This window comes from Polypterus senegalus, chromosome 2 (genome assembly GCF_016835505.1).
Source record: "Polypterus senegalus isolate Bchr_013 chromosome 2, ASM1683550v1, whole genome shotgun sequence".
Classification (NCBI taxonomy): domain Eukaryota; kingdom Metazoa; phylum Chordata; class Cladistia; order Polypteriformes; family Polypteridae; genus Polypterus; species Polypterus senegalus.
Window position 1 is genome coordinate 130205400 of NC_053155.1, and position 144179 is coordinate 130349578.

The 144179-nt window shown below is 38.9% G+C and overlaps 2 protein-coding genes across 18 annotated transcripts in view; both read right to left on the reverse strand.

Moving 5' to 3' along the window:
* Positions 1-38880: 38880 nt before the first annotated feature.
* On the reverse strand, positions 38881-107744 carry LOC120523350 (solute carrier family 15 member 1-like). 3 transcript variants are annotated; one of them, XM_039744589.1, is made up of 23 exons: positions 107452-107744; positions 104722-104753; positions 100086-100170; positions 90675-90816; positions 89917-90036; positions 81899-81998; positions 77602-77692; positions 76814-76897; positions 75390-75472; positions 74677-74763; positions 69268-69357; positions 65110-65154; positions 64974-65006; positions 64776-64864; positions 62169-62250; positions 59195-59311; positions 54359-54502; positions 51619-51665; positions 50008-50115; positions 49812-49905; positions 47112-47261; positions 42204-42311; positions 38881-39552 (listed from the first exon to the last, which is right to left on the reverse strand). In XM_039744589.1, exons 1-23 carry the CDS (start codon positions 107459-107461, stop codon positions 39322-39324), a joined length of 2172 nt encoding a protein of 723 aa, XP_039600523.1. In that variant the 5' UTR covers positions 107462-107744; the 3' UTR covers positions 38881-39321. The 3 variants fall into 3 exon arrangements, with proteins under 3 accessions (XP_039600523.1, XP_039600522.1, XP_039600524.1); XM_039744588.1 differs by lacking the exon at positions 107452-107744 and having other exon boundaries at positions 104722-104989; XM_039744590.1 differs by lacking the exons at positions 104722-104753; positions 107452-107744 and adding an exon at positions 100486-100992.
* A 14568-nt stretch (positions 107745-122312) lies between these two features.
* Positions 122313-144179, reverse strand: part of dock9b (dedicator of cytokinesis 9b) — a 389040-nt gene continuing 367173 nt past the window's right edge. For 7 of the 15 annotated variants that reach the window (XM_039744596.1, XM_039744605.1, XM_039744598.1 and 4 more), the window contains 7 exons: positions 142325-142360; positions 138160-138306; positions 133941-134151; positions 132060-132250; positions 130037-130137; positions 129809-129947; positions 122313-123562 (listed from right to left, as the gene is read on the reverse strand). In XM_039744596.1, coding sequence (XP_039600530.1) covers positions 123434-123562; positions 129809-129947; positions 130037-130137; positions 132060-132250; positions 133941-134151; positions 138160-138306; positions 142325-142360 — 954 coding nt within the window. In that variant the 3' untranslated portion in view covers positions 122313-123433. Of the gene's footprint in view, positions 123563-126378; positions 126387-129808; positions 129948-130036; positions 130138-132059; positions 132251-133940; positions 134152-138159; positions 138307-142324; positions 142361-144179 lie in introns of all 15 variants that reach the window. The other 8 variants (XM_039744606.1, XM_039744603.1, XM_039744592.1 and 5 more) reach the window with 2 other exon arrangements.

Consider the following 144179-nt stretch of genomic DNA (forward strand, 5'->3'; position numbering starts at 1 on the left):
CTTAGGGTGATTGTTGACTGTAATCTGAATTTTAAATCACATATTAATCAGATCATTAGGACAGCATTTTTCACTTAAGAAACATAAGTAAAGTTAGACCTCTTATATCACTGAAAGATGCTGAGAAATTAGTTCACGCGTTTGTTTTCAGTCGACTAGATTACTGTAATGCACTCCTCTCAGGACTACCCAAAAAAGATATAAATCGTTTGCAACTAGTGCAGAATGCAGCTGCTAGAATCCTAACTAGGAAAAGAAAATCGAACACATTTCTCCAGTTTTAATGTCACTACACTGGTTACCTGTGTCATTCAGAATTGACTTTAAAATTCTGCTTATGGTTTATAAAGCCTTAAATAATCTCGCCCCATCTTATATATCGGAATGTCTGACACCTTATATTCCAAATCGTAACCTCAGATCCTCAAATGAGTGTCTCCTTAGAATTCCAAGAACAAAACTTAAAAGAAGTAGTGAGGCGGCCTTCTGCTGCTATGCACCTAAAATCTGGAATAGCCTGCCAATAGGAATTCACCAGGCTGATACAGTAGAGCACTTTAAAACACTGCTGAAAACATATTATTTTAACATGACCTTTCTATAACTTCATTTTAATCTTAATTTAACTTAATCCTGATACTCTATATGTTCAATTCCTCAAAATAACTATTCATGGTGGCTCTAAAATCGGTACTGACCCCTACTCTCTTTTCTGTTTCTTTTTCCGGTTTCTTTGTGGTGGTGGCCTGCGCCACCTCCACCTACTCAAAGCTTCATGATGCTCCAACAATGATGGACGGATTAAAAGGCAGAAGTCTACGTGACCATCATCATCATCAAGCCCTTCCGTGAGAATCCTAAATCCAAAGAGGACTGTTTCATTTATGTTAGGTAGAATGCCCAGAGGGGACTGGGCGGTCTCACGGTCTGGAATCCCTACAGATTTTATTTTTCTCCAGCCGTCTGGAGTTTTTGTTTTTCTGTCCCCTGGCCATTGAACCTTACTCTTATTCGATGTTAATTAATGTTGATTTATTTTGTTTTATAATTGTGTCTTTCATTTTTCTATTCTTTAATATGTAAAGCACTTTGAGCTACTGTTTGTATGAAAATGTGCTATATAAATAAATGTTGTTGTTGTGTTGTTGTTGTTGTTGTTGTTGTTATTTGTCTAAAGAAAATTGTTCCAGAACTGGACAGGCTTTTGTCTGTTCTTCCTAAGCTTGAGGTTGCCCAGTAGTTTGCACCTTGTGGTAAACCCTCTGTCTTTAGTTTTATGAAGTCTTCTCTTGATTGTAGATTTTGGCAATGATAGGTCTACCTCCCAGAGAGTGTTCTTGGTTTGGTTAAATGTTGTGAAGGGTTCTCCTTCACCATTTGACAGAATTCTGCAATCATCTAGCACAGTTGTCTTCTTTGGTTTTTCAGACCTTCTGGTGTTACTCAGCTTACCAGTGCATTTCTTCTTTTTGAAAATGTACCATATGGTTGATTTGACCACTCCTGGTGTTTCTGCTATCTCTCTAAAGGGTTTGTTTTGTTTTCTCAGCCTAATTATGGCCTCTATTTACTTGCATGAACAGCTCTTTGGACTTCATATTTAGAGTTCACAGTGACAGCTTCAAATGCAAATTCCACACTTGGAATTAGTTCCAGTCCTTTTACCTGTTGTGAAGGACAGCCGGGTCCCACGCCCGGCAGGGACGCCCCTACTGCTTATGTACCTCCCCCGGGACACTTGGTGCCAGCCTCCATGGCTGACGGTGATTCTCTAATCACCCGCAGGGATCCATGGGAGATGGAGTCCTCCACAGCCTGGTTGGGGGCTCGGATGGCCGCTAGGGGGAGCTGTATGGACTCAGCAGCCTGGCTGGACGAATCTTCAACCCCACCCGGAGGTGCAATTAGGACCAGGTGGTCAAGCACCTGGAACACTTCCGGGTGGGTTATAAAAAGGGCCAGTCACCACCACTCAAGGAGCCAGAGTTGGGAGGAAGGAGACGAAGCTTGAGGAGGAGTGGTGGTAGAGGAAGAAAAGTGTGTTGTGGTTTCAGGGTGTGGTATTTGGGACTGTGTATTGCCTGTGGGTCACGGGGAAGACGTGCGCCCACGGGTGAAGACAAATAAAAACTGTGTGCTTTTTACACGTGCCTCTGTGTCCTTCTGTGTCAGGTCAGGCGCCTATAAAGCTTATTTAATGAAATAATGAGGGAACTGCTCCCACCTGACTATGGAACAGCTTGTCCGTCAAATGCTTAAATACTTTTCAGTCCCAGAAAATAGGGAGGCTATACAGAAAAATCACTGTCATTCCTAAACGGCTTGTACAATATTTTTGGTAAATCCCTTAAATGAAAGCTGAAAGTCTACTCTTCAATCACATAATGAGTGCTTTATTTCAAATCCATTGTGTCACTGTCCAAATACTTATGGACCTAACTGTATAATGTTTGTTTGGGGGGACTTTTGTTTTTTATCTCTTTTAGGGCTGATGTTGACTTTTGTTGAAATTCAGGGGTAAAGGATGGTAATCAGCTGTAAATTGCGACACAACTCGACCTTACTTTTTAGTTCGACTCACTTTGCTTGATGGAAAGTTATATAGCTTTGTTAATTTGACCTTGATTCCCTGCGCGTACATGAGAAGTGAAGAGCAAATATCTGGAAATACTAAAGCATATGTGCAAAGCAAAATACTCCATGGACGTTTTACGTAGTATCGCTGAATCGCACTCTAACTTTTTGGAGTCAAGTTATCTGGAGATATATATCGAAAATGAAAGTGAGGTACCAGCATCAGCCTATTGGTCCCCAGCTAATCATGGTGCTGAACACGTAGACAGCAGCATTTGCCTAGGAGGACCACCACTTGTGAGGTAGCTTAGTTTCTTGGAAAAAATATTCAGCCCTCAAAGAGTTATATTTATATTTTTGTAGAGCTTCTGTAACTAAACATTTCATTACAATTTGCAATTTATTTATACTGTATGCAACAAATATATTTTGATTTGATACGATACTTTCACGACACGCCAAAGGAGTACAGCATAGAACAAACTGGCAGCATCTTACAATGCGCACTTTCCAAACCAGCGGCCGAGTGATTCCTTAATTAAGAACTCTGAATATGGATCATTTTGAGGAAGATTAATAATGTTTAAATATATGTTGATCTGTGCTTTTCCATTTCTTTATTCCACTATATAAATATTTCTATGCAACGCTTGTCATTTTCTATGGTATTATATTAAATATGTTTGATTCAGTAACATGCTATAATTCAATCGAAATGTAAATATGTGCATGTTTTTTAATAGCACGTAAATGCTTTTTCATGTCTGTAACAGTCTGTGTGCGAAATTCATTTTGTAACTTTATCCACCGTACTAAACTGTCAAATCTGCGCTCGAGGCGGTCTATAAGTAAGTACACAACTACATAAGCCCACTGCAACTGCACTCAGTCTTAGTCCACTGCTAGTCCGCAGCTCTGGGTTACATTGTAACGGCGCTAAACCCGAACATTAGTCTTGTTACCGTAAATAAGACCAGATCGCCACAGGATCATCCTGAGCTGACAGCACACTACAACATAACTTATGAGCTGATAAACTCTTACTATAAGATAGCATTCTTTTAACGGAATTGATCAAGAGAGAAAATTTTGGCAGAATCAAGCTAGAGAGTTTCAAGATGATACAATAATGTACAGAAGTATTTTTTTTTTTTACTGTATGTAAAGAATATTATCTGCACTTTCAATTTCTCTCCAATGTTAATCTCATATTTTGCACAACAAAATCCCCAGTGATAAACTAACACTTCCAGTGTCAAAGTAACCCTTAAAAGTGTATACACAGGAGTGGCCCCATATACATGTTAACTTAAATCTATTGGTTTGGTGTGTGTTGAGAAAGTACTAATCACACAGTTACTGTTTCAAAGTTGAGTTTCAACACAACACAGCCAAAGACGGTGGAATCAAAGCCATGAAATACTACAGGCCATCCGACATAATGCATTGGGAAGTAAGACAATTTATAAGGTTTGCTATATTACTGGTAAAAGGATTTGCATTTATCTTGTAAAGTTCCTGACAGCTTCTCCAAAACTCCTGCCAGGAGAGACCCCTTAAATGTGACCCTTCACCCTTCTGCTACTGCCCATTGACACTGTACAAGCCCCAGCAAAGGTAAAAGGTCACTATGAAATATCCCAGTGACCACGAGCTGCCGAAGGTCATGAATCGCATCTGATTGATTGCCTTTAACAAACCCCAGTAGCTCCCCAGATTACAAACTGGCAAGACACAAGCTGTTCCGCACAGTGAGAGGCCAGGCAGAAAGCTAGCATCTCTCTGTCACAAGAAACAGAAAGCAAAATAATAAATAAAAAAAAAAAAAGAGGTCAGGTCAACTTTACCCTTTCAAGCATTAAGGAACACCTTTGTAAAAAAAATAAAAAGTCTATTAAACATTAACTGTTTACAACACTTAAAGAAAGGAAGGACAGCTGAAGGTATAGAAATAGATCAGTCAGCCATGCTGTGTTTTCCAAATGGGCAGAACTAACTGGTGACTAAAAGACTTTAGAAATTAGCTGAAAGAATTATGGGATTTTTCTCTTTTCATTAGTTCCCTTTGGTATGCAAGCAGGGTGTCATGGGGAGAACATTTGCCACCATAGGTTAAAGTCATATTGTCAGCAACAAGACAAAAAAATGAAACCCAGGATGTTTGTGGTGCAGCACAAGAATATCACTTTTTTAACATTAGCATACAGCTTCAGGAAAGATACCAGCGGATATAAATGGTCTACTGTTATTCAGTATATTTTCCTCCTACAAAATAATTCATACAAAGCAGTGAGCTGCCTATGCAGATTCCGAGCCCCCTGTTTTTCTGTAGTGGTTGGCTAGATGAGCAGAAACGTGCTGTGCGCCATTAAACTGCGCGCTGGTCATGAAGCTGACAGCAATGTTAGGTTAATTAAAAAGACCTGTAGGCTTCCACTCTGCATAGGACTTATACATATGTCAGTTGACGAAAGAAACAGACAACATAAGCACGTTAATCCAGGTAACTGTCTCTGTCACTTACTAACATCCATCCATTTCCAGGTTCAGAGGAGCCAGAATCTATCCCGGTAGTACTAGGAACAAGACAGGAATAAACTTCAAGTGGAAACCCTGTCTATGACAGTGTGTACTCATACACACTTCAACACTCACTTAGGTGGGATTTAACTGTAGAGCGTGACGGAAAACCTACTTGAGCCCAGAGCAAACTTAGAAATTCCACACTGGCAATGCCATGGCTGGAAATCGAATGTAGGACTTTGGAGCTAAGAGAGAGCAGTGCTAAAAGAATATTTCATTAGTTATAACAGAGGGGTGGATGGGTAGAGAGATCGAGGAATTCACCAGAATAGTGACGCAAGCAAAATCTAAAGTTGCAATATTCCAAATGTGGCTCTCTTCACTGTTTTAGTTATGTGTAATGTAAATTAGGCATGCACTTCTCTGCAGTTTCTCAATGATGTTGCTGCAGATATGAGTAAAATGATTTGTCCATAACAGAATTTGCAGCAAAACTTTTAACATTTTATTGATTTTATTAAAATCAAATAACATTCCATGCAAGCAAGTCAAGTTTAACAAAACTAGAGGCGAAACAAATCAACCCCCACCAATGAGAAAGAAAGCTAGGCCAACAGAATAAAACTTTAAACTAGTAAAAATAAGTAAATAGATAAATTAATAAATGAATCAAAATAAATAGAATAAATAAGAGGGGAGAGAATCCGCCTCCTCAATTTAAATGCTTATTGATTAGATCCTGCCAGGTTTTGAAAAAGTTTTGTACAGATCCTCTAAGTGAACATTAGATTTTTTTTCCAATGTCAGATAATATAAAACATCAGTTACCCACTGACTTAAAAGAGGTGAGTTAGGATTCTTCCAGTTGAGCAAGAGAAATCAGTGCCTCACAGAAAATTGTGTTTCACTTCCTGCAAAATGAGTGCCTTTCACACAAGATGAAAGGTGTTTATTTCCTATCTAGGTTCATTTTCATGCATTAATTCCACGTGTCGGATTGTTATTTAGCATATACTGTACATGAAAAGTGTGCATATCCCAAACTTGGACAACGTGGCCACTAGGTAACGGTGAGGAGGATGAGTTTGGCAGCAGCGACTTCCAGTGTACTCCATTTTCCTGTGAAGAAGACATAGTCATGTGCACAATGGTGCATTTTAGTGTGTTGTCACGTAGTAAATATTTGCAGTATGTTACTTTTTTTACTTTCTCGTATATGAAATATAGGGAAAATATTGTAATCATCCAAAAATTTGATTTCAAGATTCTCGATGTTTTAGACCTCCTTGAGTCCAAAAATACCATTTTTGGAATTATGTCTTTGTGTCTCTCTGTGTGTGTATGTAAACATGATAATTTGAGTAAGCTTTCACTTAGGTCAACCAAATTTTGCCTGCAAGTATTATGTACAAAACATAGATTTCTATCAACTTTTGAGCTATTTCCATTAACTGGAAGTGGTACGTTACCTTTCATTCATGCAGCTGCAGAAGTTCAATTTATAAAACTTTACTTTTATAATATTTGTTCAATATATTATTAATTTGACTTGATTTGTTGTTGATGGTTCTTTAATGTACATAATATAAAAATATAATCATTGTCTTGTGGTTTACTCCTCAAATATCCATCCCCATATCTGAGTATAGGAGAATGTCTAGGGGAGACCACTCCCGATTTTTAGAAAATGTACTGCACTCCTCTGTTGTGATGTGGAATGAGAGTCGTAAATAGAATTGATTTTACCAGTGGGCATTTCATGCATTACATAGCTTGGAAAAGAACAGAGATAAATAAGGAACTGTTAACAAGGTTTAAGGTAGCATTATTCTTTGTTTTTCAAATGAAAAAAACTTTAAAACCCCCAAAAACGCTTTAAATGAAATCACCTGCAAAATAAATTTTTATGTCAGTTTTGCAAAACTGCGTGTGAGTTGAAACTTGCCTGCTTTGCTTATCACTACTCAGCTGTGACATCTTGTCTTGGATGTGTCAATGAAAAATTTGGGATTTTTCCTGGTAGGAATATGACCCATGGCCCTCTGACAAGAGGATTCTTTCTATATGGAAATCAGACATACTCACTGATCACTCTTTCCAAGTTAATAGTCTGAGGTGGCAAAATAGGACCTTTGAATCTCACGCCTTCACACACTGCAACAACTGGCCCTGACTATCATCTAACAAAGGGACCTGAGAGAGAGAGAGAACAATCAGCATTGATGGACATGTTTGGATGCTTTGGGTTCTTTGAGTTACTGATCTTTGGTGACCTTGGTTCACAACATTGAGGCTATATTGGAGGACAGCAAATACATTTCTGCTCCTTGTGCAACACGGTGTTTCTTTGGTGGGCAGATATTGTGATCCAGTAGTTAAGGAGTTGGTCTACAATTCAGAAGGTTGTCTAGTTCAGCCCCCACCTTTGACTCACTGTGTCACTTGAGTAAGTCACTTAGCTTGGTTGTACATCCACTGATTAAAAACATTTGACACAAATAGAGCACACTCTGTTTTGCAGATTGTGCTCACTAAAGAAAGGCACTACATAAAATAAACGTAATCTACTTTTTATGACCATAAACAATTTATTTGTGTGCTTTCTGGGGAGGGGTAAGGTGGAATAGTGGCAACAGTGGTGACTATTGCTTCAGATCCCTAACAAATTGTTTGTATGAAGTTTGCACATTACCAGGTGCCTGTGTGGGCTTCCTCCTATATATCAAAAATATGTACTGAATTAGACTTAAGCCTACTACAGTTCAAATCGAAAATGGCCTGCTGCAGGTTGTGCCTTATGATGGCCAGGCATCCGATCCAGTGTTCTGTCCCTGAGCTTCATACCTCCAGGATAGGCTTCAGGTCCCTACGATCTTTAAATGAAAAAAAGGGCCAAGAAAATATCTAGATCAATATTTCTTAGACTTTTTTTCTTGCAACTTAATCTTGCTCTTCTTAGTGTCTTCAAGACCCAGTCTATGAAAACCGTCAGATTGGGATAATCATTTCCGGGAGTCATAGCGGAGCCATATCGATTGCGTAAAATTCCTGACCCATCGTGAGGCACTTCGCAAACTGTTGGATACAAGAGTGAGCCGCAACTCTGTGCACCCCAATAGGCAGCAACACACTACTCATTTTGAGTCCCAGCACATAGTTTATGAAACTAGGATATAGATGAATAGCTTTTCTTTTACATTCTAAATCAGAGAAGAAAAATGTGGAGTTTGTTACAGCCTATTCGATTTTGATATGCTCCAAGTTGTTAGTTTATAAAGTATGCATATCCAGTAGCGTGTTACTCCTTCTATGGCTATCAGAAAACCATGAATTTGCCTGGGCATGGATTCTACAAGACGCTGGATTCATTGTTCAAGAATGTCATAACATTACAGATATTACTGTGTTGTGCAGTGGCTGCAGTTTGGACAGCTGCACAGTCTTGCTGCAAATAGCCCTTTCCATCTGATCCCAAGAATGTTTGATAAGGTCTGGGGACTGTACAGGCCATTTAAACCAATAAAAAATACTGTTATTTTTCTGGTATCAATACATGCCATGTGACATTATCTTGCTGGAAATGTCCATCCAAGAGTGCATAAATTATTAACTTGGCCAGTGAATTGATGTGGACTCACCCCACGAAGCATCTCAGTTTGAGGATTTGCGTTGTGGTGAAATGCTGCGGTTGAGCTGTGAACCCGAAACATCTGGCACAGAGTTAAGTACTTTGCAGCATGAGCTAAATAGAGGGCACCATTAGTCAATGATGCAGAACCTGTCTATAAACACTGTGAGCCGTGTGCTTCCTGGTGAGGTCAGCTGATCGCTGTCTGTGTCAGTCCCCAACTTCTCTCTGCTTTATCACCACTACAGTCAGCAACAATGCTGCACCTTGCTTTTCAGACATTCTTCAGCGGGTATAAGAGGTCCAAATGTGTGCCACTCTCTTAACCATTATTTCACCAATACCAGCCTGTACTGTTAATGTGGAAGACCAATGTTCTCTTCGTTCCCTTGTACTAATTCATGTCTGAGAAGTAAGCTTTACAAAACCAAGTAAGAGCATGCTTTGTTTTAGCAAACAGAAAAATGTTTGTGCAAAGGACTCAAGGTCTGAGCATTCCACACATGAGTCTGCCTTATCACGTTTTCCCTTAGCTTACATCTGAACGCCATAACAAAAGGAGCCAAGAAATCAAGTTGCACAAGGGGCGTTGAAGGGGCTAAAGGTTTGTGTATAATAAATGTGTTGACTGTTACATTTTATAATGATATTAAATCACGCATTCTAGGGGTATAAAACTGGACCCCACCCAACAGACGGGGTTCAGAAGAGCCCTGACGCTGTCATGTACATTTGATTGTCTGCTTTTCTGAAACTCTTCTCACCGTGACTCTGAAAATAAAGCTGCTTTATAACCACACCTGCTGTCGGGTCTGAGATTTCGTCCACATTAACAACAAACAGCATAGCTACATGGACTTATAATCCATCCACCAAATTCTGATCCTTCAATCAACGAGATGCAAAATGAACCCAGATTGGTCCAACCAAGCAACTTTTTTACCATTGATGTATCTGTGCCCATTGAAGAAGGTCTTTCTTGCTTTTCTACTGACAAATGACATGTTCTTTGGCTGTTAAAGCCTGTCCGAGACAAAGTCTGATGATTGGGGCATTTTTAGATAACATTACACACACCAGTGTCAAATTCAGATGTGATTTGGCCTGGCTGTTTTCTTGTACTATTTCGTTCTCATTATTCTTCTTCGAACCACAAGTTGTTTTCAACCACAGGATCACTTATTACTCATAGTTTTTTGCTTTTCGTACCATTCTAGAATTGCTAGAATTGATATGTATAGGCCTAAATGGTATGCCCAGTGTCACTTATTTTGCCCAACTGAACTCTAAATAATGCTTGGAATTCCAGTTTACACCACACACCGCTATCACGTGACACATAATATGGTGAAATGTAGAATTTGTGTGGAGGTTGTGTGGTGTGGTTTGAACCTAAGAACATGACAACTAAGCGTGGCGCCTTTCCCAACCCCATCACAGACTCTTTTCATGATGAAATAAATAAAACAAAAACATGCCAAGTCTGTTTTACTGAATTGCTGTTCTTGGTTGAAAAGCATGTTCTTTGTGGTATATGTTAGAAATGGTAACTGAAAAAGGAAGCAAACATCCCAAATAAAGACTGCAGAGGCATGTGCGCACCAGAGCAGAATGGTGATGGTTTGATACACCAGAAACAAAATAGGCAGACAAGGGGTGAGACAAGGAAATCAAAAAGGAGAAGAGAGGTAGCAACAATTGTCTTTCAGCACCGAGATGGAAAGAACGAGACCCACACACACACCAAATGTGAGTAAATCCCAATTATTTAACAATAAATTGAAGAAGAATCACTTTCCAACTGTTATGATCACGGGATACGCCTTTTAAAGTAGCAGTTACTGAAACTAACCACAGATATTTCAACACTGTTTTGAAGTCCTTTTCACTCTTCTAGTGATCCCAATCATCTTGAAGAATCATATGCCTTGCCTCTCTTCTTGATGCCCCTTATCCACTGCGGTGCACATTTTCATACAACAATGTAGCTCAAAGTGCTTTACACGACAATAAAGAGAGCGTTACAAGCAAAGAAAAACTATTTAAGGTTATATCCAATGCCCTTCGAGTCTTTGCCTTCCTTTTTAAACCTTTCAGGGCTTGTGAAGTTTAAAGCGAATGTTCCAGGGGTTCATGGGAATGTAGAGCTCAGTGTAACTGTGTGACATTTTGTTGTCAATCACTCATCCATTCCCACCTATCTTTGGGGTAATATGTTGGCTACTACAGTAGAGTTTGAGTTCATGACCACGCGAGTGTGTTGATAGTGTGATTCCGCATGTGATTCGCATATGCATACTCTACCATACTTGGGACAATGACCTGTATGTGTGTGCCATCGGTCACACCAGAAAATCAGTGATTTGCATGAATGCAGCTTACTTTAACATTCCCTACTTGGAATGGTGGGGAAATGTATAAATCTTTGTATTACTTTGCAAGGGCATTTAAAGTTTGGTACAAAATTCGAGAAATGTTTGACTATGACAAACCAAAATCATAGCTATCGCAAAGTTGCGTTTAACACACTTTCATTTCTGTATGACAGCACTTAAGATGGAGAAGTCATATGATGTACAAGATAAATTATAAATATTATTCCATCTCTGTCAAATTGGCATCTTTTGTTGAGTTCATTGTAGTTAAGATTTTCCAAAATATTCTGCCCTTCCTGGAGTGTGTGTGTGCAGATCTCTGCCTGAATGCCATCTTCGGGCAGCCCCTAGTGTGTTTGGACAGCTCATGAGCTCTCCTAAATCCTGCTGAAGTTAGGAGGAGTTTCCTACATTAGGAAAACTGATAACTTTCTTCTACTCCTAAGAGTAGGACCCCATTTTTTGTCACCCTGAGATTTTGGAGCCTGTTTGCCTACTCTGTGATATTTGATAAATACTGACACAGGACTCCTAAAGAGATCTCTTAGGCTTTTAGGCAGCAGAAGAGTGATGAGAATCATCACCCACTGGTGGCAGCACCTATGCACAAACAACACCAAAAATTTCCCCATCCTTGATGGGTTTATGTCTTGCTCCAAAAATCTTTTTTGACATGTCTTGTCCTACAGGTGCCAACAGAAGGATCAAATGTTTGACTAGACAGGAATTCCAACGGGTAATTGATCTTAATTTTACTTGGAGATCTGTTAAGTAGTGGGTGACAGAAGTCAGGCAGCATCATTAGACCAACCATTTGCATTTGCACTTCTGGGTGATCCTAAAATAAACTCCTTGGAGATTTGTAAAGAACTGGCATAACACTGAGGATTCTGAACATTTGCAGGAAAAAAAGATTGAGATTGGTAACTTATAATGGTATCTTTTTCCTGAAACCTGTATATAATCAACCTATAAGCTCAGCATGCCATAAAAGTGTTCATACAGTATATATTTTCAGAGGACAGTTACTTGCACAGAGTCAAACAGGGAGTGAAAGACATGAACTGAACCAGCAACTTTGTGGTTTAGAGTCTAATGGCTTAGACACCACACCACATGGCCTGACAAAAGCTTGGCAAGATGAAGAATAATTTGGAGAGGAAGGAGAAACATGAGGCTGAAGGCAGAAGGAAACCGAAGCAAGTGAGCTACTGCCACTGGAACAGATAGAATGACTGCCAAGTTAGCTGTGTCCCATAGGGGATGGGCAGGCATTAGTTGTTACGTGCATTAAATGTGTTACTCTGTACTACTGTGTATTAAATCAGTGGGCTGGGTTTGGGAATTCATGGCTCTTGTACTTTACATTACAATCATACTGTATGAGAGAAAGTTCAAATTTGTTCACAGCTTTAAGTGTAGAACCTCCATGATTTTTTTTACTGGGGGCTTGTCTGTTCAAATATCTTTTATCAGAAGCGCATTCAACAATGGCCTTTTCCCTTACAACCTCAACCAAAGAAAATAAGAGGGGCAACAATCTGATTTTTGTGTACTAAAGGTCAAAAAAGTGCAGGCACACATCAAAGACTGTCAGCAAAATACAGAGAAGGAATTTTGTGCAACAAACTGTGAATGAATAAGTAACATCTTCAAAAGCAGCTTTAAGGTGTCTTTAAAGAAGACTGATTGGACTACGTATTCACATCAACTGATGAAGATAACCCTGACCACACATACAGTCTGATTTTCAGTAGGATAACAGTAACTGTCAATGAAGCAGAAAACCAACTACAGTGAAGTTACCCTTCACCCCTCATGGCTAAGGTGCACTCAAGGCTTGCCACCCAACCAACAATATTTTCTCTGAATGTTTACAAAAACATATAAAAATTAATTTAATATAAATAACAGTAACAAAATCAGAGTATTGGCCTTCAAGAAATTAAGAAACATTCAAAAAATAAAGACCTAGAGAAGAAATGTCATATGATGTGAGCCACATGGACAAAAACGACAGCTATTGTCAGAAATATTTTAATCACCTTCAACAAGTTCATCCAGCTGCTCCAAGGCAATATTAGGTGAGTGTAGATCAACCGAATAGCTCTCTTAGAGACATCAATCAATCAATTTACGTAAAGTTCAGTCTGGATTTAAAATTTTTATAACTGTAAGATTAGTGTTTGAATAAAATATAAATGCTGACTTCAGCTGAATGCTGCTGGGACACTGGCCCCCCACAAACCTGAGCTGAAATAATCAGGATTAAGAAAGTTAGATCACATTACATTGCAAATAACGTTTTTTGTTTATATATATCTATCTATATATCTATACATTGTGGCAAGTCGCTGGGGCTGCGACCCGGCCGGGACGCCTGGAAGGACCGGGAGGTGGCATGTACGTCCTCCAGGTCACGAGGGGGCAACCGCCCTGGATCAGAGGAGGACCACGGGAAAAGAGTGAGGAGGCTCCCACCTATTGGGACCCGTGGCCACCGCCAGGGGGCACCCCGAATCTCAAAGGGCCCGAGAATGATCCACTTCCGCCACACCCGGGAAGATGGAGGAGGATCCAACTGCTGCTATATATATACAGTATATATATATACAGTATATATATATATATATATATATATATATATATATATATATATATATATATATATATATATATATAAAGGGTGGCCGCACAACAAACCAAACTATCTCCGACCGGCTGGCCCAAGCTATTATACAGGTGGGTGCGACAAGGTCAGCAGCCCCAACTGTGCATTAGTAAGGAAGCTGAGAGCCAGTGGGTACAGACGTTCCCGAAGAGATCCAGAAGATGCATTCTCTGCAACAGAGGATTGGAATAGTGGAGGCATATGTGTCTACCAGTTCTTTTAAGGAAACATAGGACATTTTTGTATAGAAGTTTCCTGGGCTACACCTACCAGCAAAGAGCAGTATTCACGAATTGGTGAAGAAGTGGCGTAAGACTGGGTCAGTTGCAAACGTGTACGGGCTAAGAAACATACGTCGACGTTGGAGTTGGACATGGTTCGTTTTTTTTGTGCGCCACCCTGTATATATATATATATATATATATATATATATATATATATATATATATTGTATATTACATAGTTTACTGTCAAATAATGCAGAGTATGTGACACGTGTTTCGCCTTTATTTGGGCTCATCAGGTATACACACTCCACTGCACCCCAACCACATGTGGTAGGTAACCACTCATACAATCAGATCAGGACTCAGACTACGGATGCTATGATTACAGTATATATATATATATATAGTGACAGCACATGGCCCTATACCAGCACTTGACCTGACACAGACAGACACGGGAGGCACTGGGAAAACACAAGTGTTCTTTATTTATTCTTTACTTGTGTTGAACGTCTTCTCCATTCCCACAAGCACATAACACAATCCCCAAAGCACCAAACACACCACAATTCTTTTCCTCTTCTCTCTATCTCCACCACTCCTCTATGGCAAGCTTCGTCCACTACCATCCGACTCTGGCTCCCAGAATAGTGTCTGCTGGTCCCTTATATGGGTCACCCAGAAGTGCTCCAGGTGCTCGTTGACCTACTTCAGGCAGCACTTCCGGCTCAGTAATAGTTGCAGAACAACCTTGCGGCATCCCCAGATCTCAACTGGGCTGTAACAAACTCCAATTCCCATGAAGCCCTGCGGGTGTCTGAGGTATTGCTGCCATCCAGGGAGGCTGCCCTCTAGTGTTCTGTGGGAGGTGATGCTCTGTCCACACTTGTACAGTAGTCCTTCCAAGGCAGAGGCGTCCCAGCCGGGGCCACCTATGACAATATATAAGTACATAGAGAGAGAGTGAGAGAGGAGAATAATATGCCAGTGTCTAAGTGTAAAATATTTGCTTTAAGATTGTGAAGAAAGTACAGTAAATGTAACTAAAGATTTTCTTTCACTGAATGGTAGAATTTAGCTGCTCACACAATCCTTATTAACTCATAACATGCACAATACAAATACATTTTTCATTTAATTCAACTTTAGCATATAGTAAAAAAACAAATCACTGAATCAAGACTCAAAACTGAATAATGTTTATAAAGCCATGAGTGCCCCCTTGTGGTTTTCTCTGGTAAAGAAAACTCAAATCCGGCTTTTTCCCCCTACTGTGATTAGCATTCCTTAATGAAAGAGTTAGAATTGATTTGCAAAAAAAGTCTTTATCTCTGTTGTTTGTATAAAAAGACAAAATTTAGTCTTCTTAACTTTCTCTAACTCCCTATATGAAACAACCCAAGATCAAATTCACCTCACATTCCTTATAAACATAACAACTGTAAATTGAGTGGACTATTTTTCCTTATAAACAGCATCAATTGTTAAACATTTCTATTTTGTATTGTGTATCTTTTAAAATGTAAGAAATAATGAAACATCAGTACACTCTATTGAGCTTCATGAGTCACATACAGTGTACCTGAAATAGTATTGTACTAGTAGGGCATCAAGACCAGACTAAGACATACAGAACTAAGAGGAGTTGATCCTCAGGTCTAAGTACTGTTTCAGTGAACAGCAGAAGAAGATCAGTACCAAGTTAACTAATCCACAGCTAGTCTTATTTTGGCTTTGTGTGTCTCCTCGGTTTGCCTCAGCTAGCTGACTGATTGCCAGTTAATGGCGGCAGGCTGGCAATCAACATCTCTCCCTCCTTCAATTAACAAAGTGCTGCTACACATTCCTCTCATTTTAAAGAGACAGAGTACAGGGAAATTATGTCCTCATGTAAACTTATAATTATAGTTGCAGTCGTCAAGCTACACTAGATCGGCTGTCGTTATTGTAAATATTATTCACTTTGTGTGACTCAGAAATCCCTTTACAGAAAGTAATGATGATGAGAGGTACAAGTTAGTAGAATAATATTTGTAGCATAATTTTCTCTGTGTAACTCATGGGCAGATCTGTCATCCAGGTGGACGCCCTGGGGCCTCAGTCACCAAGGGTCCATGGCATATGTAAGAAAAAAGTAATGCTGGCTTTTTTCAGTTTCTGTTTTCATCTTGTGTTCTTCCACACAATACCTGTATGCAGTTACTTATACATTATATTGCCCCCACCTCAATGTAATATTCAAGTGACTGCTTAAATCCACAAGGGGTTTGACTCCCAGGCTCATTTTGTTTTTATATGTGATGTTCCTAGAATTCTAAATCTATGTATGTGACACCCTGGGGCCTTTTGGGGTCTTGTGGTAACTAATTTCCCAATTACTCAAATAATACAGAAGAGTTGATACTTGTCATTCATTAGGCACATGACTTTTCCTAATAATAAAATTAATCCAATACTCACCGAAGCATATGAAATACAATACCCTTGATAATGTTTGGGACAAAGACACAGTTTATCTTTTACCTCTCTGCTTCACAGTTTAAAATTACAAATCAAACAATTAAATGCACATTGCAAACTATAATTTAAGGATATTTGAAAACATTTTGGTCACACCAAGTAGAAATGACACCACCTTTTCTACACGTGCACCATAATGTTTGGGACATCTTAATGGTTGGTATATTAAAGCAGATTCTTGGCAGAACATCACCAGAGAAGATCCACAGCACATGGTGATGTCTATGAGTCACAGATTTCAAGCGATCATTGCATGCAAGGGATATGCAACAAAGTACTAACTATAACTTTTTTAATATACCAACCATTGCTATGTCCCAAATATTATGGTGCCCTGAAATGAGGGGGACCATGTTATGGAGGGCACTATACTTAGAGGTCCAACAATATTTGAAAAGAATTTCTCATCACAGTGTACACTTCACAGAAGAGCACAAGTACTATATAATATGTATTGTGAGAGATCTCATATTCAGATCTGAAGGACACCCATAAAGACATCTCCCTGATACTTTGAAGGAATACAGTATGGAAGAAAGTACCCCAAATGGACTCATCTCAAGAAACTAACAGCATCTTTCAATACACACTTTCCAAACCGGTAGTCCAGCAATTTTTTAATTAGGGACTATAACTATGCATCTTTTTACTGAAAATTAATGTTTAAATGTATTGAAGTGCTGGCACCAAGTGCCAAAATTAATCCTTTTTTGACTGCTTACCTCAGCTGCACTAGGTGGAATTCTGTTAGCGACTCTGCAGGCTTGGCATTTTTACCACTGGCACTGAAGACGCTCTTTTACATGATGGAATGTCAGCTCATACTATGGGAGACTCATCCTTTTTTATATTACACAATGTAAATACTGTGGAACCTCGGGTCACAACCGTAATTAATTCCAAAACTCTGGTCGTAACCCAAAGTAATTTCCCCCATAGGATTGTATGTAAATACAATTAATCTGTTCCAGACCGTATGAACTGTATGTAAATATACTTTCTTTAAAGATTTTTAAGCACAAAAATAGTTAATCATACCATAGAATGCACAGTATAATAGTAAACTAAACGTAAAAACATTGAATAACACTGAGACAAACACCCAGGCTCCCTGCTCAGCTGCCTGCGCCGAGCCTGCTCGCTCTCTTTCTCTCTCTCTCTCTCGCTCGCTCTCTTTCTCTCTCTCTCTCTCGCTCGCTCTCTTTCTCCCTCTCTCTCTCGCTCGCTCTCTTTCTCTCTCTCTCTCTCGCTCGCTCTCTTTCTCTCTCTCTCTCTTGCACTCACTCGCTCTTTCTCTCTCTCTCACTCGCTCTCTCTCTCTCTCTTGCACTCACTCGCTCTCTCTCTCTCTCTCTCTCTCTCTCGCTCGCTCTCTCTCCTCTCTCTCTCTCTCTCTCTCTCGCTCGCTCTCTCTCTTGCACTCACTCTCTCTCTCTCTCTCTCTCTTGCTCTCTCTCTCTTGCACTCACTCGCTCCACACACTCTCTCTCTCTCTCTTGCACTCTCTCTCTCTCTGCACTCACTCGCTCTCTCTCTCTCTCGCTCACTCTCTTTCTCTCTCTCTCTCTCGCTCGCTCTCTTTTTCTGCTCTCTCTCTCTTGCACTCACTCGCTCTCTCTCTCTCTCTCGCTCTCTCTCTCTCGCTCTCTCTCTCCTCTCTCTCTCTCTCTTGCACTCACTCGCTCTTCTCTCTCTCTCGCTCGCTCTCTCTCACTCACTCGCTCTCTCTCTCTTGCACTCACTCGCTCTCTCTCTCTCTCTCGCTCTCACTCGCTCTCTATCTCTCCCTCTCTCTTGCTCTCTCTTGCACTCACTCACTCGCTCGCTCTCTCTCTCTCTCTCTCTCTCCCTGCACCGGCTTTCTCCTCCTGCTTCCTGCCTTCTCCTGTAACCTCCCATTCTTTCCTGTTCTCTCCTTTTTCCCTTTAGCCAACTCGCGCTTCTATTTATGAATAGGACGTGGTAGTCATGGCAATCAGCAGCTCCTGGGAACAATTACAGATGCAGGCTGCTTCTCACCTGTGCACTTAGGTGAGAAACGCCCACATCATGAACTCCTCAGGAACCGCTTCAGAAACACACCACCACGCCCTTGCTAAGCCGCGAGTGCAGTGATTATTTATTAAAACTGGCCTTTTTGACGGGAGCTGTGGACCCGCTATACCACAGGAGTAAGCTGGGTTGAGAGGAGGTTACAGTTTTAAGAGAGAGTCCCTAATGTACAGTACAGGGAGAGATTGAACCCATGCAGAAATCATCAGGGCATATGAACTGGAAGGGAAATGAAATAGAGCACAAAGAGTTCACAGCGAATGCACAGGGAGAGACTGAACACATGCGGAAATCATTGGTGCGTACAAACCAGAAGGGAAACTGGCTTGTTCATCACCCGAGTGTGTGGTCGTGAGCAGATGCAAAAGTTTGGCGAACTTTTCGGTCATAACCCAATTTGTATGTGGTCCGAGACGTTCGTGACCCAAGGTTCCACTGTATTTCCAAGCTTCGCTTGTCTCATTCTGTGCCATTAATGTACAGTGCATCCGGAAAGTATTCACAGTGCATCACTTTTTCCACATTTTATTATGTTACAGCTTTATTCCAAAATGAAGTCAAGTAAACTTTTTTCACGTTGTCATTATGGGGTGTTGTGTGTAGAATTCTGAGGAAAAAATGAATTTAATCCATTTTGGAATAAGGCTGTAACATAACAAAATGTGGAAAAAGTCATGCGCTGTGAATACTTTCCGGATGCACTGTAAATATATTTGATTCGGTATCACACTATACATCAGCCCAAAAATAAAATATCCATCCATTATCCAACCTGCTGTATCCTAACTACAGGGTCACAGGGGTCTGGTGGAGCCAATCCCAGCCAACACAGGGTGCAAGGCAAGAAACAAACTCCAGGCAGGGCGCTAGTCCACCGCAAAATATAAAATATGATTTCCATAATTTTTAATGGCACATTTGTGCTTATTAATGTCCATGCCATAGCAATTTGTGTGATCTGTGGTGTAATTCATTTTGTAACATTATCCACCATACTAAGTTCAGCAAACATGCTCACAAGGTGGTCTAAGTTAGTTTGCAACTTTGTTCACTTTCTCCAACTGCAAGAAGCCCACTGCACTTGTTTTAGTCTCGGTCCACTGCTAATCCACAATTCTGAGGCATACTGCAACAGTGCTAAACCCGAAGGTTAGTCTTGGTACTGTCAATACGCTCTAAGACCACAACATCATCCCGAGCTCAAGGCACACTGCAACTGACCCTTTATTTCCTGTCTTAGAGGCCTGTGGGGGGAAATGCCTGAAGAGTACAAAAAAGCAGCTTAATAGGATATGATAGATTTGTGTTGGCAAAACGTATTTGGTAACACTTCAGGATAGGGGCAACTTGGGTGCATCTATTAGTCAATTACCACTTTGTAACAAGACCTTAACACACACGCTTTGTTTGGGCTTCATGAGCTTCACAAAGCAGCGATGACAATTTAGTATGGGGGTGACTAAAGTGCATGTATTAGTCACTTACTGCCACCTAACAAGATCTTAACAAAGCCTTGTTTGTGTTACACTGCACTGGGAACAATAGCAAACCCTTAAAGCCCCTATTCTGAAGTGATACCATGTATATCTTCTAAAAGCTTTTGATGTTTAAAACTATTCCTGTAAATGCAAAGCCAGTCTTTAGTTTAGTTCATCAGTAAGATTTTCAGTGCATTTTAAAAGAAGAACTCAAAATATTAAACAGGCCGAGCAACACATTTTTAAAAAAAGGTTGATTAAATTAGCACCAGCCCTGTTGTAATAAACCCAAAATTATCAAAAAGGGCAAACATATTCTTTATAGGCATTGCATTCACATAAACACATTCTGCAGGACGTTAAGTCTTAGGATCTGAACTGACAGGGTTTTAGAATACAGACATCCATTCATTTCGTAAACCACTGCAGTGTGACAAAGCAGAATCGGGTTCATGCCATACCAGTCTTGTAGAATACACTTCTTTGGCTTTCATTTACTTATATCTTAATCTTAGATTTTATTTTGTTTACTTTCTCCACATCTAAAGTGTAAATAAAATGACACTGTCATCTCATTTAACAATTCTGTTACCACAAATCCTCATTTTGCTCAATTAAGTGTACAGTAAATGTCAGGTCACGGCTGTCAGTTGATCCGACGATGACGCTGTCCATCCATTTCTCCATCTCTAATGCTTCCCCTCCTGTGTGTACACTGGTGGGAGTGCAGGTCAATTCCGAGAGCATGATGGGTGAGGGAATTGCCCCCTCCTCCCTGATGCAGCAGGATGGCGTCAACAGAGATGTCTTGTCACTCTCTTCTCCCCTTGTTGATGGGTCTGTTGTTGTTCAAAGTGATGGAGTCCTTCCATCTCCAAAGCGTGCGATGTCTAGTTTCAGTATCTTCAGCTGCCAATGTGGAATGGAACAGGTCTTGAGGGAATATGTCAAGTGGTCCTTCCAGTGTTTCTTTGGGCCACTGCGAGGTTGGGAATCCTTTGGCGAGTTAAACACAGAGGAAGGGAAGCTGAGACCATCCATACAGATAACTTGTCCAGTCTGGCAGAAGAGTAGCATTCAAAAATTTTAGTGTGTGGGATCCTCTTACAAGTGATGCCCAGAAACTTGTGCAGGCAATAGATGTGGAATGCTTCTAAGATCCAGATTTGCTTGTGGTGGAAGATCCTGTGCAAAAGAGTTATAAATCCTCAATCACATCACTTCACTTCCTATTGGAACCCCACGTGGCAAGCCGTGTACAGTTGCACCGCTTTGGATGGGCTCTTAGTGGGATTGGCATAATTGAGTCAGTCTTAGTCAGGACCACACATCTAACTTCACCACCATGGGTGACATTATCAGGAGTACACATCTCCCAAGGGCATTGCTCAAGGGATCATTGATCACGTAATCCACTCTGCCACGTTAAGGAGCTGACACAGTAGGGGTGTGTATAATGTAGAGGCTTAAAGGTTGAGGTAGCATCTGGAACAATACTGCAGGCTGCCTTTCCGTTATTTGAAAGACATCATGTTGTATGTTACCATAACTGGCCATAATATAGGCATAGAAAGAGGCAAAGCAATAATGAAAATGGAGGAATGCCAAAGCTTAAAAGCTCCCTTGGAATATACAGTAGGAAAATAAGATGCTGAGGATGTGTTCTTATATCGTGTTCACTTTACATACAATGGCATTAAAACTTAGGATGTTAACAGTGTTCTGATATCGTCACTATTCATAAAATCAGGCCCATTTATTTCTTCATTTTGCATGTTGAATTTAGCACTGTTTAAATATCCTTTTTTCATTATAGTGGTGGCTACTGCCTTTAAACTTTCTTTTTTTCCTCCATCACCTGGCTATCACTTCTTTTGTGGCCTACCTGCACATCGTAGCTGCCACCAATTGTGTGACACATCAGTCCCAGTGCTTGCATTACAGAGGGGTGGGACTGCCAGCTCCCTTAGATCTGAAAGATATTAATTTTAATTAAGAGCAGGTTTTCTTCTGGCATTTTTATTTCCTAACCTTCCGTGATCCTCAAGAAAAACACACTTCATGGCACTATGAAAAATCAGAATACAGTAATCCCTCGCTATATCGCGCTTCGACTTTCACGGCTTCACTCTATCGCGGATTTTATATGTAAGCATATCTAAATATATAACGCAGATTTTTCGCTGCTTCACGTGTTCTGCAGACAATGTGTCTTTTTACTTCCTGTACATGCTTCCTCAGTTGGTTTGCCCAGTTGATTTCATACAAGGGACGCTATTGGCGGATGACTGAGAAGCTAACCAATCAGAGCACGCAGTTAAGTTCCTGTGTGCTGAATGGCTCAGCGACGGAGCGCCAAATTCGATTCTGCAGCGTTAACCAGGAAGTCTCATCTCGCTCATTCCGCATCAACGTGTTTCGCTGTGTAAAGAGTTAACTTTTGTGTTTATCTTTGTGCATAGTCAAGCCCTTCATTATGCCTCCAAAACGATCTGCTCCTGCTTCAGGGGCCGTGCCCAAGTGCCAACGGAAGATGCTAACAATTGCAGAAAAGGTAAAAGTTTTGGATATGTTGAAGGAAGGGAAAAGCTACACCGCTGTAGGACGCCATTACGGCACCAATGAGGCTACAATTCTTTTTATTTAAAAAGTAGGAAAGGAATATAAGATCTACGGCCGCAGTGTCCTTTTAACCAGGGCGCAAAACAAGTTGTAAGTGGACATAATAAGGTGGTAGTCTGGATGGAATCTACTTTAGGATTTGGATTGAAGAAGAACGGCAGTGCTATACAATCGCCTGAAGAGGCTCCTTTGGAAGAGCTGTAACGCTCTCCTTTGTTGTGCAGTAAAACTAAACTCATCATTATCGGACAGTTCATTGTGTCATTGTTGGTGAGTAACCATAATTAATTTTCTACTTACAGTACTTAGTACATGTACGTACGTTTAGTGTCACTGTACACACATTTACTGTAAACAATTTTTCTTGCATTGTACGTATTTATTGCTGGTGGCCAGTCTATCGTAATGGCTGTAACATATGTGATATCGGAGACACTCGATATCTTTAAAACAATATTTAGGATTTACTGTATATACACAGTGTGTTTACATGCATAATTTCAATGAATCTTCCTAATATCTAAGAGAATGCAAAGGGTTTATGCTTTATGACTGTGCAGGGAATATTTATAAACAGTGTGGGAGAGTTTCTAAGGGCTTAAAATATATAAAAAAAAAACATAGAAACATATGGTTTCTACTTCGCGGATTTTCATCTATCGCGGGAGGTTCTGGAACGCATCCCCCACAATCGAGGAGGGATTTCTGTATAGGCGTAGATGTGAGTGTGCCCTGTGATGAATTGGAGTTCTTTTAGTGTGGTTCCTACCCTGCAGCAAATGCTGCTGGGATGGCTCCCCATTCATCACGACCCAGCATAGGCATATAAAGAAGAAACCAACCAAAACCACAATGCCATCTAATAATATTATTCTAAATATAAAATATCACAGTAATAGTTATTTTTCAAGAATTTAGGTTAAGAATCATTTTTAACAAGATATTTAAAGGAATATTCTTTGGGGCACATCGTTGTTTCCCATATGGAACAGCACACTCACTTACAATATCCAGACAATTTTTAAGTTCCTTTCAGACATCATCTGAAACATCAAAGACATCATGTCAGCCTGAAAAAAAAAGTTCAAACAGAAGATCTCGGTCAAAGAACAGAAAACTTGTTTGTGTGGTAATGTGAACAAGCTGCTCTTGAAGTTTTAGGACAGCAGAAAAAAAAATAGAAATATCCACTCGACAGTATCCGGCGCTTTGTCAACTGCTGCACAAGACAAACACCCAGCCACCATGCAAACTACAAAGCTCACTGATTACTATGGAAATTATTTTTGGAAGTTTGATTAAATTTCCTAAATTTAAAGATTGGCAGCACTGTCTCCCCACCCATACAAGCAACATTAGCAGCAAGAGCTGGAACCACTGAAAAAAAAGAGCAAGCCAGCTAATCGTCAGCACCTTTACAGACACAGTACCTTAGCAGTTCAAGAAGATGTATGTTTTACTTCCAAAAGAGATTGGATCTTTTTTTTTTTGGTCTTGACAAAGAGCCCCATCTCATCTGGGTCAGCTTCAAAGCGACTATTAGAGGCCATGGGTAGTCCGTGTCTGGCTGCTGACAGACTTTCCAACTTAATAATGCTTTCTCCCTAACAGTGCTATAATTTTAAGCGGGGCCAAAGGACGCTCTTTGATATGTTGCAGATTTCTTCTCTCCTGTGAGGACTTCTAATTGTTTAGCCTCCTTCACATGTCATCCTCCACTTTCATTTGGTATTTTCTTACAATTTTCTTCCATTTCCAGGTCTTTTTAAGCACACATCAAAAAAGGGGGCATCTTTCATTAATTAGAATTTCTACTCACCACTGCCTAGGATGGCTAGACTGTATACTCATTCCTCTGGTGTCTTTCTCTCCGAGTATTCCAGTTTTCCTCCCCCATGTGTGTGTAGTAGACTGGCACCTTATTTAGCATTGCTTCACGCTCTGCATCCGTCACTGGCATGCCATGATGCTCAACTGTATAAGCAGATTAGAAAATGGACAAAAGGATAGATAGTTTTGAGAACTACTGAAGTGCTGTGAGTTCCTATTCACACTAACAATAAGCACAATTAAATCATAACTCTGTATGATGGATGGATCAGTAATGAAGCAGCAATGGTTAAATGAACAACGTGGTCACTGTCACTGTCGGTGTGGACTTTCTCTCATATTTGTATGAGCATTTCCAGATTACCCTCATACTTCAGAGATGGATGGGTTAGCTTAAATCCTGAGTCTAAACTGGCCAAACACAAAGGGTGTCTTTGAGTGTGCCACTTGATAGGCTGGCACCCTGTTCAGGGATGGTTTCTACCTTATTCCCCATGCTGACTGAATATAAATAATCTGGATAAAAATGAAAGTAAGAACCTGGTAAAACATGAAGAATGTACTCAACTAGGGAAATGGCAGATATCCTGTGGTCAGCAAAATCATTACAGATGGACCTGCAAAGAATACAGGCTTGAGCAGACATGTGGTAGGTGACATTTAGTGTAAGTGAATATAAAGTGTAAATTACATGTAATATTTTTACTTACTATTAAACAATGGGAGGTCTGAAGCTTGAAAGTACATGTTCTAAGATGGATTTAGGACTTGTGGTTGACCAGACAGTTTAGAGGAGCGGTAAAGAAAACTAAAAGGAGATTGGGTTACATAGCACAGTTTGTCAAACTTGAGTCAAGGAAGCTTTTGGTAATGTAGTACAATGCTAGGCCTATAAGAGCCCCAGTGATCTACCACCAGAAAGGCCTGCAAAAAATCCTGTGTATGAGCTGGAAGGAAAAGCGTGTTAACATTAATGGTCTTGAAGAGGCAAATATCTTCAGCATTACCACCATCATCATCAAACACCAGCTCAAATGGATAAGCCATGTAATACGGATGCCTGACACATACCTACCAAAACAGATCCTATAGTCAGAACTAAATGTTGTTTATCAGGCCCCTGGAGGTTGGAAAAAGCATTTCAAGGATGATATCACAGTCAATCTAAAAAAAATGTACATAAAAAGCTCTGATTGGGAAGATTTTGCTCAAAAAAGAATCGCATGGAGTTTAAGATGAGGAACAATGCTCTGTAAAGATGATCTGCGACAGGCTGCCAGAGTCAAGCAGCAGTAAAGAAAGGAAGGTGTGACCTCCAAAAAGGGTTTCTACGTCACCCACCAATGCCCATTCTGGGAGAAGGTCAGTGGTTCTAGAATTGGCCTCTTTAGCCATTTGAAGATCCACAATAAGGGCCAACCACCTGGACCGTCATACTCAACTTCTAGTGATCACCGATGATGACAAGAATGCTGTGAGACCATCTCCTAAAAGAGTGTTTACAGTTATGGTCTCCATATTCAGAAAAAAGATATAGCAGACCTATGGAAATTCCAGAGAAGAGTGATTAGACCGATTACAAGATGGAGTCATCACATGGAATGATCACATTTCATTTTCCATGGCTAATTTTCTTTGGTTCATCAAGTAATATTTTGGCTTGGTTTTATCTTTATTCTGCAAGAAGTTCACTTTATTTAATGTATTGTTTCAGTATTCTTGCTGCCATTTTAGGTAACCATTGTCGAGACACGAAAGATTCTTGTAAGGAACATATCTTTGGAGTCCCAACAGCATGATGCTTGATGAGCTGGCACTTCAGACACATCAACATCAGAGTTTGTGGATATTGATGACGCTGCTCTGCATGTGCTTACTTCTCGGATTTAACCCTTGGTCAAAGAATTTTTTGCTTTGATACTTTGACAATAATTTTTATTTAATTTTTTGGGTTTAGAAAAAGATAGGAATGAACTCTGGATAATAAAGTTCGGCTTAGTTTTTGACATTATTCTTCTGATCACTTCCATTACAAATCTGCAATTTATATGACATTGCTTATGGTTGCTATGCTGGTGATTTGACATGGAGATCTCCTCCCGACATATAAGCATATAGCTTCTGGCATCCACTTTTTGAATCTCCTAGTTATTTTTGCATTTCTTTAAAAAACATAAAAGCTGCTTTTAGGAGTTAGGACTTTTTGGCTCTGTTATTAGCTGTGTATTACAAGTTTGGTCATTTGATCCTCTTTACACCTCCCAGTCTTTTGACTTGTCGCTTGTCCATGAATTAAGATTTTGCTTGTTCTCCTCATTTTCTTCTTTTCTTGAACAGCCTGCTGAGTCTGTTGTTTGTAACAAAGGGTAAATTTCACAGATAACATTTGAATGTATTACTTCACCCCGAGAGCCATAGATATCCTGAATAAGTCACAAAGCAGTGTGGTAGATAGGAATTTATTTGGGATCCAACATATCTCTACTTGATGATATTTTCCTAAAGACAGATAAATAGAATTTGATGTTCATGATGGTCTAAAAGCCATGCTATGTCCTTATATTGTTGACTTTCCAAATCAGAATCTCCATAACATACTGCATGACAATATAAGATTTTGCTTTTAAATACAACAATACCACTAACAGAGCTGCTGCAATTTCACTTAGACACTACACACTCTATACTGTCTGCCACAGGCAGTGTCTTGGTTGGTGATCCCTGTGACCTTAAAATGGGAAAAAAAGTAAATGCTAAAAATTGGTTAATGGAGGTTAACAAGCTTGTACAGTATTTTAGCTCTGTAACATCCACTTCATCCATTCCAATTAAGATATTTCAACTGATGTAAGTTAACATCTCATTAAAAGCAATGGCTGAAATGAAGAACAGGCTGGGCAGCATATCGCTGTCAACTATCATGTGACAGAAGCTCAGCAGAGCACTCACAGGCTCATTGTTGAGAAAGCAGTACAGGAGACACTGCGGTGAGTAATTATGTGAGATGTTTTCAAAACTCTTGTACTCCTAAACCGTTTACGGTTTAAAATAAAACATAGAGAAAAGATTAATAGTTGGGTCACATAGTCTTTACTTTTATTGTTAAGGATACATTTAATTAGAATGTGTAGAAAGAGACTCAAGAAGGGTCTGGAGCTGACTTAGGGCTGGAATAAGACCCCATAATGTAAGAGAAATCAGACATTGGTTAAACCCACTTATTATAAGTGCTAGGGCAGGAGGTCGGTTGTGCCAGGGTGAACTGTACACTTGTGCCAGGTGCCAGGTGCCCAAGACGTTGGCATGAAAGAGATGAAACATTTGGAGTGTCAACTTCTCAAGACTTCAGGAAAGCTCGCAGTTCTTAGAAAAATTGAACCATGCATTGCTTAAATAATAAGGACAGCAGAGCAGCCTAGGAGACCTGGCTATTGGAGCCTACAGAAGGATGTGAATTATTGCTAGGGAAGGTAAATTGTTGCGTTGCAGCTAAAATATACACTTGCCCTTTTCCCCAAAGAAGACATCACAGACTCCTCATGGGGCCTGAAAGTCAGGTCTTCATACATTGGTGTTATTCTGGGTTCAAGAATGCTATGGGAGTTCACAACAGATACAGCACTTCTAAAAGCTAAAGAAGGACTGTGCCCTAGCTATAGTGCTTAAACTCCCTTCACTTCAACAAGACTATACAATAAACCACTTAGCATCACAAGATTGAGAATCGACAGGTAGATGATAGATCCTCTTATTTGATGTGATTAAAATGATATTGCTTCAAAAAGTAACATTATTCATTTTTCTGTTATATACGCTTGACATATAATAATTAATTCCCATTAGAATAATACCACCGGGTGTTTTGTAAATTGATGTAAGTTTTATAAAGAGTCATTTATAGTCATTCGTACATTACATCACGCAAACTGGAATATCGGCAGAGTTTCTTTGCAGCCTTTGTCGATTTTCACAAAGCGTTCGACTCAGTTGATCTAGCTGCCCTGTGGGACATCCGGAGGGTTTGCGGGATCCTCTCGAGGTTGCTGGATATCATGGCCGGCCTGTACACTGGTATTGTGAGTGCTTTGCAGAGTGGAGGCAGGACCTCTGTATTTTTCCCAGTTGATTCTGGCATTTGTCAGGGGTGTGATCTTGCTGTTCAATGCTTGTATGGACTGGGTGTTGGGGAAGGTCATAGGGTCCAGTGGCTGTGGGACATCTGTTGGTGAAGAAAGATTCAAAGATCTTGACTTTGCTGACAATGCTGTGATCTTCATGGAATCAATGGAGGCTCTGATCGGGGTGATCGAGAGACTGAGTGAGGAGTCTGAGTGTCTGGGCTTGCGAGTGTCCTGGATAAAAACCAAGATCCAGGCCTTTAATGACCTCTTGGGCACAGCCATTAGTAGTGTGTCTGTTTGTGGAGAGAGTGTCGACCTTGTTGAGAGGTTTACTTACCTTGGCAGTGACATTCATGTCTCTGGTGAGTCTTCCTATGAAGTCAGTAGATGGATTGGGAGAGCATGGGGGGGTCATGAGGTCGTTGGAAAGGGGTGTGTGGCACTCCCGATATCTATGCAAAAGGACGGCGGTCCAAGTCTTTAGAGTCCTGGTGCTTTCTGTCTTACTGTATGGTTGTGAGACATGGACGCTATCCAGTGACCTGAGACACAGACTGGACTCCTTTGGTATTGTGTCTCTCCGGAGAATCCTTGGGTACTGTTGGTTTGACTTTGTGTCGATTGAGCGATTGCTCATGGAGTCCCGAATGAAGCACATTACCTGTATTGTGAGGGAGCGTCAGTTACGGCACTACGGCCATGTGGCGCGTTTCTCCGAGGGTGATCCAGCTCATAAGATCCTCATTGTTAAAGACAAGTGGCTGGACCAGGCCAAGGGGTCGCCCACGTAACACCTGGATATGGCAGATAGAGGGTCATTTCTGGAGGGTGGGACTGGACCGCGTGTCTGCCTGGGGGGTTGTCAACTGGGATCGCGAGCTGTTTCGACGTGTAGTGGTTGCGGCAATGCACTGTACCAGTGCATGCTCCCAACTTGACTTGACTTGACATACATTACTAAATAAAAGCCAATGTATTCATTTCAGTATTACAATATATTTTTTAATTTATTTTAAAAAGTGTACTTGAATGGTCATTACTTTGCAAATGTCATTATTATTATTTAATAATAATAATAATAGTTTCTATATATGGCTTTCCCTTACAGATAGGGATAGTAGAGCTGCTGACTGTCCGTATCATGAGGACCCAACTAAGGGGGTTCGGGCATCTGATATGGATGCCTCCTGGAGGCCTCGCTGTGGAGGTTTTTCAGGTATGACCATACAGGAGGAGACTCTGGGGAATACCCAAGGATCGCTGGGAGGATTATATCTCCCAAATAGCCTGGGAACACCTTGAGATCCCACAGTTGGAGTTGGCAAGTGTGGCTGGAGAAAGGGACGTATGGGCCTCACTGCTAAGACTGTTGCCAACACGACCCAGTGGTGGAAAATGAATAAATGAAGCATTTTCTATATACGGTATGTGCACGGTTTTGTGCACATATTTTATGGTGTTTTTTTTAGCTTTATTGAATTAGTTTTATTTCAACTATGGTACAACACACTGAGCTTGTTAATAGGAAGTTTATTAAATTAAGATAAAAAAATTTGAAATGTTGTTACTTTTTAATTAAGATGGCTACCATTCAGTTTATTATTTAAAATAAATAGAAATTACTACAAGTACAGTATGAGTCAGGATTCAGCACCTTGAATGCTCCATTTCTTAAATTAATTTCAGCTTTAAATAAAAATTTCAAAAAAACATGTAGCTTATTTTTTGTATAAATTGACATCTAATGTGTAAGTAAGGTAAGGTAACGTAACTCAGACATCCATAAATTAAGCAAAATTGTTTTCTACTTTGTGCTTCATATCCATATGCACGGTAAGTGCACTGTGGATGGATGGAAGTTTTGTGGCATTAATATTGCTTTTGGTACAAGGTATTGGATGGAGTTCACTCCAGTTTTGATTTTAGAATCTTAAACTGTTTTCAAATGTTCCTTTGACACAAAATAATACCGGGAGACAGAATTTATTTCCTTTTTAGTTGCTTGAAATTCTAACACTGTCTGCAGAGACCTCATGCAGCCCTAGCCATCCACACCTTTACAATTAGCAGGATGTGGTAGTATAATGTTGCCGCCTAGTGGACAAAGTATTTAACAGCTAGTCGGACACTGTTTTACAATTCAGTTGCTCTCAGGTGCAGTCCTGAGGTCCTTCCTCTTTTAACTGGACTCCTCCTAATTTAGAAAGCTGTTACTGTATTTCCAAATGTCTATGCTTTCTTGTGTCAATCCAGAAAATACAAACTGGTTAGGCTAACTCAAGGTAAGAATTCATGTGTGTCAGATGGGGATGTATTAATTCTATTTTATCTTGGTGTTTATTATGGTGTTCTTTTTAAAATTTTCAGGTTATTCGAGCTGCTTTTTAGTATTCAGTATCATTTGTACCTGTGTCTACTCCCCACATCTTTAATTGTCATTATTCAGACACAATTAAGAAATGAAACTCACCCTGCACATAGCTGAATTAAACCAAATGGATTTACTGATTGTGAAGTTGGCTGTGACAAAACCCTGCAGCCACAGGGCAAGACTCAGGACTGAACACCATGAAGGCCCCAGGTCCGGACAGCATTCTAGGAAGTGTTTTCAGGATCTGTGCTGATCAGCTTGCACCAGTGTTCATTGTAATACTTCTTCACCCAGTCTGTTGTACCAACATGCTATAATAAGATTCACCATGGTCCCTGTACCTAACAAAACAAGTCAGCTGTCTGAATAATTGAAGTCCCATCACATTAACACCTACAGCAATGAAGTGTTTCAAGAGGCTAGTCAAAAATCACATATGCTCTTCCCTGCTAAAAGAACTGGATCCAATACAGTTCATATATTGCTCAAGTAGATCCACAGAGGATGCCATCACTTTGATCCTTTATACAGTTCTAACCCATTTCGACAACATGAGTGGGAATTATGTGTGAATGCTTCTAATAGACTATAGTTCTGCATTTAATCTAATAATCTCCTCTAAGATCGTCATCAAGAGATGCTTCTCACCCAACTGATATAATAGACACTAGGCATTCATCAACCCATGCAGTTCCGTCTGCAATACCAGAGGTGGTTATCAAGCTGCCATTCACATTTTTAGGATGTGAGAGGAAACGTGGAGTGCAGGCATAGAAACTAAAACAGAAAAAAGTCAAAATGGCCAGAGACTGGACTAAGGATTCTTCAAATTGAGGCTCTTGGACTCAGCAATGGTAACCAACATGCCAACCACAAGGCCAGAGTGTTAAATAATGCTGCCTGAGGCATGGCATATTCTTGGCACCTGGGTCAGCCATTTCCCCCTTCATATATCCTCCTAGGCATGAGTCGATACACTTACTGTACTTCACATCAATAAATATTGTGACATAGACTTTTTATTGCAATACTTCCATGATACAGTACATCCTTAATGAATAAATAATATTATTTTTGGAAATAAATGTAAAAATAAATGAAAAGGATTAGCTTAAAAACAATCAAATAGACAAAACAGACATTAAAAACAATACAAATGTATAAATTCTTCACCACTTCTGTTTGACCCAAATATACATTTTATTGGGTTTTGTGATTGTGAAATTGAATGCAAAACAAAACTTCTTCTTTAAATAATTGTCCTGCAAGGTAAAAGGAGCCTGCTAGCTGAATATGCACAGAGACCTTTAACAGATGTATATGTGATTAAAACTATAGTAATATATATACTAATACATATGAACTGCTCAAAAAAAGTAAAGGAACACTTTGAAAACACATCAGATCTCAATGTGGGGAAAAAAATCCTGCTGGATATCTCTACTGATATGGGGCGACTGGGTAATGTGTTAGGAATGTAAGGATGCCACATTGTTTGATGGAAATGAAAATTATGAACCTACAGAGGGCTGAAGTCAAAGACACCCTGAAAATCAAAGTGAAAAAATGATGCGGCAGTCTAGTCCATTTTGCTGAAATTTCAATGCAGCAACTCAAAATCATACTCAGTAGTTTGTATGACCCCCCATGTGCTTGTAAGCATGCCTGACCATGTTGAAACGTGCTCCTAATAAGACGACGGATGGTGTCCTAGGGCATCCTCCCAGATCTGGACGAGGGCATCACTGAGTTCCTGGACAGTCTGAGGTGCAACCTGGCGGTGTTGGATGGACCAAAATATAATGTCCCAGAGGTGTTCAATTGGATTTAGGTCATGTGAGCGTAGGGGCCAGTCAATGGTATCAATTCCTTTATCCTCCAGGAACTGCCTGCAAAGTCTCACCACATGAGGCCAGGCATTGTCATGCACCAGGAGGAACCCAGGACCCACTGTACCAACACAGGGTCTGACAATGGGTCCAAGGATTTCATCCCAATACCTAATGGCAGTCAAGGTGCCATTGTCTAGCCTGTATAGGTCTGTGTGTCCGTCCATGGATATGCCACCCCAGACCATCACTGACCCACCACCAAACCGGTCATGCTGAATGATGTCACAGACAGCATAACATTCTCCATGGATTCTCCAGACATTTTCACGTCTGTCACATGTGCTTGGGGTGAACCTGCTCTCATTTGTGAACTCATCTGGTGGACCTGCAAATGTTGGTATTCTATGGAAAATGCCAATTGAGCTCCACAGTGGTGCCAGGTAGTGAGCACAGGGCCCACTAGAGGATGTCAAGCCCACAGACCACCCTCATAACGTCTGTTTCTGATTGTTAGGTCAGAGACATTCACACCAGTGGCCTGCTGGAGGTCATTTTGTAGGGCTCTGGCAGTGCTCATCCTGTTCCTTCTTGCCCAAAGGAGCAGATACCGGCCTTGCTGATTTGGTTAAGGACTTTCTATGGCCCTGTCCTGCTCTCCTAGAGTAACTGCCCGTGTCCTGGAATCTCCTCCATGCCCTTGAGACTGTTCTGGGCAACACAACAAACCTTCTGGCAATGACACATATTGATGTGCCATCCTGGAGAAGTTGGACTACCTGTGCAACCTCTGTAGGGTCCAGGTATCGCCTCATGCTACCAGTAGTGACACTGACTGTAGCCAAATGCAAAACTAGTGAAGAAACAGTCAGAAAAGATGAGGAGGGAAAAATGTCAGTGGCCTCCACCTGTTAAACCATTCCTGTTTTGGGGGTCATCTCATTGTTGCCCCTCTAGTGCATCTGTTGTTAATTACATTAACACCACAGCAGCTGAAACTGATTAACAACCCCCTCTGCTACTTAACTGACCAGATTAATATCCCATAAGTTTCATTGACTTTATGCTATACTCTGATTAAAAAGTGTTCCTTTAATTCTTTTGAGCAGTGTATTATATATTGTGGTTACAGTTGGAGATTATCTACGCTAAGCTGGATTTCATTCACAGTTAATGTCTCCTGCTTAATATAAAGTATTAAGGATAGACCTTTCACTTTGAATTGTTTCATAGTTAGATGCATAGTGTACATTTTATAATTAATTTTGTTTCTTTCATTTTCCTAACCAATATAATGTGGTGCCTGGCCAACGCAGAGATTACTTCAGGAGGTACAAACAAGGGCTTTTATGAATCAAAATTCCAACTAGTCATCTTATCACAGACAAAAGAAATCCCTGGCCAACCCAAACTCTTTTTTGCCTTTAGTACTGAAATGTAGGACCTAAGCATGTTTGGATGTGATACCACCTTTTTTCATTTGTGATCATAATTAAGACCCTTACTGTAAAAGAGGAAAAGTCACCTTTGAATGTTGTTTTCAACTAATGAGATGCTTCAAGCCAAGCTCTTAGGGTATTAAATAAAATGAATGACAAACTGTGTCAAATACAGCCATCAGTGCATCCACACACTAATATCTCCTTCAGTATTACTTTCAGGGTATCTTTATAATTACAGAAAAAATATTCTTAAAAAAGAAAAAAATTGCAAAATTATTTCTCCAGCTTTGTTGTTCCTAAGATTAAGGTTGAGTTAGTAAAAAATTATTTTTGGTGCTGCATTCACATAGCAAGTAATTTGTACTGTATCACAAAGCTTTTCTGACTAACTACTTGTCTTATTGTTAACATTTGTATTTAAATGAAATAATGTGGTATTCTAAGAACCTTTTTGGAGAAGGAAGAGGAAAACAAACAAAAGATTCTCAGACCAAATTAAAAAAATCAGATTGTCTTCAGTCTGACCTCGAGACTGTATCCTGTTGTAATTGATGTACTTACTTGCCTGCCATTTCTATTTATAAAGCTTATTTAGTTATTTGCAACATAGCCACAAATTCACAGAGCTGTTATGCTCATGAAAATCTCTATAAAGCAAACTGCATGCATTTCAAACTCGTATACATCAGCTTAACATAATAAGGTGTATGCAGCATGTACAGAGGTGGAGAAAGTACCTGAAACACCCGACAATATGAGCAAATCAAGCAGCTGATAAGAAGCAGAGTCACCTTTACCTTACCTAATTCTTCAAGAAGAAAAGCCTATAATACTTTGACGGATGAAGGTGGAAATCAGCTTTACACTCAGCACTCCAGAACTTCACAGGAAGGTTTAATGGTTGGAAGACAATAGAAGGTGGTTTGAGTTCATTCTGCCTTTCATGACACCAGTCTTGAATTCATTTAGCAGGGTTTATCATCATGGCCTAGGAGAGCACTAGGTGGGAACAGTGTGTGCACCACAGGATGATTGACCTTATATTCTTTAGCCATTATTATTATTATTATTACTTTCTCTGCTGTTCTTTTTCTGGTTTTCTGTGGTGGCAATCTGTGCCACCACCACCTGATCAAAGCACCGTGCTGTCCCTACATTGATGGATTGAAGGCCAGAGGTCCACATGACCATCATCATCAAGTTCTTCCGTGTGAAGCCTGAAAACCATGAGGACTGACTGAGATCATTTATGTTAGGTAGAATGCCTAGAGGGGGCTGGGTGGTCTCATGGCCTATGAATCCCTGCAGATTTTTTTTTTTTTTTCTTCAGCCATCTGGAGTTTTTTTTTTGGTTTTATTTTCTCCTCCCTGGCCATCAGACCTTACTCTATTCTTTGTTAATTATTATTGCCTAATTTTTACACTTTGTCTTTTTTCTTTCTTCATCTTGTAAAGCACTTTGAGCTAAATCATTTATATGAAAACGAGGTTTGTTCTTGTTATATGACTATGAAGAGTAATCAACGAATCTAATGAACCACCCAAGATGGCTGCACATACCATTATGGATTGTAAATTGAAGGAACCCTTTTGCTTTTTCTGAAAGTAAACTTTTGTGGATATAAGAAATTATGTGAAGGTGACTCATCAGAACATAGTGCTTTTTAATATTGCTCAGGGTTCAATGTTTTGTGCTTTTTACATCAGAATATATGTTTTTGTGCAAGCAACTTTCAAATCCCAGCCCGTCCAAGAATTCCAGCTTTATGACGCTCAAGACATAACGTTTTTGCTGACACTGAGTCACAGGAATGCTGATTCAGTTCTGCAGTCATTTTTGGCAATTTTGCAACTATCTTGAAACGCGTCTATCCCTGTTGATATGATTCAAACTGTGTCGATGCAGTTTGTCCATATTTAGTATATTCTGTCATTACTTGTGAGATTGTTCCTCTTGACACATGTAGTAACTATGCCATTTTTGTGACTGATGCCCCTTCAATTTCAGGCACAAGAGGTTGGCTACTTTGGAACTCATCGGCCTTACACAGCTTTGAAATCTCCAGTTTCCTTGTTTGTAGCAGACGTGTTGTTAACTGACAGTCAGCCTACTATGGTATATCTCAGTTTACCTCAGTTATTCTCCTTTCTCACTGGTATTTCCATTATTTTTTTCAGCAACTTAGGGCTCGTTTATACTTCATGTTCAGAACACGTACGTGCCTGTATCCTTACTGCCACGTGTTCTCAGCGTTCATTTGATGCGTCCTCTGAGCAGGTCCTCAGAAATTAACACAGTACCATCAAAAAGCCGGGGGGCGCAGTGTGCTAAAAGTTGGGATGTGACGTCAGAGTCTCTGGTTAATGTCTACATGTGACATAAGGCCGCTTTGTGGATCCTATGAGATCGGTGTGCACGTTTCGATGTTTGATGAATGGTTCGATGTGGTGAAGCAAAATGCTGACATACAGATGTATTTGTGGTGCTTTTATATTCAAGCGTCACATATTCCCGATCGTAATGACACAATACATTTTAAAAGTCTCACATACCGTCTTCTGTGCCATCTTTTTTTCTAGGGCTTCCTCCGGTCCTGACAGCAGCGGATCACCAGCAATAGATCGCCACACTGAGCACATTAAATATATGATATTCCAAATCTCTGCATATTTAGAATCGTTAGATTTATACTTGATATCACTTTCATGATGAAATGCATTATAGTATGTATGTTACATGTTACAGATAAATCACTAATTTCGTTTAAATAATGAATTACACACATGGGGGTGACACGGTGGCGGAGCGTTAGTGCTGCTGTCTTGCAGGGAGTCATGTCGCTGATATTCCCTGTCTGGAGTTTAGGTTTTCCTGCTGGGTTTCCACAGTGTGCTCCAGTTTCCTTCCAAAGATATGCAGATTTGGTTACACTAAAATGACACTAGTGTATGTGTGTGCTTGTATTCACCTTGCAATGAGCTGATGCCTTGTCCAGGGATTGTTTCTGTCTCGTGCCTAATGCTAGCTGAAATGGACAAATCCCTGGACTGATGGATTTAATCATTAAACATCCTTTTCAGATGTCATCGGAATTTAATGGGTGTTCCAGGCAATTCACAATACAGAGAAGCTGAACCTGTTCTCACCGTGATAATATCTTGCACTGCCACCTGGTGGATTCCTCCAGATTTACGTAAAGTATGCGCGCGCAAGTGTAAACAGTAAAACACTTGCATAGCAGGAGCGTCCGCTGCAGCATGCATCACGTCGCATGAAGTATAACCCCGGGCTTAGCATTAACTGTGATTCCATTGACAGCTTCACTGAACATAATTAGAATTTGAATGAACATTTATTTTTTTTATGCATTGTAAAAAGGAAAAAGATACACAGATTTAAATGATGAAATGAAATCCATGTGCAGATGGTCACATTGTGTTTTTAAAGTAATTTTTTCATGTTACTGTTTGCATCATCACTGATTAGCTTGTAACCAGAGCTCAATTAATAAATAACTGACTATAACATCATTGGTGCTGTAGAAATTTGCTGTATTTAATTTGACTTTGGGGTATGAATTAAAACTTTATTTAAAGAAACACCTTTTGGTATAGTTGACAAGGACTAATAGTAATCATAGCTGGAATGCCAATAATAATTTAAAAGGCTCTTTTCCAAGTGATTGCCTTCGTTTACACATATTGTTACACAATGTGATTTATATAAGTTTGATTCAAAAAGACTAGGCGCTCGTTCATTAATGCGTACCTGTCATTCCAGCACCCTTCAGGTGCAAAAGTATGACTGGTCAGTCAAAACATTAAATCTAAAAAGAAAAAAAAATAATTTAAGCCCTTCAACATAAACTTAGCCATAGAAAACTACATTCCTGATCCTTTTCTTTTTGCTATTCATATATACCAGTTAAAGCAAATCTCTTTATTTAATTTTTAAAAAAGTTTTAATTATGCAGTACTGCTGCTGCATCATGGGTCAAAAATCCTGGGCTTGAATCCCACACCAGTACTGTGTCCTTGCAGAGCTAGCTTATACATTTGTCTTATGTCTGCTTGGGTTCTCCTCCCTCATCTGAAAGATGTTCCAAACTGGAAGTGTGTGAGGGAGAAGCCCCCTTGTTGGAGTGACCCCAGTTATAAGTTACACCTAGCTTATCAAACAACACATAGGAACTTCACGCTGCAGTCAACAAGAGGCTCAATATGGAAAGGCTGAGAACGCAACATTCCAAATGGCTGAAATTAAACAAATCCAGAACAGAAAGAGCCTGAGGGTCGTAGTCATCTGCTCAAACTTAAAAGTCATTTATAAATAGTAAAAATGAGATGATGCAAATGATTATGCTTTCTTGTTAAACTCCTGTACAAGAATCAAATCATCAACTAATTACATTCCGGCTTTCCTGAAGCTAAGTTTCAGTTATGAAAACATCTACATTTGCTTTTACTGGTACAACAAGGAAAGTGTGTTATTTGATTATTCCATTCTATTTCCGTAAACATCGCATTAAAAAAACAATGCAATGGCAGGTAAATATCCATTTTATTATGCAAATAAAATATTATGCCCTTCCATTAAATAAATGTAAATAGTCTCTAGAGACTATTGATATGCTGTATATATACAGAAATCAACTAATTTTTTAAAACCTTGATTTACAAAATAAATTGTGTTGCTATGAGCCAGCAAAACACCCCTGAGTATATTTAGGTTAATATACAATATATTAAGAATCTTGTATTTTAGTGCAATATAAATTACTTTTGCTTTGATTATAGTATACAACAAATTGCATACAACAATTTCAGGAGAAATACCCACAATGGTTTATGGTGCAAAATAAGTCAACTATTATAAAAGACAATTGTTCAGATCTGATGGCAGAGCTCAAAAGTGGGAGTAAGTAAACCTGTACAGTTACTTAATATACGCATGGTAAATTTATTACGTCATTTATGTTTAGCAAGCTCATTTCTCTTGCACATTATCAAGTTCACTTTGTAATTGTAATTGATATAAAAGGTATATATGAACACATCTTATATCTTTGTCTGTTTCACATCATTCTGCTTATCTTCATGGGCCTTTAAGCCTTCTTCCATTTCACAGGCGTTTACCCCATTCTCGTAAATGTGGTTCTTCTTTTGTTCTTCGTCGTCAAACTGGGCTTCAATTTGTACTGGATCCACATAAGTATAGAAATATGCCATGACTGCAAACAGGACAGATACGGCCAACAGCAGGGCAGCAAACAGTATGTACTCAGCCCACTGAATTTGAGTTCAAGAAAGAAATAATAGGCATTAGTGAGAAATACAGACAATGATAATATGCGTTCCACCATAATACCTTACATTAGCTTAACATAATTAATGCATTTAAATTAATATTCATGTATTTAATATGTGAGCTGCCTTTGACTGTTCTGTTTGTGTGTCAGCTCTAGTCCTTCATGCATTTTGCTTTCTTATATTCTTGCCTTTCTCATTTTACCTACTTTTTCATATTTTCACACTTGTATTTTGAATTATTTTAAGTGGTACCTCATCCATCCACATTTTAACTACAGAGTTAAAAAATAACACTGGTGATGTATACATTGGGGTTAGTTTTCAGTCGCCGCTGACTGTAAACCTGGATATTGTAAATGCTACATGGGTTGGATGGGCATCCCAGACAGGAGAAAGGAAGAAGCCTGATCCAGAAGTAATTACCGGAGGATATGGACAGACAGCCTAGCGGGAATTAAAGATGCTACAGGGGACAGGTTATTCCCAGACTGTCTTAAGACTGCTGTAGTTAAACCCCTACTCAAGAAAAATAATCTTGACTCCTCTGCTTTTTAAAATTTTAGACCTATTTTCAACCTGCCTTTTTTAAGTAAAATTCTAGAGAAGGCAGCTAAATGCTATTCTTGATAAGTTTCAGTCGGGTTTCAGAACAAATCACAAAAAAGAAACTGCACTCGTTAAAGTAGTAAATGACTTGCGGGTAAATGCAGACAGAGGCCGTTTATCTGTTCTCATCCTCTTAGATCTGAGTGCCGCTTTTGATACCATTGATCACAATATTCTTAGAAATCGCCTTAGTCAGTGGGTGGGCCTCTCTGGCACAGTCTTAAATTGGTTTGAATCCTACCTGGCAGGTAGGAAATTTTTTGTTATTTGTGGTAATCACAACTCAAGGATACATGATATTCTATATGGTGTTCCACAAGGCTCTATCCTGGGTCCGCTGCTCTTTTCGATCTACATGCTTCCGTTAGGTCAGATTATCTCGGGGCATAACATGAACTACCACAGCTATGCTGATGAAATGCAACTGTATTTATCAATAGCACCTGATAACTCCAACTCTGTTGATTCACTAACACAATGTCCTACTTGTGTTTCTGAGTGGATGAGTAGTAATTTTCTCAAGCTAAATAAAGAGAAAACTGAAATTTTAGTGATTGGCAATAATGGACATTATGAGGTTATTAGAAATAAACTTGATGCATTAGGATTAAAAGTCAAGACAGAGGTAAAGAATTTAGGTGTAACTATTGACTCTGACCTGTGTTTTAAATCGCATATTAATCAGATCACTAGGACAGCATTTTTTCACTTAAGAAATATAGCAAAAAATAGACCTCTTATATCATTGAAAGATGTTGAGAAATTAGTTCACACTTGTGTTTTCAGTCGACTAGATTACTGTAATGCACTCCTCTCAGGACTACCCAAAAAAGACATCAATCGATTGCAACGAGTGCAGAATGCAGCTGCTAGAATCCTAACTAGGAAAAGAAAATCCGAACACATTTCTCCAGTTTTGATGTCACTACACTGGTTACCTGTGTCATTCAGGATTGACTTTAAAATTCTGCTTATGGTTTACAAAGCCTTAAATAATCTCACTCCATGTTATATTTCGGAATGTCTGACACCTTACATTCCAAATCGTAACCTTAGATCTTCAAATGAGTGTCTGCTTAGAATTCCAAGAGCTAAAGAGCTAAACTTAAAAGAAGTGGTGAGGTGGCCTTCTGCTGTTATGCACCTAAAATCTGGAATAGCCTGTCAATAGGAATTCGCCAGGCTAATACAGTGGAGCACTTTAAAAAACTGCTGAAAACACATTACTTTAACATGGCCTTCTCATAACTTCACTTTAACTTAATACTGATACTCTGTATGTTCAATTAATTGTCATAACTATTCATGGTGGCTCTAAAATCCGTACTAATTTAACCTAATCTCTACTCTTTCTTCTGTTCTTTTTCCTGTTTTCTGTGGTGGCGTGACCGTCATCATCAAGTTCTTCCATGAGAACCCTGAATACAATGAGGGCTGATCATTTATGTTAGGTAGAAATCCTAGAGGGTGCTGGGCAGTCTCATGGCCTGGAACCCCTTCCAATTTTGTTTTTCTCCAGCCGTCTGGTTTTTTTTGTTTTATCGGTCCTACCCTGGTCATCGGACCTTACTTTTATGTTAATTAGTGTGCTCTTATTTTAATTCTTACTTTGTCTTTTTTTTCTCTTTCTTCGTCATGTAAAGCACTTTGAGCTACATTATTTGTATGAAAATGTGCTATATAAATAAATGTTGTTGTTGTTGTTATAGTTTGATTAAATGAGGAAAACTGGGTTAGCGCCCCAACGCTTTCTAATGGAACTTGCAGTCCTTTACTTGACCACATAATTTAATGTTTGGAGTTGTTTAGATTTTTTTTTTCACTTGGATGCTATATGTAACATTGTTTAAATACTGGCTAAAAGTGTAGTTTTATTTTTCTAGATTTATCCAGATAATGAATTACAACTTGCTGCCTAACATTAAACATACAGTATAAGACTGAATTTTTAATAGGATTTAATAATACGATTTAGAAAGCAGCTCCTGTTCTTTAAGCCTATTAGCATGCACTGGGCCACCTACCTGCTTTGGGAATTCTCCAGCTTCAGCCACAATCAGCACAATGATATTTCCAACAGCTACAGTCAAGAGCCAGCCCGCCTGCAGAACTGATTTCATATTGCTAGGTGCCTGTTCAGAAAAAGAGCCATCATTATAAAAAGCGAGAACTGACAAAACAAGTTGTTAGTATTTGTAATTAAAAATACAATGATTCTTTCTAAATGACACTTTGCATTGCTGAATTATTACAGTTTACAGTATATGTTGTTTCGATTGTCTATAACTTCATTTTAACTTCTTAAAATTGTTTAACATTCTTCATCCTTAAGTATTTCAGAAATACTGTGCTTGCCAAACACATAAGTATGAAGAGTATCTTACAAGGACTGTTTTAACGGTTGACAGAGTGGGGAGTAAGAGTACTGCACAGTCTTTGACCCGTTTTTTACTTCTACTTACAATGGAGGAAAGCCACTTAACGTCACTTCTATTCCGCAGCCATTCCACCCCTTAAAGCTTCAAAAGAATGCAGTAAAGGGGAAATCATTTCATGGACAGACACTTTGAAGTTCCAGACAGAGGGTTTTCTTATTTAAGGTTAACCACGTTTTTGCCTAAACTCATTAAACACGGTTTTCCCTCCTTAGACTCCATCTACCTGTACCTACACCTGCCTGTCCTCCTTTTATTTTTTTCCAGACTGTAATATCACAATGTTTCCTTTTGATTATTTAGTTTTCCTTTATAAAATAGCTCCTAAATATTTGCAGTTTTAGAGAAGCTGACAAGATGGTCAGTGTTTTTATTTTTAAATCTTTGTGTAATCTATTATTGGTAAAACTGAACTACTTCTACAGATTCAAACCAAACAGCTTGAATAGTAAGATCATGTTACTTATTTCCATTTTTATGTGTCTGGATTACCGTATTGTACCGTGTTAGCCATTATGAATGTAGTGAGAAGTCAAGCAATATGACACCTTTCATTGGCTAACTAAAAAGATTACAATATGCACTCTTTCGAAGCAACTCCGGCCCCTTCTTCAGGCAACATGTAGTGTGTCTGAATTCTAAGAGTCATGCTGTTCTGTATACTGAATTTCAACTTGTTGTTGAAAGCTTCCTCTAACATCTACTGTACCGAACAAATGTTTTAATTCTTAGAGCCAGTCTTTATTTCCCAATTATTCTATTGACCTCAGTGTTTCACTATAAATGCACTGTCAGACACATCAGCACAGAGACAAATACAGGAAGGGATTTAAGTGTGACATCACAGCTAATTTTTGTTTCAGCTATCACTGAGAAGGAAGAGAAAAACCTGGAGGACAGCTGAGATCAGTTCCCCAATGCCCAAAACCAGACCCTTTTCCAGGTTGGGTGATATATAATCAAGACCCCTACAAGAAGTCACCGTTCACTCAAGGACTGCCTTTGGAGGTAAATGGAGCTCCGAGCCTCTGTGGCATTTTTTTCTTTATTTCAAATCACAGCAAAACACAGATGCCATTCGCAGCACATTCATGGTTTCACTTTTGTCCGTTAGGCATTTCAAATTAAACAGGGCTTCCTACAGAATACCAACTCTCATTTCCCTGTCTCTTGTTTCATTTTTACAAGATACAGGGTACCTCATCCTTATTTGATAGGAGAAAAAGAAAAATGTGAATAATGTAGTAATCACACAAATATCAAAATGATTAGCAACATTTCAGCAGGTTCAACTATTTGAGAACAACAGTGATAATGCATACAAGAAACTTTTGCATTTTTTTGTCATAGGTGAATTGAACTTTTTCTAATTTTGAAAGTAAACAGGACATCCTTTTCTTAAATGGACTGATTCCATCCTGAAGGTTTTTATGCAAAAGGTTTCACAGCTCGATACCCTTCTTGATACTAACTCTCTTCCCTAACCCTCTAAACTCTATTTATCCAGGCTTGGGATTGTCATCAAGTAGGGCATTGTTTGCCCTTGGTGGCTGTGCAGAAGAAGAATTTAGATGTGGCAGAAATTAAATGAAAATGTTGAGATGGATATATGGAGTTGCAGAAAAGGACAAAATAAGAAATGACAGAGGTACAACAAAAGTAGGAAAGATACCTAAGAAAGTACAAGAAGTTAGGTTGAAGTGATATGGACATGTGATGAGAAGCGACAATGAATATGTGGGCAAAAGAGTGATGGGAATAGAAGAAAAGGGGAAGTGAAAGTAATGGAGGCCAAAGTGGAGGTGGATGGATAAAGTAAAAGAAGATCTGAAGGAAAAGGATTTGACTGAGGAGAAGGTGTAGGACCAAGCATATCAGCTCCACATAGAAGTGGGAAAAGATGAATTGGAAGAGGAAGAAGAAAAAGAACCTTTTCCCAATGTGTTATGATAGGTGAGCTAGAATTCTTTTAGGTGAGCAAAATAAGACGGTATGCTAGCAGCGTTTTGGAAGATACTGTACCACAAAAGTGTTCATTAAGCAGTAAGGTCCCTTCCTACTCCAAATAAAGCTGTTAAATGATCTGGGTTTATTATGATTCCATGACTGTGTAATAAAGAAGTGAGGACTATTTTCCAGTACAATCTATGCAAGAAAGATTCCTAAAACGTGTCTCCCTGGTAAATTGGTGTCTAATTAAATTTCTCTGAAGCACAGTAGTGTCTTTACCTGCATTCATTTTCGATTGTCTCAGTCAAGACAAATATAGGCAGTGAACAATTCTGATTATACCGTGTACATTCAATAATATACTTGAAAGATCCTGTTACCAAAGTTGCCTCACATTATTCTAAGTTGGTAACCTCTTTCTAAAACACAAGTATAGCTTGAGTAAATGAATACAAGTTGTTCCAATATTCAAACATATTGTCAATATACAAATTGCCTGTAAAAATTATTGATGTGACCGTGGAAATACAGTCACAAAATGACAGTGACTGTACAAAAAATAGTAAACATGAACAAAATTAAACAGACGGGTTTCTAAATGAAGATACACAACCATAGCTACCTAGATAATGTTCACCACATTAACAGAAGATCACTTGACACCACTAAACCTGCTATATATGAATATGAGCAAGTTTGCATCAGTTTTATCAAAAAAACATTCGATTATTACTGTAACTAGAATTGAAGAATATCTGATATTGTGATTTGTGAACCAAGGGCAGTTTTTTCAGGCAGGATTCTTCAGTGATTTAAGCAGGCCTGATCCATCACTTTAAGGCAGAGGGAATGGGCAATTAGAACAGATGGGAGATAGGGGTTGAGTTGCTATATTGGGACTATAGACAGCCTAATCACACATGGTATCGATCACAAATAGCTCACCGAATATGTGAAACATGTGGGTGTTTAAGGCCATACCTGGAATTTGATCATAAATAGCTCATTGAATATGCTAAATGTGTGGGTGTTTATGATGTATCAGGGGATGTCTAGACAGATACCAGAACAATGCCTCCTGTGCTGCACCGAACCTGTACTACAGTCATCAGCATTCCCCACTAAAGAATTGGACGATGATTGTACTGTTCCAATGGCTTCGCTTCAGCATAAATGATTACACTAAAATGTATATTAGGAGTGAAAGCTGCATTTTAAAGCATTTTAAAGCATTTTTGTCTTGCCTTAATATTTCCACTGTGCTTACTGAAGGGCATCCTGCTGGACACAAAATATTTATGTCATAATCTTGTGCATTGCTTTTATTGTATTTGCCAGTGTTCAGTTATGCAATATTGTCTCTCATGACTGAGAAAATCGCAACAGTCAAAGTCAGTACACAATGCAGATTCATTCATTTTTGTTATTGGTTAACTAATTGAATAATCTTTTAATCTCATATGTAAATTCCTTTAATGATAGATTTCTTCCATCATTCTGCTCGGATGTGTTTCTTTTCAGACATTTTTAATGGAATTGCAGCAGACATGCAGTTACAGGATTATCCCTGCCAAAAGTGGATCAGTTTTATTCCCACAGCTTTTAAAATCATTTCTTTTTTCCTGCTAATCGATCAACATGTTGAATATTTAGACACCTATTCCATCTGTTAATAATATAAAATACTTGGAGAATGATTATTCCCTAAAAATAAACTTTAATAAATTCAGTCTTTTTTTAACAATTTATAGCAGAGAATCCAAACTAGGTGTGGTTTCCCAAGTCTTCAGAATTTAAATATGGTAAACAGGGGCCCATCTTATTCACTGGCTAGCTGGAAGGTCAATAAAATATGAGATCAATATGTCACAATTTGCTGTGAAAGGCCTTTCTTCAGTAGAGGTATCACAGAAAGTGACTGAGCTCTGACCATTTTCATAGCCACTTGTGCATGGTGTCTATCTTTTAGTGCATTCACTATGCAGCCACATATAATCTGTGAATTAATCATACAGTTTTAGACAAATCATATCCCTAATATCTAGTAATGGGCCTATAAATCTTTCCGTTAGTGAAGTGCTTCTCAACCTACTGTCTTGTGAATCTGTTTTTACCTTTTATAAGCTTATTAATGCCCCACAAACGAGAAGTGAAGTTTGCTTCCCAATTGCTGAAACGAGTACAAATATAAGAGTGGGGGAAATGGGGAGTACCCCTTGGTGAAACAAATGCGGTTGTAAGAGTGATGGATGGGAACCCTTTCATGTAACGATAGGGGAGTGGCGTGGGGTCCCTTTTAGTGAAATGAGCACAAATGTACAAGTAAGTGCATAGAGGGAGATTCCTGTTCATGAAATGTCCATAGATTCAAACTGGGATAAAAATTTTGCAGAACTGACCCTCCATGACCCATCGGCAGCAAACCAGTGCTGGGGAAACATTGCATTACTGCATGTAAATACCCCATTAGGGCATGAATGCGAGTTCTTTGAGAATGTGAACTGCACATTTTGGCTTGTTACTTAAAATTTTCATAGCACTACATACCTGAGAGTAAGAAAACTCCAGCCCAGTCACTGAAAATACGACTTCACCAGAGGTCATCAGGAAATACTGAGGTATTTGCCAGGCCATATGAATGGTGTTGGCTTGAATATCTTCAACATACATCAGATTCAAGTTTGTATTTTCTGTACACTAGCAGGAAAGAAAACATTGTGGTTGGCAGAATGTTAGCAAGAGTTTCACTGGAAAAAGGTTGTTTTTAGAAACCCTCCATAACCTATTGTTACACTAAATCTAAGGTAAAGGCAAGCTTTTATAATAGCAACCTGTAGGTGGCATGTGCTTTGTTCGATCAGTCTGGTTTTCACATAACATTTAAAGGTAAAAGGGAATAAACTTCAAGCAAAATATTTATACCATTGTCCATGTAAGGAAAGGCAAGTGGCATAATTGGTCAACAAATCATGCAAATAATGAACTTAATAGACTACATCTTTCCGAGCCCTATTGTTAATTTCAAATTTAGGACAAATTGCACCTATGCCACATTTCACTTCTTACAGTTTCAAAATGTTTGTTGTTACTATTGACAAGAATTGTCAACCACTTGTTAGACTGCATCTAAAAAAGCCAACAATTGAATTTATTTTGTGTTCAATTGAAGTGAATAGGATATTTTAGCCAAGGAGGTCAACTGAACACAAAAGATTGTGATTTCAGATCTCACCAGTGGTTCAACATGAGAAATTCACTTAACTGATTGGGTATTTAACAGTAAGTATTTTTGTCATTATAAGCTGCAGTTTATCTTGAAAGTATTTTGGAGTTCATTGTATAAGATGTTATGCAAAACTGAGGTTGTGAACATTATTACTTATTTATTGTAAAGACCTATGGCTGGTAGAATATTGTGCAGTCCTAAACTCATCCTTGTGGTATAGTGGGTCCACAGCTTGCTTAGTAAAGGCCATTTTAAATAAATAATCACCGCTCTCGCAGTGGTTTAGCGAGGGGGCGTTGGGCCATAGCAAGCCGCGGGACAATCCGCAGTGTGGCCGTTTCTCACCAAGTGCACAGGTGAGGGACTGCCCACATCCGTGATTGCTCCTGTGGCAAATATGCTACAGCTGCTATGGCCCCTCGCATCATAAGAAGCACGAGTCGGTTAGGAGGAGGAGAAAAAGGAAAGAAAAAAGAAAGATCAGAGAAAGGAGGGAGGTTATAGCAGGAAGCAGGCGAGCAAACGCTCGCAGGCAGCTGAAGGCAGCCTGGGTGTTTGGCCAACAACTGGGAGAAGTGGTTGTGGTCGCCCCCGCAGAAGTTTGTTCTGCAGGGCGTGAGTGACCGGGAAGGTGCAGGACTCTCCGCGGAAGGTAGCAGGAGTCGGGACTTGGGATGCGGTGTCCCTAACGTGACAGCCTTGGCCGTTAAGGGATTCCCAAGTCGCTGTCTGGAGGAGCCAACCGGAGCCAAGGATCGGTGAGGCCACTGACAGCAGAAGCAGAAGTAGGCAATAAGAAGGTCAGCTGCATTGAAAGCGCCTCACCTGTTGCAAAGCCCAACCGGGAGAAGCAGGTGAGACGCCAACGCTAGACGCTAGTTTTAAAAGAAGGCACCGGGCTTGTTTTTAAAGACTGCTTCCTGATCGTTTTAACCTTTGGTTTTAAAGGATTGATTTTCTAATGGTTTTACCTCCACGTTTTCTTTTAATGGATTATTTATTTAATGAAGATTGTTGGGAGTCACTGCACTTTATGGACACTTTGTTTTTGATTGTTGACTCTTTTAAATAAAAGCACTATGCACCTTTTCAACCATCCCCTTGCTCAGTTGTTGTTGCCTTCACTGACTAGCTCATCGGTGACATTACCGACGGTGTTGGGTTCAAGTGCTTCCAAACAGCAATGGGAGTGTGGAGCCAGGACCCACATCGTCACAATCCTAAATTCATTTTGGCAGACTTATTATTATAAACTTAATGAATCTGGTAATGTTGTTAATTTTGCCCCTAAGCATTGAAAGAGGTTCGGCATTCCTAACAGAAAATAAATGTACTAATACCCAGTAGCTGATATAGGAAAAAATAACTGGTGGTACTCCATAGCCTCCCTTTTGAAATCAGTAAGTGGGATGATATACAGAAACCTTCGCAAAACTGACAGTACTTTACAGCATCCTCCTTGAAAGTCTGAAAAGTGCAATTATGAATACAAATTATATCATTGGATGAGGGGAGCACAATATGAGGGATACCCACCAGTATGTTTACAATAACTGCCCACGTCAAGCACCACTAATACAACTTATAACATTTCTAAATAGAGGTGTCATAAAATGAGGAGAACAAAATGTATTAAAGGAAACAGCTTTATTTCTGACAGATTAGCCACTTGTCTATCTAGGAAAATACACTGTTCAAGAAAAATGCTATTCTCCCTCACATCCTCTTGAGAGGGGGCTTTGGGAAATGCTATGATAAATAGGCAGGTAGTGTGGCCTAGTGGCTTGCACACTAAACATTTAAACAAAAGGCGACCAGTTCAGCTTCCACCTCCAAAGAACTTTGCGACCTGCCTATGCTTGAATTAAAAAGACAAAAACATATATGTATCCTGATCTTTTAATTATCTGCCAAATAAGTGTTAAACAAGTAAAAATTATTATCATTATTATGATTATTACGTCTGTAGGTATCAGATGCTATTGTTTTTTTTTTTAAATCAATCAATATACTGTACTCACCATCTCTTTAATGACAATGGTGTAAGAGCTGCCAAATCCAAAAGTTTTTGAACTGTTGCAAAAAAATCCATTCGAAGAAAAGTTGAAGTTGCTCCTAATAAAAGAAAGGGCAGTTGTGAACATTATTGACTTTTTTTTAAAACATTTTGGGGAATTGAATTCTTCCAAACTTTGAAGCTAATTAATTAGTGCTTACGTTCCTTCTCCTACAAGAGTGTAGTTTGTAGATGAGAGGAAATTGACATTTCCCAAGTCTGTCCCACCCACACTAATTTTAACAGGTTGATTGAAGCCATTCACAAATCTGTAAGGGAAAAAAAACATTTTTTATCATTAACATGCAGAACGAACATGAAAAATACCTTCAGATCCCGGAAGAAAAGCATAATAAACTATGGAAGAAGCTAACTTGTGCCGCTCTTAAAGAAAAACATTCACCAAGGACAACATGAAAATTAGGAGAATGGATGTTTAAGTAAAGCATATTCAATGTTGTACCAATCTATTTTCCAATTTCATTAGTGGTATTTATTAAGGATTTTCTACAAGTCACAGTTGAAGACTGGATTACACCTTACAATTGCATGCTCACATAAACAAAATAAGAGTCACAAATTAATGTCAAAGAGGAAGTATGGATGAAAAGAAGCTCATGGAAGAAATCACATACAAATGTGTGTTTAAGTTTGCAAACTTTCCATGGGTGGCAGTCCAGGCTTAATTAGAACTTCTGACAAAGGAACACACACCGTCAAGCTACATTGCAGCCCACTGTGCAAGGACCTCACAATAAGAGAATTTAAGTAAGATTTCACCCTTCAAAATCCTGTGAACTGTAGCTCCCTGCAGTACTCTAATCTGTTAATTTAGTTTGCTGTTTGTAATATTTTTGTCCTTGTCTTCTTTATGTTGGGCCAACAGGGGTTTTGCCTACCAGATGCTGCAGCTGAGGAACCACCCATGCCTTAGAACCAGTGCTAAGGAAGTAGTTTTTCTTCTTTTGCTGTTTCGCTTTGGATTCCCTGGTTTTACAAGTGCTCTTCTTTTAATTATTCTTGTTTTTGAATTAGTGCATTTGTCGTTAATTTTTGGAATATGGATGTGGCTTTGTTTTGTTTGAACTTTAAGCAACCTTTCATTACATTTTGTTTGTTCTTGCTTTCTTTTTCAACCTTTTATATTAATGAACTCCTTAATTATTAAGAATCATTGTTTTTGTTATGTTAGGGGTTTCTCCCTTTCTGAGCATTAGAAATTTGAGCTTCTTCTTGCCTGTGCAGGACACAAAGCCTGCACCTTATTTAGTGAGGCCCTGTGGAATAACAGTTCCACGGCTAGGAAATTAGTGGCCAGTTTTAAATAAGTAATTGCTCCCCAGGAGTGTGTAGACTCCAGTTGGGTGTGGGTATGTGTGAGTGTGTTTCGCTCCATGGTTAATAGAGGCAGTGGATGTCCATGCCGTATACACGTGCAAAGGCAAATGGATCAGTCAGGCACCTAAATGATGCAGCGGAGCCACAGTTCAGAACAGCCGATAAATGGGACATCACTGCATGGGGAAGAGGGGGGAGAAACGAGAGGAACAAGAAAGGGAAGAACGGAAGCTGTTGAAGAGAGCGAGGAGGCAGGCAGCTAGAAGGAGAATCCCTTGAGGAGTGCGCAGATGACAATCAGGGGCTGGAGAAGCCTACTCCAGCTGAGCAACCCACACCATCACAGGCCCACCAGTTATTTTTCCAATGAGTCTGCAATTCATAATCTACAATTAGGTCACCCTTGACAATAAAAGTAAAATGTGTAAACTTACCTAATGGCATTGCTTCCTTGCTCAGGCTTTTCCCCAATGTCTTTGAGCTATGGAAAAATAAAGAAGTGTTGTGATTCTTAACATTTTTTTTCTTTTTTGAACACTAATATTTAATTTTCTCTTATTTATTTTATTGTTATGCTGGCAATGTTATTTTGCTGCCATTTTCTTTTTGTTTTTTGGCTCCGAAGGCTCTTGTTTATGGTTTCCAGAGCCGTTATCAAGCCCCATGACTTTTGAAAAAATCTAAATAATGTTTGTCATCAGTTAATTTACAAATCATTTGGTTTACAGTCATTCATACAGGGCCAATTTATAATCACCAAACTCCACATGGACAGTACACATGTAAGGCAGAAATATTGACCACTGTGCCACCATAATGGGTGTCTGCACATGCTCTCCATTGCCTGCCCTGGAGAGCCACGTTATACTTTTTATTTCAGTATTGCCATTGGAATTACTATGGCAAAACTATTAATTATATTGTGTTTTCAGGTTTTCTGTTTCTTTTCAAATGTTTCAAGCTCTTATACGATTTGCATTGTTGGCTTTTACTATGTAACTGTACACCAATCCTTCACTCTTGTATTCTGTCTGTCCATAAATTGCTGCTAGTAGCGGATATTTTTATCCAAACTTCACTAACCACATTGAAATCCCATATATTTTCAATTTGCATCTGAAAATAAATAAAAGTGCGCACTCACAAACAGCAAAACATAAGCAGACCTGCCACTGCAGAAAGTGGATGAAGGCACTACAGACAGTCGCGTCTCTGCTGTTAATTGGGTTGTATTTTGTGCTCCTGCTGTTTAAAAGTGCTGTGTCTTCCATTTTTGCCCATTATTAAATTAAAATGTTTTTAAAGAAAGAGAACAAGAAGAGTGTAACTACCTTTTCACTGTTCCCTCTCCTCACCACCCAAATGGATTTCAGTTTTACAATAAGTACGTAACCATTCCTTTAAAGTTGCCTTATCTTATTTTGCTCAGCATTATATTCATTCATTGTGTTTTCATTGTTTATTTATATCACAGTATTCACATATTCCTGCACATTCGCCAGCAATGATAATGTGCACTTCAGGTAATCCATGAAGCTAATGAAGCTAAGCATGTTCGGGCCCAGCCAGTGCTTGGATGGGAGACCACCTAGGAAAACTTGGGGTGCTGCTGGAAAAGATGTTGGAGAGGCTAACAGGAGGTGCTACCTGGTGGTCTGTATGTGAATCCCAATGCCTCAGTGGGGTGACAGGGACACCAAAAATGGTGCTTCCTATGCATGGGGCACAAAACCAAGGTCCTAACTTACTGTGGTCATTAAAAGATCCCTGAACATCCTGCATAGGGTGTATCCTTATGTCTTGGATAAACTGTCCACCACGACCTGGTCATTCTGGCCCCCTAATCATCCCCTGTCCCTAACTGGCTAAGTATCTCTCTCACCACTTCACCACCTAATATATAATTTGTGGTAACAGTACTGAAACAAAAAAGGCTGCCGTTACATCTTCCAGGTGGATGTTATACATTAGCAGTGGTTGAAGTGTCTCCCCACTCTCCATAAAAGCACTATATAAATGTAATGTCTTCTTAGAAAGAAATGAAATTAGTATCAGAAACTGGATAGTATCATAATGCAACTAACCATACACACTATTTAGTCTATTACAAGAAATGGCCACAAACTAGCAAAAAGGAAATAACTTTATACATCATTACAGTCACAGAGTTCAATCTTAGGGCACATATTGGCCGTGCCGTGAAGTGGCAGCGTGGGAAAGGCTTTCTTGCTTTTTGAAGTTGCAGTAGCTAAAATATCTTTTTTTGTTTTCCCCAAGTATCTATGCAAATGTTTCACATTTTTTTCTTCCACAAAGGAAAAACAAACAACTTGTAAATAGTAACAAATCTGTCATTACTATTATTTCACAGAGTCTCATTCTGAGTGGAGGAGGGGGAGGTCTCCTTTAAGGCTTGTTTTGAGATGTAGCTGGAACATGGCTAATTATGCATGCAAATTAGCCATGTGGTGCTGCTGCACAGGAACCAGTGCTATATATCCAGTGGCAGTACTCATTAAGGCAGATCGATATTAATCTGACAATAGGCATGACAGTTTTGCACCTCTCTGCGATGTCACACAGGCCTCACAAAGCATCATGGGGCACTGGGGAAAAATGTTTGCATAAGCCAGACATAAGGTGAATTTACAGGAAAATATTTGGCAACCAAGGTCACTGGCAAACACAGCATATTCGCTGTGAAAAACACTTTGACGACAACACTAATTCAACACTAAATAACACCAAAAATCAACAAATATATCTAATTTTTTTTCTGGATGAAAAACTAATTTGAAACTACATGTCAAATGGTGTTTTCACTCTACTGGGGAAAAAGAAACACTTACCTGCAGATACATTTACTGAATGCCAGCTAGCATCTGATCTTCACACTCCACTGTTCAGATTTTTGTTACACACATGATGTTATGATACTTAATTGCAATTATTTTACTTAAAAATAAACTTAATTGCAATTACTTAGAAATAAAAAAGTTTGGTGTAGGTGTTATTCATCTGTTTACAGACAGACACACACTGTTTTATTATCATATAGGTGCTGGTGACTAGACAACTGGTGACCAGAAAACTCTCTACCTTATAAACATTGTCAGAAAATGCGTTTCCATCAAAGTGCTGTAGTTTATTATAAAAAGTAAAAATAACACTTACCATATAGATTGAAACTGGAGAATTGGTCAGTAACAATGTCTGACGAGTGCCACTCTGCAGATCTATACTGTAGTTGTTTGGTTTTTGTCCATATTGAACACTTAACCGAATTTGTTCACTCTTGCTATCCTCGTATGGGCTGTTCTGTAACAGAAATAATTAAATTCCTTAATTATTTTATAAAGTTTCCACTAAATATTACTATCAAATAATAAAAAATGATAATCATTCTTAAATATGACTACTTTAAAATGTGGCAGAATTTAGACATATACTAAAAGAACATAATAAATGTGTCATTATTTCTGATCATGTTAATAAAATGTAAAAAAATATATATTATTCATGGACTGATAGATAGATAGATAGATAGATAGATAGATAGATAGATAGATAGATAGATAGATAGATAGATAGATAGATAGATAGATAGCTCAATGCAAATTCATCACTTCAATTAATTTTTTGCAAAAACTAAAGCATTATACAAATAGGCTTTGAATGTTGGTGATCACTTTCTGTCTAGCTAATTTATTGCACACTCCGAATCCAGTTTTTATGTCATGATGAGCAGAAGTGTATCTCGGAAGCATCAGGTACATGGTTACTGGGCACACATCCATACACACACCTGTACACACATCTCTCAGGCCAATTCAGACTAGTCATTTACCAAAACATCACTTTTGAGTCTCCTGCTGCTCTTAGGCAGCTCCTCTAACCATCACACATTCATTTTTGTTTGGTTACTATTGTTAAATTTGCAACAATTTTAGCTACAAGAGTAGATGTTTATAATACACCTACAAAAAGCTAAAGATAAAAAAGATGCTTTCTTCTTCACAAAACATGGGTATTTCATTTGAAATTTGGATAATTTTCTATTTAATCCAAAGTATAAGACCACCATAAAAGCACAGTAACAATTTTGATAGGATCAAGCCATTCAGACAAACAAGGCTTGTCAATCGCTGTTTACATCTGTAAAATATCATCAAGCCTTTAAGGTTCCCATGTGGCACACTATTTGATCATTTATTCCCCCATATCTATGGTTCAGGCGATGCACAAACCAGTGTGTTTCTTCGTGCCGTCCCAAGCTCCGATAAATGGGGAAGGTTACATCAGGAAGGGCATTCGGTGTAAAATTTTGTCAAATCAATATGCGGACAACAATACAAACTTCCATACCAGATTGGTCGAGCCCCGGGTTAATAATGATCGCCACCAGTATTGTTAGCCAACAGGGTGCTGGCGGAAATTGGGCTACTGCTGGCCAAAGAAGAAGGAGGAGAAGAGGGTGGAGATGTGTCCGGAAGCAGGAGGAGAGGAGGAAAGTAAAGAGAGTGGCACTGAGGGTAGGAACTTTGAGTGTTGGCAGTATGACTTTTAAGGGGAGAGAGTTAGCAGATATGATGGAGAGAAGGAAGGTTGAAATATTGTGTGTGCAAGAGACTAAATGGAAGGGGAGTAAGGCCAAGTGGATTGCAGGTTGATTCAAATAGTTCTATCATGGTGTGGATGGGAGGAAAAATGGGGTATTAGTTATTCTGAAGAAACAGTATGTCAAGAGTGTTTTGGTGGTGAAAAGAGAGTAATGATTATGAAGCTGGAAATTGCAGGTGTGATGATAAATGCTGTTAGTGCATATGCACCGCAAGTTGGGTGTGCAATGGGTGAGAAAGAAGATTTTTGGAGTGAGTTGGATGAAATGATGAAGAGTGTACCCAAGGGACAGAAAGTGGTGATTGGAGCGGATTTCAATGGGCATGTTGGTGAAGGGAACAGTGGAGACGAGGAGGTGATGGGTAGGTATGGTGTCAAGGAGAGGAAGGTCAGAGGATAGTGGATTTTGCCAAAAGGATGGACATGGCTGTGGTGAATACGTATTTTAAGAAGAGGGAGGAACATATGGTTATGTACAAGAGTGGAAGAAGATGCACACAGGTAGATTGCATCCTATGCAGAAGAGTTGATCTGAAGGAGATTGAAGTCTGCAAAGTGGTGGCAGGGGAAAGTGTAGTTAAGCAGCATAGGATGGTGGTCTGTAGGATGACGTTGGAGATCAAGAAGAGGAAGAGAGTGAGGGCAGAGCCAAGGATCAAATGGTGGAAGTTGAAAAAGGAAGACTGCAAGGTTGAGTTTAGGGAGGAGGTGAGACAGGCACTGGGTGGCAGTGAAGAGTTACCAGACAGCTGGGAAACTACAGCAGATATAGTAAGGGTGACAGCAAGAAATGTGCTTGGCGTGACATCTGGAAAGAGGAAGGAGGAAAAGGAAACCTGGTGGTGGAATGAGGAAATACAGGACAGTATACCGAGGAAGAGGATGGCAAAGAAGAAGTGGGATAGTCAGAGAGATGCAGAAAATAGGCAAGAGTACAAGGAGATAAGGCGTAAGGTGAAGAGAGAGGTGGCAAAGCATAAAGAAAAGGTGTATGATAAGTTGTATGAGAGGTTGGACACTAAGGAGGGAGAAAAGGACCTGTACCGATTGACTAGACAGAGGGGCCGAGCTGGGAAAGATGTGCAGCAGGTTAGGGTGATAAAGGATAAAGATGGAAATGTACTCACAAGTGAGGAGAGTGTGTTGAGCAGATGGAAAGAGTACTTTGGGAGGCTGATGAATGAAGAGAATGAGAGAGAGAAGAGGTTGGATGATGTGGAGATAGTGAATCAGGAAGTGCAACAGATTAGCAAGGAGGAAGTAAGGACAGCTTTAAAGAGGATGAAAAATGGAAAGGCCGTTGGTCTAGATGACATACCTATGGAAGAATGGAGTTGTTTAGGAGAGATGGCAGTGGAGTTTTTAACCAGATTGTTTAATGGAATCTTGGAAAGTGAGAGGATGCCTGAGGAGTGAAGAAGAAGTGTACTGGTGCTGATATTTAAGAATAACGGGTATGTGCAGGACTGCAGTAACTACAGGGGAATAAAATTGATGAGCCACAGCATGAAGTTATGGGAAAGAGTAGTGGAAGCTTGGTTAAGAAGTGAGGTGATAATTAGAGAGAAGCAGTATGGTTTCATGCCAACAGAGGAGCTGTGGTATTGTATGAGGAAGTTGGGAGTGGCAGAGAAGTACGTAAGAGTTGTACAGGATATGTACGAGGGAAGTGCGACAGTGGTGAGGTCTGCAGTAGGAGCGATGGACGCATTCAACGTGGATGTGGGATTACATCAGGAATCAGCTCTCAGCCCTTTCTTATTTGCAATGGTGAAGGACAGGTTGACAAATGAGATTAGACAGGAGTTCCCGTGGACTATGATGTTTGCTGTTTACATTGTGATCTGTAGCAATACTAGGAAGCAGGTTGTGGAGACCCTGGAGAGGTGGAGATATGCTGTAGAGAGGAGAGGAATGAAGGTCAGTAGGAACAAGACAGAATACATGTGTGTAGATGAGAGGGAGGTCAGTGGAATGATGAGGATACAGGGAGTTGAGTTGGTGAAGGTGGATGAGTTTAAATACTTGGGATCAACAGTACAGAGTAATGGGGATTGTGGAAGAGAGGTGAAGAAGAGAGTACTGGCAGGGTGGAATGGGTGGAGAAGAGTGTCAGGAGTAATTTGTGACAGACAGGTATCAGCAAGAGTGAAAGGGAAGGTCTCATGGACGGTAGTGAGACCAGCTATGTTATATGGGTTGGAGACGGTGGCACTGACCAGAAAGCAGGAGACAGGGCTGGAGGTTGCAGAGTTAAAGATGCTAAGATTTGCACTGGGTGTGACAAGGATGGATAGGATTAGAAATGAGTGCAATAGAGGGTCAGGTCAACTTGGACGGTTGAGAGACAATGTCAAAGAGGCGAGATTGCATTGGTTTGGACATGTGCAGAGGAGAGATGCTGGGTATATTGGGAGAAGGATGCTAAGAATAGAGCTGCCAGGGAAGAGGAAAAGAGGAAGGCTTAAGTGAAGGTTTATGGATGTGGTGAGAGAGGACATGCAGGTGATGGGTGTAACAGAACAAGATGCAGAGGATAGAAAGATATGGAAGAAGATGATCCGCTGTGGCAACCCCTAATGGGAGCAGCCGAAAGAAGAAGAAGAAGAAAGATCTATGGTTCTCTTTGTAAGGAAAATGTTTGTAATCTTCAATGTAGGGCAGCAGTAGCTCAGTCGGTAGAGCGGGTGGTCCAGCAATCGGAGGGTCGCAGGTTCGATCCTGGCTCCCGGCATGAGAATGCAGCTGTTGTGTCCTTGGGCAAGACACTTAACCTACCTTGCCTGCTGGTGGTGGTCGGAAGGATTGGTGGCGCCAGTGTTCGGCAGCCTCACTTCTGTCAGTGTGCCCCAGGGCAGCTGTGGCTACATAGTAGCTTATCATCACCAGCGTATGAATGTGTGTGTGAATGGGTGAATGACTGTTGTGTTGTAAAGCGCCTAGGGGGGTTCTTGAACTCTAGTTAGGCGCTATATCAAATACAGGCCATTTACCATTTACCATTCATGTTCTAGGTGAAGAATTAATTTTTAAAAAAAAAAGAAAAAACTTGTTTATAATTCTGAACACTTCCATCATGTCTCTTCTTAACAACCATTTGTTTGAACTAGAAGGGATCACTTTCTTCTTTTCTCATAACTCATACACCAATGTCATGTCTTGTGTCGACACTCTTCTCTGAACTTTCTCTAGTGATGTTATATCCTTCTTGCAATATGGAGACAAAAACTGCAAAAAATGTTGCAACTGTTTCCACTTAGTTACAAATATAAGGAAATGGAGTTACACTTTTGGTTTAATATACACATTCCTCTTTAACACACAGGTATTGTTAACCTACAGCAAAATGCCACTTACAAACAGACCGAAACAGAAAAATTGCTGGCTTACCGTCCATTTGTCTAATGTCAAGCTTTTGTCCGTCCACTTTGCAGTGACAGCTTCATTACCAAGGTTTATGAATTTAAGCTGTGATTGGCCAGGCTCAGGGAAATTTGGAAGTGTTGCCTAATAAATAAAATTAAAATACAATTGATTTCACTTTTCAGCTGGAAACATTTGCAAGTGAATGGATAATAATTGCTAAAAAAGTCAACTGTTGATCTTATGAATTTTTATTCTTGTATATAAAAACAAACACTACAAGGGAACTTTAAATAACTTTTATTAATAATGGTTTCAAACCTGTGTAATCAAATGTGGCATCTGTTGTTATGTTTTCATTAATAGAGTTTTTACAAATTAAAGTAATTGAATGTGAAGTGGCGAGGTGTGAACAGTATCTACCATTACTTTTAGCGCTCTTGAGATTTCCATAAGCATCAATGATTTTACCTTGTGTCACATCTCATAGCCATTAAATTAGAGTGTATATGGTAGTTTGAATGTTATATTTAGTTAAAGTGAGTGCACAACATCTTGTTCTGTTACCATTAGCAGACTGAATGGAGAAAAAGGAACACAAAGGAAACGCTGTCGGACAAATAGTTTTCAGAAAATGAATCTGAAAACCAAGCATTCAGAGGTAAAGCAAAAAACCAAAGTACAACAAAACAAACATGGCACACAAAATCCTTCTAAAAGTTGAACACTTGAATGACCCAAAAGGAAGTTACTGATATCATCAAGCTGATGACCATTGGGCGCCACTGCCAGAGGCAAGCCCCTTGAACTCCCTGAGTGTCACGTTGTTATGAAGCCACAAAATTGTGATGCCCCCACAAAATGAAAATGAAAAAAAAAAAAATAATAGTAATATTCATTTTTGATCTAAGTTTCAAGTAAGGAATATGAGTGCACCCACAGATTCCTGCTGCTACATAACATGCCAGGAGGATTCTACATTTGCTAAGAAAAATGTATTCTTTCCTGAAAAAATTAACATCAAAAATATTTCATAACACAAGTCACAAAATACTGGAAAAGCAAATGGCAAAAGCTGGGCGTTCTTTTAAATTGCACACAGTGCCATGCCTTTCAACCCAGACCATAATGAAGTGATCAGCTCCTTTTGTGCTCCAACAGCCTGGCTGATAACTAGGACTGGAAAGTCACTGTAACTCCCTCCTTTGGCCCCACAATTTCAATTAGGGACACCCCTTTACTTAATCATAGAAGCAAATGCAGCCGGCTACACATAACACATTTTCAATCTCTCGGTACAAATGTTACTCCAATATCAAGATATAGCATGATTTTTCTCTGGGTAATTTCAGCTGCATCTATTCTAAAAGGTTAATCAATACGATTTACCATACAGTCAAAATGGCACTTGTCTGTGGAATATTCTGCACATACAATAGGTTAACATTGTAGTATACAGGCTGCAAGACAATATAAATTGCATTAATTTGACTTTTTTAATCACAAAATGATGTAATGCAAATAAAAAATTCATATTGCACTACATAGGTTTGTTTCACATTTATACATTGGCGGTATAAACAATAAAAACATGCATTTTAAAAGTCTATTGCTATCTTACAAAGCTTATGGCTCCAACACTTCAGATTACTGGCCAGTGCTGCTAACACCCTAAACCTATCAGACAAGCAAAAACTTCTGACCCTGAAGACATTGAATTTCCTGGTACACCTCTCTTATCCGTGCTTATAAGCACTTTGAGCTACATTATTTGTATGAAAATGTGCTATATAAATAAATGTTGTTATCCATCGTTAGTAATACTTCAGTCGGTGGTTTGCAGATTCAGGTGACATGAGAGCTCTCTGGTTTTTTGTTCCATATCTTTCAGTTGGGAGACCCAATAGCACTCCATTGTCATGCATATATTTAATAGAAATTATAATGTAAACCCATAAATATTTAGATATATAGTTCCTATATTATTATATTCATTGCACTTAATTCAAAAGCAAACATATGTTTGATTAGGTGTTTATTAAATATGTATGTATAATTAATGTTTGATGAGCATTGTACTGTATAATGCAGCTATAACAGATCAAGTGTGTTTTATACAAACATCATACATTTGCAAACAAGAAAATAATGCAACTGTTTGATTTTCTATTAGTTGTATCTCATAAGCTGTACTTAAATGTTAATAGGTTATTCATGCATGTTGGTTAATGTACTTTGATTAAAATCTATTCCTGATTTTATTTTACAAAATACTCTTCGACGGCTAGCTGTTGCTATTTACATTACCACACTGTAGTGGCAGAAACAGTTTTGAACATAACTGCATAATTTGGTTAAAAAGGACTATCCAATACCGCATATATACTTGGCATATTTTTTTTAAAGGAGAACTCCTTCAAAAAGATTTAAGCAGCACTCTGAGATGTTTATTTGTCCTATTAAAAGATTTGCAGTGTATGTACCAGCTTGTAATAATGCATGCTAATAAAATGCAATGCATTTCTTAATCCATTGTTACATGTGTGTATTTTTTACATTTGCACAATTTTTTTCCATTTTTTCCTTATGTCTTAAATTTGGATATAACACTTTTATAAGGCAAATACTCAAGTGGTACTGCTCAGTCAGAATTATCAGAACTATCATGTCAACAAGAACAAACACATCATGTCACTAAAGTATAGAGCCTGTACGTGTCAATTAATTGATTTTTCTGTCTCTATACATTCTATGTAAAATTTAATGTACTCTGGATTGTTAAATCACACTGAGTGTAATCAACAAAGAGTAAGAGTGAGAATATAAAAATATTTTTTTGACCCAAATAAACCAAAAACAGTTTTCACTTATTTCACAGCTAATGTATCAAAGCTCCAATCATCTTTGCACTGGAGAAGGCATCAGGCAAGACAGACAACAGCACACTGAACTGAGAACATAGAAAGCTAATTGTAGTAGTAAAAGTACTTGTGTGACTCACATCGATCTGAATTTGTACTACAGCAGCTACCACAAAAGCAGAAGCAGCTAGAAGCATCCCAACAGTCATTCTCTTCAACGGCCTAGAAATAAAATGAAAAATAATAAGATAAATCTTTTGTATGCAGAAATGATTTTCTCAAAATGTACAGTACAAGTAAGTACAATTAGTGTATTAAAATGGCCACTAAAAATAATTGTCAAAACTAAAGGTGACAATAAATCTATCTATCCATCTATCATATAGTGCCTTTCATACCTGTCTACCTATACTGTATTTTATAAGGTGCCTTTCATATCTGTCTATCTATCTATCTATTAAGGTATATTTTATCTCTTGAAAAAAAATGAAAATATACATACCAATATTCATATATGTGCATTTATATGTTTTTAGTTATGAGTGTGTATGTATTGTGTATTATATATATATATATATATATTTATTAGGTACACCTATGAATGCCCAAAAAAGGGAAAGTATCCAGTAAGCAGCAGTTCTCTGGGCATATAAGCACTCTTTACAACCAAGGTACTCTGAATGCACAACACATCAAGCAACAGGAGACCACAGGAGGTACCACTCGTGTTAGCTAAGAACAGACGCCTGAGACTACAATTCACACAGGCTCACCAAAGTTGGACGATAGAAGATTTGAAAAACATTGCCTGGTCTGATGACTCTAGATTTCTGCTGCAACATTCGGATAATAGGGGCAGAATTTGATGTCAACAACATGAAAGCATGAATCCATGCTGCCTTGAATCAATGGTTTAGGCTGGTGGTGGTGGTGTAATGGTATGGGAGATATTTTCTTGGCACACTTTGGGCCTCTTAGTACCAAATGAGTGTCGTTTAAATGCCACAGCCTACTTGAGTATTGTTGCTGATGATGTCTATTCTTTTATGACTACAGTGTACACATCATTCTTGCAGGAAAATGCGCCATCATCTCAAACTGGTTTCTTGAACGTGTCAATGAGTTAACTGTACTCAAATGGCTTAAACAGTCACCAGATTTTATTCCAACAGACCACCTTTGGGTTGTGGTGGAACAGGAGGGTCACATCATGGATGTACAGCCGTCAAATCTGCAGCAACTGCGTGATGCTATTATGTCAATATGGACCAAAATCCCTGAGGAGTGTTTCCAGCACCTTGTTGAATCTATGCCATGAAGAATTACAGCAGTTCTGTAGGCAAAAGGGAGTCCAACCCGGTACTGGAAGGGTGTACCTTATAAAGTGGCCAATGACTGTATATATATCTGTTTTTGATTAACATTGCACAGTTTGCCTTGTGGGTAGTGAGCCCATATGGCACCTATATACATTCATCCACCATGCGCTCACTGGTAAACAATACTCCTAGGTTTGGATCTAGAAATAGGTCCCAAATATACCTGTTCTGCGTGATTTTCTCTTAGATTTAATGGGATCTATCTTTCACAAGTCATTTATGGATTGTTCTTTATCAGACACCAAGCCCAGACCATTTTGACATAAGCAGCTCTATCAGGAATACATATCTTCAGATAACATACAGTAATTCTAAGGATCACAAATACACCCAACTTACTTTAAGATCACAATCCTATGTGGAGTTCATAACCCAAGTAAAGGAGTTCAGGCACCTCGAAGGTCATGATTATAAATTAGGTGACTGGAGATGCAGCAGGAGCTGGGGTTACATGTAGGCTGGGGCGGATGGTCGTGCTTTCATTTAGTGTTCACACTAAGCCCTAACCAGACCAACCCCTAACCGTAACCTCTGTCCTAATACTGGTGTCTTAAAACAACACTGACATCATGGGAGTGCATTTATGTCAATATATAATATTGCTGCATTCCGGTACAGTAGAATGGTGATGAATAAATTAACAATATCATTACTAGGGAATCAAATACATAAAGATACCATTACTAATGAACTGATCAAATAAACACACATCTAATATTGTACCTATTGTACATGCTGATGCTTAGCCATTGCGAACCAAACAGAAGATTACTGGATACGGGAGGGGTCTGACATCAGTTCCTATCCCATCTTGTGTCACACAGTGGACCTTGCTCAAATTCTATGGTACACAGTGAGTAGGGAAATTATGGAATACAAGAGGGGTCTGACATCTAAACTCAACTACATCAATCTTTACCCTTGTCTACCCAGCAGTGAGGGCTAATTGGGTGATTATTAGGTTGAAACAATCAGTTCAGCAACAGCATTTTTCTACCAGACTGTAATCGTGAAGAGGTACTAAAGTACTAACTTTTGTTAATTATTAAGTCTATATTCTTATCTATGGCATCAGGAAATGTAAATGGGAAAAATATAGGACTTGAAAAAGAATGATAGAGGGAGTACTAATTCCATTTGAGTCCATTAAGCACTAATGTAATAAAATTAGAGCAGCAATAACTCATGTCACTTGTGCCTAGACATCTGTAGATATTGTGCCTGTTTAAAAATAAATGACGAAAATATGACAAATTATTAATATATATTTTTTGCACTGAAAATTAAAGTTGTATTATTTTGAAACATGAGATTAACTCGCAATGAAAGTAAAGCCAATTTTCCCCAACCTTATGTATTCCTACTTACGTGAAGTTAAGTTTGCACTTGGCAATCAGAGGATACAAAAGGCCATCCACAACTGGAACGAGTACAATGATGAGAATTGGATTTACAGTCTGTCAAAGAATTCAAAGAACTTAATTAATATTCAGGATTAATATTTTGCCAAATGGATGAATGATTCAATATAAAATGATAATAAGCTACAGAAAAAAGAACACATACCTGCATTTGGTCTGGCTGAATCGTCATGAGGCCCTGCAGTGAAATAAATTAAAAACATTTTACTGGGTTGTCTGTTCTGGGTTGAAAAAAAAATGTAAAAATTAAATAGCTATAGTAAAAATATTGAACAACTCACAAAATTGCCATCCATGGTAGTAGCTTGTAATGTCCATCTTGAGCCCTAAATTACAGTTGAAAATTACAGTTAGTCTCCATGCTGGAAGAGCAGAGCTCCTGAACTTTTGCTGAAACTCTTGTATAGAATGAATGGAAACACCCACAAGCCATCCTGCATGCACTACTGTATATGGTTTCTTTGTATAGACCTTTCTTAATAATAAATAAAAAAAATAGGCATCTTGTGTTGTTTTAATTATAATTTTGAACCATACTTCATCAATGACTTGGTTTTTAATTTTGTTTTTAGTTTCGTTCTTTTTATACTCTAACATGCATGCTGTTTATCATGCAAATCAACATCAATAAATCTTTATTATTATGTTAATAATGATTCAGTGATGACTCCATGCCCTACCCTAGAAACCATATTTAAATTCACTTTATTATAATGAGTGTCAAAAATGAAAGGTTGCCATTAAGTGAACATTGACAGCTACGTATGTTTCCTTTAGCACAAAGAGATGATATACAGAATGCAGTGACTAATTTAATGTTGAGAAGGAAAAGTGACAATTCTTAAACCACACTTAATCCCAACTCAAGGTTGTGGGAGACAAGATGTTGGTAGGAAGACCTCACAGTAGGTGTGTATTTGAAATGCACTGTTATCTGTAAAAAGAAAAATACAGCTAAATGCAAAATTAAGGTTGGGCCAGAAAGGGCATAAGCAAAATCATGAAATAGGAAAAGAAGGGAAAATGATCACTGCCTGATCCTTGGTAACTGAAGTTTAGAAGATTCTAACTTGTTTACTCTCACAAAACTAAATGAGGCTGATAACAAATATGCTGTGCTTTGCAGGTTATTGCAGATCATAGAGGGGTTTATCTTAGAGAGACATTATCTCAAACTAAATGACAATCTAATCTCAAGAAAATACAACCTAGATAGCTGCTTGTCTGCTTTTTAAATTGTGTGTTTCATTCTGTACTCATGATGATCTGGACATTTTAAAATTCTTGCCTGCAAAATTTGAGTTTAAAAAGTTAAAAAGTGCCTTGGAGCAACACAGACATACTAGAAAACCTGCTGGAGTACGTCTGTGCTTTATGCTTCATGCATTGTGGGCCTCTCTTTGAATTGCTCTTACCAAGATGCTTCTTTTTTCTACAAGTTTTTCTTTTCTTTTCTATTTAGAGAGTCAAGGCTGGGGGGCTAACAGTTAAACAGGGCCTAATTGAGGTGTTCTTTGTGTGATGCTCGGTTATATGAAACTATATTATTGCTGTTGTTTATTTATGACATGTGGGCAACTCATAAATATGAATCTTAGTGTTTGCCTTTCAGTTTACCAAGTTCCAACCACAGGACAGGGACTCAAAAAGCCTAGCAACATCTCTCCATTTGCATTAACCTTGTTTCTATATATGAAGCGATGTCAGAGAATGTCACGTTATGAAAACTTCAGTCTTTAGAGGGAAACTTAAGTTTTCAGTACTAATTACAATTTAGATGGCTGCCAACATGATCCAGACTCGGTGTTGTTCATTTGCCAATACATTACAAATGTAGTATTATCAGATGTAGTTACATCCATCATGGGACTGGACTGACTCAGAAGAGGCAATAACGATTTTATGTGAAATGACTAGGAGATGCAATACAGTCAGAGAATAAGCCAAATTCCTTAACTAAAATTCTAGCCACTATTTTTTCATCAAGCCAATACACTAACCAAGAATCGAAGTCTAAATGTCTCACGTTGAAGTCTTACACACCAGAAAATACACCAATTTTCTTTTTTTTTTTGTCAGGACACATTTATCCTTCTTGGATATCCTTCTGTCTTTGATGATGAAAAATTGCACATGATGATCTTTATGCTGACAACATCATGTGTCATGCACTCTGGGTTAATTCAGAGTAATATTGCTATGGTAGCTACCAATGCTAAAGTCTGATAATGGTGGCACCCATAATTAAAGAAAAATGGCATCACAGCAGAACGCAAAAACATTTCATTTCTTTAGGATGTTTTATACTAAAAAACAGGCAGAATTCAATGATCTATCTCTAAAATAGATGAATACTTTGTCAAAAACATTTTAAAAATTAATAAAGTTACCAATTATAACAGTGGCACAACATCTTAGATCTTCCAAACTTGCAAACTGCAGAAGAAGAATCATTTTGTTTCTTTATTTTGTCCCACCCTGTTGACATGTTATTTCTTTACAATTAGCAGCTCCATTGTTAGGTAACTCATTATGTACTCAATTGTGGCTTATAACCAAACATCATATAATGCATTCAGAAGCTAAAGATGGCAGCCGCATGTAAATAAGTCCATAAGAAGTACAGATAAATACAGTCTAATTATTTACTCATTCTTCTAAAGCGTTACCATTTTATGAATTTAATTTCATCTTATGACATCATAAAAGTCATTTTGGTCTTAAAACACCGTGCTTTGGGTGGCAATCATGAACTAATTTGTATGTAATAAGAGTCTAATGAACAATCACTGTTGTAAAGTATTGCTGTTAATACTTCATATAACAATAACAGTAAATTTTACCTTGTCAAGGGTTTTGTAAGATTACTGTTGCTGTCAGACTGCAAGAGTGTTTCAACAGGGAACGTCAATATTATAAATGTTTCATAACCCCATAAAGGGTAAAGGTGTCACTTCATCAGAAAAATCTGGAGCCTAGATGCAATTCCAGTTTCAAATTTTAATGACTTTCATCTATAAGGCGTGTCCAAGCCATGCTTACTTTAACTAAGAGAAGCACTTATGGATGCTACGATATACTGTAAGGTAAGAGAACACAATTCTATTTTAGAGCTCAATCAGTGGTTGTGTTTACTGAAAAGATCACTTGATCTCTAACCCCAGTATGCTTTATTATACTTCATACATGTATAATGTCATCAAACATGAAACATTATTTGTTTGTGTTATTGAAATGAAAAAATGTATCCCTGAAAAGCTGTTTGTCAAAATTAAAAGCTTGACCCACAAGTCCAATGGCTTAGAAATGCTAAAGCCTGCCTCAAGAATGAAAGCCAGCTGGTGAGGAATTCTGCCCAATGTAGTACTAAATATTTTTATTCATTGAGTTTTGTATATTTTGGGGTTGAGGGTAGGTTTAGGGATTTGACTTATGAGGATTCATATTATGATGATTTTTTTTATACATTTGGAATTAAGCTTACAAAGGTAAATTTGATTAAAGTCATAGTTTTCTTTATTTACTGTACATGTTGCCTTTTGTAAGTCATGTGACCACAATCGTCCTAATAGTGGTGTCATGGAAGTGATGCTATAAATATGGCAGCGGTCACACACCATGTGTTGTCCCTCAGTAGATAAACTACTCCTTAAAACTTCTTAGTCTTCATTAGCTCATTTCTCAAGAACACCCTAGTCGTAGGAATGTGTATTCTGGTTTCAGCTTCGCCGTGCAATTTTTCTTAAGTAATGTCTTGTTCTTTTGATTCCTGATTGTATGGTTACCATCTCCCAGTATTTTCAAGTGTTCAGAATAATTCTCTTGCACTCCATCGTACCCATAACAATCAAAGTCTTTTTTGGAACTTTCATTTTTTTCTTCTGCCTTATATACAGTACTTTATCAAAGTGTCCAAAAATGATGACTTGTAGTATGTTGGGCGGATCTGCAAGTAGGAATTTTACAGTATTCTGAACTTGTGAGCCAAAAATAACGAAGTGTCAATTTGGTACTGCAGTACATACAGTGCAGTTTATGGATGAGGTCACTAAGCTTTACCGCTGCTTCTAGTTGTCATTAGCTTGAGGGCCCTTTGCTTGTTTTTACTTCTCACATCATTTTATTCTTTAATAATAATTGCTTGATGATTTATTTGCAATATGTAAACCATATACTGTATGATGTACAACTTGGAATAATAATCTGCTTCATTTGTTTGTTTGCCTTACAGCAAATGATGATATTATGCATCTGTCAACAATAAAAGGTACAATGCAACATCCTAACATACATCTACGAGCAAGATATTCCTTGTTATGTTAGAAGAGTTGTATAAATGACTTAAAAATAAAATAATTGCCAGATGTCTTTATTTAGTAGGTGTTCCCCAATATTTTTAATCATACAAAAATAGCAAGAAAGAGTTTGAAATATATTACCTGTTGATCAAAAAGAGCCCAGAACATAGGAAGAGGAATGTACAGGAATAAAACCTTCAGCACCATTTTGATCTGAGAAATTAGGCGTTTCTGTGGGAAATAAACAAAGAAATGTAATAATAATAATAATAATAATAATAGGGTGCAAGAAGAAAAAAGAATTGTTTTCATTGAGCAGGTCTTATTTCTTAAGTCATTGAAGTGAAGTTTTATAATGTTAGCCAGACAAGCAGAAAAAGTGATCTTTTGTGAATTATTGTTTGACAGGGTACAGGGTAGTCCAAAGGGAGCCCAGTGGGATAAAGGGTTAACTGGCAGGCAGGTAACAGTGTGTTTACCTGAGTGTGGCCATATTGGCCAGAGACAAACTCCTTTGTAAATTGCAATGGGTAATTTGCTGCCATAATGGCTACTAGTTCTACTGTGGGTACACATTGCAGGGAGCCTAGAAACAGTGTGGGTAGACTATTGTGATTCCCCATGGAGCTGGCACAATGTGTGGCAGAGCCATCTCAAGGGGTGAGCAGGGCCCTGGGCGACACAGATTGTTTTCAATCAGACATTAGAGGCACAGAGCAGATTTCATTGTTAGCGAAGGTAGGAGTTATGTTTGGTGCTGTACTCAAATATGTAAAGGTGACTCCAGCATCTGATTAAAGTACCGGGTAAGGTCATTAGGGTGGAACAAAAATCAATGCAACAATCATATGACAATGTGACTCTTAAAAAGCTCAAATCCTCAATGATCCCACACACCCACTACATTATAAATTTAATTTTAAATCTGTGGCAGTAAACAGATTATTAAAATGTTGAATAAAAACTTACAGATATTACATATAACATTTGTACCTCACAGCAATTAGGCTGAACAGGTAACCAGAATTTTCTTCCATCAATGACTTTCATAAGCATCATTTTATAAATGGGTAAAACATTATTTAGCATTTGTATTTGTATGTGCAGTTATCAATATAAAAAATCCAGTAAAAATGCATTACATTAACCATATATTTTCATGGTAAAAAACTAATGCACGTATATTTACATTTCAGCAGCGTCTTTGCAGTCAATATCAATTCATGGTTTTAATGTGCAAGACTCTATTATGAGTAATTGTTGCACTTCCATAAACTCTCTAGAATTCTAAATTTATATAAAGTAAATATATTTGCATAAGGGAACGCCCCCTTTGCAGTTAAACTGCTCATTTTTCCTTATAAATCTCATATTTTTGCCCTTTGAATAACAAAAATTTAATGGTGGCTAGCAAAATAGTTTTTCAATGTTTTTTGTGGTTATGGAAACTAACCTTTATTGTGTTATTTTCAAAATACTCTGAAATATATCAGAAAAGCATTGTTTATTTCTCCACTGGACAACTTGAACAGCATTCCGTAAATGATGGGTTACAGCCAATGACTAAAATAACTGTCTGTTGACATTTTTGAATTCTTTACTATTATTAAATGTTAGGTTAATCTCACATAAATAAATGAACAGTGCATTGTAGGGATGCAATAACATAAAAATTACATCAATGAATTTTTTAGCATGAATTGTTTTGATTTGTCATAATTGGAAAATGTAATTTAAACACAGGGAGAAACAGTTTAACTTAATATTAATGATAGAATAATTGTTAATTGCATTAATTTTACTGAGACAAACCACACACTGCTCTATGCTCCTGACAGTTTTTTCACAGTTAAACAATTGGCAGCTCAGTTGTTAGTCATTTAGCCATTAAATTTTAGCCAAATATTGTACAGTGTTTGTAAGTTTAGCATATATATGCACGTTGGTATTCAGATATACAGTATGTGGTTCACTATATTGTATTTCTCCTTTCTTGGTTTGTTATAATTAAAATCTATGTCAACGTCAATTTATTCTTGATGCACAAATCTAATCAATTTCCTTACATGGGATAACAAAATTAAAGTTGAGTTGAGCGGAGTTGACTGGTAGTGTCGGACTGACAAGTGCCAGCATGGGGTACGGGTTTGACGTCAGTTTTGCTCCCCCTTACAAATGGCTCTGATGATTAACACTGAGACAGGTATGCTGATTTTCAGATGGGAAAGCACACACACACCACTCAGGGAAGCTATGAAGATCTAAAAAGCTGCAATCTAGGCTGCAAGAGTGTTGTTGCATTCAATATAAACCTCTCATCATTTTTAAGGCCCTTCATGGTCTTGGCCCCCTGTTATCTACAGTATTTTCCTTATTGAACCCATATTTTCCATCATCGCTCTTTGATTCTGTACTGTTAACCACCCCACTATTAAGACTATGGGTGACATGGAGCTTTTAAAGTATCAGGCCCAGGGCTATAGAATGTCCTGACTTTGGAGCTTCGTACTTGTACCTCACTTTATGTTTTTAAACCTAAACTTAAAATTTCTCTTTTTAATAATGCTTTTTGTTAATTTTGTTAACTATGCGTATACATTGGACTGTTTAATATGTTTTAATATTTTGTAATGCCGTACAGTTCCCATGGATAACTTGAAAGGCCCCGGTAAATAAAATTATTATTAGCTCATTATTATTAGCTTGTCTTATTTCCTTTTTGTTTCTTACTTTAGCTATTTCCCTGAATAAGATAAAATAACTGAAGTTTTCTTCTCTAAGACAGTGGATACATCTGAATTACATTAGGTAAGCTGATTGGTGCTTTTTTATTAAATAAACTACATTCTTGCTTATCATGGTGCCAGAGAGTGGTGATGTGTTCAACCACCAGTTGGAGCAGCAAGGATCATAACTACTAATTTGGTATCAGTGAGTACAATGATAAGGGAAAACAGAAGTCGAGGGCTCACAAAAGTCAGGTTCCTAAAATCCCTGACGTTGTTATTAGGGTTTGATTTTCCATTCACTTTTTCCTTACAAAAACCAATCCTCCTTTTTATATAGCATAGCGGTAACTGGCAGTCATGCACTGACAATCATTGCAACAACTAAAACTTTAAAAAAAAAATAACTAACAAAAAAAATTAAAAAGAATGTAATCATACTTCAGAAAAGCTCCAATTACAAGGTTAGGTTCTTTCGAAATCTGACATTCTAGCCAATGGACCTTTACACTTCAGGCATGTCATGCCTGCCAGGGGCTGTCTATAGCATTTTTTTTTTTCAACAGTATGCAGAGGGTCCATATAAAAAAAATATTTAAAATTAATTCTCTGTCAACATAGCCAAGGAGCAGTGGAATCCCAGATGAGTTTATGTGAATTTGGGGTCTACTGTATATAAAATACAAGATACAAGAGGTTTATTGTCAAATATACAGTAAAAACATGTTAAAACCTTGTAATGAAATTCATACTTTGCTTGCTCACCTTCATATACAAAGACAGAAAAGACAAAAGAAGTATAAAAATAAATTGCAATTACAATTATAAGATTATAAAATAAGGTGCACAGTGCCTGATGACATACTGCAGCAGTCAGTACATTTATGAAGCTATGAGTTATGATTTGGATTGACTTTAACCTTTAGCATTATTGAGGAGTCTGATTGCATGTGGAAAAAAAAGGATGCGCCAGTCTTGTGGTGCGTGATTTCACTCTCCTGTAGTGCCTCTCTGAGAGAAGCAGCGTGAAAAGCGTGTGTTGAGGATGCATATTGTTTTTAATTATGTTGCTCATCCTCCTAATGACCCTACTAGTGTAGATGTCCTGTAGGGAAGAGAAGGTTGCTCCAGAGATGTGCTGTGCAGTTTTAATTACACATTGAAGTGCCTTCTTTTCCTGCAATTAGCAGTTACTGTGCCATACAATAATAGAGCAGGTGATGACCCTCTATATTGTACCCCTGTAGAAATTGGTGAGAATTTTGGTTGGCATGCAAATTTCTTCAACTTCCTCAGAAAGAACAGTCTTTTGTTTGCTCGGTTAATGAATTGTTGTGTATTGTAAGACCAAGTCAGATCCTCATTGATGTGGGTTCCAAGGAATTTGAAGATTTTTACTCTCTCTCAAACTCCGTCTCACCGATGTAAATGGGAGTGTGCTGCAGCTTCCTCTTCCTTGGGTCAATAATCATCTCCTTGGTTTTATCTGTATTCAGGCAGAGGTTGTTTTCCTGACACCAGGCCACGAGTTGTGCCACCTGTGTCCTATATTCTGTCCCCACCCCAACCCAACCTGTTAATCAACCCTATGACTGTAAAGTAAGCATTAGTGCAAACCTGTGAATTTCCCCTTGGAGATTAATAAAGTATCTATCTATCTATAGATAGAGGAGGAGTTGACAATCAGGCTGGGTCTTCTTCTGCAGAGAGAACTGCCATGCTTTACAGAAGTTCTTTTGAGCTTACTATACGAGATGTGGCAGAAAAGTAATGAGACTGATTTTTTATTTACCAAAGTATTTATTTTTTTCAATCATCAACGTTATCCCCTTCAAAGTAGTTCCCTTGGGCAGCTGCACACCGATGGAGACGTTGTTCCCACTGTTAGTAGCAGCACTGGAAGTCTTCAACCGGTATGGTCTTCAGCATGTCCGTTACACTCTTTTGGATGTTTTCTAAAGTCCCGAAATGACGTCCTTTGAGGACATTTTTCAGTTTGGGAAAAAGGAAAAAGTCACACGGACTGAGGTCAGGTGAATAAGGGGGCTGGGGAACCACAGGAATGCCTTTTGAGGTCAAAAATTCTGTTATGGAGAGGGCAGTTTTTCGGCACCATTTTGGCACAGACCTTTCACATGGGCAAATGTTCAGTCAAAATTTGATGAACGGTAAATCTGTTCAAATTTAATTGTTCACTCAACATTCTTAATGTTAAACGACTGTCTGATCTCACAAGAGTGTTCACACGTTCGATGTTTTCATTGGTTTTCGAAGTTGAAGTCCTCCCTGAACGGTGTTCATCTTCAGCGTGTTTTCTGCCTTCCAAAAATGATTTGTGCCAGCGAAAAACTTGAGCTCGGGATAAAGAATGTTCCCCATAGGCCTGTTTTAACTTTTCAAACGTCACACTTGCCGTTTAATGGCACAACGTTGCTCCAAATTCCGCTGTCCCATTTTGCGTGACCTTTACAACCAAAAACACAACTTCACTAATAGCAGTCACAAAAATCACGTCGTTAACGGAAGGAGTTGAGACTCGCACTGAGCTATGGGAGGGTACTGATACACGTGGTCTATCAAGGACAACAGCGCAGCGTTGCCAGATGGCTTGTAGTGTTGACAGTCTCATTACTTTTCTGCCACACCTCGTATATCATTTACAATTCATTTCTTTAATTTTTTGTTTGCCTGACTTTGCCTTTGGTGAGGCAGGTTATGAAAATTATTCATGTGAAGGGTGCTCTGCAATAAAGAGTTATTTTACTTTTTCCTTGTGGGCACCATGACATAATTACAACACATTTACAAGTAACAAGGTACTTACATCATACTTTTCATCTGCCCAGTCCATCCAGTGCTCTCTTTTAGGGAACTGCTTGCTCCGGTGCCTCCATCTGTTCTTCAGGGCAAACTGTAGTGAAAGAGAAAATGATGAGAAATGTATGCCTTAGCATAAAAATTAACATGCCACATCATAACTCAAGAGCAGTGATAACAACAACATTTATTTATATAGCACATTTTCATACAAAAAAAATGTAGCTCAAAGTGCTTTACAAAATGAAGAATAGAAAACACAATAAAAAATAAGTCAACATTAATTAACATAGAATAAGTAAGGTCCGATGGCCAGGGTGGACAGAAAAAACAAAAAAAAAAACTCCAGAGGCTGGAGAAAAAAAAATGAAATCTGTAGGGATTCCAGACCAAGAGACCGCCCAGTCCCCTCTGGGCACTTCTTTCAGGGTGTACCTCTATAAGGTGAAGTACTGGGAGCCATGAATGTGCTGAGGAGGACAGCATTTCATTTCACTTAATTTAAATGTAAAACGCCATAATTATAAGTAATATACAGTATATGTGAAAGAGCCAAGTGAGCAATTGCTAACCAAATGAGTCTGATGTACTGAATAATCTTTACATTTCTTACAATGTGTGAAAAATCAAGAACTCTGGTAAACCAGTGAGATAAAAAGTGTAGATGATATCACCATTCTGAATACGTGAGAAACAAACAACTGGACCATGTTTACTTACCCCGATACATTTGGTGACTTTAAGCATTACGTTACCCTGTGGGGACACCTTTTTGTACAGGCCGCTGCCAGCAAGGAAAACAACTGCAGAAAAGTAAAAATCAAAATTTAGCAATTGGAGAACTAATTTTTGGCCTCTACCCTGTTGCCCTTTACTCTCTCTCCTCAAGCAAACCATTGGTGGATTTGCATTGTGCCTCTTCCAATGAGAGAAGTACCAATTTGGCCACTTCAGTTATGTTTCATGGATCAGAACATTAGGACGCTCAAACAATTGTGATGAGAACAGGCCACTCAGCCCAACAAGCTTGCCAATTCTTTTTACTAAGGTTGTCCAAAATAACATCAAGTCGAGCTTTGTAGGACCCTAAAGTGCTACTCTCCATCACACTACTTTGTCAATTATTTCCATGTGTCTTTGGTTCTTGGTGTGAAGAAAAACTTTCTAACATTTGTGGAAAATCATCCCTTATGTTTCCAATCATGTTCCTTGTGCTCTTGTTAAAGCAATGGGTGGGATCCACAGTACTAATTCCTTTCATAATTTTAAACATTTCAATCATGTCACCCTCTGATATCTCTTTTCTTTAAGTGAAAAGGTTCAGCCAATGATTGATTCCCCCAATCTCTCCTTTAGGCTCAGAACTCTCGGCTCCTGAATTAGCCTATCTGCTCTTCTCTGGACTTTCTCTAATTGTGTCTTTTTGGTAATATGGAGACCAAACCTATATGCAGTACTCCAGGTGAGGCCATACTAGTATGTTATATCACATAAGCATAATCTCTCTTGACTTGTACTCCACACATCAGGCTATAAAACCTAACATCCTCTTAGCCACCTTGATTGCTTTTGTCTGATGTCTTGAGGTTGATATGATTCCCAGGCCCTTCTCATAAGGGGTTCTTTCCGTTTCAGAACTCCCATTGTGTATTCAAATCTAACATTTTCTATCTCTTTACATTTACAGTACTTAGATTAAACTTCATCTGTCACAAATCTGTCTAGCCCAAGTTCCTTTGTAACAAGTTAGCTGATCCTGCATTATCTGCTCTTCAACATAGTTTGATATTGTCTGCTATGTTTGCAATTTTCTGGTTCTTAGGAATTTTCCTAGTGTGCAGTGACATGTTCAAACTATGCATCAGGGGTTTATGCAGTATATTTACCCTCTAATCTTGAAAACCGAAGGTTATCTGGTGCCACTGATGTGTTAGATTTTAGCATTTTTAATCTAAACAGTACTTCTCCCTCTATAATTTCCAAGTCACTAAGCACCTCCTTAATAGTCCCTGTTACTACTTCACGTGTATATACTTCAATAAAATGAAAGCTCAAACATTTATATTTCACTCTCTTTATATTTTATGTCACCTTTACCTTTCACTACTACTTGACAGCACTTTTAGAATGCTAGCAAGACTTACGTAAGGCAACAAGCATCAGTGCAGCTGGAACTCCAAAGGCTAAGGGGTAGCACTTTTGCTGTGTGTTGATGCCACACTCCTGACCTGTAATCAAACCAAAAATAGCATTAGGATACAAGCAGAAATTTTATAGAAGCAGCTCTTATATCCTAATGTGTGGAAATGCACAGAAAAGGCTAAGATGTTTTTGTGGAATTAATGTATACTGGACGATGACAACAACCACTTAGCAATAGACCGAGATGTAAATAGCACTACAAGGCACGTAAACTAATGTAAAGGCAGGGGCTGATGTATCATCAGGGTGTCCTGGGTGTGTGCCCCAGGGGCCTGTTAGGGTAAGAGGCCTCATCACCAGACAAAGTTTGAGGAGGCGATGGAGCATCAAGCGTGATGAAACATTTGAGTATCCGCAAGCTGAAATGATCAAGAGGGACAACTGATCAAGTCCTGTGCCAAAATCAAAAGTGAGAAATATCACTCTGCATAAAAAGACCTGGTATCCTTGCAATGCGTTGTTAAAAGTATGATCAACTCTCTGTTAAGGAGCTAAGTCGCCCAGGAGCCTGGTGTAAATGTTAAAAACTGGAACAGACTGCCTTGTGTAATGAATTGATGATTACTTTTGCTTATTAAACTTTTGCTTTTATTCATCAAATAACGTAGCACCTAACATACATAAAATCTAATAGCCAGAAATAAAAGGTTTTAGTGAAGTTAGGCTAGACATTCATAGGGAAAACAGAAAAGAGTTAGGAGTGGTTAAGAGTTGGGTCAGACATTCATACCTCTCAGGATTGGCGTGATCACAGTGGACAGAAGACTGCCAGCATTGATGGACAAGTAAAAGATGGAAAAGAATCTGCTCCTCTGCTTTTCCTACAATGACATACCAACAATCTTTAATAAATCAAGGAGGATTACCTATAATATCTGGTACTGCACAAAAGAAGCAGTGAATTTTTGGCCTCTTCTGTTCAAAAATGAAATAAGATTATCTTCAGACTGTTTCCTGGAAAGTCGCATATATAGACTTTAAAAGAACCACTTCATACTTTTGCACTATATATGTATGCGTATCCTTATTATTTTATTTACTTCTACCTTTTACATGCCGTTATAATAATTTTAATAATGATTTTTATATAATATATTTCATACTAAAATGACAATAAAAAATTACAGGTAAAGATAAAAAGATGCTCAGTGCTTTAATAATGATATAGTAATTATTATTATTGGTGGTGAGGATTATTATTTAATAAATCTACTATATAATAAAGCACTAAGGTCTTTATGTCCTGTCCCTCTGAGCAATCTGATTAGTCAGTTTGGCTTTGGTGACGCGACAAAAGAGGAAGTGCAAGTATGAGATGTACAAGGAGGAGTAAAGGCGCACACTGAGAGAGCTGAAAAGTAGAAAACTGGACAAGAGTTGAGAAAGGCGCCTCGAAAATAATGGCAACGTCTGAGAAACAGGCTTTACGGGAACATGCTTGAGAGTCAGAGCACTGGTGAAGAGACCTTCACACAGAGGCGAACATAGAGGAAAGGCGCTGAAGGTACATGTTGGTCAAGAGATCGCAAATATTTTCAAATTAGTCTATTACCTTTCTTCAAAAGGTAACGTGACTAGTCATTAATTAATAAAGAGTCACTTAAAGTCACTTCTAAGCACTCCTTTTTTATCTTATACACAATGAAGTATATATTCTCCTTTTCACCTGCTGGGGTCATTTCACAAAATACTAAGGAAGACCAAGCAGAAGGCCTCATGTTTGAATTTCCAGATGTGGTTCACTCCATTCACACAGACGAGCAACACCAAACCTGAACTGAGAATCCTAGCTATGATGAATGACACTCATAACCCCCAGACCTTGAAAAGTTTGGAATTTCCTTGTGAGATATTCTTATGAAGTTATCTTCTCTCTAAGTTCTTGTTGGTTTCTTCCAGGTGGCCTGGCTAAAACCCTACATTGTAAAGATGTTCATGTTGTGTCAGTTGACCATGCTGAAAACGGAGCAGTGTGGATGAGTGTGTGTTTGCCCTGCTATAGACTAGCATCCCAGCCAGAAATTAAGAGGTTTAGAAAATGAATAAATGCTTTAGTTAGCTTGTTATGACTTCATGGTTAAAATTACAAAATTCTGGGTGCTGGGCCATGGGGAAACCTCTTTATAGAAGTTCTCTCTCTTATCTTCTTTTTAAATGAATTTTATTAATTAATAGTGTTAAGACTTGGCCACTAGCCTATTACCTGTTACTATAATTCTACAAATAGACTTTTAAATTGAATTGAAGATATGCTGCTGTCATTGTAGACCCAAGTTTCAGTCCATCTCAACTTCCTTTTCGGATGAGCTGTGAACTTGAGGGGTGTCACAAGGTGGGTATAGTGGAATTAAGGTTACTTTATGTCTACAGCATAAGAGCACATAAGAGACTCTGAGGAACGTAAACTGAGGCATATTAAATATTCCCATACTCATCTGGTGGCACTGTGTTCACTACTGCCAAAAGTAACTACCGTATCTCAGACCTTATCGGAGGAGAAGCTCGACTCATGATGGAGAAGGGACAAAGCTCCAGAGTTAGGATAAACGCAAAGTTGAAAGAATTCAAAACTAGCCAACCTCCATGTAAAAAAGAATGCTCAATCGCTTTTTAAGTTGAAGGAACAGTCACATCTCATGGCGAATTACAGTACATTTGGGTACAGTGGCATTTTTGTTACCATGCCAAAGCAGCTTATAAATCCCATTTTAGATGCCGCTTAAGGCTGGACGGGTTTCATCTGATATCATCAGACAGGGTGGAAAAAGCAGGACAGGGTCTGAAGACTTATGTTATTGAGAAATTTTAGAAATATAGGTACAATACAATTAAAGCTGATATGTGTGATTGGATGCATAATCGAATCCGTCCACATTACTACCTAGGAGGACGTTGCATCATCCTGTTGATGTTTATTTTTAAACTCAGAGAGAGAAATGATTCATTCTGACTTCAAGAATCTAACCCGGAGTCATTCTGAAGGAACTTCTAAACGGCGTCTTCCTTCTGTGGACACAACAAGCTAGACCTGCTGCATTCAGATGTTACACTTTTATTGTGCATCCGGACACATCTGACCATCTTATTGCCACCAACAAACCTGTTTACTGACAGCAGCAGCTCTCCAACATCCAAGACTAGAGATCTCAGGTGTTTGAGGATTTGTTGTTTGCTATATTATTCACATGTATTTACAGTATATACCGCAGTGTTTCTAATGCAGTAGATAATGGACGATTCTGTTTAACCCCTCAAGCAAACTTGTAATGGAACTTCCTTAGTGCTCAGCTTCATGTAACAGAATTTTTGTCGTAAGCCAGAAACAGAACTGATTGGTTTGCCTTATTTTCAGTGTGGTAACGACTGTTCTAAACTGTTCATGTATCACGTCTGCAAGTCTAACATAAGAACGCATGACTGTATGTTGTATGGAGAACCTTTAAGAAGAACTCAGAGAGACTTTAGATATATAAGACTCGAATAAAAACTTTTGCATTATCAATTTCTCTCTTTATTTTTGTGTCAACCGTTTTGCTTTGAATGTTTCCTAAAATTTTTAAAATGAAGACACTTGAACTGTGGAATTATTTGCATAAGTGTCTAGTCACATTCACTGCCTAAACTCCATTAGAAAGCAGAAGTTGCTTAAATTTTGAAAACCAGACGAGTACATTTTGTACAATGCCTTATCATAAAAAGACCCACGGACTACCATCTAAAATGTAAGTCACTATATAGTATAGTACAGTACTATATATGAGGGACGTTTGAAAAGTTTCCACACTTTTATATTTCCTTTAGAAACGGTGAAGGCGGGAGGAGTAGTAATTGGTTGTGTCTGAGAGTGTCATGTGACTAGTTCTGTCTGGCAAGCTGGCTGCTTTTGCAGTTTAGTTATAAGAGCTGTCACCCTGCGAAACTTAAAAATTGTAGCAAAGAGGAACAGCATTCTGTCATATGCTTTTTGTGGGCAGAAGGTGTGCCGGGAGCACAAATTCATCTCCGCTTGTGTGCTTAGTATGGAGATAAAGTTCTCTCTCGTAGAGTCGACTATGAGTGGATTGAAATGTTTGAAAATGGCCGTACTAGTGTGACGGATGCAGAGTACTCCAGACATCCAGCTACAGCCACAACCACGAGGAATAAGGAAGAACCCTGGAACTGATTCACGAAAACAGAAGAATAACAGATGAAGAGGTTGCAGGAGAGCTGAATGTGAGTGCTGGGAAAATTCCATTGCAAAGGAAGGTGACTATGTAGAAAAGTGATGTAATTTGTTTTTGAAATTCTTACTAAACAGAGTTTAAAAAAAAGTGCAGAAACTATTTCAATGTCCCTCGTAATATAGTCATACAAATATATCATAACAGAACTGAACAAACCCTAAAGGGGATTAGGAGGGTTTCAAAAAATGGATGAATGAATGAAGCATAGCAATAGTATGAGTCTGACATATAGAGACCTAAAACACGTTTGCTTTGTCAATATAGGATTCGTTCTTTTTCAAGTCTTTAAAAAAACCAAAATGTGAATCTGTGTTAAAAAAGAGTTGAATACTGACCCCTTAAGACTTTTAGTTGTTAGTTACTGTACATTCCATCTTCAAAGTTTAAAAACATCCCCTTCTAGTTGAGAGGGTCACCCTGCGTGGGCTGGATGGCCATGTACAGTGTCTGCTAATTGCTCCTTACTATGGACTGGGAGTGGTCGTTACACTCCTGGAGGTGGCTCTGCCATTCCAGGATTAAAGGCCTTTATTTGTATTAGGCAGGGTGCTCAAGCAGATTAGCACACTGCTTGTATTTGGGTTGTCAAAGCTTTTTTTACACATTTTGGCCCTGTGACATGGTTTCAGTATTTATTTTGTGCACTGTACCTTATCAGCAAGGGGACTTCCAGGAAACTGGAACTTTGTAAAAAAATTAGTGAGACTGTAGTCATAAATCTGCTGCTTAATAAAACGTAGAAAGTTATGCAAAGTGCTGTTTTGTAAGAAAGGAAAAAGTTGCTTAACATTCTGAATTTACCTGGTGATCTTCAAACTGGTCTCCCCCAAATGCAGAAACACAAGGTTTGATTCCTCCAGTGCCAATCGCAATGAGAAGCAAGCCAATCATGGACAGAGCTCTGAAACAGATAAAAGCTCTATATTTAATGCAGTTGTAAACCTTAACTTGGCCATGGCAAGGTCCAGGAGATTCTTAGTATATGATAAATATTCAGGGTTCATCCAGGCTGGCCGATTGTCCTTCCAAATTTTGAGGGTTTTGAAGAAATTGTTTTTACAACTGGATGGATGCCCTTCCTGGCATCAACATACAAGAGAAGTGGTGACTTCTTTCTAACCCCAGGTTACCTGGGTATTTGTATCCCGAATTGCATGTGAGAATACATTGTTAGGGATGTACAGGCAGCAACACCTGTCATAGCCAACAGGGGGTCTTACCATCCAGTTGAAGATCTGGATTCAAGTTGGACTAGTGCTATTAAAATGTTTCAAATTCTCCAAGTCAGTAGTGGTCAGCATGTTATATCCACAGAAGGCCTCTTCAGAGATCAACCATTTGGGATCTTACCAGATTATGTCTATTGTAGGGAAGATGTGCAGGGACACTTGGTGCCATTGGAGGGAGCTTTAACGATTAATGAGCCAATTAGATTAGACTCAGCTTTACTGTCATTGAACATGGCACAAGTACCTTGACAATGAAATGCTTCTAACCTGATGTGCAAATAGAAGTTAATTGCAAGTAATCAGACAAATATAAAAAAATATAAATATAGCAGTGAGGTATTGTATAAACAAGAGTAAGTCAAAAGTATATATGGAATGATTAGTGAAGGTAAAATATAATACAGACAGTGTATACAGTAAGTACAGTAGGGATAGAATAGAATAAATGAGGTAAAATATGTTGGTGCTAGACAGGCTGGTCTGAGTATTTCAGAAACTGCTGCTCTACTGGGATTTTCATGCTCAACCAAATCTAGGGTTTACAGAGAAAGGTCTGAAAAAGAGAAAATCTACAATGAGCAACAGTTCTCTGAGCAAAAATGCATTGCTGATGTCAGAGGTGAATGGCCAGACTGGTTTGAGCTGATAGAAAGGCAACAGTAACTCAAATAACCACTCATTACAACTGGTGAATATAGAAGAGCATCTCTGAATGCACAACACATTGAACCTTGAAGCAGACGGGCTACAGCTGCAGGAGACCACACCGGGTGCAACTTCTATCAGCTAAGAACAAACAACTGAGGCTACAATTCACACGGGGCCACCATAATTGGACAATAGAAAATTTGAAAAACGTTGCCTGGTCTGATGACTCTCAGTTTCTTCAGTAACATTCAGATGGTAGGTCAGAATTTGGCGTCAACAACATGAAAGCATGGATCCATCAACAGTTCAGGCTGATGGTGGTGGTGTAACAGTGTAGGAGATATTTTCTTGGCACACTTTGGATCCCTTAGTAGGAACTTAGCATTGCTTAAATACCACAGCCTACCTGAATATTGTTGCTGATCACGTCCATCACTTTATGACCGGAGTGTACCCATCTTCTGTTGGGTACTTCCAGCAGGATAACACACTATGTCACAAAGAATCAGATTATCTTAAAATGGTTTCCTGAAACAGACAATGAATTCATTGTGCCCAAATGGCATCCACAGCCATCAAATCTCAATCTAATAGAGCACGTTTAGGAGGTGGTGGGACAGGAGATTCACATCATGGATATGCAGCCGACAAATCTGTAGCAACTGTGAGATGCTATCATGTCAATATGGACCAAAATCCCTGGGCAATGTTTCAAGCACCTTGTTGAATCTATGCCATGAAAACTTATGGCAGTTCTAAAAGCAAAATAGCATCCAACCCAGTACTGGCAAGGAGTATAGTCCCCACCACATATGACAAGCCTGCATTGGGCTCAAAGTCCTAGGGTGAACATGTATGGTTTTAATGTGGGGTGGGGAGATTAGATTTTGAGTTTAGAAGGCCAACAGGGTTGAAGCTGTTCCTGAGCCTTCTAGTGCAGTACAGATCCCAGAAGGTAACAGAGTAAACAGATCATAGCTGGTGTGAAAGGTCCCTGATAATGCTACATGCCCTCCGCAGGCACTATTTGCACTGGAGGTTCTCAATGGCAGATATCAATGCACCAATGACATGATGGGCAATGTCCACCACCTGCTGCATAGATTTCCAGTCTGAGAGCATGCAGTTATCATACCATACTGTAAAAGAGTTAGTCAGAATACTCTCAAAGTAGCAGTTCACTAGAATCTGATGAGACAGTTCTTCTATGCCTTCTTGACCAGGTTAGAGGTGTTGAGGAACCATGAAAGATTGACGATATGTGGCCAAGGAAAATCTATGATTTCTATTAAAAATATTACTTTTATAGGGAAAATAATGCTGACAGTTTGTGGTGGGCTGGCGTCCTACCCAGGGTTTGTTTCCTGCCTTGCACCTTGTGTTAGCTGGGATTAGCTCCAGCAGATCTCCGTGACCCTGTAGTTAGGATATAGCGGGTTGCATAATGGATGGATGGATAATGCTGACAGTTTCTTTTATATGTCACACTTTTTTTCCTTAGACCTGCAGTGTGATTTGAATAAAACTTAATGTCTCCTATGGGTAGATCACATTGTAAGGAAGGTTAGGAAGACAGAAGTTTTGAGTTAAGGTTATTCTACTCACCAATCATATACCAGAGAGGGCAACAATGTGTTGCATGTTGTTAAGCACATACAAGTACTCTGTAGACATGGCAATAATGACCCTATAAACCTATAATATGGGCCCCAAAAGGGAGTGGGTAGTCAAAAGTGGCCATGAGCCCTTGCTTAAAGGTCTTCCTTCCCTCTCGGTCAGGGAGCTTCGTGTTTTTAAGAACTCAACTGAAATGGAGGAAGGAAGGTCAGTTTGATAAAGGATAGTGGTTTGTGGAGACAGGAAGGTGATTAAGGGTGCTATTATATTCTAACCAGTAATGGTGGACTGCACGAAAACGTGCATTGAATACACTTGACATAGTTTTCGTACTCTTTTTCTGTACGTTTAGAATTCGTTTGCTCAGAGGTTGATGTGCTTGCTGCTTCCTGAGCAGCTCTTCTTTTCTCCACCCTAGCGGCCCGCTTCTTCTCTTTTTTCCTTGTCACATTAAAAACTGATTAAGTCAGTGTTTGTGTTGAAATTACTTTCACTTAAGCTGGCACTTAAGTCTTCAATCTGCCTCAAGAATGATTTAAAATATGAAGGGGTAGGGGAAGTGATGTTGAAGGTGGAAGGAATGGGAACGGCGCCCGTACGCATGCACCGCATGACCGCCCTGCTGGCCGCTGCCGAGAGTTGATTCTACAATAAAATAAAATAAAAATAAAAAGAGTAACAAAAATCATCACCACGAAAGCAGACAGTAGAGGTCACATAGTATATTTGTACCAAATTTCAGGTCAATAGGTGAAACGGTTTGCGAGCTACAGATGATTTAAAATCCTGGACAGACAAATGGACAGCCACAGTAGCGTATTATATAAGAAGATGGATACTCAAGCATGTGATGGGTTTTTAGTATTCCTTCGCTCATATCTTAGAATCCTTTAGAGTAATTATTCTTTGTTTTGTTGTTAAAACAACCTCTTTATTTTGTTACTTTAGCTTTTATCTCTAAGGTTGGCTCTCAGGCATCCCATATACAGGGAGTGCAGAATTATTAGGCAAGTTGTATTTTTGAGGATTAATTTTAATATGGAACAAACACAGTGCTATCAGTCAATCCAAAATGTTAATAAACCTGAAACCTGAATGTTTCACAACGGAAATGTGAGTGTGAACATCATCAGGGGAATACATATGTGCGCACAATTATTAGGCAACTATTAGTGTGCAGATTTATTATGCAACTAAAGGAAAAATGAAAATTTTCCCATCTCACTTGTTTATTTTCATCTGTTATAGTGAGAATAATAAACAAACACCTCAAAATTTACAAATAAACATCTCTGACATTTCAAAAAAAATAAATCAATCCATCAATGACCAATATAGCCACCCTTCTTTCCAATAACAGTCATAAGCCTTTCCATTCATGGAGTCTGTCAGTTTCTTGATCTGTTGACGATCAGCTTTTTGTGGAGCAGTGACTACAGCCTCCCAGACACTCTTCAGAGAGGTGTATTGTTTTTCTCCCCCGTAAATCTAGCGTTTAAGAAGTGCCCACAAGTTCTCGATAGGGTTTAGGTCAGATGAGGAAGGGGGCCATGTCATTATTCCTTCATCTTTAAGGCCTTTACTGGCTGGCCACGCAGTGGAGAACTTCGATGCAAGTGATGGAGCATTGGCCTGCATAAAAATCATGGTCTTTTTCCTGTATCACTGTTTGAAGAAAGTGTCTTGAAAAACTGGCAGTAGGTTTGGGAGTTGATTTTGAGTTCATCTTCAATGCAAAAGGTCCAACTAGCTCATCTTTAAAAATACCAGCTCATACCAGTACCCCACCTCCACGTTGGAGTGGAGCTCTGTGCCCATTACTGATCCACAGGTCCATCCATCTGGTCCATCAAGAGTCACTCTCATCTCATCGGTCCATAAAACCTTTGAAAAAAATCTGTCTTCAGATATTTCTTGGCCCAGTTTTGACGTTTCAACTTATGTTTCTTGTTCAGTGGTGGTTGGGTTTCAGCCCTCCTTACCTTGGCCATGTCTTTGAGCACTGAACACCTTGTACTTCTGGGCACTCCAGGTAGGTTGCAGCTCTGGAATATGAAAGTACTGGAGGATAATGGGTTCCTGGTAGCTTCACGTTTGATTCTTCTCAAATCTTTGGCAGCTAATTTGCATCTTTTGTTCTCAACACGTTTCTTGCGACCCTGTTGACTATTTGCAACAAAATGTTTGATGGTTCTGTGATCACACACCAATATCTTAGCAATTCCAAAAGTGCTGCATCCCTCTGAAAGACTTTTTACAATTTTTGACTTTTCAGAGTCAGTTAAATCTCTTTTTTGGCCCATTTTGCCTGAGGAAAACTAGCTGCCTAATAATTCTGCACACCTTGATATAGGGTGTTGATCTCCTTAGGCCACACCCTCCCTCATTACACAAATACACATCACCTGACGTGCTTAAATCCAATAAGCATTCAAGTTAATACAGCTTGGAGTTGGAATATACGCATAAAAATGATGATATGGTCAAAATACTCACTTGCCTAATAATTCTGCACTCCCTGTAGTACTAATGAAGTGTAATTTGCAACAACAACCTCTCCCATATAGTTTTTTGACACATATGTCATGATAGAGACGGTATCATCACTCAGACCTTTAGTCATCTCTAATATTGTGATTACTATTTTGAAAACAGCAGTGAGAACATATTCTACTGAAACAAACAATGGATGAATGGCCACCATCTACAGCTCAGCATGGCAAAATCTGAGCATCTTGTGATTCCAGCTAGCCAGTCTGTTCAACTCACAATCTCTGTACAGCTTGACTCACTGTTGCCAACACCTGCCATGTCAGCATGCAACTGTGGATTGATGCTTGATGAGCAGCTATCTTTTGTTGACCACATATCTATTGTTTCTTGTTCATGCAGGTAGACGCTGTACAATATCTGTATGATCAAACCTTATTTGACAGAATATGCAGCACAACTTCTAGCCAAGGCTTTGGTTATGTCATGTCTGGATTTCTGCAACTTGGTCCTGGCAGGAGTACCTGCATGTGCTATCAAGCAGCTACAGATGATCCAGAATGCAGTGGCCCATCTTGTATTTAACTTGCCAAGACAGGCACATGTCACTACTCTCTAAAGGTCGCTACATTGGCTCTCTGTAGCTGCACACATTAACTTCAAATCCCTGATGGTTGCCTATAGAGTAGTTAATGGGACAGCACCTGAGTATATGGAGACCTTGGTGAAGTTCTATACTCCTTCTTCCTTAGTCAGGTCTGCCAGTGAACAGCGTCTGCTGATGCCACCTCCATGAGTTATCATGTCTTAATCCAGACTCTTTTCCTGTGTAGTTCCTAGTTGCTGGAATGGGCCACACACCTCCATCTGTACTGCTGGCTCTCTCATTGTATTTAAGAAGCAATTGAAGATCCATCTGTTCTGTAATTATCTAACTGATATTGAAAAAATCTTTGCCCTATGATATTTTATATTGTTGGATAATTTGTTATATTACGTTTAATTGCTTTATCGATTGTAATCCATGATTGTATATGTATTAGTTATTGCATCTTTTCACTTGCGGCAATCAAATTTTTTTACTTGTGCTATTACACTTGGTGAATAAGCCTGCCCTAGCCATTATTACTTGATTGTTTACCTCTTTTGTAAATTGCTTCGGATTAAAGAGTCTGTCAAGCAAATAAATGTAACTGTAAATATTACACTCACTCCTTTCAGCCTGAGTGAATCCTGGAGCGAATGTCGCGACCCCCCTTTTGATTGCACGTCCTCACTCGGAGATGTGAGTGTGCCTTTTTTTTGTGCAGTATTGCCTTGCTAAACTCGTCTCTCTTTTTAGAGATGCACCCTTTAAACCAAGAAATGAACACAGCATTAGGTAGGTTTTTCATATTTATGCACAATTCTAAATGTCACATAGATGTTTGTCTGAAAAAAAAAATCACATTACAGCCTGGAAAAATTATGAAAGCAAATAATAGAGAAAAAACAAAGATATTCACTTAAGATTGAAGCTTTACACGGATGTAAATATTTGCTTTTGCAGAACAGAAAAATAATACACTCCCTGAAGAGCCGTGTTTTAAGTGAACACAAGGCTAGTTCTCAACTTGGTCATCTTTCTTTTTCACAGGTATCAGATACTTCTGCTTATTTTATGAAAGGAGAAGAACAGAAGAGGAGAACAGGACAAGCTTATTCAAATCAATACAGGATTTTAAGGAGATGGAAGAAATTGTTAATAATCTTTGAAGGCAAAGTAACACAGACACATTGTATTACACTTATTAGTCTAATGTAGAAAATGCAACAACATAAAGATTCCATGAATGGAATGGAAGTCTTATTAAACGCACATTTGAGCTTCTTCTAACACTATGAAGTTCTCAAAATGCAAGTCAAACACCCAAGGCAATGAAAAGTTGAAAGAGAGCAAGCATAAAAGTTCCTTGCATTGTGTAGACTTGTTATCCCCTAACTATACAACAAAAGACATTTATTTTGCTTTCCGAATCAACGCATAAAGCACTTTCCATGGTAAAATTCCAAATAAGAAGTGTAGACGTCATATGTAACGATGACGTCTAATCACAAGCCTGACAATGATGATGGCCGTTCAAACCTAGAAAAAATCTAGCAACGAACAACAAGATGGTGCCGAAGTCATGTGACCAACATGACATGAGAATATATTCAGGGGTGTGTAAACATTTAATACATCTACAAAACCTGCAAAAATAGTAAATGGGGATCCCAAATCTCCTTTTAGAACAATACAGTTCACCTGGAAGGCTAAATGTACCCTCATCTTTTACATGAGACAAATTGCTTATGTAAAATGATGGCAAAACACATCTTGGCTATTGTTAAGAAGGCTCACCAGCACCTTTGCTTCCTCAGATATCTGATGAAGCTTGGAATTCTCAGTAAGTGTGGAGTGGAGTCCATTGTTATTAGTGGCATAACATCCTGGTATGTGGTACCTACTCTGCTCAAAAGGGTAAGACCGCAGGTGGCACAAATCATGAATGGCACCATTTTCAGGACATTAATAACACAGGTATAGGATTATTAAAGACGTCATCCTTACCGTGCAGACACTTTTCTCACTCATTACCTACTGATAAAAGGTTTGGGACCATTCAAAGGTACACCAGTAATCTCAGTGACAGTTCCCATTCCCCAGATTATAAAGTTTGTAATAACATGAAATGTCATAAACTGATGCATAGCATCCTCCACATCAAGGGCTTTCACAGAAACCAAAGGAACTTAAAGAACTATATCACGATTGCAATGGTAGAATCAACCATTACAATAAGAGGAACTTACACATGGATTGTCAAGCTGTCAGGGGTTCCATCTTTATTGCTATCGGTCAAATCATGGATGGAGCTCACTGCCATTACAGCTTGTCCAATTGTGTAGACTACTGACAGGGAAAAGATGGTTCTATGAGAAAAGAAAAATAAAAGAAGTAAGTGAATATTCATTACTTTACATGAGTCAGCAAATGTCTTTCTATCTAAAACGCAACTCAAGTTTTTTGGGAATACAAGAGAAATACAGGGATTATCAACTGGCTATATGTTTAGAAATCTGCCAATACATCTAGAAATTCCAGATTTCCTTGGCTAAATTATTTCACTTCTTTAAATAACAAAAGAATGACATGATATTCAGGAAACAAATGGAATTTTTTTTTTTTTTTTTTCAAAAAATCTGTGTTTGTTTTCTGGGTTTCACTGCCATTTTATTGTTTGGATGCCGAAAAACGTGTGACAACCATAAACAACATGGCACCACCAAAGTAGGGTTTCAGTTTTACAGTCTCTAAATGAGGAGCACAAGTTCATGCTGTGGAATATTAACACAGTGAATCACTTTCCTTACCTTTCCACTCCATGAAAACAACACTTGCAAATCATAGTCATGCTTTGATTTTAGTAAACACTTGAGTATACTTAATTATATTGCCTGTCGTAAAATACGGATTATCAACAGTGGAGATAAGGGACAGATTAAAATAACGTCTTTCATGCAAAAACATCAATGTTAATGGTAAAAACTCCTGAAAAAGCAACACTTACTTAAATTTGCCCAGCCATGAGTCTGCAATTATCGCCCCAAAGATAGGAGTCAAGTAGCAGACGGCAACAAAGCTGTGGTAGATGGCAGTAGCAGTGTCGTCGTCCCAGCGAAGGAAATACTTGAAATACAGGACCAGCACGGCTGAAACCGAGAAAGTGGGAAGTGAAATTCTGCACTTGACACTGACTTGACAGCCTCACAAATGGCTAACAGCACCTCAGTAGGCATGGATGTTAATTGGAATGAGTACGTTCATACTACGAGATCGGTAACATCAACAATAAAAATAATGCAAGCAGTTATGGGAAGTGGTGCACTATTAAAACGGAAAAAAAAATAACCTAGAACATTGTACATGAAGCTTCGGCTGCATCCACACTACTATGTTTTGGTTTTATGATGCAGACATTAGACCTCATTTTCTCCTTTCATCCACACTAACCCGTTGTTTTTAAACCCAGAAAATTGAGACTTTTGAAAACAATCGACAGTGCCATATATTTCTGAAAAGGCCAACTCGCCATTGCAATGCTGACAAGTACAAATGGTAGACTTTTGAAATTGCAGACTACTTTGTTCATGCTCATTAGGTGGGCCTTTCCTGATTGGACTTCTGCTTATCTCATTCCTTGACTGAAGAAGCCCATTTTCCAACATAAAACACATAGTGGAGTTACTTTTCATGGTGCTCATTGTGGTCCTTACATGTATGCATGTAAATTGTTTTGTACAGTTTGAATACTGCATACATGTGCAAAAGACATGCTACATGAATAAATCCTGTGGCTGGTGATGTTAGGATTTTTTCCATCAATTCATGCATATACCTGTATGTATTTTTGGATGTTTTAGTGTGGACAGAGATGCTTTAGTAAAAGGTGTGAAAGCACTAGTGTGGAAGAAGATTGTTTTTAAATGAAAACATAATAGTATGGATGAAGCCTTTGACTTGTACCATTATATGATTTTTAAACAATTACAATGCAACAGCTTAGTTTTACCTGATGTTCTATAGCTGCCCATTATTAGACATAAAATAGTACAGATTTGGGTAACACTTTAATTTAGGTCCTGCAAAACTGCATCTATTAATCATTTAGTCTTATGTAACAAGACCTTAACAAAGGATTCTTTTGGTTTTCATAATTATAAGACATCAGTAGAAGTAGGGTTATTCTTCGCCATTGCAGTGTCACATATTGACTTGATGGTAAAATGACTTGTTAATATGAAGGGTACACAGGTCCTATACTAAATATGTAATATCAAGAGACATGTGCCTCAGTTAAGACACCTCAGTCCACTCCAAAGTAAAGTCTTGTTTGTAGAACACATTACTGAGATCATTAAACACTTTACTGACGCTTTGCAAGAGTTATGAAGACGTCTTTTGTTAAGGACTTGTTACATAAGAGTAATTGAGTAATAGATGCATTTTTGCAGTGCATAAACTTAAGTGTTACGCAGTGTTAACTTGACTTTGCCCAAAACAGTGTTTGCTTCCCAGAGAGAATGAAGCTTTGCCTCCAGCAGACAAACAACTCATTGGCCTCAGTGAAACACTCGTCAGCATTTACCGCCGATATAAATATGAATATCCTGACCCAGACAGGAGAAGGAAACAGCCGTAGAGAAAAAAGAAGTAAAGAGACGTGGAAAGTGCTAACTGTCTTAAGTATCGTTACATTAGAGTGCAGTAATTGCAAGCTAGGCCACACTAGACGATTCAGGATAAACGCTCGAGCTGATTTAAATGATGAACCTAAAAATAAAGCATCAGAACGTCCAGAACTTTGTTTCTGTATATTTCAGAGAATCCTTAAAGAAACTGATTATGGACTTGTGGATCGGCTCCTACTGTAGAGACTGGGGGGTCTTCATTTAGCCCAAGTCACTGAGAAATATTTGCAGCCCTCTTCAAGGGGATTTTGGTTACTGCTTGGACAAGCTCTTTCCAAACATGACCATAAAATGGACAAAGCCGTTCTGAAAATGGTATTTTATGTTAAATTACAAAATGGACAGAAATAATCCTAAAATGTGGTGATATGGGGAATTCTATCAATTCCCTGAATCCATTTCTTCCAATATAGTGTTAAGCGAAGCCTGAATCTATCTCTTCTTCATCCGGCACGAGATGGGACACAACTCAATCATGGGACATTTTCACTTGCACCAGGCAAATTAAGCGAACCTGCAAATCTTTGGGAATCTAGGAAGAAAAAAAAAACTCAAACAAACAAAGAGAGATCAAGCCTTCTCCAGAAGTGCTGCTGATCAAGGTGGGATCTGAGCCTTGAACTCTGGAGCCTGAGAGTTTGGCCCAGCATTGTCCATTAGTTGCTCCTGATGCTTCCACGGGGGCTTTTGTGAATGCAAATTAATGGGACAGAAAATGATCTCAAGAATGTAGATAAAAAGACAGAAAGAAGCAACCTCATAATGGGCTTTGTCCCTGGCTTGGATATTTTTATTTTTATTTCTTCTATTGTTATGAATACTTCATACCACTTAATAATAATATGTGGCCCATAGCTTCGGGATCAAAAGGGTAAGGGGGGCTTCTGAAATCTGGAGTTGGGATGTGATAAACTCCCAAAAATCAAAAAAAAAAAAAACACTAAACCCGACAGTGTGAGTAGGCTCAACATAATATTTAGGGGGCTTAGCCCTGGAGCTAGGCCTGCTATTATGTTACGATTACAGCATATTTAATAGTCCTTTATATTATGTTCCTTGTGTTCTTTATGGTGAGCCAAAGGACGTGGGGTCACCTGCAATTGCAGCTATGGACCACCTCCAGTATTACTGAAGATCATTAAGTGCATTAAATGGCAGCTTCAGCATCGTTTGTTTTTAAATTTTGGGATTTGTGATTGGATTTCCTCCCTGTTTTAACTCCTGGCTTTTGTTAAAATATACTGTCATTGGAGTTTGTCTTGGATTTGTTCACTATTAAAGGCAAATCTTTCAGTGTTTCCTATTTCTTATCTCCAGCCTGTGATCTACTTTGTATACTTGTTGAATTTAGAATAAACCTTTAAATAATAGAGGAACTTTATTCTGTTTTCATGGATTAGAGTTTTTTTTTTTTTTTACAGTATTCTGTCTCCTTTTGTGGATAGTTTGACTTTAAACCCTTTGCTCCACTATTCGGTCTGTGCAGGCTGTAAGCCTCCATCTGGTGTTTGGGGCCAAGATGCTTTGGAGTGGTGAGGCTATGTTATATTATGTTCTTAATTTGGGGAAATCAATGATTGGTTTCAGAGACTGATGAAACAACTGCAAAGCAGACACGCAGAGCTAAAGAGAGGTGGGACTCTTTTGAGTTAAGTATATTTGAGGTAGGCTGTGAAGTGTTTACCATAGCAGGATTAGTGATTCCTTAAATAGAACACACTGCCAGCAACAATCCTGGCCTGCCCAGTGCCAAGCCTACCAATTACTGGATGTGACACCTGATAAGCTACTTAAGTGTAACCATAAACGACTGGCAAAAGAAAATGAATGTGATGAGTCTGTAAGTATGAGAAAGAGTCCAGGGGTCAGTGGCAAGGAGCAAACGTGGAGCAGGGCAGTTTGCCTCTCTGGATCCTCTCTCTCTACTTGAGGTCTTATCAGTCCCGCTCTGGAATTTTTGCTGTGTCTTACATTTTTATCAAAATGTTTAGTGTGCAAAGTTGATTCTGGAAGTCATTCTGGAAAGGTAGCATGCTGTGAAACCAGTGGAAGAAGATTGGAGGGCCATTATGATCACTGCCCACTTCTAGCTTAAAAAAGAAAAGGGAAGACATATTTGCGCATTCAGTTTTCCTGTTAAATCAATTGAGTCCAGGGAGCCCCAAGTTTAGTCCAGGAGTCCCAGTGTGGCTACAGGTTTTCATTGCAACCAGTTTTACAAATAAATGGTCCCGTGTCTCTTCTACATGATTGAATTGCTTAGTTAGTCTCCTATTTTGCATTCTGAAACATGCAGTAGTGTATTTACATGCAAACACAACTCAGAAATTTGAATTTGTTGCCACATCTTTAAATGATAACTTTCTCTTACCATATTATTTTAATTAACCTTTGACTGCAGATTAGTATCCAAACCCTGAAGATTGAGGATGAGCAGTACAGATCCGGGTGCAAATGACATTGAACACTACATGGAAGTAGCTACTTTAGTATGCAATTCATTTACAAGCTAATCTTATATAGAAATATCTATACAAGGAAGCGTGTTTGTCTGTCAGTCCGGCCCAGAAGTGTGAGGCTACAGCATAAGGCTCAAAGAGCCGGCAAGGTGGCCCCAAGGTAACGAGTCGGAAGAAGAAAGAAGTACGAGGCTACAGCATGAAGCTGAAAGAAAGCGACTCCATTGCCAAAGTGAAACCGTCGACGAAAGATAAACTCGCTTCGCCACTAATACACAATCGAGGCAAGCACATCGGCAAAACAAAATCTCCAAGGAGAGAGAAACTCGCTTAGCTCTGTTAGGCAAGGGGGGCGAGCACATCCGCAGCATGAAACTGACAACTCTGCATTTCAATTTGACAATTTCAATAGTTTCTAGGAGCCTGGCCTTTTTACACCATGGGCTTACACAGCTAGTTAATCCAAAAAAAGGATTATATTACCAGAACATAAAGAGCATCAATCATTAAAAGCACGAAAAAGGGCAATAATGTCACACACATAAATACTCGCTACTTTCCAATAAACATTTAGCAGAACCATTTTGTTATTTTGGGATTGACAAAAGGGCAGAAACTGGGAAATAAGAGCTTGTTTGACCAAGGCAGGAGTTCAGTTAAAAGCAGAAGGTGGTTCGGATGAACACTCGTAGTCAAGGTGGTCTGCAGGACTGAACTTGAGGACCACTTAGTTGCGGAGCTCACAAATGAATGAAACATTGAAGTAGCGGTTCTGCTTTAACATTTAGTGTCATTTGCTGCCGTGTCCACACTGCTCATCACTAATTATGAACATTTGGATACAATTAAGGGAGTGACCTCCACAGAAATAAGGTAAATTGAGAATAGTAAAAGACTATGACAAAGAAAACACATTTCTGAATTTCTTCTAAGTTCAAATATCACACCTGAGCATTTTCTTCATACAGAATAAGAAAAGAAAAAGGTCAGTTAAACAGTTGGACTGATGAGACAGAAGAGCGACCCACTGATTCATGAAACGTTGGAATGAAAGCCAAGCCTGAAGTGAGACACCAGGACTGAACTTGAGGTAGGCCATATACTTAAAACTAGCTTAATAAGCAGCACATTTTGACAGAAATTAGAGAATATTTTGTCAAAATTGGTATTACAGAAAAGAAACTCACTGGCAAGGCAGGAGAGTGCAAGGCTGCGTAAAAAGGCCAAGAAAAACATCTGGGCAAACAACTCTGAGTCACAACCAAATACCAGGGTGTGATGAAACAGTCGAGCCTGAAGGTTTGTGAGATACTCAGTCAAGTGTGGAGTCTAGAACTGTACAAACGGAGGAGGAGAAAGACCAGAAGGTAGTGCAAAAGTGCAGATATGAAGTAATGGAGGGATACTAAAACAGGGTGAGACTCCTAAACATAAAGGTGAGGAGATGAGTCTAAAACAGAATGACAGGTTCAAATATTAATGTGTGAAAACAGAACCTAAAGAGGCTTGAGAGACTTATCATTAATAAGTGGAGATTGGGCCTCAAGTTGTGTGAGACATCTTAGCTTTAGTAACAGTCTCAAAAGCAGCATGAGAGGCCTAGATATACAGTAAATGCATGGAGGTAGACACTGAAGTAGCGTGGAAGTGTTGTGTCTAAGTGCAGACGTTAAGGTGTGGATGGAGCCCATGGCAGTGTGAGGCCTAAAAATTCAGAAGTGGAGATAGAGCCTCAAGTAGTGTGACAGACCTGAAAGAGTCAAAAGCAGTGTGATATTAATGTGTAGAGATAGAAACTGAAGTAGCGTGTAAAGTGCAAATGTTAAGGTGTAGATCGTGGCAGACGGCCAGGGCCCCTGCCCAGCTGGGACGCCTACATAGTGAAAGACTGGGGGAGAGAGCGTATTCAAGGCATTACCACCCCCGGAACGCTAGATGGCAGCCCCCCTGGGTTTCATTGCTGTCTCGGACTCCCACAGGTCTCCTTGAAAGTTGGCGTGGGCGCTGCCAGGTGGCATTGCAGGAACGGCTGAGCCCATTGGAAGTGCTGCTGGAAGAAAATCACCGGACACCTGATAAAAGGAGCTAGCTGCCACTACTCTGGGAGCCAGAGTTGGGAGGAAGGGAGACAAAGCTTGCCCGGAGGAGTGGAGGTGGATTGAGAGAAAGAGAAAGAGAGAAAGCAGAAGAAAAGAACATGTTTTAGTCTGTACGTTTAGTGCTTTAACTGTGCTGTATAGGTGGGAAAAAGGAGAAGGCATTTCCCATGAGGAAAAAGACAAAAATTAAACACGTGTGTGCAGAACTTGTGTCCTGCGTCTCTCTGTGTTGGGTTTGGGTGGCAGGAGTGCCCTCTGCAGGCCACAGGACACTGCTCAAAGCAGTGTGCGGCCTAAACATAAAGGTGAGAAGATGTGCCTAACGTTGAATGAGAGGCCCGGTTCTAACATGTGGAGTTAGAGCCTAAAGAGGTATGTGAGGCTTAAAAATAAAGAGTCTGAAGTAGTGCAATAGGCCTCAATACTAAGATGTGGTGACGGAGGCCTAGATATTAGTGTGTGCTGACATAGCCTAAAGCAGTGGTGGCGAACCTATGGCACGAGTGCCAAAGGGGGCACTCAGAGCCCTCTCAGTGGGCACACGCGCCGTCGTCAAAGCACAGAGTTCGTTACTATAAAGCCAGAGGAATGCGGGGCCGGGCTGCTCCCCTCACCGCTCCCCCTCTTCACGCGCGCCGGAGGACTTTTCTCACATCACCCGCCCCTCTGCCCAGCAGCCCAATGGGAGCGCTTCCTTCCTCTCCTGTCTGGGGTAAGGCGGGCGGCACACATGCTGCTTGAGGGTGCGGCACGGACTGCAGCCTTTTGAGCATGTGATTCTCGTGGTGGGGTTGGAGGGGATGTGGTATAGCGGGTCCACAGCTCAAAATTGAAAAGGCCAGTTTTAACAGATAATTGCCGCACTCGCGGCTTAAAGGGGGTTATGGTAAAGTGGCCGGAGCAGTTTCTGGGAGCTTTGTGATGCGGGCAGTCCTCGCTTAAGCGCACAGGTGAAGAGTTGTCCGCATCTGTAATTATTGCCGGGAGTTGCTAATCGCCACACCTGATCCACGACCCCGTAATATATAATGGAAGCTTTGGGAGCGGAGCTTAATAGGGAAGACCTGCGTGAAACACTTGAGAGGATCGAAGGGATGACAAAGGACAGCACAGTTAGTTATGAAAATGAAATCCTTAAAGTGTTGAATTCTCTGCCAAATAATCTTAAGTCAATGAAGGCACTTGAGATTGCTTTCCTTACTTTGTTTGGAACATCTTATGCTTGTGAGCAGCTGTTTTCAGCTTTGAATTAAATCAAATCTGACACCAGAAACAGACTAACAGATGACCTGAGTGCTGCATGTGTTGCTCTCAAGCTTACAAAGTATGAGCCAAGGTTAGACAAATTATCAGCATGCATACAACAGCAAAAAGCTCATTAATTGTTCAAAAGCATACCGAATGCAAACTTTTACCTTTCAACAAAAAGTTGTTTGTATCATTGAAAGCTCTGCTATTATGTTTTTCTTTTAAGACAAAAGATGTTAATGTATGAGTGGCTTTTCTAAACTAAAAGCTCAGTAGATAGACAGACAGAGCATCAGTATTGGCAGTTCCGTCCAATTTATCATCCAGCTGCTCTCCCAGGTATTTATAGGTCTGTACCCTCTGCACACATCTACCTCTGATGATCACAGGGTCCATGAGGGGCCTGGGCCTCCTTAAATCCACCACCAGCTCCTTGGTTATGCTGGTGTTCAGTTTTAGGTGGTATTCAGGTTAAATTGCCATGTTGGCACTTTGCGGTAAATAAGTGGGTTTTGGATTGCAGTTTGGGCACTTGGTTTCTAAATGGTTCGCCATCACTGGCCTAAAGCAATATGAGCAAGCAGCTTAAATACTAAAGTGCAGCGGGAGGCTAAAACAGCAAGAGAGACTAAGATTTGCTTAACAAAGCACAACAAAGCTTAAAGCAATATGAGAAGATTAAAGGGTTGAGAAAGAACCTGAAGTAGTTTCATAGGTGCTGTCTCTGCTGTGGAATTCACACTGTGACGTCACAATGCTCCATGCTACCTACTGGTTGTGAACTGGAGATCTTCTCCTTAGAAATGAACTGCCTCTTCTCAAGGAGCTAAAGAGAGTTGAGGTCGCTTCTAAAATGCTACAGCTCACTCTCTTCCAGCTCTCCATTTCTGGGTGTGCCTGGACTGTTATGGGGGCAAACATTAGATGGTGGAGGGAGCCTAAAGTGGCCTAGGAGACTTGGATGTTAAGATATGGGCACAGAGCCTAAAGTAGTTTTAAAGGCCCAAAGTAGAAATATGTTGGAGACCTAAAACAGGAAGAAAGGGCCAAATATTAAGATCAATGCCATACAAAACAAGAGAGTTCTGCCCAAACCCACTTATTGAGTAAAAAGCCCCATAGTGCAGTTCATCAAAGGCAGTCGTCTCAACTCATAGACTCCTTCACTTCTCTCATGGCATGAGAATGTGATCTAAGAGTTTTACAATGCAAATGCAGCTACTTGCTGTGTACAGCACTTGATTGATGGATGGACTACTTGACGGATTAAGGTTCGCTTTTTTTTTAAATTTTTCCCAGGGCCATCTTAACAGCATTATAAGCCCTGGGACAAAGCAGTGCCCTGGAGCCCCTACCTACAGAACCACCCAGCAAGTCACAACATACACAGATTAGTATGGGGCCCCTGTGCTCGTGGGACCCCCGGACAACTGCCCAGTGTGCCCATGCGTTAAGACGGCCCTGATTTGTACTTTGCAGATACTGACACATCCCTACACAATTCCAAACATCTGCACAGTTTTCTATAAATATTAATGTGTAATGCATTAAATATTTGTATTTTGTGGACTGCAATTGGATTTACTGTTACTGTATTCCCACTTGTGTTTTCAAGTAACTGAGAGTTTCGACTTTTTTTTCCCCCTAAGAATGGTTTGACCATCTCCCCCCCAAAAAAAAATCATTTTTTCCTTGTTCACTGATTTCAGAAGAAACATCGGGCACCACTTTTAATGACAAGTATGCATTGAGCGCTGATCTCTCCATCCCACTCTTATTTCATTCCGAAACCATTGAAAGCAAGAAAAGAAAAACATAAGAGCATCCCACCAATTATTTTTCATTTCTTTTAAACTGAGCAGTTTAACTTTTATTGCATTGTTCTTGACACAGCAATATGACAAAAGAGTGATGATTACCGTACCTCGCATTCCATAGTAGGAGAACCTTTCACAGAATTCATTGATGACGATGATGAAGATGCTTACTGGATAGCCACATACCTCCGCCTACATTCAAAAAAAGGCAACAAGAAATTCATTTCAAATCACACTCAAAGATGAGGAGCAGTGGACACTTCTCTAAATGAATATCCATGAGTTCAAATCATGATGCTTCCTGATGTTTTTGGCAATATGAAATATGAACATCCATTTTATGGTAAGCCCAGATGAATAAGCTGCAGCATCCTAAGGAAAGCATCTGAAGAAGAAATCCTGCGGGTCACAGCTAGTCCTGATGGTGTAACAGAAAGGGCAAGCATTTGAAGATCAAATCCCAAGGAACATGCAACTGCTCTCCCACACACAGTTGCGCACACTCACACACAAGTCGCCATGCAGATCATCCATAGATGCTCAGGATTGGGCTATTGAGCGTTTTGGAGTCAGGAGAGAGCAGCGCTTTCAGTGTTCTCAGATCTTCAGCCCATCACCTTCACTGTGGCTGGAACTGGATGCGTTTTTTACAGCATGTGAAGAGAGATAATATTCAGTCTGCTTTTGCATCTGCTTTACAGGAATTTTCATTTCTACACATGAGCTCTAAAATACGTTCAAAGGAACATTTGCATGGGGTTTTCTTATTGGCGAATGCTCTTGGTTTCTTACGGTAACAGGGCGGCATGCTCTACATTTCTTTTACTGTAATTATTTCCCTACATCTGCACATGTTGCTAACACATCCTAAGTGCACTTATCCAGATTCCTCCTGTATTTAAGGTAAAAAATAAAATAAAATTCAAGAGTGTTGACAGTGGGAGGACACTTTTTCAGTCAGTGGTGTCTACAAGTCCAAACTGACTAATGGAAGGAAATATGACCTATGCAGTCAACCATTCCTCTTTGCTCAAGGCTGCTGTGTATCCTCACATGTTTACATTAATAGCCGGGAGGCTTCTCATCCAGAGAGAAATGCAATCAGATTGAAATATTTGGTCTCTTTAGATTTTAAAAAGAGGATGAGGAGGAGTAGCACTGACTGGAAGACTTTGTTAAATGGCACTGAATACAGCAAAGATAAAGGAAATGCGCACTGATATCAGGCAGGTGGTGGAAAACAAAGTGTGGGTATTTTATTCTATGGGAATGTACCGAAGAACAATCTTAAGGAAAAAAATCCAGCATCCCATCCAGGAGGAAGGGTGGTTCCTTGCCAAGAAAGTGCGCCAGAGTGGAAGGACAATAGACTGGTGTCTTGATCAGGTTAGGAATGGATTCCTTGCCAGCAAGGGAGGCCCGCAAAATGAAAGGACCAGAGGAGTTCGCTTTGTCGGAGTATATTCTCGCCCAACATGCTAGAGGGCAGTGCTCCCATGTCGCCGCTCCTGTTTATCTGAATACGAGGCATGCTGGGAATCACAGTCCAGGAGGACAGACCTGCTGCATGCCATGGGGAGCTACAGGGATGAACTGTTTGTACTTTGTACAAACGTCCTCCTGTTTCGGAAGTACCTCCTCCAGACTGTGATCAAACACCAGAAGTACTTCCACTATCCAGATTAAAAAGGAGCCCTCCTTGTCACCACAGGGAGTTGGAGTCGGGAGGCAAAGAACATTTGTATGGAGGATGAGGAGCAGGGAGGAAGAAGAGAAAGAGGAAGGATTTACCCTCTCTATCCTATGTATATTGCGCTGTGGGAAACATTTCTAAAGGACCTGTAAAGGTATTTGGGAGAAATAAAAACCATTGTATTTGAACCCATGACTGTGCTCATGTCAGTTGTCACCAAGGTTTGGGGCTCAGTGATCCTCCCTGTAGTCCACACCATCTGCCACACGATTGCTTCCAAACTAATGGGGCTAGAACCTTGATCTTGGTCTTATCAAAAACTTATAACTTTATATGTTGTGGAAATTCAAAACATTTTATGTAGTGGCATTCTGGTGGTCAAAAATGTTAATGATAATTAAACCACGGTCGTTCACAAGCCCTTCAGAATTGTGTTTATTACTTATGTTTGTAAACTGTTTACTTTTATTTATATCTGGCCTTTTGTGCCATTTCCTTTTAGGACCATATGTACGCTCGTTTCACTAGTATTTTAATAAGTTGCTTTTGGTGTGATTAAACGTATGGATTGGTATATTAGATCAACACCATCCTAGTAGTTTTGTTATATTACTACTTTTTATATTCATATGTTTACAGGGCAATTATTGTAAAATGTAGAGTACAGTGAACGTCTTGCTTGCATGTGTTAAACTTTGAATGTCCTCCAATGTGTCTAATGGGTGATTTTTCTATAGTATCACTGACATTCCCAATTTTAGAGTAAGCTCATTTTAAAGCAGCCCGATATTTAGTAGGGTATTTGATGGGCTTTCAGATGTAGAAATTTGTGTGGCTTGGAGGCCTGAAGGACACAGGCTGCAGATCGTCCAACCCACCCAAGAGACTTACCTAGCCCACGGTGACTATTCTTTCATTTCAGAGCTTTGCAATTATCTGCTGTCATACACGTGTGCATGGGAGGCAACTAAAAGGGCCTGAATGAAAGTAATTCCATGCCAGACCAAGGGGCAGTGGTGTGCACCAACTCTCTCTCTCACTTCTCTGCAGACCAGTTACAGGAAATTCCGCCTGGCCCCGAAGACGTCACTTCCGGTTCTGGCCTTAATGACGCCACTCCTGGTACCGGGCCCTACTGATGATGCCATTTCTGGTTCCGGCCCCACTACTGACGTCACTTCCTCTGGTCTCCCTTAATGCCGCCATCTTGGTGCCAGCAAATCAGTTCAGTTGTGGACTCCAACCTGTACAAATCAGTACCTTGATTCTATCCATTTGCAGCCAGGAACAATATATGGGTGGCTGCCCCAAACCTTTTTGTTTTGTGTGACACTGCCCATCCATGTTTCTGATCAGGGTCACAGAAAGCAAATGGCTACAAGGCAGGGAAATATGAGGCCATCAAAGGTCCCAAATGCAGTTTGAAGGCACATGCTCAGAGGTGGCAGGCCAGCCACATCCACACTCTACTCAGGAGTCAGTCAGGCTGGAAATGGGGCCTGAGAGCTGTGGGCGAGGTGTCCTCCAACGTGCAAAGCACCCGCCATTTGTTTTAAGCTACATTCCGTATAAGAGCTGACTTCACAGAATGTTGTCAATGTCACTTTACTTTGACAGCTGAAAGTGTCACCATTGTGCGTTTTGTTTAAAAAGAAATGAAGCAAAGGCTCGTTTAATTTTTAACTTAGCATTTGCCATTTAGCTATTTGTGCTTGTCTTGCAAGGCGCTGATCGTTTATAGCCACTCATTAAACTCTTAACATTCAAAAACTGCTGACATGCTGCAATGTAGAAGATGCATCTGTGATAGTTTAGCCTATCTGAGCAGTTTCTTTTTCAACACTTTAGTAAATCACCACTACATAGTTGACATTTTGGTCTGACAAATTAGAAACATAATAAATGTGACAAATGAGAGGAGACCATTCAGTCCATCACGCCTATTTGTTTAGCTATTACAGAATCTCATCCAGATACTTCTTAGAAGTGGAAGGAAAAATAATTTAGTATTAGTATTTTCCATGCTTTAAAATTTGAAGTTCACGAGTAGTCACCCATCCAATCTCTAAAGGATCATGAAGACCCTCAGCAGCAATGGGTTTAAGGGGCCAAGCTGCCTGAGACACAAGTCTGTCATGGACTCTCTCAAACTTGCAATCGACAGCAGCTGATTAATGGACAGACTTTGTTGGTTTCCATGTGTGGACATAAATCTGTCTTTATGTGTATTAATTCTTCATTTTGTAATTTGTAAAGGTGGATATTACACAGGCGGCATGATGGTGCAGTGGTAGTGCTGCTGCCTCGCAATAAGGAGACCTGAGTTTGCTTCCCAGGTCCTCCCTGCGTGGAGTTTGCAAGTTCTACCAGTGTCTGTGTGGGTTTCCTCCAGGTGTTCTGGTTTCCTCCCACAGCCCAAAGACATGCAGGTTAGGTAGGTACATGGACGATCCTAAATTGTCCCTAGTGTGTGCTTGGTGAGTGTGTGTGTGCCCTGTGGTGGGCTGGCGCCCTGCCCAGGGTTTGTTTCCTGCCTTGCACCCTGTGTTGGCTGGGATTGGCTCCAGCAGACCTCCGTGACCCTGTAGTTAGGATATAGCGGCTTGGATAATGGATGGATGGATATTATACTTGCATTTCACCTAAGAACACTTCACAGCACTTTGTGCCTGCACTCAGCTATACAAAAATAACGTGAACTAAAATGAGAGTCATGAAAACTGTGATGGCTCCCCTGCGTGAACTTCAAAGGGGAGTCAGAGAGCCTGAACATCCCAGCCATCGTTAAACGCCCACCATTTCTTCAGAGCACTGACACTGAGCAAACAATTCACTTCATCCATTTTCTTGTGGGAGTTTCATGGTCATTGGGGGCTGCATTCTGTCTTACTGGGTTCATACACACACTCCCACAGGCACCCATCACTCATGGCAGTTCACCCAATGCTTGCACCTTGAAAGTGTGGGAGAACAGGCTGTGCACTGAACGGCACTGAGAGGCCGCGTCCCTCCAAGTACACTTGCTAGTGGAAAAAATTAATGGACAGTACCTTCGACTTTGGCTTCTTCACATGTTCCTCTTCTATAGGGAGGAGAAAGAATAAACAGATATTAAAATAATGCTCAGATTTAAAGCAGTCAAGACATTCCAATGGCAACATTTCAGAATTTACAATTATTTACACCTTCTTCCATTTAGTTACAAGCACCCACCCTGCTATGGACTGAAAGGTGCTAAATGTGATGCTGGCCATTATAACTCCTGTAGTAAGATTTGGATGAAACAGCACATTATAATAACCATCTGCAAGAGGGGAGTCAAACTGCAGCACTGGTAGGACACCGTGGCTGCAGGTTTTCATTCCAGTCATTTTTTTCAGTTAGTAATGCTAATGGAGCTCAGTTCTTTTGCTTTAATTTGAATCAATGTGCGTATTTTCAGAATCTTTAACCATTAGCCCAAAAAGAATGAGATGAAAAGTGAGCAGATGACCAGAAACTTTGTGTCTGCCTTACAACATCCAATCATCCATCCATTATCCAACCCACTATATCCTAACTACAGGGTCACGGGGGTCTGCTGGGGCCAATCCCAGCAAACACAGGGCACAAGGCAGGAAACAAACCCCAGGCAGGGCGCCAGCCCACCTCAAGGCATGCACACACGCACACACACCAAGTACACACTTGGGACAGTTTAGGACCACCAATACACCTAACCTGCATGTCTTTGGACTGTGGGTTGAAACCGGAGCACCCGGAGGAAACCCACACAGATACAGGGAGAGAACATGCAAACTCCACGCAGGGAGGACCCGAGAAGTGAACCTGGGTACCCTTACTGTGAGGCAGCAGCGCTACCACTGCGCCACTGTGCTGCCCCCTTACAACATCTGTTGCAATAAAATATTTGCAAAAAAAAAAAGTGATAAGCTGAGAAATACTCAGCCGTTCTTGACCTCGTAACTATACGGTGCTGGCAGGAAACATACAAAAAAATCAATGGCGTTAGAAGAGACTGGGGTGGCAGAATGAGAGCACTAAGAGGCCATAGAATTAAATAAAGTGTAAGTTTAACAAAAATAACTTGTCAAATGAACAAAGCAAAAATCGGAGTATGAGACCACTAAGTTAGCCGGTCATCTGCTGGTAAGCTTCACATCTGTTTATTTATAGGTTAAAAAAAAAAGAGCTTTGAACGTCAAAGGCAGAAGAAGTCTGTTTAATTAGCAGCAGTGATTGGGTAATAATTAAGAAAGTGGCCGATGTGGAAACCTGCCGCCACTGTGGACCTCCACCCTGATTTAAACTGTGGATTTTGGTCCCGTTTTAGAGCACCTCAAAGGAATTTCTCATACATGGAACTCACAAAAGGTTCAAGTCATGAAAGGCTCAGGAATTTGTTCCATTATGGATTTTTGCAAGAGGTGCTTGAAACGTTAAAATGGCCACCGTTATCAAATGCCATCTTCCTCGAACCCCTTAGAAGTTTTGAAATAAACCCTGGGTTCTTTGAGAAAAATCTGTGCAAGGATTTATAAATGATATTCAAATGTGAATTTCAATAACTGCTTACATTTAAAAAAAAAAAACAAGAATAAAAAAAACTCCAGAAACTGCTTGCATGTTTTTATATTCTAATAAATGGTTAAGTTTTTTTACTTTTAAATGTTTTCTAATTACAAACTCTACTGACTGCTTTAGTTTTTTATTTTAATTGATTTTCAAATATGAACTCCAATAATTTTTTCTTTAAAAACATTTCCAAATATAAGTCCAATAATTGCTTACTATTTTTTTAAAACTAATTCCATGTATGAACTTTAATCAATTCTTGTTTCTTTCTTTTAAACAATTTCAAAATATGAACTCCAGTACGTGCTTACAAACTCCAATAACTGCTTATTTTCTTTTTTAATTATTTCCATATATGCTTATGCTTTTTTAAAAAACATTTCCAAATATGAACTCCAGTAACTGCTTTTTTCTTTTAAACAATTTCCAAATATAAACTTAAATAAGTGGTTACTGTTTTTGAATTATTTCCATATATTTTTCTTTTAAAAAGTTCACAAATATGAACTCCAATAAGAGCTTACTTTTTTAAATAAACAATTTCAAAATATGAACTCCAATAACTGCTCATGTTTTACTTTTAAACAATTTCTAAATATGAACTCCATTAAAATGCTTCCTTTTTTATTTTTTTAACAATTTCCATATATGCACTCCAAATGTTGGTTGCAGTTTCTTTTTGCTTGCTTGCATCATCCTGCATTAACTTCTAACTCTTGTCCTTTTCAAAATAAGATCAAATGAAGCTGTGAAGACCCCTAATGCCCTGCTCTGCACCACCCCAGTTGGTCATTCACTTCCAGGTGTCTCTGGTTCTCTGTGTCAAGAAAGCCCTTCCTAGCATGTGTGTGTTTCTCTTATTCTTCCTCTCAAATGCAGTGTAAAATGTTTGATGGTGACCATCACATTACATGAGCTGTGAATACGACTGATTGATACTTTGACCATCTCCACTTCCAAGACCCTTAGGAGAGGCAGGGGGCCAAAGGGTTTAATAGCCTTTTACTTCTAGCAATAACTTTTTTTGCTCTCCTTCAGTAACTGGTGCTCTCGGTTGCCCTGACAAGAAGAGCAAATCATCAAAAGCAGACTGTAATAAGACCCCCGCCCCTTCACCCCATCTTTTAGCACCTGAACCTCAGCAATCTTAGCGTCACCATTGACCACAGAATAGGCTTGCAGAGAACAGAGAAGCGGCTACCAACCTGCTGCCATGCTGCTCCTTGGTGCAGACAGTCCTTTCTGCCCAGTGTCTCCCAGAGAGAAGACAGAGTGGATCTGGGATGTTATCTTTAAAGCTGGACTTGATCCCTGCGCAATCTTTTTGGTGATAAGGGCTTGACTGAGAAGGGCGCTGCCGTTTTTTTATGGCATCGAGTGCAAGAAGCAGTGAAATGACAGGCACTAAGATTTCAGAAGTTTCTCTAGCAAATATGCTGTGCAGCAGAACAAGTGCAAACAGTGTTGATGCTCGCCCACAAAACGTCTTTTCCAGAACTGGTCTATTTAAACAAGTACAGGCTGCTTATTTCCATCAGTGAAGGTTCACGCTTGTGGGTGGGTTTAGGGCTGATAGGAGTGTAAAATGTTTGTTTTACTGATGGAGATGGAAGCTCCCCTTACTAACACACTGCACTGCAGCATTAGAACAAGCACTGATGAATTGGTTAAGCTGGTCATTAAACGAACAACCTGTGGCGTACACCAGGGAGCTCAAAGATGGGCGGGCTGTCATTGCTATTGTCCCTACAGCATTCTGAGAGGGCCTCTGTCTCCAGTGCCACACATCAGCCAAGCAATCCTTGTTAACCATGAATTGAGCTTCTGCAGGCTAAATTCAGTAGAAATCCAGAACACAATATTGATGTTCACCGACAGACTACAATGAGTTAAAAAGGCCATGTCGTGCAGCATGACTGTGTGGTTATGACAGCAGGCCTGGGATCCATGTCCAGCTTAGCCAGTCAGCTCCTGCACATCGATGCCCACTGTAATCTAAAAATGAATGTCTGCGTCAAGGTGATAACCTGCCTGCGAGATTTTGGCATGTCTGGCCTGGAATGGTGCGCAGCCATCTCTGTGATTACTGAAAACTTAACAGAGCAAGATGGCCTTGGCAGCTCAGCCAGATGACAACAAGAAGATCATGGCTAAGTCTACACAGAAGACAGGAGAGGTTTAACAGTTTCAGGGCGGATGTCAACTTTTGTTGAAATTCTGGGGTAGGGGATGGTTATCAGCTGTAAACTTCGGCAGAACTCACCGTTACGATTTAGTTCGACTCTCTTTGCTAGAAGGAAAGTTAGCCTTTCCATTCCTTGTGCATGCATGAGTAGCGAAGAGAAGCCAACCTTTACAAAGAACATCAACATCTGATGGGAGACCAAAGCGAATGCTCAAAGCAAAATACTCTGTGAATGACGTTTTACATGAATTGGACTCTGACTTGTCGGACTCCGATTTTGATGCAAGTGACCTGGAGACGGAGATCGAAAACAAAGGTGAGGTACCAGCATCAGGTGATCGGTCCCCAGCTGATCATAGCGCTGAACACATTTTTGTAGCTGATGCACCTACAGCAACGTTCATCTGGGAGGACCACCACTTGCGATGACAAGAGGTACAAACCAGATTGTGTCACACAGCGAGTGCAACCACGTGAAAACAGCCAGGCAGTTGGCCAACCGTGCATTCCTGCTGGCCATCGAGCTTCCCCTGTGCAGGCACTGCTGCTATAGACTCCAAACAGGTGCCAACAGTAGCCACAGCACGCAGCAACAGACATTTTATGTTGATTTATATGTAAAGCCATTGCTCTGTGTGTCTTTTCAGAAAATCGAGCTTTGTTAATTTAGGGATTTTGAAATGCCAGCCCTGCAGTGAACTCCTTCCAGGGTTGGGATACACTCATTAGTCTGAAAATGGTTGGATATCAATACGTAACCGTCTGTGCAAACACAGTGCTGCTTTTGGATGGCTTTCCAAATAAATGTTGACATGGCGGATTACTGGAACAAAGACTCACTTCAGAGACTCGCGCCAAGTGACTCTGCGTCTGCCGGAGTACATTTGCTGTGTGTTTGTGAACGGCGTAGACCTGTAATTGCTTAGCATCTGACATAACCACCCAGCTACTCCATTTTTGATAACTGTAATCTAATCCTTATTAGTTTGAAGTGTATAAAAGAGCAGGGCCTTCTGTCTGTATTGTGACGTGTACAGGGGTACAGTGCAAACCTCATTTGGAAATCTGACCAATGTGCAATGTGCCGCCACTCTCCAGAGCCATGACAGGATGAATTACAATACAGAACTTCATTTAATAGTAAACAGAAACCAGCTTACTCCTCACCCCTGTTCACTTGTGCTCTCGGTTCCTAAGTGATGTCACAAGAATGACACAAAGACATTGTAAAGGTTTGGGGCAGCCACCTGTATAATGTGCCTTGGCTGCAAAAATGTTAATTGCGAGATGTTCACAAGACTGAGCCCAAAACAGAACTTGTGATGTGGAGGCAAGATGGTGGCTTTAAAGGCCAGTGTAGGAAGTGATGTCATCGGGGCCAGAACCGGAAGTGACGTCTTCAGGACTGGAGGTGACGTCATCGGTGGCGCCGGAAGTGAAGTCATTGGTGGTAATGTAACTGGAGGTGACATCATCAGAGATGCTGGAAACCATGAGGAATTTCCCAAGAATTGTCTACACGGGATTGAGAAAGGCAGTTAGTGCACCTCGCCTCCCCCTGGTCTGGCGTGGAATTACTATTACTCAGTCCCTTTAGCTGTCTCCTACTCGCACGTGTGTGACATGACCTTCACTCACTCCTTCACCACCTACGGCTCAAGTGTGCTGAGAGTACTGGCACAAAAATGGCTGCCGTCACAATATCCAGGTTAATGCTACACCTTAGTGGTGCTTGATGTGGCTCCCCATTCACTATGAAAAGCACTTTAAGGAGTGAGAAAAGTGCTATAGAAATGGAAAGAATTACAGTGGAACCTCGGGTCATGACCATAATTCGTTCCAAAACTCTGGTCGTAACCCAAGTTGGTCGTGACCTGAAGTAATTTCCCCCATAGGATTGTATGTAAATACAATTAATCCGTTCTAGACCATACGAACTGTATGTAAATATATTTTCTTTAAAGATTTTTAAACACAAAAATAGTTAATTATACCATAGAATGCACTGTGTAATAGTAAACTAAATATACAAACATTGAATAACACTGAGACAAACATCTAGGCTCCCTGCTCAGCTTCAGCTCTCAGCTGCACTCAAGCCTGCACTTTACTCACTCTCTCTCTCCTGCATCGGCTTTCTCCTCCTGCTTCCTGCCTTCTCCTGCAACCTCTCGTTCTTTCCTGTTCTCTTCTTTTTCCCTTTAGCCGGCATGTACGAACCGGAAGGGAAATGGCTTGTTCGTCATCCGAGTGTGTGGTCGTGAACAGATGCAAAAGTTTGGTGAACTTTTTGGTCGTAACCTGATTTGTACGTATTCAGAGACATTCATGAACAGAGGTACTACTGTATTATTATTAACCTTGTGCCAACAATAGCGTATATTGAGCATTGTCCTACACCGGGCTAACGTTTATACCGCACAGACGTGACTGCTGATTTGAATGAAAGGCCAGCAGTCAGGGCGCTCGCAGAAGTCATCAGGATTTTAGAGATGTCTGTACATCCACACAACTCCTTAAACAGAAGTTGCGGAGGCCAAAATGTGTTACTGCACACAAAACAACATGAAACCTGGACATGACGGTACAAACTGCCCAATAAGCTCCGTATGCTAACAGGGGATGCTGTCTCGGCTATCTTCAGACGTCAGTATCACAAAACACTTGAGAGAATTCACCAGCTTGCTTCCTCACTGGCAGGAAGTGTTGGCGGTCCTGTTCCATGGACTGGTGTGGGGGGCTCAGGATGGTTTGTGAACAAATGTATTGTCTTTGTTAACGGCACTATTAGTAACGTGTGAATTTTTGAGATGTCAAATGAAGTCTTTGAAAAAGCCATCCTGTGCTGGTTTCAAAAAGGAGTGGAGACACCTCCTGAACTGCTTAATACCGTACACTGAATGAAGAACTTAAGCAGAGGTGGGCCGCACTACATATTTTTGGCATGTGACTCCATGGCGGGGGCAAATCATTGCTTTAGGAAAGTGAATTGAACTAAAAGTGACTTATGCTCAACTGTGTAATGGTCTTATGTTGCTGGCCCATTGAATGAGAGCTTCTGTGTTAAGAAAATTTTGCAGACTTTATTAATGAGTTCATAGCAATGAATGTTCTGAGGTGCAGTATGATGGGCCTGTTATTTACTATATTTGTTTAACATGATGTTAATAGGAGATTTGCTGCATTTAAACTGAAGCTTTATAAAATATGCACCGCATATCTTGTCTGCTTGGATTACAATGTAGAAAAAAAACATACATGGTGGTAATGTTTTCATTTGGGTTGAACTGTTACATAATTTGTGTTTGTGATGTTATGGTTCTGATCATTGGCCAATATGCTGTGAGGCTGAAGCTGGCTGTCCCTGGGCCCTGCTGTTGATGGGACTCACTACATTTTGGCTTACAGTTTTTGCATATATTTCAGATTGCCGCGAGTCTGAACTCTTAACAATTTGGAATGACACCAGATGCGTTAACATTCAAGGAAAAATCCGCTGTGACAACCCCGAGTACGTTGCTCACATAAAGTCTCATCTTACTCAGTGGGGAGAACCCAAATCAACCTCTCTTAACTCATTTGGAAAGTGAGGTCTTATATTATCTTAAATTCAGCTGGTTCCAGATTTTAGTTGTCATCATAAGGTCAAGCTCATAGGACTTAACATGACAATACAATATGCGGCACTTTCTTGATGTCTTGAATGGGAATGGGGTAATCTCAGGTGGGGAACCCTGATTCACTGATGTTTTGCTGATAGGCTCACGACACACACCTCCATAAGGCTCAACAGTGACACCTGGTATCCTGGGTGTGCACCCCACCATTTATCCCCCCTTACTTGTCATTTTGCAGCCTAGTTGGGGCCCTTTCTTTGCAGCCAAATCCAGTTGCTGCTTTGTTTGGCAGCTTCTGATAGCAACTTGATGACTTGTCGGAAGGCCTGCCTTCATACTCCCATCTCCCTCATAAGCCTGTGTTGACATGGCTAGCATCCCCTCTACACCCTACTTCTACCAGGAGCACCTGGGTATAGGTGCTGCCTTGGCGGCTATGTCTACATACCTAAGAATTTAGTGTTCATATTCTTCATCAATTTCTGCCCCCATGGCACAGTTAACTCCATGATAAACAAGGACTAACTGCGAGGTTTACCACACGATCAGGTCCAGCCTAAGACTGGATAATTTCTGGAGGAAAAATGAACTCTTGATTTAGATCAATCTGCACCTTCCAGTCATGGGCAGTCCCCAGGTTCCTTTCTTGTAGACGGTTTCACTGGAGGTTGTCCTGCTCTTACGAAGGCGTTTGCATTGGGGGTGGGAGGGCACTGGTGGTAGATCTCCTTTCTTCCAGGGTAATTGCCAGTTGTTGTAAAACCCTTTATGTGCCTCCAAGTATAGTGGCTGGGGTTTGGCAGAGAGAAAATGATGGATCTTCACCAACACATTGGTGTAGGTTCAAGGGTGTGGGAAGGATATCATGGGTGGCTCTGATGAAGAAACTGATTTAGCTTCCTTCCATTTCCCACAGATCCTTCCAGGTGAGCTCCCAGCTAGTCCACAGGCCCTGCTTGGACTGTGAGACTCCCCTTGCATGTCTCTCTGACTCCTCTTGATGCCAGACCTCAGTAACCACCTGCTTTCTTATCTGGATAGATGTTGCTCTACGCCATGTAGGTTGACTTGCCAGTAACCCTAATGCTCCCTTGTTGCACATGTAACATGATGTCCTAATGCCTGACAGCAGATATTGCTAACTGTACAGTGTCAGACAGAATCCATTTCCTCCCTGTTGCCTGTCTAGGAGCAGCCACTCATATTGTAGCATCTTGAGACTCCATCAGAGTCATGTCCAGCATTACTTTGGTGCATTTGTACACCTTCATGAGGCTTGAGACAGGCAGCTCCATGTCCATAACAAGCTGATGGTGCAGGAGACCTAGCCACTTCTTAATGAATAAACTGACTGTCATCTGCAGCTTCTCAAGTTTGGAGATGAGGATTTCATTGACCATTAAGAGGCCACATCAGACGGGGGAGCAATCCAAACTAACAACACCACAATTTCAACCTGCCAGGAAGAGAGGTCTTGTTTGTACTAGCAAGGCCTTTGATTTTTTTTTCATTTAGTTGGCCACTCTGGTGTGAGTCTTTGAGACCACTGCTTCATTGTACCACTGCCCTAGGCTCTTGACTGGCATCTCCAACACCATCAGAATTGGGGTCTCAGCGTTGTGAAATCTCTGGTCCACAATTTTCCCTCCGACGCCAGATATACTATAGTCCTGGATTTGCTGGGTTTCAACTTCAACCTAGACCATGTTATGCTGGCATGCAGCTTTTTCAGCAAATGGTTGGTACATGTAACAGTTAATATCAAGGTGGTGATGTTATCCATGTACACAAGAATGGGAGGTAATTGCTGTCCATACTGCAAATGCTCTCCTCAATAACCCATTTTGAGGCTTGGATGATCACTTCCATTGGCATGGTGAAAGCTAGTGGGGGGAGTGCACCCTGCCATTATTCTCACTTCCAATCGCTGCCATGATGTTGTGTACTCTGTGGTTGTAACACAGAATTGCAAATCTTGGAAACAGTTACTGACCATTAAAAGAAGTCAAAGGCTGTCCAGAGGAGAGAATGGGGGACTAAACCAAACACATTTGCTCGGTCCAGGAATGAGACTTGTAGCTCTCTTTCCTTCCCTTCTTGCAGACTGGAGTGGATGCCATTTCCTGCTTATGTGTTCTAAGCATCCCAAGACGCCTGATATGCCAGCTTTCTGTACCGCTTATTGGGTCTTTGCTCAACTTGTGCTACCCATCTAGGACAGGCTGAAATCTAAGTAATCAATGTACACCTCAGCAGCGTTAAAGCTTGTGATGTGCCATCTGTTGAAATGATAAATGCAATGCATTTCATTTCTAAAAATGTTTGTGATGCGCTATGTTTTGGAACGATGGGGACATAGCAACCAGAAAGACACAAAGACACTTGTCCTTTTATTAATGTAGTCTAGCTGTGATACTCTTCAAAGATGGGTTGAAATCAAGTATCAACATAGACCTCAGTATTAATGTAGGATGGGAACCACACAGTACATATGTCTCTGTTATATGCCATTTAGTATGGGATTTGAAAAAGCAGTGTTAATGTTTGTGGTGTACCAGCTGTTGGAATAGCAAATGAAACAAATTTATTACTAAACATGCTTGTTATGTGTCCTCTGTTGGAATGACAAATGCAATGCATTTCATTAATAAAAAAAAAATGTGGGGCAGGGCAGGCACAAGAGCCACCATTCTGCTACCCTGAGTGTATTTTGAACTGAAAAATGTGTTACTGTGTGTGTTCTGTTCTCTTAAATGAAATAATAAAAGTAAATTCCATAAGTTCTAATAAGAAGGTTGAGGGAAAAAAACCCAATGAGGACTTGAAGAGCACAATTGGTGTGTCAGTACTGCCAGTCTTGTGCTCATTCAGCAGCAGGGCACCTAGCAATTGATTATAGCTGATCCTTATGTTATTATAAAGACTGAGAATCGGTTCTGAATGGGGAAATATGTGGAGTATGGCTACACTGTACACAAGATGTAAACAGTTAAGATTTACCTTTGGTACCAGGAAGGGATGTTTGCTGCAAGAGTAGTCCACTTTTGTACTTGAGTGTGCTTTGAGAATATTTCTTCTTTACACGAGTATTACACTTTCTATCTACTCTCACTTCACTACATTTAAAAATGCATTTGTCTATATTTACTCTTACTGGACTCATTCACTGCTGCAATATTAACCCAGAAAACAAAAAGTCTACGCAATACGTCCAATGATTTGCTCGATCAATTATCTAAAATACATGATTCCCCCAATTTTGGAAAGTTTGTGAATCTTGGATGATTTTGAGATGTCACTAAGACCTGGTCATCTAAACGGTCATCCAAGTAAACCCGTTGTGCTGTGTAAAAGAGCACAAATAGTTTTTAAGGAAAGAAGATGAGGTTTAAAGACCGGGAGATCAAAAGATCAGCAACCAAAACAAAAAGGCGAGACAAAGTCGAAAAAATGAAAGCAAAGCTTTACAACCAGAAAGATCATAAGAAAAATAGGTTTGGCAAAGGTTTTGATTTGAATCTGTGAACTCGGATGAGGAAATGACCTCGAATGTTATCTTTTATCCCAACACTCTGTAAATGGCAGTTCACGACCTCGGAGGATACACCCCCAATGATGCAGGTGCTGCCCCGACAACAGAAGCGCAAAATAAACAATGAGTCAGTTAAAATGGCCGATATAATATTGTAACACTAAACAACGAATGTGAGAAACTAATGTAACCACTAGAATCCTTGAGGTGGAAATCACCAAATTTGAGTGATAACTCACACAAAAGGAGTCAGGAAAAATGTAACTGTAAAGTAAAATAAATTCTCAACATCAGCCGATACACTGGGACAGGGTGAGATCTTGAAGACGACATTAGTTATTTCTACAGCTGAGCAGGGCATGTTTGTAAATTCACATTCTGTGGTTTACTCACCCGTTGTGTCTTCCCACATTATCCTGGACATTACAGCTCCCAAACAGATTTTGAACTCTTTGAAGAAGACTAAAGTGCTTAATGTCACTGCTTTAGGTTCTACTTACTGGGCTCATACCTTAGCAAATATAATACAACTCACATTCAATTTATAAGAACTTCAAAAAGTTGTAAGAAAATTTAAAACATTTACTTTTAATTTTGACACTTAAATATACTTAATTTCAGATATTTTAAAACCTTTACTTGAGTACAGGTAGTCAATTCTGAGTTTGATTACTTGGCCTACACTCTTTTCTGTGTTGCTTTAAGCAAATAACCATTCTATGGAATTTAAAATCTTTCTGAGTACTTGACTTAATCCACATGTACACACATCCATACAAGCACAGAATTTCTAGGGGGTTGATCGCATGGAACTTGAGCAACACCTTCTGATGAAATCAAATATTTTCCCATCTTAAAGAGATACATTAATAATGAATTAAATATGCAAATGCAGCATTTTTCTTTCATATCATTGAGAGGAGGAGGTTAAAGTAACAGAACTTATCTAAGCTGCTGAGATAGAAAAGCTCAAGAGAAAATGAATAAGCATTTTCTCCTTATTAGTAAAACACCTCTGTTCAAAAAAATGTAGTCATGTGCCTTTAAATATTTATAACATCTCTTTTATAAAAAAAAATCTTGGGAGCGAGACGAGACGTGATCTTCTCGGAAGACAATTTGATGTCCTGCGATACAAGGCAGTGAGACAACCTTTAAAACAAGTTTACGAACAACACCTAACCTAGCTGTTGTTGGAATGCTTTTGGTAGACGCACTTCATGAGCTCCCAGCTCTTAAAACAACAGCAAGTGACAAGCAGAACACGCAGCTCACCAGCAGATGATCTGGCCACTTCTCCTTAGCGTGCATTCAGCGATCCAAATCAACCCTTCACAACGCGAGTGGCAGAGACGTGAAGTGGCAAAAGGACAGCTGCTATGCAGGCTTTTAAATGATTGAGAAGCAGAATATGCAGCACGACAATCAGAATATGCAGCGCGCCAGCAGCCGCAGCAACAAGCCAGCAGGTGATCCAACTGCTCCTCCTCAGTGTTCGTTCTGCTGCCGCCCACCCCCCACCCCCTGAAACGACAGCAGCATTAAACGATCTGCGAGAAAGAGATTTAACCATGCCTGGGGCCGGAAATAAAGGACAAGTATTGTTTTTACAAAAGTTTTAAAGTAAAAGTGACAATAATGTATATGTAACAATTCCCATGAAAATAGCAATCTCTTTAAATTGTAAATCTGGTAAACCAAACGCAGGGGTGGGTGAGCGAAGCGAGCATGGGGCGGAGCCCGCTAGTTTTTTTATAAAAAATTAAGAAACTAGTGTGTTAAGTCCAGCCTTCTAAGAGATAAAAAGCAGATATTTTATCCTGTTATTTTCCACACACCATACTCTGTTTGGAAACCTTCATGAGCATTGCACTCTCCATCCCAAATTTCATTATCTGTCATTTTACTACAGTTCATCCCACTGTTGCTACCAAAATGTTGTGCTGCTGAGAGGGGGGGACATCTGAATAAAGAGGGTCTCTGAATGAACCTTTCACATACCTGAGCCACATGAGTATTCCTTCACTCAGTACAGACTGGATGCTTCAAATGGGTTTTGAAAGTTCAGACAATTAGTCCTTACTAAAGGTTATTCTTCACAGAACGCCTACAATGAAAGTTCTTATTGAAATATGAAAATATTATCAGCCATTTGTTTTTGGCCCAAGGAAGTCTAGATTACATGTCCTTACTGTATGCATGCCCCCAACTCATTCTTCCAACTCTTTACACACTTCTGTCCATCACATGTGTACTGTTGAGATGTCATTGCTGTTCATGATAATACTAAAGCATAAAGGAAGATCCAGATGGAGACAAATGAAGACTGAGAAATTCAAAATGGCAATTGTTAAACTAGGGATGGACAGAAACATAATCTCTGAATATGTGGCAGATGTCCTGGAAGAGAGCTGGATGAAATCAGAAGTATTTGTCTGAGCAGACAAGCCCCTCAGGTGGTCTACTGCTAAAACAGGAAGCCCTGAAGTTGCTTCAAGAGCCTAACCCCCATTATACAAATGTTTGAAAGTCAAGTTTCTCCAAGGTTCTTTACATGTCATTGTGGACGAGCAGTCTCAAGGTCTTGTAGCTATCAATAAACTAAAAATGATTTTGGGGAGAGATTAAAACAGGGTTTTGTGGCCCAAACCTTGCCCTTCTTAAGTGTTTTCGAGTCCCAATCCTTAATGATCATCAGAATGGGGAAGGCCCTTGCTTGGAGATTCACAGACAATTTGCCTTGTAGAATCACTGCTGATCCTTAGGGTGGCGTCTTTATTGGCGAATCACCATTGATCATCAGAGTAGTTGGAATTAGAGAAGATTGTCAGAGCAATGTCAATTACTTACTCAACCCACCCTCAAACCATTCACATTAAATACAATGTCTTAAATACAGTGTCTCAAGACCCAATAATGGCAACCCATAACCCAAATGGACCCACTGTTTAAGAAACCCTGGATTTGGCCAAAGCTGGGGTTTAAGAGGATGCCATCATCTGCAAATGACAGGGATAAGGCCTTCAATTCACAAACCAGGCACACTTCAAACCTTGGCTAATACTGTGAAATACAGTGCATCTGGAAAGTATTCACAGCGCAGCACTTTTTCCACATTTTGTTATGTTACAGCCTTATTCCAAAATGGATTAAATTCATTTTTTTCCCTCAGAATTCTACACACAACTCCCCATAATGACAACATAAAAAACGTTTACTTGAGATTTTTGCAAATTTATTAAAAATAAAAAAACTGAGACAGCAAATGTACATAAGTATTCACAGCCTTTGCCACAAAGCTCAAAATTGAGCTCAGGTGCATCCTGTTTCCCCTGATCATCCTTGAGATGTTTCTGCAGCTTAATTGGAGTCCACCTGTGGTAAATTCAGTTGATTGGACATGATTTGGAAAGGCACACACCTGTCTAAATAAGGTCCCAGAGTTGACAGTTCATGTCAGAGCTCAAACCAAGCATGAAGTCAAAGGAATTGTCTGTAGACCTCCGAGACAGGATTGTCTCGAGGCACAAATCTGAGGAAGGTTACAGAAAAATTTCTGCTGCTTTGAAGGTCCCAATGAGCACAGTGGCCTCCATCATCCGTAAGTGGAAGAAGTTCGAAACCACCAGGACTCTTCCTAGAGCTGGCCGCCATCTAAACTGAGCAATCGGGGAGAAGGGCCTTAGTCAGGGAGGTAACCAAGAACCGATGGTCACTCTGTCAGAGCTCCAGAGGTCCTCTGTGGAGAGAGGAGAACCTTCCAGAAGGACAACCATCTCTGCAGCAATCTACCAATCAGGCCTATATGGTAGAGTGGCCAGATGGCAGCCACTCCTTAGTAAAAGGCACATGGCACCCCGCCTGGAGTTTGCCAAAAGGCACCTGAAGGACTCTCAGACCATGAGAAACAAAATTCTCTGGTCTGATGAGACAAAGATTGAACTCTCTGGTGTGAATGCCAGGCGTCACGTTTGGAGGAAACCAGGCACCGCTCATCACCAGGCCAATACCATCCCTACAGTGAAGCATGGTGGTGGCAGCATCATGCTGTGGGGATATTTGTCAGCGGCAGGAACTGGGAGACTAGACAGGATAAAGGGAAAGATGACTGCAGCAATGTACAGAGACATCCTGGATGAAAACCTGCTCCAGAGCGCTCTTGACCTCAGACTGGGGCGACGGTTCATCTTTCAGCAGGACAACGACCCTAAGCACACAGCCAAGATATCAAAGGAGTGGCTTCAGGACAACTCTGTGAATGTCCTTGAGTGGCCCAGCCAGAGCCCAGACTTGAATCTGATTGAACATCTCTGGAGAGATCTTAAAATGGCTGTGCATCGACGCTTCCCATTCAACCTGATGGAGCTTGAGAGGTGCTGCAAAGAGGAATGGGCGAAACTGGCCAAGGATAGGTGTGCCAAGCTTGTGGCATCATATTCTAAAAGACTTGAGGCTGTAATTGCTGCCAAAGGTGCATCGACAAAGTATTGAGCAAAGGCTGTGAATACTTATGTACATGTGATTTCTCAGTTTTTTATTTTTAATAAATTTGCAAAAACCTCAAGTAAACTTTTTCACGTTGTCATTATGAGGTGTTGTGTGTAGAATTCTGAGGAAAAAAATGAATTTAATCCATTTTGGAATAAGGCTGTAATATAACAAAATGTGGAAAAAGTGATGTGCTGTGAATACTTTCCGGATGCACTGTACATGTGATTTCTCAGTTTTTTTTATTTTTAATAAATTTGCAAAAACCTCAAGTAAACTTTTTTCACATTGTCATTATAGGGTGTTGTGTGTAGAATTCTGAGGAAAAAAATGAATTTAATCCATTTTGGAATAATGCTGTAACATAACAAAATGTGGAAAAAGTGATGTGGATGCACTGTATGATACATAGCAGTCATGAAGAAGAGAAGTGGCAGGTGACACTCTTAGTGACGTCCATCGCCCACACTGAATGGATTCAATTTAACAACCAGGGTATGAAATGCAGAGGCTGAGGTGAATCCCATACTCTTAATGACCGGGCACAGAAACAGGAGTAAGAAGAACATGAGGTAAGCTGATTTGTGTTTTCTTTTAATTAAAATGAAGTATCATTTCTCAAGACTCCAACTCACTGTGAGAGCTGAACAAGTCACTTAACCTACCTGTGTTCCACTTCTAAGGAATGATTACAAACATCCTTATGGAGTTTGACCCAGTATGTTGAGTTGGAAACAGGAACTATAAAACTCAAACAGTACAGTATCTGCACATAACACAACTACAATGTGGATGCTCACAGAAGCACTGACTCGGAATCGGCTATGTGTATGATGTCATACCTACTCTCTTGCTGTGATGCTGTATGAACGTTTGTTTGGGCCAACAAGAAGTATTCATTATTCTGAAAATATTTGTTACTTTGGTATTTACTTTTATTGAAATTTACTTTTACTGAGTTTAGTGTTCAATCGCGTAATGAGGCTAAAATATTACATTTGTTTAACTGAGCTAAAAACATTTGCATCATTGCAATGTCCTGGTGAAAACTTTCGTGATGTTCATCACTGATTGCATCAAGATGAATAAGGAACAGGTCCAAGCATGACTTCAGAAAATGAAGGGCAACAAGGTGCTGAAGATTTATGCTCTTATATGGTTAGAACATGTTGTCAGCCAGATGAATATATTTAATGATTGTGTCTGCTTTGTGAACTAACAAAAATGACTTCCTTAATCTTGGCATCAGTTAATCGAGGGAATATTTGTCTAAAGCATAAAATGTTTCACCTTTCTTCTTCATTACTTTAACAATTTTCTTTATCATTTTATATGAAGAGAAGGCATAAAATCTCTTTCTTGGATTGACAAGTGATTTATGTGCTACACTTTTCTGTCCCAGACCTAAAGGCTTATGGAGTGGACAAACCATCACATGTTTTAAACCTTCGTAATCCTAAACAGGGGACTGCAGCTAATCCCAGCAAGAACAGAGCACAAGGCAGGAACCATCCCAGGGACAGGGTACCAGACCACCGTCAAACCACTCACACACAAACTCACAAAATGCACAACCACTAGGGCAAATTTAGTGTCACCAAATCACCTAACCTGCATGTCTTTGGAAGTGAAAGGAAAAACATGCACACACCACTCCATGTAGGGATTATTGCAAGGCAGCTGCACTACCGCTGGGCCACTGTGCCACCAATGGTCACTTCTTTTATCATAAGGAGACTCTTTAGAATGGTTGCTTATTCACCAAACAGTACTTGTCTTATCTAAGTTGAATTACTAGCAGCAATGCCAATATTTACAGATCACCACATATATTTCAGTTGTAGTTATTGTACTGTATAGGTATACTTATAAGAGGATATCACAAAAATAGGCAATTGCAATAAAACAGTACCTAAAAGGAACAATTTAAATTCATTTTTGGAATCAGCAGATATGCGCAAGGGTGTTTAGGAGGCCAAATATTTGTTGCCCAGTGTAACCTTCTCAAACCTGGTCATTCCTCTGCTGTTCCAAATAAAAACCATAACATAGGATTTGTGAGGATGTAAAATAAATTAATCAGAATATAAAAGCTCCAACACAATGCTACAGACTAATTGAGTCTCTGATGCAATTTCCAGCTGTCAGTCCTGGTTATAATACACGGCAGGCACAAAGATCAGTCCACAATATACTTCATTACTTGAAATGTTTAAGAATTTCAATGAATAAATGGGTGGAAACATTTGAGAACGCAGCAACTTTTAATTTAAACAGATGCAGTAGGTAACAATTTACATACAGAATGTATCAGTTAAATAAATTTTAAAATATAAAATTATCGAATTTAAAAGAACAATAAAAGGATTTAAAATTCTGTTCACCAGTTTCAATGGTATGGTGTTGTTTTCCAATTACTTACTCCATCACTTTGGCAAAGGATGAATGTTATGTATACAGTGTATCAATCCCAAAAACAAAGGACAGACTGCCAGCTGAAGACACATATTGCACTCATTCAGAAACAAGAACGGACAACGGCTTTCACGACTACTTGTGCCTTGACTGTATCTATTTTTGTTACAGATATGTCTAAGACAATTAATGGCTCAAGCATTAAAATTCTTCTTAAAGAGATATTTTATAATAAGACCATTTTACATGTAGAAATCTAATATTTTCATTTACAGGAAGAGCTCTGAACTCAGCCATGAACAATACTTGAAGACCAATATACCTCGAGTGCAATGAATGTTCATGAATACATCCCCCAAAGTTTACTATTGTTTTTAAGAATAGACATTTATATAATACATTTGGATACATAGAAAAGTATGGACAAGATTTCTGACGTCCATTAATACAAAAGACTTGTTCCATATATTAGAACAAGTACATGCATTAAGTGTTCTTGCTTAAAATCCACATTCTGAAGTCTCCACAGGAAACACTACACAAGAACTCAATACAGTTACTGCTCAATAAGTAAAATATACAGTGTAGCATTCAAATAAAAAGCTTATTTCTACTAAATTCTTAAAATACCCTTTTATTCCTGCTGTACAATGCTTTTCAAAGTTTAAAAAAATCCATATTTAACATGATGTTACATTTAATTATGTACAGAACAATACAGATTTCAGCAAACTGGTATTAAAAAAAAATATGCATTAGGTCCTCTAAACAAGACACACAGAAAGAGCTGGCAAGGTGGAGGTCTGACTGCTTGGTAGTCTCACTCCCAAGGAATTGCTTGCACGTGCCCAATACTTAGCTTTGGAGAAAACCTGAGTGTGCAAACAACAAGTAAACAAAATAAAGAAATAATGAAAATGGCTCTAAATTCAAAGTTTTGTGTAACCTTTTTACACCACTGATGAGGAACTAGGTATCCCGTGGATAGTGGTGCTGGTTGGAGTTCCGCTGATTGCATTGAATATATGAAGGGAGTTGGGCATCACACTGCTCTTCATCCCATCTTCTGCTCCTGGAATCTTTGAATTCATAAAAAATGTTAAAACAACACATTACACACAGATATATTTTAAAAATATAAAAAAGCTGCATAATGGAAACTCTTTTAACAGCTGAACTATACACCTTATCGTTTTAAATGGGGCTAATGCCCCCATCCATTCCAAGATGACCCCTTTGAAACTTTTGGAGGTTCTAACATTTAGTTAATCGTTATGCTGTCAATAATGTCATGTGAATTGCCATGTCTTTTAAAAGCATTGTGGCAATCAAAGATAAGGAGGAATTATGTGGGTGGCCTACTGCCATTGTTTATACAGATACAAGTCATATAAAAAAGTAAATACACATAATTATATTGCAGCTTTAAAGATTTATTATTTCAGGACACACTAAACAACATGACCTCTTCACAAAGTTCTAAAATTATGTAATTCTAACTTCAGGTGAAAAGCAACAAATATGAGATTATACTGTCATTATTTACACATCAATAAACATGTTTATTGAAGCGATGTTTGCACTGTTTTGTGTATCTCACACACTCATACACCTTTATCGAAAGAGCATCCCTTCTCTGCGATGGAGCATTCGATCAGAAGAAAATATGAAGCTGGTTTTAAATTAAAAGTTGTTGAAGTGGCAAAAGTAATTGGTAACTGTGCTGCTGCAACAAAATTTGATGTGTCTAAGAAATTGATGCGAGATTGGAGGAGGCAAGAAGATGTTAAAAAAAAAAGCTTTGCATTTTTGAACAGACGTATAAGTCGGGGTCTGATTTTATGAACGATTTTTCGGGTTTCAAGACCCGACTCGTACGTGGTATATATGGTAGAATAACCTATCACTTTTTCTTTTTTCAACACAGGGTGGAAGGCTGATGTTCAATTTTACACTTTGCATGCATGAAAGTTCTGAACATGGCTGCTACAGCTCTGCAAGTTACAGCAATTTTAACTTTGTTACAAAGTAATCAAAAGTTTCGTTTATACCCTGCATCTTCTTATTACTACTTCGAAGGTTCTCAGTTGTGCTTGTGCTATCTCGTGCGATCTTGCGATGTCCACGGCTTTATTTAATGTTAGCTAAGACCCGGTACTTAAAAGTTTCTCTCGCACTTTCGCTGAGTTTGTGCCAAACACTAGTCTATCCCTGACTATCTCATCTTCATTTGCATAAGCATAGTCCTTCACCCGCGAATATTTAGCGGCAGCATGTCTATTGGATTGCTGCCGATGGACGGCCTTATATGGGCAGGCACTCAATTACGTGGGAGGCATGACGATGAGGGATGCAACTCCGGCTCACACGACAACCGAGCTGCAGGCTATGGCCGTATATATGTACATAAGTAGGTTCCAGTTATGACCGTTACACGTAGAATTTCGAAATGAAACCTGCCTAATTTTTGTAAGTAAGCTGAAAGGAATGAGCCTGCCAAATTTCAGCCTTCTACCTACACGGGAAGTTGGAGAATTAGTGATGAGTCAGTCAGTCAGTCAGTGAGGGCTTTGCCTTTTATTAGTATAGATGTTCGGCAAACAAGATGATCAGAGAATACAATATATTTGTTATAAAAAATACTTTGGCAAATTTGCCAGTCAACACTAGTTATTATGTAAAATGCTGTATCTGGGGAAAAAAACAAACATATTGCCAAAAGTCTATCATATCAACTGTCAAGCCTGGTGCAAAGGTGATAATTGGTGGTTTCTTTGTGTAAGTAAGACCTGGATATCTCACAATCACTGAGTGCACCACAAATTAATCAATATACCACCATATTTTAAAGTAAAATTGCAAAACAGCTAAAGACTACTTGAAATTGGACCATAAATATGGTGATAATCCTCAATAAATCCGAAGCAGAATAGCTGAAAAGGTAAAGAATCAAGGCGTGCGAACAACCAAATCAAAATTTACACAGAAGTCAATTTGAAATGCAGTGCCTGGAATTAAAGATGGCGGTATTTCATTGTAGGTCCTCAAACATCAATGAACTAAAACAGTGTTGTCAGAAAAAATGAGCCAGGATTCCTCCAATATGACATAAGAGATTGATGAATTCATACAGTGAACAATTACTTCAGGTAAGTTCTATTCTATTAACCTAAATGAATGTATACATTTAAATGCTTTCTTGTTTATTATGGAACCACAGAGTGGTGATGTGTTGCATGTTGGTCAGACATATAAGTAAAAATTTAATTGTTCTCTCTACATGTAACAATATGACTACTACCACTGGTACTTCAAATTATCATTCATTAAGGTGGTTGTCCATACTACTCAGTGGGGAGGTGTACTTACCTTTTCATACATAGGCTGTCTGATTTTATTTGATAAAGAAATAATGATGAAGTAAAATATTTCACTTATTGCTTTTCACCTGTGTTTAGTTATAAATAATTTTAGGACTCGGAATTGAAACAGGGTGAATTTACTTTTTATATTACTATACAGGCACATCTATACACACATATAAAGAGAGTGAGAGAGATAGAGGCAGGCCAACAAATGAAGTAAGATGCACTATATGTGCTGAACCAGGTTGGAATTAAATAACTTTGGGGTTCTCAAGCATAGGACAGGCTATGAGGAGGCTTATGACATTATTAAGACATTACATGACATTAAGATTATTTATGAAAGATTAGGGATTAACAAAGAAAAATAGCAAAACACTATGCAGGATAAACTAATTCCTTAATTAAGTACTCACAGTATGTACATGTCAAAAATAAATCAACACTATACATAAATACCTTCTGTATAAGGAAAGCAACCATAAAAAAAAACATTTTCTAAGATTTTATCAAAAAAACATGTATATTACCATCCAATCTGCATGTGACAGCAAGACAGAGAGAGAGAAAAAATATTAGTATGTGATGTCAACTTCACTGAATGTACATATTTTTAGAACTTCAACCTGTCAATTTATTCTGGACAATAATTTTTACTGTATGTACAGCTTGATAAAAATAATAGCAGAACTAGAGGAAACTATTAAGCTTTGGGAATAATAAGTTGCATTCAGTAAGGGCTGCTGATGAACATAATAAAGGAAAATGAATGTGATGTGGCAAAAATTGAAACTCCTAAAATACAAACAAATAAAAAACACAAATATTAAACAATAAAGTAATTTATGCTCCCATTCATTGTTTCATACAATTATTTGTTTGTTACGCTATACAAAATGATTAAGTATTTTGTTTTATTAAACAACAAAGGATGTTTTCAATTTAATATTTTTTTGAGTTAAGAAAATGCTGAAATACTTCTTCTTTATTAGCAATTGATGATCCAAAATGACCTCACCCTAGGCTGGGGCTAAGTACACTACTTAGGAAGTATTTTGATATTCCTGGCATAATTACATTAAATATCTGTTAATCAAATGTGGACTTTTAATTTATACTTTGACCTTCATACTGTGTGGAAAACAAAGAATTAAAAAAAACATAATTAGAACAAATGAAATCCTCACTTTCTTAAAGGGATGTAAATAATAGCAGTTTCTACAAATCAGCATAATTTTGGGCAGAGTGGTGGCTCTGAGGCTAAGGATCTGCGCTGGTATGCCAAAGGTTGCTGGTTCGAATCCCTGTTACTGCCAAAATCCTACTCTGCTGGGGCCTTAAGCAAGGCCCTTAACCTTCAATTGCTTCAGGGGCGCTGTACAATGGCTGATCTTGCGCCCTGACCCCAAGGGGTATGTGAAAACTAACAAAATTCCTAATACGAGAAATTGTATAAGGCGAAATAAAGAACAAAAAAAAAAAAAAATCAGTAGAAGGACATTTAATTAATGGGGAGAAAGGGGTTGTCAGAAACAAACATGAAAATACCAAGACAGTGCTTTACAGAAAGCCAATATGCTTCATAGACAGTGACAATATCTGCCCTCAACTGGCCCAGTTACACCTGTTTTGAAACACTTTAACTGTTCTGTAAATTAACAGCTTTAAACTGTTAAAAAGTGATCATGGTTTTAATCCTGTGTTAAATGAATGTGGCAAATAAATACCTAACTTAAAGGGTGAACACAAAAAAAATCAATCCATCCATCCATTATCCAACCCGCTATACCCTAACACAGGGTCACGGGAGTCTGCTGGATCCAATCCCAGCCAACACAGGGAGCAAGGCAGGAACAAATCCCGGGCAGGGCGTCAGCCCACAGCAGCACAATAAAACAGGAACTCAAAATTACAATAATTCACAATTTTGCTTTATTCAGTTCAAGATTGTGGGGTGCTGAAACCAATTCCAGCATCACTGGGTGAAAGTCAATACAAAGTTCTGGATATGACACCAATCCATTGTTGGGCCCATTCACAATCGCCCACAATCCCATTCAGAAAAGGTCAGTTTGACATAGCCAATCAACTTAAATGAGCTTATCTTTGGGAATGTGGGAGAAAACCTGGAACATTCAAAGGAAAACCAAATGAAAATAACTGATTAATGATGCTGTTGCCAGAGTTCCTAACAATGATGATTCCAAAAATGACAGCAAAGACAGATAAGTACTAGGATCAGAGCACAGTTAAAGAGCCACATTCATTCTGCAGTAGATCAAACCAATCAAAAATGACTAAAATGATTAACAGAAAAAAACAAATCTGAAATGTTAAGGAAAATGAAAAGGCATACATCATCCTGGAATAAAAAAGGAACCAAGAAAAAGAAGTTTGTAAACTGTGAAACTGATGGTGTTATCTACTTCAATTGTGGAGATATTCTCTATTATAGAGTACACACAAATATAGCATTGAGCATGCACACTTTAAAGCACTAAGGAAGATCAACCCCTGTAAGGCAGCTGGACCAGACAACATCCCTGGGCGGGCTCTCAAAGCATGTGCCAACGAGCTGGCTGATGTTCTCTACTCCATCTTCAACCTTTTCCTCAGTTAGCACATCGTTCTGTCCTGCTTTAAGATAACGATCATCGTCCCCCTTGCTAAAAAAAGCCCACCCACCTGCCTGAATGATTACATGCTGTTAGCATTCACTCCAATCATCATGAAGTGTTTTGAGAGAATGGTGCTGAGCCACATTCAGAGCAGCATACTAGACACTCTGGACATGAGGAAGGAGAGGAGACCTCACCGCCACTGTTCATCCAAGGGCTTCAGGTGGAAAGGGTGAGCAGTATTAAATACCTGGGCATCTACATCAGTGAGGACCTCACTTGGACTCTTAACACCACAAAACTTGTCAAGAGGACTCGGCAGCGACAGCACTTTCTGAGGAGGCTGAGGAAGTTTGGTTTGTCGACTAACATCCTCGGCAACGTTTACAGCTGCATTGTTGAGAGCATCTTGACTGGCTGCATCACCATGTGGTACGGCAACACTACTGCTATGGACTGCAAACGCCTGCAGTGAATGGTAAAGACTGCTGAGAAGATCACCAGGACCCCACTGCCCTTTCTGCAGAGCATCTACAACTGCAAAATCCGCAGGAGAACTGGCTCGATCCTTAAGGACCCCACCCAACCCCAACACGAACTGTTCACAATTCTACCCTCAGGCAGGAGGTATAGAAGTACGAAATGTAGGACTTCCAGGCTAAAGAACTCTTTCTTTCCTAATGCCATTAGACTCCCAATTAACTGACTGGAGTTTATAACCATGGGCCACCTCATTCTATCTACCTCACACAACTGTATTTGACTTGTCCATCACACACCTACCTGCACGATTACACTTTATACTTCTATTCTGTTTTTATACTTATGCTGTCTCTGTTACTTATTATCTATCTGCTACTTATTATTTATGTTTATCTTTATGCGTTGGTTTTGTCATTTGGTGTGGACAGCAAAGAAAGAATTTCACTGTACAGGGAAACATGTTTCGTTACTGTGCACATGACAGTAAACTTGAACTTGTGGAACATCCTGAAGGCTCAATTAGGTTAGCAATACTATCTAGAGCGGGGGTGGGTGGCGCACTCACATTAATACCATCTGCTTTTCTAGAAGCTTGCCAGCCAGGCCACAACTGGCCTAACTTCTGCTTCTGTCACAAAGCCCCACCCCTTCTAGGCTGGCAGTATAAAACCATTAAAGCCACCAGATGTCAGGGTTCTTTTGAGGAACATCCATTAAGGTGGGAGAATCAAACCCTTGCCTTTAATTTTTCTTCATTAAACAGGGTTATTAGCTGGTACCCCAATTCTTTTTACTTTCCTTTCTTTGTCTTTATACACACACACACACTTTTGATGTGTGAATAAAACTTCCAACATACCTGTTCATGCATAATTTCAGAAAGCTCTTTAACCATTTCCCTGTAATTGGCTTTCATTTCTTCCTGATATTCAAGCTGATCTTCTTTAATTAGCCGTTCATTTACTCCTAAGCCTTGACCACAAGCTTCCACGAACTGTCTGTAAATATGATTGTGAAAAACAAAAATCAGTGAGCAGCAACTAGATTTGCAAGAGTTCCCTGATTCCACAGGACTGTCTGTTCTCACCTAAATACTTCTTTGAGCTGTTTCACTTTGTTGTCAGCGTATCTCTTTGTGCTGCTGTCACTTAGGAAAACTCTTGCATATGCCAAAGGACCAGCATTGACCTAAATATGAAACACAGAAAAACTATTACATTTAGCAAACTCATCACACTTTACATATTCCAAAATATCAATAACTAGCAAAATACCCACGCTTCGCAGCAGAGAAGTAATGTGTTAAAGAAGTTATGAAAAAGAAAAGGAAACATTTTAAAAATAACGTAACATGATTGTCAATGTAATTGTTTTGTCACTGTTATGAGTGTTGCTGTCATCAAGGATTTGATTATCATTATTTCTTTCATTCAGGTTCGTATTTGGAGGATGTGTTGTGTTCAAGTTATACAGTATTCTGTGTTTATCAGCCATTGTAAAGATAACAGGTTTCATTCAACAAAGTTTTCACTACCAAATTGGGACTCGTGAATTTAAGATGTTTAACAGGCATTCACGGTATTTATCAATTACGTGGGATGCATGACGATGAGGGATGCAACTCCGCCTCACACGGCAACCGAGCTGCAGGCTATGGCCGTATATATGTACGTAAGTAGGTTCCAGTTATGACCGCTACACGTAGAATTTCGAAATGAAACCTGCTTAACTTGTGTAAGTAAGCTGTAAGGAATGAGCCTGCCAAATTTCAGCCTTCTACCTACACGGGAAGTTGGAGAATTAGTGATGAGTCAGTCAGTCAGTGAGTCAGTCAGTGAGGGCTTTGCCTTTTATTAGTATAGATACCCAAACTACAAAGGGTACTGTGAAACGTTTATGTTAAAGGATATTTTTAAAAGAAACAATTTATGTGATGCTTTTAAATTGTTGGTTAGGTGAATAAGAAAAATGCAAAAATAAAGGATTCTGATAATATTATAGTACCTGAAATAATGTTGAGCCTTAACTGAGTGAATACTGGACTGGATGATACAGACAGAATAAAGATTTGATATCTAGAAGACCATTTACTAGTGCAAAATAAATTATGTCATGTATTTTTGAAGATCGTATTGTTTACCAGGGGCTACAGGGAAGAGGGATACTTGTTAGGCACAGAGTTGAAAAGAGTGAAGTGAGGTCATTTATATGGCCAACAGGGAAACCCACACAAATGAATGGATAACATCTCTATATTAGCTTAGGTAAGATGATCAACAGCAGTTTCCAGTGTTTAGTGAAGAAGCTCTCAAAGACACTTGGCATGAAAGATACCGGCACTGTTTTTTTAGGTTGACTAATGACAGCAAGCAGGTCCAACAAAGGTACTAAATGCGAGTTTCTGCTTAGGATAAATAAGGGCCAACAGTCTAGAACCAAGTCAAGGGGACATGGGTATGCTTTTATTGCAGTGGACACAAGTACAGTATACTGTGACACCTCACACTGAGGAAGCAACACTGAATAAGATGTTACAATTCTGACCTAAGGTCCAGTTATACTTTTAGAGTTTGTGTACCCATGAGCTTCCAAGTGACGTAACTATTGTCAGTATTCATGTTGTATGGACATGCTTGTCTGTGGCTATGTACCTCCAGACTTTTTTGTCAGGAGATCCTGTGCATATCTATACATGTTGACTGTGCATGTTGCTAGACTACAATACATGGCCATGTTTTAAGAAAAGGCCAGCATGCATGTGAGGAACAATTCTACATCAACATAGTTCCACAAATACATGATTGTACTATGAACAAAAAAGGTGTGTATACTTTGCCTGTGGCTGTCCATTTAGTTTTGGATTATAAAAGTTCTTTCACTATATGGTCAGTGGTGCAAAAGATCATGAAATAATAGACTATAGTGTTGAATATGTTGTGTTCTTCTTTAGTTCATTATAATTGTGTTTTTAACAAAGAGATTATTTTTAATATTATGGATTACTCCTCTGGTTTATAGATTCTAAGTTCAACGTCTTATGCCACCTATATAATGTTAAAGCCATACTCAAGTCATAACCATTCCTTAACAAAAAGGTTTCAGGTCCTTACCTGCACACTCACACTGCCCTGTAACTTCAGCTGTAGTTTGATCATATCAACATCAGAGGAAGAACAAAGCTGCTTCAGTTCAGCCACCTTCTTGCTCATTTCATCAATGGCTACCTCAATAGGATTCAAATCTGTATGATGCTGGTACATGACTGCAATGCGTTTTTTTACATAGGGAAAGCAGTGAGTAGCTGAAATAAAAATATATTAAAAACACTTTGTTAGCAACAGTTAGTTTCTTTCATCATCATTTTCTGATCATGATGTTATCAATGGAAATGCTTGATCAGAATTCAGCTTTCTTTTGGCTCACAATAGATAGATAAATAGATAGATAGATAGATACTTTATAATACTGAAGATTCTCTTACTATCTGTAGTTGTATAATACAAGAAAAGTATACTATTTGATTCAGTCAAAGTTGTATACTTCATATTCCCAGCAGAAACATTTCCCAACCTGCCAAGAGAAAATATAACCTACCCATTGGAAGATTTCACATGAATATTCTGCCAGGTTGTTGTGACAAATGTAAAAGTTAAGCCATTTAGATTTTGTGTAGATTGTGATAACAGAAAGTATTTAATGGTTTTTGCATCATTCATTCTTTCTGCAATTTTATTACAGTGTTTCATTACCACAAATACAATAAATAAAATTATCCTATAAAAGCTGTACTATCTATAGCCAGGTTCTAGGAGCAATGTGTCTGTCATTTTGCTTGCATTTAGTTACCTGCACTTTCACACCATGAAAACAATGCATATAACTGGATCATTCTGATTTAACAGAATACTCTTTGAACCTCTACTACTAATTAAAATAGATTTTCAGAATCCCCTTTTAACTTTAATCCACATGGAAAAAAGACAAGATACATGAAGAAACACTAGAACATTTTTTCTTCATGTTTGCTTTCCCTTAAAGCCTCCTTAAAATAATGCTGTCAAAAACTGTTTCAGGCAACATTTAGGATATCATGCTTGCAAATTTTCAGTCCATGACTAGTGTTACATACTGTAAAATTGTTTGTTTACTATTACTTTAAAAAAAATGCAGATTTTTTCCGGAATTCAGACCTGTTGTTTTCCCTCTATTTACTGTAGGGATTGTTGTTGTGGAAAAAAGAAAAAAAAAAAAAAAGATTATGTAGAACAATGGTTTTAGTCTGACTCCACTGTGACTGCAGGTTTATGTTCCAACCAATTGCTGTTTTCAACTGGACTGCTAGCTTAATGAAGTGATCTGTTACTACACAGTTTTTGTGTTTTGGAGTCAATGTAAAAATTACAAAACTAAGCTTGGTAAATTTGGTAGATTTTTATAAAAATGTACTAAGCAGTCAATATTTTCATCCTGATTTTCACTGTTCTTTACCAAGTTTTCTGGTTATTTAATCCATTATTGACTAATTAATGGGTCTGATGCTCAAGTAGTTCATCATTAAGTACTGTTTTTCCAAGTGTCTGCTTTGCTTCTTTTCGATTGTCATTATTAGGATACAACAAAATAATCAAACTACACAGAAAAAGATCATAATAATAGAAATAAAAATTAGTAAAGAACTTAAAGATATTGAAAAACAGAAATACTTCTAAATATTTATAAATGTAAAAATCATACTATTATGCTTTCCTGAATGTAGATTAAGAAAAGAGAAAAAGACCAACAAATTAAATGAGATCAATTATTATCACTGATTGTGAATCTGGTTGGAACAAAAGCCTGTAGCCACAGAGGGTCCGCAGGACTGAGTTTGAGAACCCCTTGATTTGGAATCATATCAGACATGTCATATAATTACAACATTCATGTCTGCTTATGTATTAAATTTTTTTCTGTCAAATCTATAAATCTATTAGAAAGAAAAAAGCACCTACTGGTAAGAACTGTTCTTCTCTTGCATTGCTCTTCCACACCACCCTGCTTCTTTCCTGAAACTGTGAAGGGCATTTCAAACACAAAACGTCGAATATTGTGGCACTTCTCAAAATCTGTTTTTCTGTCAGCAAGTTCTTTCTCCTCAAGGAAAGGAGTTACATGAGTAACTTGGATGTAGGCATATTTGGAGTCCAAATCTTTTGGATTCACCTAATAATACAAGAAGTAAGCAAAGACCTCATTGAGATGCATTATATACAACTTGTAATTTATTTAGAAAAATATACTCTTGGGTTGTGGCATTATTTAAATAAAATTTATTAAAAATTCATTCAATAATAATTCAAATACAATTTAATTCACTAAAAAGATACAGATATGGAAGAAGGCGCCACCAGATACACAACCAGCAAAAAAATGAGACAAAGTTACTTATTTACAACAAAAAAAATGTTAATAATGTTAATTATACTATTTTCTGCACTATCAATTCTAGTGCCTGTATTTGCTCAGAATACCCCTGGGTGCTGCACAAACTTCACACAAATACCAGCACTTCTATAAATGAAATCAACAATCAGATATAAGGGCACATAACTCAAGGAAACTGTCCCTTGTATGCATACTAAAAACATTATAGAAAAAATAGTATGACATTTTTAAAATTTATATACATGTTTACCTTTCAGCATGTCCTGCATATGCCTTATTGGCTATCCAATTTTAAAAAATAAATTAAATCACGAAAGCACTGAGTGATTTGGTGCTGCGCATTAACAAACTACTGAATGTCTGACTAGTAAGAACTTCTTTCCAAGAAAAAGACTGAATTGCCAATAAGAGGTTGGAACTTACAAAGCAGAAACCATAACCTTGAGACAAGTGGGGCTGACTACTCGGGCAAATTTTGAGTAAATCAGAAAACGCAGAAAAAACTGAAATTGAGTTTTCCCTTCTTTCAATGTTTTTGTTTTTGAACAGTAACACATTACATAAAAGTTATAAATTGATTTGAATATCACTGAGAGAAATAAGTATTTGATCCCCTACAACCCAGCCAGAATTCTGGCTCCCACAGATTGGCTGTGTGCCCACGTGGCACACAGATTACAATCAATCAATTACAGATACTCCTGATCTCAACTTATGTCAATTGAAATCTTGCAGCACCTGTAAGGCCCCCCGGCTCAAGTAGGCACAAGTACAGGCCCGGATGTTCACTGACAAACTTAAGACGGGCCTGTGCATGTGCCTTCTTGAGCAGGGGGACCTTGCAGGCACTTCAAGATTTCAGTCCATTAAGGCATAGTGTGCTATCAATGGTGTTCTCAGTGACTGAGGTCCCAACTGCCTTCAGATCATTAACAATCTCCTCCCGTGTAGTTTTGGGCTGATTCCTCACCTTTCTCATGATCATCCTCACCCCATGAGGCAAGATCTTGCATGGGGCTCCAGACCAAGGGTGATTGGTGGTCATTTTATATTTTTCCATTTATAAATAATCGCACCAACAGTTGTCAACCTTTCAACCAAGCTTCTTCCCGAAGGTCTTGTAACTCATTCCAGCCTTGTGCAGGTCTACATTCTTGTCCCTGATGTCCTTTGACAGCTCTTTGGTCTTGCCCATGGTGGTGGAGAGGTTGGAATGGAAGAAACTGATTCTGTGGACAGGTGTGCTTTATACATATAACAAATTGAGATCAGGACTCTCTGTAATTGATTGATTGTAATCTGTGTGCCACGTGGGCACACAGCTAATCTGTGGGAGCCAGAATTTTGGTTGGGTTGTAGGGGATCAAATACTTATTTCTCTCAATGATATGGGAATCAATTTATAACTTTTATGTAATGTGTTTTTTATAGTAACTTTTATATCTGAAATTAAAAAAGTTACACATTTAATGTCTCTATCGCATACCCTTTCCAAGCAACATCAATTTGTGCATGAAATTCAGGTACATCATTATTTAAGAAATTTTATGCAATACACATATTTAGCCATAAAATTCATTATTGAGATCTGAAATCTAGTCTTAGTCATTTCAGTTTCTATTGGCTATTAATATTTGCTATTCACATGATTACTCTGTGGTTCAGTGAGACCTCTGATGGATCTGAAGTAGCCTAGTTTAATTTCAAGTTAGTTGTTTAAGGACTATATGTTTAGGACATGAACTTCTTTGAATACTACCTATAATTATCAGCCTTAAGTGATTTGTGTGACACTGTTACTAGGTAATAGGATTCAATACAAAAACAAAAACTGTGTAAATCAGAATTACCAACTAACCGGAACTCTGTACCTGGATAAATTACACAAAGACTCTTGGAGAATGTGCAGAGTCCACATAGACATTGACCAGGCTAGGATTTAAGCCAAGCCAAGGATGCTGACATGAAGATTGTGCTGTGCCACTTCCTTATAATACCTATAAGGAATGTTTGTCTTCATAGCTATCTGATTAACTCGTCAAAGGCAGTAAAGTTCTACAGTGGTTTCAACACAACTGTGCTCCATAAACTGCTGTTTCAGACTCAGTCACTGGTTGGAAGGTTGAGTACTAAGACCATTTGCAATTCATTTTTATTTTCTTACAACCCAGTATTAATTTTATTGACACTCTTTATATAATTTATATAACACTCTTACAGACATTTAAGAAACCTATTGACATAAGCTGTCTTGAACAACCTATATATGTTAGTGGTCTTTGAATCTCTTTATTACTGCAAAAATAAGAAATTAAAAGTGATTAAGACAGTAACATTTAATCAAAACTAAAACTTTTTAAAATATAAAGAATGTTGCACAAGGAAAATATAGTGTTATGTTTTTGAGGTTCAAAGGGAAGTATTTTAAATTTTCATGTTGGGAAGAAAGTCATATAAGAGTACCGAATTATTGAATTGTTTTTGGTAAAGCTCTGGTGACATGTTGAGAAAACAGAGAGAGTTATAATTTATACAAGGATAAGACTACCTCTGAGATGACTAAACAAACAAAAAAAATCTAAACAAGGCAGGCAAAAAAATGACTATTGCTGATTCAAGATTACAATAAAAGAGAACAGAATTAAAGCATAAAACAAGTAAAAAAAAGCCTAACTTGAAGCTCTTGAGAGTAGGAGATTCTGTTCAAAACTGGAATGTCACCTTATATACATCAGCAATTTTAAGTAAAAAATTAAATTGATTTCTGCCCAAAAGGGCAAATCCATCTTTTTCCATTCATAGAATTTATACAGTCCCTGATGTTTAATCATGCACTCTTCACATGTGCCAAGTATTTTCTTGTAAGTTTGCCTTGTGATGTTCAATGCAATTATGAATGTGAGTGAGTGCAATGGAGTGATCTGACATGTCTTGCAATGTTGTAAGGACTGACCCACATGAACATGGAAGAGAAAAAGAAGAAAAAAAGGATCAACTGATATTCATCTTGGTGCAGAAGTGATGGTGAACAATATTTAACCAAACATTTGGTAGAAAGGTAAAAATTCTTCAGGAGAATTATGCTTCTTAAACAATTAGGGAAAGTAGACAGTGGTCTAATGTGAATTCAGATACTCTCAAATGCTTTATCTGCATTTTACTTATCATGTTATCAGTAATCTACTTTATTAGTACTCTAGTGCACTGCCGAATGTTATCCTAAGAAATAAGCTAAAACATGTGACTATCGGAATTGGACTTATTATATCATTTAAATATTATTAGCTCAGTTGTCACAAACACAATAAAACATGATGTCAGTGTGTTAGTATTAAAGGGACATTTAGCCATACACTTAATATTGATAATACTATAACTTTATATAAAAATAGGGAAAATATGTCTCAAGACCAAAAGGGATTGTTACATTAATTGTATGGAGACATTCGACTTACTAGCATACTTATTTAAATAAGCCACTACTGAGGTTTATTTTGGATTGCAGTTAATCATGGAAGATATTTGAAAACTTGGCACCTACTTAGGCAAATTACTAAAATTACTTGTGTTGCTGCAGTAAACCACTCTGCAGGATTGTCAAAGTTACTAGATAAGAGGCATCTACCATATATATATTAAGATGATCCTTGCTGGGAAACTTTACAGTACATGTACATAACAATGAATAAAAAGAGTAACACTTCACCACTGGTTTCAGAAGTTTACATGATAATTTCATTCCTAAAAACTATCAATTATTAATTTGTTTCTATTAACTTGATTTACCCTTCCTGAATCCTGGATCATTTTCACATTTTCTTGACCGAACTTGTCAGAGTACAGTTTAAGAAGCCGTTGTGAGATTTCAGATAGGGGTGTAAATTTAGGTTCCTTGTATATGTATTCCTTGCCATCCTCATCTTCAAAGAAACCCTGTAAAAGAAAATGGTATAAGTTAGGCATCAAAGGCTGCAGAAAAAGTGTCAAAATCATAAAATCATTATGCTGGACATTTATTTAAAACATATACACACACACAGAAAATTATAAAGTAACCGATAATAACTTACTCTAAAATAGTTTAAAAGACAATGACTAAACATACGTGTGACGTTTTGATGGCAGCCTGCAAATCAAGTTAATATTATGAATTAGCATGAAAACAGCTAACAATTTAAACAGATGTACAATAATGTAGATGTACAACTGCTTAAGCAGCTTTCATTTCATCACTGGATTTATATTAACTAGGGATGAACTGAATCCAACATCATGTTTATGATTTAACTAGATTATTTTACATTTGATTCAGACTATGACAATAATATTTTTGACAACTGCACAAAGGTTAAAACGTTACGAAGCTGCATTTGAGACCACCTTGCAAAATGAAATTTGGTAGATGTACAGATATTATCACTTAAGCTACTTAATAACAAGACCGCTTAATGACACAAATTCATGCTCCAAAATTTAGCAATGCTAAACAAACAAACAAAGGTGCAAGTATTTTAAATAGGAGTGCACTAAATTACACTGCTGCTGTATCTTGCAGTGGGATAGCAATCAATTAGAGATGCTGATCAGCAATTCACCTATACTAGAATTATGTGTGCCTCTTAGTGTTAGACTTTTTGATCCCATTATCATAACATTGCACGGATAGGTATGACAAGGAAAGCATTTGTACTCGTATGTCTGTTTTACTCATAATTGACACTAAAGATCGTATTTTAGGCTTACCAAAAACGGCCTGCAGACTGACAACATAGGAACTTATAATAACCCACAGACCATGGGTGCTTTTGTAAGGTAGAGTGGTATGAAAAACTAAGCATACCCCATGAAAAGGTTGGCCTATTTTATATTTTTGGCAAAATAATATCTGACCTTTGTTTTACCAATGATAATAAAGGTAATCTAATTAAAAAAACACTCAAGTAACATTTTTCATTCATTTGTACTAATTAAGTAAACAGAAGTATAATTTTCTTGTATGAAAAACCTTATGACACCACCACATTCATCACTGTATTACACTGTATTCTGTAATCAGAATTATTGATAAATGATTAAAACCTCATTACAGAATAAGTTGGAAGGACCTGCTTTATGCAAATATCAGAAAGCTAAAGTGTGATTTGGTCCTAGCTCATGCGGTGTCTAGGTACATTGGGCCAAAATAAAAAGAACTCTCTGAAGCTCACAGGAAAAAAAGATTGAGGATACCTATGTTGATGGTGGGAATGGTTTTAAAACCATTTCCAATCAATTTTTAATCAGTCACTCCACTGTGTTAAAGACAGTCTATAAATGGAGATAATTTCAAATCACTGACAATATAGCCAGGCCCGGCTGTTCCATCAAAACTGATATGGATAGTCTCAGAGACCATAAGGATGATCACAAGAAATAAACCGATCTTGTCTCTGTGTCAACATGAAGCAACCATCTGGTAAGGAGACTGAAGCGCCTTACCAGGAAGACCAAACACAATCAAGGAAAACCAGCATGGGGACTTGATTTGAGCAGTATATAAAAGGAAGTCCTCAAACATCACAAATCTGAAGTTCTGTAAAGAGGAGTAGGCAAATATTTCTTTTCAAATGAATATAAGAGACTGATGGACAATTATAAGAAACACCTACAAGACGATAATTCAGCCAAAAAGGGCAATGCAAGCCACTGATTGCACAGAATATTTTTTCTTATTTATTAAACTATATTATCTTTATCTTTCAAGATCAAATATCCATACCCGCAAATATATTGTGGAAGACTCAGCTTTTCATCAGGTATACTAAATGTTCTTTTTTACCCCAGTATATCTGTTAGTTTATTGAACCACTGATAGAGTCTGATAGGTATCAAATTACTGGTCTAAATAAGGTAGGATGGTTAGTCTTATGCATCAGTAGATATTAACCAACACAGATATGACAGCAAGATAATACCATACTTGTACAAATGCATTCACATCCATTGGGAACATTCTAGATGACTCCGAGGAACACCAAAATTAAAGGCTAGAATGTGTCTCTTTGAATATTTCTAACCTTTTAAATAGTGCAGCCTCCGCCAACTGCCAGGCGATGCCACTGAACAGCAATCTGGAGAAGTGGAACTTAATTTAAGACATTTACTGTGATTTATGCTTTCTATTATCAACTATACTTAGACAGATGTGAGCCTCAAGCAAACTAGGTTGCTGTAGCTACACACCTTTTTGTGAGATATTGTCAATCCTCACACTGGTAAAAGTCTCTTCTGCCTTCCCTGTCTTGCAGGGACCATGTGTAGGACAATTTTCTACACTACTGTCTGCTTTACTCTTTGGATTTTTACCTCCCTCTGACACTAATGACACCTACATGGAGCTCCTGCTTGAGCCAATAATTTACTATTTTTCTCTGGTTTAAGACTTAATCTCTTACTTGCTAATCACCTGCTCTGAATGCAAATATTGTGGACTTTTTATCATGGAGTGTATTTATATTTATTTGGTTAACTTAGATATCTCTATTTAAATAGCAATGTGAATTATGTCATGTCTCTGTAGCAAACTACATATGAACATTTTGGATTCAGCACATCCTTCATATTAACTAAAAATTCTAAAATGTAATACTCTCATTGCAAAAAAAAATGCATACAAAGGTTCAAAGGCACAAAAAAGTGGGAATGATGTTAAAACCCCTTAAGGGTAAAAGATACAAAAGTTAAGAAAAGAAGAACAACACTGCAATAATTTGCACAGCATTAAAACCTTCACAATAATCACTATAGTACATTACACTCATCTTTTAGCCAGCCTTTTAAGAAGAATACATTTAATTAAAATAATTCTACTTATAGCCCCAGGCATTCAAAATAACAACAATAAATTATGGTCAAATCAGTTTGAGAAAAGCTGGCAAAAATAATGAGATACATTAAAAAAATGTTTGGACGGTTTTAATGCAAGAAAGAAACAAACAAGCCATCTCTTAGGCTAGCTTTGAATTTTCTATGATTGAAGTTGCTAAAGCGTCAAAGCATAATGTTTCCATCCTTCCACAGTAGTGAAAATTAAGAATTTAGCCTATGAAAATGTTTGATCCTTTTATACAGAAGTAAAATAAATTTGATAATTTAATAAAATACTCATTCAGATGTCCCAAGTGCTGAAGTAACAGCATTTGGAACAGGCTACAGTACATTTTTAAAATGTTATTGTTTAGTAACAAACAGCAATAATTTTTGCATCAGCTTACTTTTGATTTAAAACTTCCATTTTTTTTTTTGCAAGTGAGCTCTGAATATACTTACATTACTATTAAGTATTTATAAAGAGCTGTTACAGTTCTAGATCCACACACAAAATAACCCTTATTAGCAGATTAATGACTTTGGGATGAATTGTCAAAAGTGTTTTTCTTGACAACAACAATCTACTAAAATTAACACTACTTTCTATAAAAAAAAGAAAAAAAAACATTAAATAAAAAAATATAAGTAAGGATTACAGAAGCCAAACATTTAGTAGTTCAGTGGGGTGGTGGGACAGGGTAAGTATATAAGTTTTTCTGTTTCAGAAAACTTGATTTGACTATCCATTTCATGCGTCACCAAACACCTTTCATTTTTTAAAGAGAAACTGTTATAAGTAAACAATTTAGTAGATGTAATCACTTTTAATTATGCAAAAGAGTTTATCACTTTAACAATGCAGTGAAAGAATAAAAGACAAGTTTTGTTTTTTTTATATTTTAGAATAAATAAAGTTGACAGAAATAGATACACCCTCTTCCCTTCCCACTAGAAAGTCGGAGATGCTGAAATGGATGTGCTGCCAGGAATAATGGAGCACGAGTGGTGAGTGATCTGACTACACTGACAGAACCACACCAAAAGTCACAAACGCTAATGCAGCAACATTACTGCATTACTTGCGTTGCTAGAATTCATTTACCTCGACATCTGTCTCACTGTCAGTAAACTGGTACTGCTATAGGGTTGTAAAACAATAAAGAACAAAGTTTAAGTTATTTTCTTAGTCTAGATGGATGTGCCAGACTGGAGAAAAATTAAAATAAACAATTTCTATCCAACAAAATGAGCACTTTTACATATAAAGACCCAGTTTAACAATCTATAAGAATTAAAAATATTAAGACAGCATAACTCAAAATAAGAACTCAGATGCAGAAATAAAAAAAAGATGAGAAAGTGAGTTTAACAGCAGGGAAGAAAACAGTTACAATTAGGTTCGGCTACATGCACTGTTACTAGCAAGCCACAGAAGCAAGTCAGTGAGAGACTGGTAACTATTATTGGTACTTGACAGATGATTTAAAATGTGCAATATATATATATATATATATATATATGTGTATAAATGAATACATATATATAAAACAAACTGATTGTATATACCATATGTATGTGTATAAATTAGGGGTGTAACAGTTCACTAATTCAATGGCTTGAATCATGTTTTAAATCACAAGGAAAAAATACATTTGTTGAAGACATCTGTGTATACCTTAGAAATAAAATTAATCAGTCAAGATGACAAAAAAGTAACATTTTACCATATACTGTATATAAGGCAAACAATTTTCAAATACAAATTTGGTATGCTGGCTTTTGTGTTCATGTACTGTAAAACAGATGACACTGGTTCATTTTCTAAGCACTACTCTGAAGAAGAGGTGTCACCATGTCATATTTAATAGCATCCATGCCAAACAAATTAAAACCATCATTTCCCTTTCAGTATTGGAAACTAATATAACATATAAAAAAAACAAAATAAAAAACAGTATATTTGACTCATGATACAATAATACTATAATATTTTTATCAAGTTTCTTAATAGACTCACCAGCTACTTTATTAGGTACACCTTGCCAGTACTGGGTTGGACCCCCTTTTACTTTCAGAACTGCTGTAATTCTTTGTGGCATAGATTCAAGAAGGTGCTGAAAACATTCCACTGGGACTTTGGCCCATATTGGCATGAGGGCATCATGGAATTGCTGCAGATTTGTCAGCTGCACATCCATGATGCGAATCTCCCATTCCATCATATCTCAAAAGTGTTCTGTAGGATTGAAATTTGGTGACTGTGAAGGCCATTTGAGCACAATGAAACCAGTTTGAGATAATATGAGCTTTGTGACATAGTGCATTATCCTCCTTGAAGTAGCCATCAGAAGATGAGTACATTGTGGTCATAAAGGGATGGGCATGGTCAACAAGAATACTCAGGTAGGCTGTGGCATTTAAATGATGCTCATTTGGTACGCAAAGAACATATTCCCCACACCATTACACCACCACCACCAGCCTGAAACATTAATACAAGGCAGGATGAATCCATGCTTTCATGCTGTTGATGCCAAATTCTGATCCCACCCTCAGAATTTTGCATCAGAAATTGAGACACATCAGAGCTGTCAACATTTTCCAGTCTTCTATTGTCAAATTTCGGTGAGTGTGAATTTTAGATTCAGTTGCCTGTTCTTAACTGACAAGAATCACACCTGGTGTGGTCTCCTGTTGCTATAGCCCATCTGTTTCAAGGTTCAAAGTGTTATGCATTCAGAGGTGCTCTTCTGCATAGCTCAGTTGTAACAAGTGTTTATTTGAGTTGCTATTGCCTTTGTATTAGCTTGAACCGGTTTGGTCATTCTCCTCTGACCTCTGGCATCAACATGGTATTTTCAGCCAGAGAACTGTTGCTCACTGAATATTTTCCTTTTTTGGACTATTCTCTGTAAACCCTAGAGATGATTGTGCATGAAAATCCTAGTAGATCAGCA

Excerpts from the sequence above, each read along its gene's own strand:
- LOC120523350 (XM_039744588.1), bottom strand. The coding sequence starts at position 104,832 with ATGTTGCCATTGGAATGTCTTGACTGCTTTAAATCTGAGCATTATTTT. Across the intron at positions 90,037-90,674 it reads TCATGGCTGGGCAAATTTAA|AACCATCTTTTCCCTGTCAG; the intron begins GTAAGTGTTGCT and ends CTTTTCTCATAG. Across the intron at positions 54,503-59,194 it reads TGACATTAGACAAATGGACG|AACAGCCCATACGAGGATAG; the intron begins GTAAGCCAGCAA and ends TTTCTGTTACAG.